The 118,389-nt window shown below is 41.1% G+C and overlaps 4 protein-coding genes across 15 annotated transcripts; 3 read left to right on the top strand and 1 right to left on the bottom strand.

Moving 5' to 3' along the window:
* Window positions 1-3,204: 3,204 nt before the first annotated feature.
* On the bottom strand, window positions 3,205-85,777 carry LOC117487026 (nesprin-2). Of its 12 annotated transcripts, none has more exons than XM_034135674.1 (109): window positions 85,610-85,777; window positions 85,209-85,313; window positions 82,432-82,493; window positions 81,113-81,208; window positions 80,928-81,005; window positions 80,744-80,836; window positions 80,286-80,476; window positions 79,514-79,713; window positions 79,260-79,360; window positions 78,993-79,082; window positions 78,668-78,781; window positions 78,437-78,574; window positions 78,036-78,200; window positions 77,776-77,888; window positions 76,922-77,090; window positions 76,626-76,722; window positions 76,317-76,519; window positions 76,032-76,184; window positions 75,339-75,476; window positions 75,109-75,210; window positions 74,672-74,839; window positions 74,022-74,180; window positions 73,282-73,947; window positions 72,188-72,322; window positions 71,695-71,850; window positions 71,415-71,575; window positions 70,612-70,924; window positions 69,838-69,953; window positions 69,343-69,463; window positions 67,849-68,006; window positions 67,459-67,609; window positions 66,504-67,369; window positions 65,524-65,676; window positions 65,042-65,192; window positions 64,715-64,873; window positions 64,188-64,355; window positions 63,978-64,079; window positions 63,680-63,883; window positions 62,762-62,967; window positions 62,266-62,373; window positions 61,924-62,173; window positions 60,861-61,025; window positions 59,382-60,698; window positions 57,874-58,011; window positions 56,300-56,455; window positions 55,970-56,211; window positions 53,273-55,310; window positions 52,850-53,184; window positions 52,619-52,763; window positions 51,523-51,723; window positions 50,993-51,252; window positions 50,569-50,719; window positions 49,827-49,970; window positions 49,592-49,723; window positions 48,999-49,181; window positions 48,682-48,819; window positions 47,911-48,096; window positions 47,037-47,159; window positions 46,597-46,779; window positions 45,714-45,824; window positions 44,072-44,176; window positions 43,379-43,456; window positions 42,255-42,656; window positions 41,963-42,066; window positions 41,724-41,859; window positions 41,460-41,546; window positions 40,333-40,464; window positions 39,893-40,084; window positions 39,355-39,447; window positions 38,443-38,628; window positions 38,039-38,209; window positions 37,749-37,880; window positions 36,807-37,006; window positions 35,811-35,943; window positions 35,018-35,200; window positions 33,837-33,986; window positions 33,099-33,275; window positions 32,431-32,586; window positions 32,185-32,340; window positions 31,383-31,547; window positions 30,906-31,039; window positions 30,292-30,475; window positions 28,834-29,016; window positions 28,577-28,690; window positions 27,819-27,973; window positions 27,511-27,658; window positions 26,783-26,877; window positions 24,545-24,776; window positions 22,605-22,778; window positions 20,448-20,552; window positions 19,319-19,474; window positions 16,641-16,799; window positions 15,308-15,474; window positions 12,092-12,254; window positions 11,627-11,817; window positions 10,902-11,055; window positions 10,587-10,769; window positions 9,932-10,069; window positions 9,476-9,667; window positions 8,480-8,762; window positions 7,295-7,384; window positions 6,378-6,514; window positions 6,129-6,255; window positions 5,683-5,885; window positions 5,439-5,603; window positions 4,923-5,051; window positions 4,641-4,841; window positions 4,264-4,337; window positions 3,205-3,842 (listed from the first exon to the last, which is right to left on the bottom strand). In XM_034135674.1, exons 2-109 carry the CDS (start codon window positions 85,282-85,284, stop codon window positions 3,611-3,613), a joined length of 21,204 nt encoding a protein of 7,067 aa, XP_033991565.1. In that variant the 5' UTR covers window positions 85,285-85,313; window positions 85,610-85,777; the 3' UTR covers window positions 3,205-3,610. The 12 variants fall into 12 exon arrangements, with proteins under 12 accessions (XP_033991565.1, XP_033991570.1, XP_033991566.1 ...); XM_034135679.1 differs by having other exon boundaries at window positions 7,295-7,357; XM_034135675.1 differs by having other exon boundaries at window positions 10,902-11,052.
* A 1,212-nt stretch (window positions 85,778-86,989) lies between these two features.
* atp5mpl (ATP synthase membrane subunit 6.8PL) lies at window positions 86,990-89,151 on the top strand. The gene is made up of 4 exons (XM_034135474.1): window positions 86,990-87,139; window positions 88,199-88,322; window positions 88,704-88,724; window positions 89,020-89,151. The coding sequence occupies exons 2-4, from the start codon at window positions 88,199-88,201 to the stop codon at window positions 89,025-89,027; spliced, it is 153 nt and encodes a 50-aa protein (XP_033991365.1). The 5' UTR covers window positions 86,990-87,139; the 3' UTR covers window positions 89,028-89,151.
* A 2,198-nt stretch (window positions 89,152-91,349) lies between these two features.
* Window positions 91,350-103,631, top strand: gareml (GRB2 associated, regulator of MAPK1-like). The gene is given in 8 exon segments (XM_034135492.1): window positions 91,350-91,610; window positions 95,059-95,199; window positions 98,407-98,537; window positions 98,621-98,786; window positions 99,039-99,883; window positions 101,034-101,203; window positions 101,970-102,414; window positions 102,416-103,631. Coding segments are annotated over 8 exon segments (2,157 nt in total). The 5' UTR covers window positions 91,350-91,498; the 3' UTR covers window positions 102,563-103,631.
* A 1,533-nt stretch (window positions 103,632-105,164) lies between these two features.
* hadhb (hydroxyacyl-CoA dehydrogenase trifunctional multienzyme complex subunit beta) lies at window positions 105,165-112,906 on the top strand. The gene is made up of 16 exons (XM_034135695.1): window positions 105,165-105,257; window positions 107,175-107,247; window positions 107,374-107,415; window positions 107,532-107,628; window positions 107,748-107,792; window positions 108,059-108,158; window positions 108,348-108,435; window positions 108,603-108,790; window positions 109,299-109,479; window positions 109,867-109,988; window positions 110,399-110,478; window positions 110,574-110,621; window positions 110,810-110,897; window positions 111,151-111,225; window positions 111,666-111,830; window positions 112,491-112,906. Exons 2-16 carry the CDS (start codon window positions 107,181-107,183, stop codon window positions 112,524-112,526), a joined length of 1,422 nt encoding a protein of 473 aa, XP_033991586.1. The 5' UTR covers window positions 105,165-105,257; window positions 107,175-107,180; the 3' UTR covers window positions 112,527-112,906.
* The last annotated feature ends 5,483 nt before the right edge of the window (window positions 112,907-118,389 follow it).

Genomic DNA, 118,389 nt, shown 5'->3' with positions numbered 1-118,389 from the left:
TGTCCTAATTTGTTATTATTTGGTGCAGGCACGAAACATACTACCAATAGAAATACATTGCTTCTAAAATCGTTCTGTGTCAGAATACTGACATCTGTAATTTTGTTTTGATATTTTTCCTTCAAATTTGTTATTATTTACATTGCTTTTAAAATCGTTCTGTGTGACACGAAAAAAATGCGAAAATCGTGTTGGTGAACACGAATCAATAGATTAATTTCGTGACTATAACACAAAATGCCGTGAGACTGTGTTGTTATTTCACATCAGATAATTTTCATATTCATCGTCCATGTTTGGTGTTATTCTGGAGGTCCAACAGAGGAAACATTGTACCAAAAATGACTGAAGAAAACAACCAGGCCAAGAAAAACAGATAGATCAACCCCCTGTTGTAGAAAAGATAGGCTTGAGTTATATGATGATATACATGAGAACAAAATAGATAATAACTATACCTACAGCTTCTATCAAGGTTGCTGCTATTTATTGTATACCTCTTGATATATATATTGGGTTTACAGTTTTGTTATAAACCTGTTTAAATACAATGATATCATATGTCAGGTATTTAATTCACAGGAAGACAAACATTCCCATCTAGTCATTTCTATAAAAACGTTTTTTTGGATTGAGATTAATATCATTTTCCACCTAAAGGAACTGTTTAACATTTTGATAAATGAGCTTTTTAGCTCGCTTGTCAAGAGTAAAATTAGAAGATCGATCCAACTTTCAGAATAAAAACGTAGCTGGAACTGTTTAGTTTAGCTTAGCATAAAGACTAGAAATAGCTAGCTAGCTAGCTATCAGCAACTCTAAAACTCACTACTTAATATTTTAAAATATATCTTTCTTATTGAATCTGTACAAATACAAACAAACAATGGGACACATTTATTATTTGTACAGATTAATACAATGTTTGTTTTAGAGTTGCTGTTAAAAACGTGTTATGCTAAGCTAAATGGCTGCTAGCTGTAGCATAATTAGCATACAATCTTCTCATCTGACTCTTGGCCACAAAAGGCAAACAAGTGTATTGTATTTCCTGAAATGTCAAACTATACCTGTTTTACAAAGTCACATACAGTAAACCTTGAGAAAAGACAATGTATTTATATTGTTAGCATTTAACAACTATAGCTCCTGTATTTCGAGATAATGCCTGTTGTTCATAGCGGTACATTGCCAAAGACAAACAGTCATCTTGTGAACCTATTGCCAAAGACAAACAGTCATCTTGTGAACCTATGAAGTCTTTTTTTACAATTCAGTACAATAGAATTTACCCATCAAGCTTAGAAAATAGACTGAAAACCTTTAGTGAAGCCACTAAAAGACATTGAAAAGCAGATTTTGTTTGTAACAAGCAGATCGCCACTAGAGGGCGCTGTACAGCACACACTCTGCAGATGACTCAACATGTCCGCGCACAGTCTGCTCATCACAGACATTTCCTCTCTTGTTTTCTGAGAAGAAGATCACTACTATTGCTCTTAAGACAATTGCACTTCTCAATTTTTGCTTGAAGAGAGTATTTTTATATTTTAGACCTCTCTGTTGTATACATTGTGAGCACAATCATGATTAAACCACCAGGATCACTGAGTGCGTTATATGTAAATATGTAGACTTTTAAACCTCCTCTCAATGAACCTCTGTACTTGTTCAGTCCTGTGTCTTTTCCTCTGATCACAATCTATCACACACTGTATTTTCACTGTGTACATGACTACATGTACTTGGATTGTAAGTATTTTCTTTACTTGTTTTTCAAAAAACAAATTCCTGATGTGATGGTCATTAAAGTGCTGAACGCTATTAAAGCTAGTAAGTGAACCTTGAGATTTTTTTAAAGGAATTTAAACCCTTACAAGTGCTCTTACCTCCGAGTAGAATATGTTTTATTCATATACAAATATTCCCATTACCTACAACTTCACATTAAATGTTTTCTTTTAATATTTAACCGTTTCGTTTATTGGAAATATTAGTAAAAGGTAAGTTCCCCCCTTTAAACACCTTGGCTTTGCACTGGTGATTAGATTTATTTTGTGTATTTCTTGTTCGGAATTCACTTTTTTTAAGGCCTCTTCACTGACCACAACATCCTCTCTCTTTCAAGGACAAATGTATATCTGTTAATCCTCAATGCCAAAAAAAATACTTCAAACAGAGTTAAGACAATCAGTGTTTACTACCAGAAGATTAGGATGAATCCACCGTTTGATGTTATAAATAAGCATTATATTATCACATTCTGTACATACACATCATCCTGATAATCTACAGTGTTTTAGCAGTGCTCACAATCTACTCAAACAGCATCTAAAAAAATATACAATTGTGTGTATAAAACTGCTATCATTTTGTACGGTTGGCTTTATAAAGATAACATTAAAATAGTATTGTGTCTTTTCTTGTAAAAAAAAACCCCCCATTTTTTTTAAAGAGTTCAAGCATGCTTTTGTTTTAGGGGAACACGAAATGTCAGCAGTTCATAAAATAACATGTAAATGACAGATATTGTACATGTGAAATAAAAATCTTAAAAAGGCCAAGCAGGGACTTGTTTAGTGAAAGTCCACTGGTAAGTCTGTGTTTGGAAGCAAGTAAACATATTATCATTGATTTCCTCCTCTCATTTTTGTCCAATAAACTCAATGGAATATATTTGCTGAAGGATATTTAAACTATCTTACCAGTAACTCATATTTCTATGCTGTTACGGTGCGTCTACACAGCAGCGTTAAAAAAATCTTGAAACGCTTCTGCCCATTCACTTTGAATGGGGTGACGTCACTTTCCCTCACTTTTCGCCGAAATGCATTGTGGGCAGGCGAGCGGAGATTTTCAGGATTTTGAGGATTCAAAGTTGAACAATGTTCAACTTTTGAGGCTGAGGTGGAAGCGTCAGCCAATCAAATCCTGTGTACGCAAATCTGACAGTTCAAGCTCTAGCCAATCAAACGGCGTGTATGCTGGGAGAGACATACCGCAGGTCATTTCCTCATATTCCAAAAAATGGAGGAGAAATTAGCGGTAGCGAATCAATCACCCGGTGCTTTATGACCAGACCTACCGGGATATAAACCGGAGGAGCCAGGCATGGAGGGAGGTGGCAGAGACAGTGGTAGGTTTTCGCCTGTTTTGGGGCGTTTATATCCAGTTTACTTCGGGCTTTTTTGCTTCGTATGTCGCGGGCGGGAGATTCATGTGATTGGTTGCTCGCAAAAAATCCTCAAGCTTCAGATACGCCCACCTCCAAGATTTTTTTAACGCTGCTGTGTAGACGTACCGTTACTGTACGCCTCTTTGTTGTCTCTGCTACAGTACACTATGCGTCTCTTCTTAAGAGGAGATGAGGCTGCAGTAGTGTAGAGACCATTGCATTATTAAACTAGAATATCTGCATTTTTGTTCAAAGCTGGTGTTTTTCCAGATTTAAAATGCAGTCAAATGCATGGTTTTGTTTATAAAATAAATACAATCTGTTCTAAGATCAAATCTTCAAGAATAGAAATACATTTTAGTTTTAGAAGACTATCACTTCTTTACATTATTTGTACACGTTTGTTCAGTGTGACAGAAAGGTGGCTTGTGTTTCTCAGTTGGTCCTCAGCGTTGTTAGGTGGGGGGGGGGGCCGTTGGTGTATTTTAACATGGGGTAGAAGGACCGGGCAAAGTTGTTGGCGGCGGTGCAGCCGGGCTCGCTCTCCGACCACGGGATGATACAGGGGAGCAGCAGGAGGAAGAGGAAGAGGAGGTGCAGGGGGAAGGCAGCGCGGAGGACTCTGTAGAAGAAGGAGGAGCGGGGGGGAGACAAGTCCCTCCTCTCTCTGCAACACACACAGGAATAAAGGTCAGTACAGAAAAAACACACGAACGATTTAGTGACAAAGACATTAAAATCAGGAGAGACTGCCAACACTAAATGAACTGCAAGCCATCCACAGTTCACACTTGAACACACCATTGACTGAAAACACTGATTAATACCCGTTTACACACAGTGCCCTTTCAATGCTTGGTTATCTGTAACTTCATTTCTGTTATTTAGTGCAACTAATGGATTGCTGTGATTCATCTTGAGAAGATTTCTTTGTTTGATTCGTCGTTTCCACTGAATTTATACATGGTGGTTTTATTCCTGGAATCTTTCCTGTTAAGTAAAGCCTTCCTGACCTGCTGTTTCTACTTGTTTGGGCTATTAATACATGTCTAGTGTTCAAATGTAACATTTAGTTTTTCCTGTTTTACCTTTTAGGAGAGGAACCTTTCTTTGGATCTGCAGAGGAGCTTTGTCCCTGGACTTCTGATGCAGATTCACAACCCTGAAGAGACAAAGAAATGTTATTGTTTCACAATCTCTCATGACAGGATGTCCAAAAACAACGTACAATTTATCTGACATACTATAATATGACTTTAATGTAATGTGACATACAGTACTAAGTTGACAGCTGACTTTTGCTTCTTTTCACTTTTCATAAGATATTATATTCGACATACAATACTCAGGCTTAAAACTGTTATGATAGATACTTGGCTTTTTTAGTACTATTTTTATGACAGCTTTTAAATCTATAAGGTCTATAAATGAGTTTGACATGAGTACGATATTTGTAAGCTCTCACCAGCTGTGGCGGCAGGGTGCTGAGGTCCTGCTCCACCTGCCTCAGCAGCAGCTTCAGTTTGCTCCCCGTCACGTGGAGCTTCTCCTGGGCCTCTCTGCTCTCCTCCTCTTCCTCCGCCCCGTCCTCCGGCTGCAGCTGCGCCCACAGCGCCTGCAGCTCCACCTGCTGAGCCTGCCTGGCCTGCAGCTCCGCCTGCAGAGCCTGCACCACAAACATTACACAGGGTGACGGGGCAGAACAGCAGGAGAATGAATACACAACAAAGCATGGTGCTGTGCTTACTGTGAGTGTGTTGCGGTGTTGTTGCAGCGCTGCCACAGGTGTGTGTGGGTCTCTGATGTCCACTGCGTAGCGCCGGCTCTCTGCGTGGGCCAGCCACAGCAGCAGGGAGTGGAGGCGCTCATGGAACTCCTGCAGGGAGAAGAAGGGTGAAGACAGTGATGGAAACATATTAGATGTTCTACTTAAATAATTGTACCAATACTACAGGGAAAAAATACTCGGTTACAAGTAAACATACAGTATTAGCATCAAAATATACTCAATATACCAAAAGTAAAAGTACTTATGCAGAATGGCTCATTTCAAAATGTTATATATCATTATTGATGCAGTTATATGTGCATGGCTTTAATGTTGCAGCTGGTAAAGGTGGATCTGTAATGACTTTATATACTGATGGGTAGCTCAATCTAAAAGAAATCTGGATTAATTAGATTTCTTTTACTGATTAAAATCTTCAAAGAAACTAAAGCCCAAAGTATCAGTAGTAATAGTGTATTTAGACTCTCTCCTGACCTGGCAGCGCATCAGCGTGCCCCTCAGGCTGCTGTCCCACAGCTGGAGGCTGGAACAGGCTCTGCTCCACCCTCGGTTCATAGCAGCCACTCTCTGCAGCTCCGGAGCCCGCAGGTTGACTGACAGCATGATGGACTTGTAGCGGGTAAACATCTTCTGCATCTCCTGCAGGAGAACAGACATGAGTATAAGCAACAGCTGAATGCTGATCATCAGATCTGTTGGATTAGGTCTTTCCTTTCACCTTCAGTTCTTTGGCTCTGGCTGCCATGTCCTCGATACTGGCTGCTGGGTCGGACTGCTGGAGGCGCTCCAGCTCCGGGGTGACTTTTTCCAACCAGGAAGTGATGTCATCGAGGTCAGATGAGAGATTTTGGGGCTCCTGAGGGTCGGCGTGCAGGTCGCTCCTAGACTGAGCCTGGATCAGCTCCCAGCGCTCAATCACACCTGAGAGCACGGACATTAGTGTTTTTGTTTAAAGATGTATTTATATCATCACCGCTTAGCAACTCATTGCATTAATATCCACTTTAACTGTTCCTTTAAAGCTGAAATCAGTATCTCCTAAGAGACGTCTTTTCCCCTTGTTATGCAGGTAACACGTGTTTAACACTCAACAATACTGCAACCATACTGCTATGTTTTGTACCTTAAACGATACAGAGAACATGGAGTCTCCCAGCGTCTCACCTGACTGTTTGTCTGAAGCTGTCAGTCCCGTCAGCCCGAGCTCCTCCGGACGCTCCTCATCATCCAGGATCAGAGAAACTCTTTTAATGTCCTCGATGCTGCCACTGCACTGAGACATGAGATGCAGCTGCACACACAACACACATACACACACACACAGTATGTGTTTAGAGCTGGAGCTGCAAACTGTATGAAGCATCTACTCATAATTCTCAGTTATTGTTTTGTTAACTGGTTTACTGAACGTACATAGCCCTGCTTCCGAGGGGTGCTGGTGAGGGTGGGGGGGGCCTCAGTGTGGCCCTCAGAGTCCAGCTGCAGGGACTGTGTTTCTGCGTCTTCCTGGGACCGCCATCTTGGAGACTCAAGTGCTTCCAGGCTTGAGACTGAAAAAACAAGCAAAGAAAAGTTAAACCAAAGACAATCCAGTATTATTCCCTTATTGCTCGTGATAAGTACTTCCAAGTTACAAAACGTTATGATGCAACAATTGTGAAGTCCAAAGCCAAGAAAATATGCAACCCAAGTTTGAATCAACCGCCACAGGGAAATGAACAGCTTGGTATCTGTGTGGTAGTTTTTACTTTATGACATATTTCACATGTTTGAGCAGGTAGAACATGCTTCATTTGTATACCTTAGTAATCTGAGCATTTTGACCTATTTAAAGAAACAGCATGATTCAATGGTCAATGCAAAGATTTTGAGGATCAAGGGTCATTTAGAGTTTTATAAATGTCTAAAAATGATCGGAGGAGTGAAGTAGAGGAACAGAAAGGCGGTAAAACAAAGTGAGGGAGATTAAAGACAGGATGTTGGAGGAGGATGAAAGGTCATGAATGAAGGAGCTGAAATGAACACGACAAAACAGATTGGACCGGTAAATGAAAGAAAGGTTGTCGGGGTAAAATAATTCTGTGTTTCTCCCCAAAATGAAAGCTATCCAATGATATACAGTTTATTAACTTGGAACACAAGTTTGAAAAATACCTCTTAAACATAAATGTGTGAGAGAAATAAGGTAGAAAGTGTTTGCGTTGGCAGTGAAGGATGTTCCAAACCACAGCTACAGGAAATAAAGTGTCAGCGACAGCAGCATGACAGACATATGGAAACAGCCGTGAGTGGATTTATTAAGCAGAAGGTGAAGATCTCCTGATGCCTACCCAGAGAGGAGGCTCGCTGGGCCTCTGGGGCCTCGACAAAGTCCTCCTGACTCTCAGTCACCTCTGGGGGAGAGAGGGGGCAGACCAGAGCTGTAGGGATGTGTTTGATTGTGTGTGAAATTGATGTCATATTTTGTCTTTTTTCACTTTTTAGAAATCCCATTTCCTCTAAAGTCTAGCGCAGGGGTGTCAAACTCAAGGCCCGGGGGCCAAATCCGGCCCGCGACTTCATTTCATGCGGCCCCACAAGAGCTTGCAAAGAATATAATATGTTTATTATACGGTTACATGATGATTTACAGAAGCATGTTGCCCATAAACTACATGTCCCACAATGCATCTCAAATTTGACTTTTTTCTCTGAATTTGATTTTTCTTTTTAAATCATTTTGTGACATTCTCACTGAAGAGACTTGCAATTATTTGCCCCAGACTTCTGCTTTCAGACATAGTTAATTATGAAGTTATTACCCTATCCGGTAATAATCCAATGAAGAGGCAATTATGTAATATAATACATTATTTGATATATATTATCTATTTATATAGTCTTTAAGTTACAACCGGCCCTTTGAGTGCAACCATAATGCTGATGTGGCCCGCGATGAAATTGAGTTTGACACCCCTGCAGATTCATTTGGTCAACCAGCAGAACGAAAGTAAGAAGTAGCTTTTCCAGTAAACCAGAAATATCTTAAAGGATTCCTTCTCTCAGTCGTTCTGCTGTTTCGGGTGTCCGTTTAACTTTTCTCTCTCCTCTACAACCACTGTAACCACCATTACAGTCAGGGTATTCTTAAAGTGGGATCTGCGAGATAAAGATATTCTGGTCATTACTTCCAGCCATGTTAACTTTGCAATAGATACTCGGATATATGATTGTGAAAACTCATGTCAATCTGTCATGAATAAGGCACTTCACTAGTTCCAGATGCTGCCAAGGAACATTTTCTTGCAGTAGGGGGTCCCTGGAAAATGTGGAAACCCGTGACCTAATGGATAATACCGATAAGTTGTTGGTGATGTGGTCTGCTAGACGAAGCTAAAGATGGCATTCCAGTTTCATTACCTTGTTACATTTAAAACACTTACTCCGTTCACTCAACGCATACAACAAAATAATAATAGGAATGGGTAAATAGTGTATGTTCTTGTCCATAAATCTCTGTGTTTCTATAAACCTACCTGACAGTGCGCTGAAGTAAGTTCTGTCGTCCTCATGTTCTTCCTCCTCCTCATCCTCCTCATGTGACGACCCCCCCACGTCTCCGGTGTGGTCCCACTCCAGCGGCAGCGAGTCCACGCTCACCGGGGTCTCCCGCCCCGAGCGCTCCAGCGGAGACGCCAGCAGGTGGGTGGGCGTTGCCAGGAGGCTTCCTTGGCTCCGCCCCAACCTCGGGCGGCCAATCAGCTCCAGGCTGGACTCCAGATAGAAGGTGCTTCTAGAGAGCTCCGGTTCTTCTTTTATCTAAAATGAATCAGGTATGAATTGATGTACACAATGTACTACATCGGTTAAAGAATAGAAAAATTGCGATGTTAAAGGTCACCTATTATGCTAAATCCACTTTTTCATCTCTTTTATACATAAACATGCGTCCCCTCTGTGTAAAGAGATTCTCTCTCTTTTTGTCCTGATCCATTTATATAAAAACCTGTCTGAAAATGAGCTGATCAGATTTTGGCCACTTTGTGATGTCATAACGATGTTTTGGCTTGTGTAACCATTAGCCAATCAGCAACCAAGGTAACCCCCCCCCCCTTATCACCTGAATCTCCTCCTAGAGCACCATTGTGTTCTTTTTAACCAAATATCTCTCAGAGGGGCGTGGGGAGGGGCTCCTTATTTTCATCTAAAGTAACAGACAGAGAATCAGCACTTTGGAAGCAGGGCTGAAACAGAGGGGATTATGGGTAATGCTGCAATGATCTGTTTGGTGTTTGGAGCCAAACACTTCAGAGACATGTTTTGTATATATCTGACACCTATAATATATTGATGAAAAACAGTATGATAGGGGACCTTTAATCTCTGCATAAATTGAGTTATGAATGGAAGTAGTGTGTGTGTGTGTGTGTGTGTGTGTGTGTGTGTGTGTGTGTGTGTGTGTGTGTGTGTGTGTGTGTGTGTGTGTGTGTGTGTGTGTGTGTGTGTGTGTGTGTGTGCGTGCGTCAGCTCACCGGGGGCTGGCTGAGGCGCTGGTGGAAGCGCACCAGTCTGCTGAAAACCTCCTGGCAGTACGAGTGCAGCTCCTCCAGCTCCTCCTCTATCAGAGCTGCGTCCTGCGGGCAGCTCTTCTGGATCAGACCCTCCCCGAACACGATCAGGCCGTCGATGCGCTCGGTGTTCAGCGTGATCTCCTTCTGGAAACTCTGCAGGAAGGAGGGTTACATTGATTGATTGATACATTGGTTGGATGAATTAAGAACCAATACACATATGTTAATTGTAATACAGCTCTATTTGAATCAACCTTCCCAAATTAACAAGACATAAAAACAGTCAGAGCCTTTACCACCTTAACATGAAGGTTAAAAATCAATGAAATGAAATAGAGCCTTTTTTTACACATTGAGGGTAACCTGCAGTTTGTGCACCATAAAACACGTGTCTCTATATATCTGTTGTGTCCTTACATTGAGCTGTTGGATCTTGTGGTGGACTTCGCTCTCTGAAAAGTGTTCGACGTTGGTGAGCTGCAGGTCGAGCTCCGTCAGCCAAACCAGCATGCTCTCCCTGGTGCCTTCAAACTCCTCCCTCTGACCCGTGAAATGCTGAGAGAAAGGTACGACAATGATGAATAACAGGGCAGAAAGGAACAACAAGTATACTAAAGAACAGTTTTTTACACCAGGCTGTCAGGAGGCTGAACTCTCCCCACTCTCCCCCCACTGGACTATAACTCCCCGCACACTCACACTCAATTCCAGCACCAGACACTTGTTGTGCTGCTATGGACAGTCTTGCACTAATGTACATTCCCAAAGATATTGAAGTGACTGTTATTTGGTATATATTGATTGTTGTGTTATCTTAATGTGTGCATATGTATAAATGTGTCTGTTGATTGTGTATATATAGGATATACATATTTGTATATATATTTGTATTTTTGTATTCAGGATTGTGGGAAACGGTATTAATTCTCTCTGTCTGTACACACAAACTGAAAGATTGCCAATTAAGTTGACTTTTTTGACTATATTACTCTGATCTTTGGGGAATCACTATATTTCATAGCTAATAGTTGACCAATGATGGGGATGCCCCGCCCTCTGCCCCTGTCTCTACCCTCAGTCTGCGGAGGATGGCGGCCACTCTGCGGTGCAGCGTGTCCCAGCGCTGGTTCCCCTCGTGGACCATAGCTTTGAGCTGGCTGGCTCGGTCGGTGCGGTTCTCCCGGGCCAGGCGGCGGTACTGATTATTGACCAGCTCCAGATGTGTGAGCCGCTCATGAACCTGCCTTTGGAAACCCTACAGAAGACCAGTGGAAGAGGGATGAACCATGATGTAGAAGATAACAAGGGGATACAATTGTTTTTCTGGCAACAAACAAGCAAACAGAGCCTCTTCAAGTCTGATCCGTCTGTTGACCTCACAACTGACCTCGAACTTCTTGAGCTCCTCCTTGGCGACCGTGTAAAGGACGTCTGCAGAGTTGGGGTTGGCAGCGGTGCGCTCGGCCATTTTCAGCCAATCCTCAAACCGAGAGTAGTCATCGAGGAATTTACACCAGAGTCTCCACGTCTCCTCGATCCTACTAGGACACATCGTGCTGTGGTTAGAGTTATTCTACGACACAGTGATGAAGCCTTTTCGAACCAATACATGGATGTTTAACATGTGAGTAATGCTTTAATCTTAAAACAGTGCCATTATTCATCTTCTGCAATCATCTGAGTTTGTAGTGTCCCCTAAAACTTATTTAGTCTTAAGGATTTGAATTAACACTCACTATTTTAATAATAAAAAAATCGACAGGTTTCTTGCCTGCAGAAGGACTGACCTACAAACCTCAGAGGATAGTCTATGTATTACTCAGTTGAAGCCATTTCATGTAAATGTATAACAATCATACAAATAAAGTTACATGTACATATCAGTAGTTATAGTAATAAACAAAGATCCTATTGTGTAACATCTTCAAAACATGTTTGCATGTACTGTACTGTAAGGATGAGGGTATCACTGATCAGCCTGATCTGAATGTGGTGAAGTGCGAGGACTCCCTCCAGTGTGTGTGTGTGTGTGTGTGTGTGTGTGTGTGTGTGCGTGTGCGTGTGCGTGTGTGTGTGTGTGTGCGTGTGCGTGTGCGTGTGTTCAGCTCCTACCTGAGCCTCCGGTCCAGGGCCAAGGAGCAGACGGCCCTCCAGCGCTGGTCCAGGCTGTGGCTGGTCTCCTGCAGGGAGTCGCTCTCCGCCTCGTTGCCCCCGGCAGCGTCCTCGTCCCGCAGCAGAACGTCACACAGACTGAGCACCGACGCTACGCCCTCCGTGTGCTGCTCGATGTCCCGCTGCAGCCCCTGCACACACACATGGGAGGACATGAGGACAGACATCAGGACATGTCAGTGAAACCATGTGGTGGACATCAGCTCACAGAGATACAGATGGAGGGCTGCATGAGACCACCCACTCCCAAAATTAAACAAAGGACAGATATGAATTATTTATCATAAAGAGAGACAAAGAGTTAGTGAGAGTGACAGTGAGTAGAAAAACTGTGTGTGTGTGTGTGTGTGTGTACTGTGTGTACTGTGTGTGTGTGTGTGTGTGTGTGTGTGTGTGTGTGTGTACCTGCTCCTCGGCCAGCCTCTTCTGGATCTCCTGGTGGTGGCACACGCTGTAGGTGACGGGGCGAGACAGATCGGCCTCGATGCGGCAGAGCCAGGATCGGAGGTTACTCATGTTCTTATCCAGCTGCTGCACCGCCGCCAGAGTCTCCTTCAGCTTCTTCACCCTAAACACACACACACACACACTGCTTAAAAAAGGTAGCACCCAAATGTCCTATTTAGTAACCATTTAGCACACATTGGGACAACATTTTGCAACAAAGCTAGTAGCTAAATCAGACCATCTCCTTTCTACTGTATGGATGAGATTAATGTTCATTTGTACATAACCATGACCAAATAAATATCAATAAAGAAATTACAAGAAAGACAAAAAGGTAAAAATACAGAAACTAAGAAACAAACAAAGAGAAATATCAAAAGAAAGACTAACTTCCAATATCCTAAAATGGTCCCAGGTATCCTGCAATAGCACTTCTAAAGTTACCATGGAGACTGGCCACACACACACACACACACACACACACACACACACACACACACACACACACACACCACACACACACACACACACACACACACACACACACACACCACACACACACACACACACACACACACACACACACACACACACACACACACACACACACACACACACACACACACACACACACACACACACACACACACACACACACACACACACACACACACACACACACACACACACACACACACACACACAGCGCCACACTGACGGGTGTCATAGCAACGCCTGGGACAATACGAGCCCTCTGAAAGCCTGAAGTGTGCCCGTTTGGGAGTTTGAGTTAATTTCCCTTTCTGATCCTTCCTCTGCTGTCGGGGTCCAGCAGGGAGACGCTCTCCAGCTAAAATAATAAGCTCGAAAAACAGAGTGAGGGGCGAACTGAAGTGTGTATGAAAGGGTCTCAACAGATGCCGGACGTTGGGACGACTAGGGTTTATACCCTCCTCAAAGACAAGATACGTGTCATTTCTTCAGGTGGTAATTAGGATGAATTCCAAGTACAGTCACATATAGAGATTTGTTGATGGTTTATGAAATTGCAGTTTGTGTCTAACAACCATGCACCATACATGTGGCACTTCAAAAAAGGTATTCCTAAAAGAAAAATGTGAAAAACTGAACCAAAACTCTGGTGTTGGAAAATAAAACTGATTCCAAACGTAGCTAGAGTTCAGGAATGATGCACAGTGTATAGTGAGTGGATGTGTGTGCGTGTAATGAAGACATAATAGCGTCAGTGTAAATTCTCTTCCTCTCTGCAGATACAACCATCCTTGTCATCTAAATTGTCTCCGTCCCTCTTTCTCTGCCTCTCTACCTCTGACAGCCTAACAAAGGCCAGTAGCCTCATGCAGGGGCCTGAACAAAAGACACAAAACCCGGTCAGGGGTCCTCGCTGAGGAAAAAAGGACAAGGGGAGAATGGACGGAGAGAAGCAGAGCAGAAGGAGCTGAGGATAAGTGAGGATATATGGATGGAGTTACAAAGTGCAGCTGACCACAGGAGGGCTCAGAGTTACTCGAAACTGTTGTCACGTTAATGTACATGTGCTTCTTCAGTGTTTGGTTCATCTATCATTTGACTTTTACAAACATTATTACACTCAGACTACTTTATTACTTCATTGCATCAAATTAGACGTTGCTAGCTGTGGATTCTAAAGCATTAAGACTCAAAAGATATATTGCTGTTAGCAGGGAAATGGTTATCGCAGCAGAGCCCAGCTTTAAATGCATGAGTGGACATTAGAAAGGGCATTTACAAAACCAAGACAACAGCAAATGTTATTCATGAATTATAATTATTTGTGTCACCCTGGAAACCCTGGGTTGACCATGTACTGCACCGTAGGCCAGGTTATATTTGCAAATATGATCAATTAGTAACTATCACCATTTAATATAATTGTATTTTTCAGTCAAATTGAGCGTTTCAGACAAACATTAATACTTGTTGTATGCATTCAATAACTGGAACTCACTTTATGGTGTTTGAGACTGAATACAAAATGATATATATATATATATATTAAAATAATTCACAGCTGCCTGCAAGCTCCCTGAAATCTGGAGGGGAGCTCATTTTAAGGATCAGCGATTAATGCATGCCGACAGACCCCCCCCCCCCCCCCTCATGTCATCCCACTCTGACAGACTAAGAAAAGCGGGGGAGATTGTTGGACATGGGTTAACATATGGTACTGTCTGAGACACAGCTTTTATTTCTTTCATGGTGGTGAGGGGAGAGGGGGGGGGGTAGTTTGGATATGTATGTCTGTATCTGCAGCTCTTCCTCAGAACCCTCCATCTGTCTGAGGGGACAGCTCCTCATCACAGGGGCTTAAGCTATTAGAAACATTAGAAACCATGTATTGCTGACAGCTGCAGAGCCCTAATGCAACAGCAGGTGGGTGGATGTACATTACTGTTTAATTAAAAGGCTTCCATTCAAAGCCTTACCGTTTATAATGATGCCCTTTCATGTAGTTAGTCTTGCAGTAAAAGGTGCTTGTGCATAAGGCTAATTGTGAGGCGGTACTTCCACACACACCTACACATATTTTAGATTGTAAAAAAGCTTCAATATTAAATGTTTTTGGGTGTTCTGTAGAGCTGCATAATTAACTTTAATTGTATGAAAATTGCAATATGGACTAGTGCAATATCCAAAATGCAATATTTGGGCAAAATATGTTAAAATATCATCTGAATGTAATGAAATGTAGGTATTGTGGCGCTCCAAAGATATCCTGTCCTACAAATGGTATCCCACATACTTAATATAAATAAGATCCTGGTAAAAAAAAATGCAATAATATCAATAAAGTATGATATATCAGTCATTACAATTTGTTATTGTTCCTAAACCGTACAGTCCTAGTCTTCTGGAAAGTACACACACACACACACACACACACACACACACACACACACACACACACACACACACACACACACACACACACACACACACACACACCACACACACACACACACACACACACACACACACACACACACACACACACACACACACACACACACACACACACACACACACACACACACACACACACACACACACACACACACACACACACACACACACACACACACACAAGCTTAATCTCTGCGGACAGCCTCTCTGCAGCTGTCTGGGTCTCACCTGGCCTCGATGTTGTGGAAGAGGTTGTGCCAGCGCTGGTTGACCTCCTGCAGCGAGCCGTGGACCTGGGTCTGCTTCGCCTCGTCGCTGGCCGACAGCAGCTGCTCCCCCAGCTGCTTCAGGTGGCTTTTATTCTCACTGAACAGGTTGATCTCCTCCATGCAGTCCTGTGGAAATGTGACATGATAAAGTATTAAAGTATTGCTGCTTCATAACATGTACTCAAAGAAAAGCAGGACAAAACCTCACAAAGAATATATACATCTAATGCATACTGGAACTTCATGGACTCTTGTTTGTATTGGTGTTTCATAAGTAAGGCATTTTTCATTATTATATAAACAGTATATAACATTATTAAATATACCATGGATATTCTGTATATCTCAGCCTGAGTAGAAAACATTACTTTGCAATGAAGCAAATCATTTTATCTGTGATCACTTTATAGCAAACAGAGTAAGTTCATAGTAAAGTAAGAGAAGTAAACACCTTCAATTTGACCTGCTCTATTCAATGACAGCTTTAAATCAGCAGTGAAACACAACAATAGGATTTCAAGTTACATTAACGATAGGGAGGAAAGCTTTAAAGTGTCAATAACACACTTCTTCTGTCAAGTGTCCCATTCATTCATCCTGCTCAACACCTGCTCTCATGCCCTGGAGCTGTGTGTTATCACCAGGAAGTGCCATACCCAAATCACTGAAAAGGGACCCTCAAGTGCCACCAATTGTCTCATCTCATCTAACATCCCTAAACAAAACAGTGCAATGTTCAACCCAATTATTATCTAGTTGAGTAAATGAGCATGCTTCATGATGACACAGGAAGGTACAAAAGGCTTTCAGTCACTGAAAGGACAACTGTTGTGTGAGAACAAAGGCCAGAGCAGTCTTTCCATTCCAGGCCACCATCTGCTGTAAAGAGCATCATTCATGTATGGATGTTAACCTAAACAAGAGGTAAACAAGCCCTGAATCGTGGGAATTACAGTAAGTGTTGGAAATAAGGGCAAGTAGAATCCCGTGTAAAGTTTTAAAATGTGCACATAGGAGGATGCAAATGAGGTGAAACATGGTATGTAATCCAGCATTCATATTTCAAGTAAGGAAACTCCTTTAACGGTCCACTTTTATCCAAATTAATTAAAAGATACCAGTCACTCTAACCAATGTTAAGTCCTGATTTAGTGTTGTGTTGATTGTTTATTGAAAAAGAGTCATCTTATAAAGGGTCTCTGACACAAAAGACTTTCTGTTAGCACTTTGAAAATGTTTGAAAACACCTGTTCTTCCATGTGTATGTCTAGGAAGAAAATTAGTTTTTGTACCTTCTTCAGTTTCTCCACCATTTCCTCGATGCTCAGATCTCCGCTGTGGCACACCTTGTTCTCCATCTGAGTCAGCCAATCACAGAACTCCTTGTTCTTGTCGTTGAAGATGGTCCAGGCGTTGAGGCGGTCTGCGATTTCCTGTCTGCGCAAAGATACCTGGGAAGAGTCAGAAGTGGCATTTAGCAACTGTGCACACGAGATGATCGTCAGAGTAATTATCAGCATACAGATAATGATCTTTTTATGATTTCACTTCACCAACACAGGGGTATTTATATATAAAAGCGTCCTACTGCAATGACATTAGCTAATACAACGATTCACTTAAAAAGTAATAACAACTATTATATGTCTGGCAGGAGATCTAAGACTACAAGTCACACATTGTGCATTTGATTCTAAAATGATACATGGCCGATAAAACTATGGGTTATATATTTGTACTACCAACTTTTAGTGTAGTTCAGGGAGACAAGATGACTGTTTTTCAGGGAGAAACCAAACCAGGTGTTATGATGTGTTGTCAACATCATTGCCAGATTGACTTGCTGGGTGAAACTGCACGCAAATAGGTCTTAACTGTCTGACCGGCACAAACAAAAGCCTCAAAGCAGCGGTTCTTTGAATATTAACTAATATAATGCAGTCTGAAACACTGATCTACATAACCAGATGACACGTCCCAATGTAAAGTGGATGTAAAAACAGCCAAATTAACTGAATATTAAGTGTTTTCATGTATTACCAGTGCCATTTCATCTCCATCTGAGTCAGTAATCAACTGCCTTGAGAGGAATCCCCAAGGGGCTCTGGCTGTTAGATCAAATTAACAAGGTCCATTTTCCTAATGATAGCTTAACGCCATGAAAACACCCCGTTACGTCTCTGAGGAGGGGGCTGATGATCTTTTCGAGGTTAAAGGGCTTAGCGAGCCCTCGGGGCATGTTTGAAACCGGCTATATTTTACTCTTTTCTGGCATTTATTTGATTTGAATGAGCCCTGTTTGGGTTTAATGCACTAACACTGCTGGGCCCTCTTGGACTCTGGTGCATTTAGGGTGCATTGTGAACTGCTGTCACCCGGAGAGGACTTTGTGCTTCCCCTGGAACAATAGAGCCCGTCCCCTGAATCCCTTTTAGCGCAGCCCGGGCCATCTGCTCAGCGGACCCATTCCTCTGGCTCCCCCACCTGCAACCTGTTAGCTGTGCAGAGGACTCGATGGCTCAGATTCCCCCCCGGCCATTTCAGGAGTTAAAAGGGATGAAAATCTTGTGTGTGACATCACAACAACCAACTGATATAAGTCTGTGCTTTCTTTAATAACCTAGTTTCACTATTCAGCAACAGATTGTAATTATGCATTAAGATAAGATAAGATGGAACTTTATTTATCCCCTGGGGGAAATTCAGACGTTTATAGCAGCAACAGGGTCAGAGTTAAAAACAGGATCACACAAGGTAAAAGACAAAATAGAATACAAATTTAAAATAATAATACAAGATGTTTTTAAACTAAAGTAACTGTTGAAACAAGATATCACAGTAAAACGTTGAGCATTTGAATGAACATATTACAAATATTTACTTAAGTGTGCAGATGTGAGTGCAGGTTAAAGTCTTGTGGGTGTGTACAGTCCTGGTTACTATTAAAGTATGTTATGTGACACACATATAATCCAGCCTAAGCATGCATGTAGGCTTTTATATTTGAAATTCAACACTCAAACAATTGTTTTGTAACACACATAGGAAGGACGAGCAGCTACCATACTTGCACAGATAAAGACTATTAGATACAGAACCAACATCAACAGCAACCTGCTGCTGCTGCTGTGGCTGCATCTGTGAGTCCCACACACTCCTGCCAACAGGAGCAGGTGGTGTATCTGGGGACCCAATTAGCACGACCCTATAACCCAAATAACAGACCAAAGAATCTGAAGCATGTCACAACCGTTTGGTTTCCAAAGAACAAAAGTCTGTTGTGTTAAAGCCAAAAGATTTAACTGCAGGAATTTGAGCCTGTGAATATACTGGAGAGCTACTTTCAGAAATAATGCAGTTACAGAATTAACAGCCTGTTCTGTTTGAGCGTTAGTGTGATTGTTCTGTAAGCACACTGAATCCAAAGCAGGAGCTAATTACATCCTGAAACCCAGTCAACTATTTCAAAACTTTGAGCAAAGTGCAAAAAAGCTTAAAGAGCTCCTTTTGGAAAGCTATGAAGCAACTCAATCCAGATCCTTTACACAGCATGCATCGAACCCAAACGACAAGCACAAGTTTTGTCACTTTTGCAGAATAAATGTTAAAAGAACAAACTAATTGGACCCATATGTAGGCAAGTTGTTATATGATAACAAGAGGAAAAGATGTGGTAATTTTCCCTCCATGAACCGCCACATGTTGCTCTTTTGTCAAACAAATGAGTGTGCAGGAGTGTGTGTGTGTGGGTGTTTCTGTGTGTGTGTGTGTTCAGCCCCAGTGGTGCAGAGGCTTTGTGCTGCTGGTCAGCGACAAAACACTGCTGGAAGCAACTTTCCCTCCCTCGCTTCTTCACTTCCCCTCAGTCCATCCTCACCACCTGCACCATCTCTACCCTCTCACTTTCTCTACTTCATCTTATGGCCTCTCTCTCTCCGTCTCTCTCTTTCTTTTTTTTGCCAGTTCTCACCTTGGTACGCAGCTCTTCCCATTGGACGTGGAGTTGTTCCAGCTGCCGCTCCAGCAGAGCAGAGTCGCCGGCCGCGACGTACTGGGTCAGGTCCGTCTTCATGGTGGCCACTTCTCTAAATCCACGGGTCAAACGCTGCAGAGAGAAGTCTGTCTCCTGCATAACACAAGACACACACACACACTTCAACTTCCATACACTGCGACAGGCGGTCCGACAGCCATGCACAAGCTGCACACACACACTTCTATACCTCTTTCTCGCTCTGACCGTCCAGATTAAAGGGCTGTGGACGGGACAGGGGGAGGGGAGAAGGGGTAAAAGGGGGAGGGGAGTGAAAGCATGGGGGCATTAAATAAGGGAAAGGGGGGTGAACTCAGAGGCGCTGTGGTGGGATGGGGGGGGGGAAGCTACTGATGGAGTAGCTTAGGCCAGTTTGCAGCTGACCAGTTGCTGCTGATGTATGGAGGCAAACTTTATTCCATACACACTGATCAATGATTGCCAATATAATAGCTCCAACAATAATGACAAACCATTATTTTAAAATGGTTTGTATTTCTATATAAAACCATGACAAGTTGATTATTACATCAGGATACACAATGAGTACTTGTCAGTCACCCTAAGTGCCTGTCTTACGAAATCAAGTGTGGGAACGGAGAATTCATTTAGGCATTAGATGACACATTTTGGGGCTTTTACAAAAAATGATTCCTTAATGGGTTTCTGCTCCGTTACAACAAAGAGTTTTCAGACAAAAGGAAGAACTGTGAGAACTATGGCAGTTTTGTGCAGACTTATTTGTACAAATTGTTCTCCGGTAGTTGGTAAAAATCAAAACACTATTTATCATTAAATATCGGACCTTATTTTTTGATAATGCTAGTGCTCAACCATTCAACTACCAAGCTTCAATTTTGCAAAGAGAACCAGAGCCACAAACCGTACAAATAATTGACTGTGTCAATGTTCTCTCATTCAGAGCCCGGTTGATAAAGGTCTTTAAACGTGGCTTTGAAAAGACTTTCATGGGTAACTGGTGGTGTGACTTATTTGATTACTCTTCCAGTAGTTCGGAAAAGAACCAGAGTTTAGGTTTCACACAGACTAGTTGTTTAGTGTTTACCTGAATGTGTGTCTCGTTGTCAGCCAGCGGCGGTTTCAGCGTCGTGTTCAGATCATCCAGTTCAGACGTGATGCTCATTATCCTCTCCTGACACTGAGACCACTTCTAAATGAACAGCAGAACAAAGAGTGTATATGTAAGATATAGGTGTTGTAAATATATGACAAGTTACGATTTGTAACCTGTATGGTTTAACCAGAAAGCTCTGGAATTAAGTTGTTGTGAAAACCTACATGTATACAGTCAATATTCACTGCAGAGGTTACCTTTGCGTTAAAGTGATGTGAAACAATAAGGTGTACATGTACAATTCTGCAAAAGGCAGAATTGTACAATGCCTTCTCTGTTCTGTAAAATACATATTTCCACAAACATAAATCCTTCTGATGCTGAAAGAATGCTTTGTGAAACTTTAGCATTCACGTCAAAAGTTCAGAGGACCGGTACTGCTTAACCTAACTGTTTAAGTAACAGAAGTCCAAAGTATGGTCACAAGCACCTTTCTCAACCTAAAAACCTTTATCCATTTGAGTATTTTATGTGTAATAATGTATGAAGACGAGGTCAGTCTGTTGCTCTGCAGTTGTACTTGCACTGATACATCAAAGCTACTCTCTGTGATCTTTGACTTGTTGCTCAGAGGGATTTCCTTTTCCCCGGCAGGACCCTGTTGAGCTTTCCTTTCCCTGGACACCAAAACAATCAGACACTGTAATCAACACAGCTCAGTGATCAGTCAGATCGGAGGCGAAAAGGCCATAATTGAAGACATTTACCAATCAGTCTTTGTTCAATATGTCTGCCTGCCTACCTAGCATATATGACTATAATCTTTTAATGGATTGTGTATGAGAAGACTGTACAGTGATGGGATGAAAGGGACCGACAGTGATGTGGATCATGGACAGATTTGAGCTTGTCTTTGATCCCTCTTAGCATGAGGTCGGTGCCAGGGCAACACACCAGGTTGCGTGTGGTTGTGTGTGTGTGCGTGTGTAGGATCAGATCCTGGATATGGGTCATGTACTGTAAAGCTGACATTCCCTTAATACTGTAACACATGCGCTTCTTCTGGATTTCTGCAGTCCAAAGCTGCACAAAACACAACCATTTGAATTTTGATGCTGCTTCCTGTCAAAGACCACTAGCTGGATCTCACCACATCTACAGCAAATGAGGGTTAATATTTATGTGCAGTATTTAAAACAAATCTGAATATTTCCTTTTTATGATTTTCCAGTGAGTTAACTTAGGATAGGAAGTTTATTCTATCGACATTTTAAGAAAGAAATAGGATCCCTTGGTTGTATTTTAAGAGTTTAGAAGTGTAGACTGTAAAGTTTGTATCCTATTATTCTGTAATAAGTTAAATTCATAGAAAGGTATATTAGTGGGATAAGTATTTACATTTTATTTTGAAAAGCTTAATATTTTAGATAATCTTTGGGTGCTTATTTAGTTGTCTGATAGAAAATGTCTAAAATATGACATTACAATGTTCTTACAAATGTGCAATAATAACTTAATATGCATTATATATATATATATGTAAATGCTGTTATATTTTACTATATTTTTTCTAGTGATGTGACGTTCGCGACGATCCGATTCTTTTGAACGAACGAAGGGAACCGAGTCGTACTTGGTGAGAGCCGTTCTTTTTATCGTTGGTTCACTGCCTGCCATAAATCCACTCGCCTTTAAAAGGAACTTGCTTTCCTGGATGCACATTAGTCGTAGATGGTGGCATAACGCATGCTGCTTGAGTAGTAGTTTGGCTGGCTGAGAGATGAAGCAAGTTATACATTTTATTTTCTGTGAGTAAAAGTAGATTTCTGGCAATACAGTCAATCATTATCCTGGTGATTATGTTGCAGATAAACCTAGTAACCCCGCCCCCTTAAAATAAAAACGGCTCTTTTGAACGACTCTCGGAAAGGAACGGAGCCATAAGATCAGGCTCCCTTCAAAGAGCCGTAATCACTCATTTTTTGATCACAACATCAAATCAAATTCCTTGTACGTGTCACCCTATCTGGTAATAAAGCTGTTTCTGATTTGAATAGATGCCAAACATGAAGATTAATAATGTAAGATCAAAACATAAAACATAAAAATTCAATATAAAAGAGTGTTGGTATTAAATGTAAATGTTACCTGGAGCGTTGTGCTGACCAGGCGCCCCCTGCTCTGCAGCAGAGTGCCGGTTCGATCCCAGGCGTGCTGCAGGGCCTGACACTCACTCTCTGTCGTGGTTTCACACAAACGTCTGCCAGCCTCCAGTGTCTGGGAGCACACGGTGGAGTGCAGAGCCAGGGCGTCTTCAACACACTTGGAAAGATGTGGGGAGAGACACTGTTTATTCTTCAGCAAGGAAAATATGATATTTCTGATCAAAAATCTTTTTATTGCGTTTCGACAATGCATAAGTAATGTTTGTCATTTAGAAGTGGAAAGCTAAATATATGCATACAAATGAGACAATGGTCTGTACTGATTGTATGTACAAAGAGAAAAAAGAATTACAAAGAACACCCGTTGTTGTTAAATACCAACCAACTATGTGCAATATATATATTTATAAAACGGACAAGTAAAATCAAGCAATCTGATTGGTTCTTAGCCGTGGTATACTGAGCGTATACCACGGGTAGAATTGTAAGTTACTTTTCACAACAAGTCAGTATCCCTCCGCGTCTGAGATAAACAGTATACAGTTGGGCTGAAAAGCAAACTGCTTGCAGTTTGCTTTTCAAACTGGAACAAGAAAGCAGCGGAGAAGTAACGGGGCAGAAACCCTCCTTTTGACGCAACGGTCCAGACATAGACATCAAACGGCAAAAACATATTCAGTGTGCAGTTCCTTTGGCATTAGGGCAGGGATATTTAGATACTTTCCAAGGTTTGACATAATGAATTGTGCTACTTTTAAAGCAAGCAACGATGTTTTCAGATCTGTAATCAAAAAGGTCCGCAAAAACATTTAAGATTAACTTCGACGTCCGGGGGGGGGGGGGGGGGGGGGGGGTGGGGGGGTCTTACTATATGGAGGAGTGGATTGAGGAGTGCCTATCTCCAGAACAAAAAGCACCTAAACGACGACATGTAGAGCTACGTGAAGAGCAGGTAGACCAACTGGAAAAGTATCACCATTCAAAAGCTTTCTGATGCGGGTCTTGAAACAAAGCAGAGAAATTATGACCGTTAGTGGCCACAGGTGCGAAAGCTCTCTCCAGAGCTACTGGAAGCCGAATCTCAGGGACCGGAGAAGGTGGAGCAATATTCTCGCCACGCCAAGCAACAGCCTCGAACAACCTCAGCCTATACAAGTAACCACGTAAGCCATACTACTGATGCTGGACAGTTTTTCAGTGGGTGCACAATAAACGGCAACATACAAATTAATGTAAATAAATAGCCAAATAATGGATCAACGCTCTCTGTCTAATATGTTCGCTAGCTGTTGTTAGTGTTGTTGCATAGCAACCACCTCGCACTGTTTCGTGCAGAAGGCAACGGACGGACTATTTTATTTTGACCATCATTATTTAATAATAACAACTATTTAAATTAGAGTGTGTATTTTTCTTTCATATTGCCACACTTGGTAACCGTTTTATAAAAGCAATAGCTCACTTCAGGCCGTGATATATGCTCATTATATCACAGCTGAGGGGGTTGTCGACCCTCCGCTTCGCGTCGGGCCGAACCACGCCCCTTAGCTGTGATATAATGAGCATATACCACGGCCTGTCGTGAGCTATTGCTTAAATATATGCCGTTAATAACTGCAATATATACCTGGCTGCTAAATCCTCAGAACTGTTACAGGATGTGTATTTTGTAAATTGTAAAAAATAATGTATTATCATTTTTGTATCTATAATACTTTGTTATGCATGCTTCGTAGGTACAGTAACATTAAGCTGTCTTTGGCCCTTTTCTGCTGTAACAATGTGAATGTCCCCTCTGTGGGACTAATAAAGGTATTCTGATTCAAATAATAACAAAATATAATATTTGACACAGATTTGGACTATTTTATACGTTTTGTTCATTAACGCTTACTATACACTCATGCTACTATTCATGCTAACCTGGTAATCGTCGGCGCAGCTTCGTAGCTGCTGCAGCGAACACACAGCGGGTCCAGCAGGGGGCAGTAACGGGTCAACGTCTCTCAGCAGCTTCCACAAAAGTTTGGAGCCACGACGGTAAACTCTCCACTCTCCCAGTTGTTCTTTTATAAAGGACCTGCGCTGTCCAGCCAGAGCCACGGACTGTAGCCAGCTCTGCCTCACACAGGTCACCTGAGCCATGAGTTGAGATCTGTGAAGAGACAACACAAGAGATAACACTTTTTTGTATTTAGGAGACATGTGTTAGCATAAGTGTTCCATTCAATAATTGGAATAATTAGGTTAAAGGTTCATTGTAGAGGATTTGATCACCTCAAACTAAGAAGAATCAATGTGTTTTCGTTAGCTTTAAATAAGCCCTTTCCACACCGTCATGATTCTACAGTAGCTCAAAGAGGACAAATCAAATACTGGCTCTAAAGGTCCTGACATTATATAACCGTAGTTCTCCGCCACTATTAGGATTGAGATGTGGAGACATAGACTTTGGCCATAAAACCTAGCCCTTGTTCGAACTAAATCCCACATACTGCTTCTTTGATACAGAGCCCTCGTAAAAACACATGAAATAGAAATGGAAAAATTACAAATGCGTTCGTCGCAGCCCCTTCACAGACGATTGCTAAATCAACACGAAATCAGCAGAATTGTTAGACTTACAGCCAAAAGTAGCATTCCCAGCAGGGGACAGAGAAAAAACATTCTTTTGAAAAAAAGATTTAAGAGTTTTCTACGCTTTTCCAAAGACTGTGAAAAAGGATTTAAGGAAGCTTCGGGGAAAGAGACATCTAAGTATTCCAGGGAGGAAACACCTGCATGCTGTTCAGCCTCAGCAGTGTAGCCAGTGTGTGTGATTCTTGAAAGCAAAGAAAGGAATGAAACCAGAAAACTTCAAATTAAATTAAGTTTCTATGTGACAGGATCTGTGAAGAATACAAGACTACATTTCAACACGTCCTCAGAACTCAGATTACTGCCAAAGTCTAAGCGGTAAAACATTTCATCAACCCACAAAAGCATTTAGGCCTGACATTTTTCACATGGCTTGCTTGGATGTCAGTTTAAGCTCCCCTTTATTAAAATCTTAAAGGGGACCTATCATGCAAAATCCACTTCACTTAGAAAAGGTTTACTATTTTAAGTGCCTTTCAATGTTTTCTTAGACGACATTGAGTTATTGCTGCAAAACAAACCCGTATAGGATATATATATAAATATATTGAGGATTAAAGGGGACCTATCATGCAAAATGCACTTTTGTACGTCTTTTATACATGAATATGTGTCCCCGGTGTTCCAGGGAACTCACCAAGTGTCAGAAAACACAACCCTCTCTATTTTCCTCCATACCCAAATCTCTAAAAAAGGGGCTGCAACGGATCTGATAAAAACTGATCCAGATTTGAACACTGTCCTGACGTCAGGACGGTGGCGCTACGGCTATTGGGCCAACTCCACCAATCAGGAGGAGACAGCCACGGCCATTGCCGTTCCAAAGCGCTGGAGACGCTGTAGTACATATGCCAGGCCTCTAGATGGTGCTGTTCTCACAGAATCAGCCCTTGCAAAAACAGAGCTAGAAATTGTCAAATTCAGCAAAATGAGGCATGGCTAAAATGCATGATCTGTTTGGTATTTAAAAAAAAAAAAAGTATAAATATGCCTTATATAGGTATGGTCCTACACTATATTATTCAAATATAGCATGATAGGTCCACTTTAAACTCTTATGGTCACATGCTTGATATTGCCCTATTGATTGGTTGTTGTACTTCAAACGTGTGGCTCTTATCTAAATGAGTAACCTGTCAGAGTCAGACAAACCTTGAACCTTGATGACAAAAAGAGGGAGTGAAGGAGGAAGAAATCAGAACTGACAATTAAAAGCTACAGGGATGCTATTTTGGTGCCAAAATGGAGTCAAAAAAACCTGCTGTTCTTATAAACTAGACCAACTAATCACACTGAGGAGTTTGCTGAACTAAGCACACTCCTGAAGCTGAGGAATGCTGTGATCTTTTGTTAAACGTCTAACCCTCATTATAGTCCTTAAAGGAGACACTGGTGAAGTTATGGAAGATTACCCTTTACTGAACATGCAGTATTTTGGACTCATTAAGCCTGGTTAGGTTTACCAGATCTTGTTTTTTATTACAACTGTCATTTCAATTCTTCAAAGACTGTTCCTTTATATACCTTTTCTGTCCTGTTTCTTTTTCCATGGACTCGACAGCATCACAGAGAAGAGCCTGCAGCAGCTGGTGTCCAATCGTTGTTTCTGCTCCAAGCCTCTGTGGGAAAGAGACAACAGGTGTGAAGTGAATTTGTCTATTTATTTGACTAAGTCAGACAATAAGACAAAAGCTAAATACATTTACATTATTTTAGAGTCATTAAGACAAACGTTATGCCTCAAAATAAGATTCACTATTTAGAAGAAATGCGACTCAAACTCACAGTAACATATTAGACAAAGATGTGGGCTTCTATAGTCAGTGTACTGAGTTTTGGCTGAATTTTTACAGTGCTGTATGAAGTGAAAAATAAAATGGTCATTCAATTATCACCATCCCAAGGCCAAACAAAAGTCAATACAAATAAGTGTACATAATAATAGATGCATACTTAGCCACAGGCACAATTCAAATTTACTTTATAATACTTAAATAATTTTTTAGCAACCTTTTGAACTGTACTTGAGAATTTTCCTGAATGATGTGGACGGGTAAAGAGTTCCAGCTGACCATGGCTCTGACTGTTTTCTGTCCCATATTTGATTTAGATTTGGGTAATACAAACCTTCCTTCTATTGTATGTCGTGTTTGATAGTTATGTTGAGCAAATGAGTCCCAGTTGGTCTGACACTATTCTAATTATTATCTCTGAATGAAAGAAATGTAGAGAATCTGAAAAGGGAATTGTACCTGATGAACAGTGAGCATTTCTTGGAGGCTGGAGAAACGTTGGGTTTCTTTAGACAGTGATTCATCTTCAAGCTTTTTCTGGAGGGACGTCAGGTTCTTACACTTCTCCTGAAAGCTCTGGGAATGCTGACACACTGCCTGCAGCTCACTGGGGGGGAAAAAGGTACAAATGAAAGGACAAATGGACTGGAAGCTTCTTTTGAAATGGACACATTCAGTGTTCAGTATCTTGAACATCTTGTTAAACTACAGATGATTTTTCAACAACACCTAATGCATTTTCTTCCGTGTACCAAATGGAGCCTCACCTGTTCCTGTGCGATGCGTGAGTCATGCTTTCAGCCCAGAGCCTGCTGAGCGTGTGCACTCTCTGCCTCTCCTGGTCGCTGAGGCTCAGGTAAACACTCATCTCCCTGACGTCAACCAGTAATGGAAACACATCTCTGAGCTCCAGGAGAACCTGCTGCACATCCGAGAAATACAAATAACAAAATAACACAAAATCAATTCACTGTGGGTACCCTCCAAACTAAATGGGAAAACGGCACACTAAGTGAAAATGTGAAATCGATGGATTTCTAGGAACTACAGTTCCCAGAATGTGTTTTTTAGGGGATGTAAACAGTTGGTACGATTTGACCACAGAGTCAATTAGTTAGCTGTGGGCTAAAACTAGAGCCGCGTTTCTATAACCCTAACTGTTTGGCACTAATGAAATCATGCCATATTAGCTGTTAGCAGTTTCTGTTTGCAAAGTACCCATTAACAACACTACATTACTTTAATTTGAAAGAAAACTTAAATCACTTGTTCTATGATATCTAAATGGATTTGTAGGCATTGGAAGCTCATCAGAGATAACGATATGCTTGCTAAGTCACGCTGAATCTACATATATGTTTATCATGTCTGTATGTTAAGATTTGAATTAGTTATGATGTATAATGCAGATGAGGCTTTCCACTCTTTGGTGTTTAAAAAACATCTGCTTTAGAGTTAAGGTTTTTAATGAATTTATGTACGTGAGAAAGACAAATAATTGAAAATAATATGGATTGTGACCGACCTTCACAGAGTCTGGGTTTTTAAAGCTTGTCTTGAGTTTCTGTTGTGTGTTCTGTGTCTGCTTCTCAATGGCCTCCAGGCGACTTTGAAACAGTTCCCTTTGCTCCAAATCATCCTGCACACAAGAGAGAGATGTGATATTGGTAATATTAAACTCATGTGTAAGTTTGAACATCAACAGTTGGACATTTGGTGATTTTAATGTCAAGATTATAGATAGTTTTTAATATGATATGATATTTCTGCAGTCTTCCTCACCTGAAGACTTTTCTTTTTTCCTGACATTGCCTGGCTCAGCAGCACGACGTCACGTGACAACAGTCTGGTCTCTGATTGGATAAAATGTGCGGCCAGAGGTTCCAGACGTCCAATCAGGGGCTTGGAAGCAGCAAGCACATCTCCCACACTGCTTTGCAAATCATCAGCAGCATCTCGCAACTTCTGATGTTAGAGTGAGAAAAAAAACGACCTGTTAGATGAAGGATCTATAAGATGAGCTTTGCTTTTTAAACCATATGTTTATTTACTGTGCTCAAAATGTTCTTCTTGCCATCATCTCTCCAAATATGTTTATCAATGAATCTTTAAAAAAAAAAACATCGTGGAGCTTTTTATCCTCTTGAAAAATCTGATTAAATCGAATTTTCCTCAAATGGTTCAAATGCTTCACATTGAGAGTAATTTTGAAGTGGGGTAGAAAATGGAAAATGAAATGAATGGAAACTCTGAAGCTTGTATTATTTTGAGAAAATGTACAAAACAACATGCAATGCAGTAGGTGGACAATACAGGTACATAAGGTCAGGTGGGCTAACACACAGCAAACTGTGGAGTGCATCGTGTTTGTTTCTTCCCATGAGTGGGAGAAAAACATGAAATGACAATGTGAAGGTCGATCAGAGTTCATATCTGTATACAAAAAAACAAGTAATTTCATAAATAATTATAATAATAATCAAATCATTTTTTTGCTCTATATGACTGAAATTAGTTGTAATTCAACTACTTAAAATGTTAAAGGTCCCATGTCATGCTTTTCTGGTTATTACCCGTCCCCTTGTGTGTTATGAAGGTTTTTCTGCATGTAAACGGTCTGCAGAGTCACAAACCCTCAAAGTACACCCTGTAGTGAGTAAAACTCTAACACAGAAAAGACCTGTCTATGCTGCCCCAGAACGCCTCGTTGGACATTTCTCTTTTTCCATTGTTTACTTCTTGGGTATAGTGACGTATTTCGGGTATAGTGACGTAACATAACGGCTCCAAATGGACCAATCTGCGGAGCCGTTACGTTACGTCCGCGGAGCCGTTACGTTTGGACCAATCCGCGGACTTCCTCACACACACACACACTCGGCGGGACGTTGCGAGGCTCGCTGCTGCGAGAAGCGGGACACTGAGCTGGCTCACTGGTGTGGTTTTTGTTTCTTTCTGTTAACTGTCAAGTGGGCACTAAGTATTTTTTTTTTGTACGTTTTTGTGTTTCTCTTATTTTCCTAGGATACTGTTATGATTGGCTGTGAATAAGAAAATATGAAGGACAGACCATCTATTTCTATTTATTAAATTATTTTGAGAAAGGGGCAAGGTCATATAAGATACTTTTCTTCTCCCTGCTCCTTTTCGAGTATGGTGTGGTTATAGAGACATGTTTTGTAAATAATTGTTATACATTAAGTTGTGCAATGAAATGAAATACTGCAGATTTAAACTCACCTCCAGTGACTGAAGCGTTGTCTGAGTGTCCTGCTGAGATCTCCTTATCTCCTCCCACTGAAGCTGCAGTGTTTGCCACTGAGAGGAGCAGTGATCAGAGAGGAGAGTGAACTCCTGCCAGAGGGAGAGAGTCTCTGCAGTCTTCATGTGTTCATCCTCCAACTCCTGCACCACGGCCCTCCACCTGAACACAACACACCAGAACTCCATAAATCATGTTTATTTGCATACAATAAGGCTATACGTGTCTGATTGGCCGCTGATACTGTACATGATTGTATTGACATTAGCAAAAAAGCTCAATATGATGACATGCTAGCAGCTTGTGTACTTCTGACTGATCTTAAAATAGATCGCATTTGAAGGCACTTATAATATATGTAATAGATATTATGCATACATGAAAACATATTTATATTTGACTACTGTCATCTGCTTAGTTGATTAGCCTAGCAAACAGCCCTCTTTTCAGCTATGTGACGATGCATTATCATTTTGCCTATTATTACAAAAAATGATTATCTGAATCGACAAAGCAACAGAGATTTTCCGACTTTAGTCTTCTTTAAGTTTGATACACAGATATCTGTTTTTGTTATTTTCAAGCCACTGACCGTTTTTGCTCTCCTCTCATTTGATCATCCAGCGCCTGTGTTGTTCCAGGATGAAGAGTCTTCACAACCATTTGATAGGAGTTGTCCACAGATGCCCAAAGCTCTTCTCCTTTTCCGGCCTTCTCCTGGAGTTGCTGTGAAAGAAAATTCACTTTTATTTAACAGCTACATTCAGGTACAAAATGGAAGTGCCTGGCAGCTTGACGTCCACTTAACTGAACCTGTCAAAGCTCTCAGGAGAGGCTTTTTACTTCATACAGTTACAACTGGCTGACCATTTTGTTTCCTTCTGCACAATTACCTAATGATAGCTTAAATCCATCAAGCCTTTTAAACTTTGCTTAAAAGGTACTGCTGCAACAGTTACCTGAATAAAAGTCACGATTGTTCCAATAAAATGTGATTTCTTCTGGCAGTTGTAAAGCTTTTATGGGAACATGTGTGTAAGATATGATTGACAAGACAGTGCTTTTTCACCTGGAGGAAGTCCACGTGTCCCTCTGCCTGCTTCAGTGAGAAGAGAGGCTGATTCTGGAGAGCACAGCGCCCCCTGGTGGTCTGCAGAGAAACCTCCCTCAGATCGCTCTCAAAGCGACTCCACTGCTCCACACTCTGCTGTACGGCCGGCCGCAGAGCCTCCATCTGCAGAGAAACACAGAGGAAGACAGGATGGTGTTTGGTGATTAAGCATCCTTCAGAGCTGAAAACTATATTTTATGTTTTTTAAAGACCAGGGTAAAAGAAATAGCACTTTTCTGCCTAAATATAAAATATGTAAGAATATTGGTAAACAATCATCCTGGTATCCCGGCTAGATCATTGGCTCTGGTTCTTTAACTGATATTCCAACAGTATGGTGATCAAAATGATAATTTTGCTAAAATCATAGGTTAGTTTTAGGACTCCTCTTCAATAGGAAAGTTAGGTAGGGTTCATTTTAGTTAATCATTTTCTGTTGTTGCATTGATGATTTATTTTAGATAATTTCAAGAGGAACTTTTTGCATATTTTCAGATTTTAGCAGTATGTATCGAAAACGTTAATTGCCTATGCAAACTGCATACTACAATTTTTCCAAACAAACTATGAAACGTGGAAACCAACACGTTAGTTTCAGTAAGTCTTTTATTTAGTTGATTTAGGCTTTTTTCCCTAATTTTCTATATTATATTTGACTGAAAATGCAGTTCGAATCGCTTGGTAAGTAAATACATTTTACTGCTTTCTCTTGGCAATAAATCTTCAATCTGTGTCACCGCCGTAACAGATTGATTTGTACCTGTTGCTTAAGGTCTGCACACGCTTGACGAACCCTCTCCGTCCGGTCAGAGAAGGAGATATCACACGGATGATCCTCTCCTTTTTCAACGTGAACTCGTGTAGCTTTCAACTCCTGCAAAGCTGCAGCCACCTCTTTCACTTTGCTCACAGCAGCCTGGAAGAAAAGCAGGAGCAGTCTGATATCAGAGGACAGTATCGGGACAGACAGTTCAAACACACACCTGCTCACATCCTGGTACTTTACCCCCCACTTCAGCAGAGCCTCACGAGCCAGAGTCAGACTGGTGGGCTGTTTCCACTGATTCAGCGTTTTTTCCTGCTGTTCTATCCAGCCGTGAAGACGCTGCAGACGCTTCTCTCTGTCTGCACAAGTGTGATGCATCTGTTCAGCTTCATCAATCTGAAGAAGGGGGCAAAGCCAAACAGATTGATTCATGTCGAGAAATAAAAGTCATACATGAAAGATTATGTCACCTCAGAGAGCCAAGCAGTAACAGCTTTTTTGTTGTTGGCCTCAATTGAGTTAAGTTCAAGGTTTGATTAATGGACTCCAGTGGTTTTATAAACCATTAGCCTAATATGTGACGACAGGATAAAGGTTGTTTTTTTTAATAACAAAGAACTTTTCATTGGCTTTGTCGCTGGAAAAAGACATCTTAGTCCAGATCTGAGCCCCATTTGTTTTAACTCTCTTTCAAAGCACTTCACACATATATTTCACATACAGTAATAGCCGATCAACTGTTCACCAAATGTATAAAACAAATCCCAATCTGTTTTGTATTCATCTGCTTTGCTCATCCTAGTTTTAACAAAGATATTATACCCGGGATTAAAGAGCAGTATGATCGTTTGATTCCAGTTTCTACAGGTGTGGTGTTTCCACTGGTTATTGATATCTGAAGGACAGACCTGGCTCTCCAGCTCTCTCTGAAGGAGCAGCCACTGCAGTCTGAGGGCGCCGAGTTTCTCTGCAAACATCGTGCGTTCGGAGCGGAGAGCCCGGACGTCCACTCCCAGCACCGGAGGGCCCGACTGGCACAGGAAGTCCAGAAGGAGCTGCCCGTTCAACAAGCCTGCCTTTAACTCCTGAGACAGAACATCACACAGATACAAATCAATAAAAACACTCATATAAAACAAGAACGAAAAATAGGAGGTTGCTAGTTTTCTCCTCTCAACGCGTTTTTTTATTTAGTGTCTTACCAGAAACATCCTTACATTAAAATATAATTCACTAATTGAATGTTCTTTGAGTGCTAAGTTTTCATATTGCCTTTCAAATAAATTCATTTGTAACAAGTAATTTCAATATTTTAGGTGTTATGCCCAATAAAATAATTTGTTTTGGTAAAAATACCAGCTTTAATTAATGAATACGGTTGGTAGATTCATTTTGTTGACATCAAGTAACTGCAGAATAGAATTTGAAAAACAAATCTTTATTAATTCCCAATATATTTCATTTTATGGTTGAAAAAACCTGTTATTTTGAGAAGCTAATTGACTGAATGTGAAGCAAATCTATCCAAAATTGGTAGATTGCAGATTTTCTTTAAAACACTGACATTGAAGTATCTCTTCAAATGAAAATGCTCTTGACGAGCTACTCAGAAAAAAGTCAAAGTGGAACAGAGGAGATATTATTACCCGGTAGTGTTGCAGGACTTTTGTGATCTGAGCAGCGTCTTCGGCCATGGGGACGGTTTCTCTCTCCTGGTCCAGCTGAGCCTGAAGCTTCTTCAGACGATCCTCCAGGTCAGAGAGCAGCTCCACCGGCGGCCATGCTGCCAACAGCCGCTAAAACACCCCAGACAACAGAGAATGTATTACTTAAAGGTGGGGTAGGTAAATTTGGAGAAACCAGCTTGAGTGCGCTAGAATTAGAAAATACGCAACTGGAAAAAATCAGCCACTTCCTTACAGAGCCCCTCCTCCAACACACACGAACGTGCACATGACCAATGAGGGCACGAGATAAGTTTGTGCACAGATGGAAGGCTGACAGGCAGGTAGGCCATCCAGTTATTTTAGCCGGGCCGGCTCAAATGATTGGTCGTACTTTTTACAGCGCTACGGCTTCCACAGATGACATTTTTTTATGGATTTTTTGTCAAAGCACTTAAGATATTGATTACTATCGGGATGTTAAGAGCATTCCATGGAATATAACAAAAAGTGTATCTCGAGCCGGTTTCTCAAACTTACCTACCCCACCTTTAAGTACATCAATATTTGAACATTTCTAATTAGGTAGTTAGTTATACAGCAAAAAAAAAATACAGGTTCCATTTAAATCTGTGATCTGTTTTGTGACTTCCGGATGTTCAAATCCATCTGTTGTAGATAACATATTTTCTTCCTCTTCCAGGGGGATTTCCGAAGTGTAAGACATTAAATTAAACATCCGACAAGACACATTTGGCAGGACTGGTGCCTGTTAAATACAAAATCTGGTTCCATTCACTGGTGATAAATAGCGGCGATTAAGTCCTTCAACTCTTTTTTTAAGTCCTCCCAAAATTCTCTGTCCTCCTTTAACCCCAAAATGATTTAAACAGGCTTCATACTCCCCTTCACTGGAGGGATTTCTTCATGCCTAATTATTTCTGAAAACCAACCGCACTTCAATGAAAATAGGGCCAGTAAATTTAAGTGAGAAAAAGTCATGTTAAAAGTTAATAAGACATCTGATGCCACTGGTATAAAGTCATCATGACCAAGGCCTTTTTTTTTTTTTTAAAGGAAATTATTCAACGGTAACTTTTAATCACACAGTGCAACTCTTAGTGTTTTTTATCCAAGTTGAAAACTATTTTTGTGTCCTGTACCTGCTGCAGCCGGTCTTGTATCTTGGAGAGGTCAGAGGTCAGCTGGCTCCAGCTTCCCTCCAGCTGTGTGAGCTGGGCCCTCAGCCCGGGGCAGTCGGCCTCCCTCAGGTGGAGCAGCTGATTGGCTCTCCTGGCTGCTGACGCCCTCTGCACCGACACGGCTTCAATCTCCATGGAGAAGTCCTGGGTGTCAGCGAAACAGTGTCAGAAAACAAGTCTATCATGTGAGGATGATGCATTTTGGACCGCTGTGTGTGTTTGAATCAGCAACAGATATTTGTGGTTGTTTTATTTAAAAAGACAGTTTATAGTTGATTTTATTTTGGCTTTGATGTCATTTTTTGGGTTCAATACTATAGACATACCCCCATTTTTAATATTGATTTTTTTTTTACCACTTTATGTTTCACCTGCAATTTGGTGCTGTTTAAAGAAAGTAACATCTTCAAAAAGAACTGAGGACTTAAGACTGTTAAACACCTGAACTTCATAACATAACATCCATAACATTCATCTGTTTGCAACTTATATATATCAATATTCCAATTACTTGTATATAGACTATTCTGCACAATTTCTATTATATTCTATTTGATTGTATTTACTTGCACTATTTTATCTGTGTTATTGTGTTGCACTGTTGGAGGAGCCTGTGACCTAAGATTTTCATTGTCATAACTACACTGTAGCTAATGTACGCATGACAACAAAAGCCTTGAACCTTGAACTTGAACCTTGAAAGGTTGACCAGGGTTATTCTTTGTTTATCATATCAAATGTAAGGAAGCCTTACCAGGAGCTTGATGAGATTGTTGCGAACACACTCCTGGCTCAGGTCTGAGGTGTCGGCCAGGTTGGACCAGGTCTTCTGGTGTTTGTTGGCACCGAGCAGCCATTCACTGACCGCAGCAAAGTCAGTCTGGAATCTGAGGGGGAGGATGAGAGAAAGATAGCTCACCCAGTGGGGCAGGACAAGAGGGCTCCTTAACAAAGAGGATGGATTTGCCATGGTTCCAATACTGATTACAAGGCTGTAGGGGTTGGAAAGTCGAGGATGTTCGCTAGATAACAATAATAATAATTCAACCCCCATGTCTGTTTCTCAGGTGGCACATTTTGTGTGGAAACAAAGTGTGTGTTTCACTCAAATGTCCAAGAAATGTCTCTTTTAATTATCTAAAACCTAATGCGGGAGTAGCCCCAAAACGTTGTCATAAGTCTGTAGATAAGTACACATTTAATTTCATAGGATTTGAACTTCAGCATGTCCCTTCTCAAAACAGGCCTAACTGCTGAAGACTTTGGCTCAAACGCCTCCCATACATACTTTCTACCGCAGCTTTATCATTCCCTTCAGAGAAAGAAAAAAGGAACGAATAGGAAAAAGATTATTGAGATTCCAATTCTTACAGGATGTCTCATTTTTGTAGAAATATACTTTAAGGACGTGTCTGATCCTCATAAAAGCACTGACAATTTCAGTTATTTTCTCATCTTACATACGGTTTCAAGGTCATACATAACATAAACATGTATTCTGTTTTACATTTTGACATGCATACAAATCAATTCAAGTCTCAGTACATCTTAACATTGCAAACACAAAATTAATCAATTTTTTTTATTGAGTATCTATAAAATAAAATCACTGACGTGGTTGTTCCAGACAATAAAATGAGACAAACTGCTGAAACCTGCCTGGCCTGCATTGATGGATGATAAAGATTCTCTACTGTAGAGAGGCCAACAATGTGTCTTTTATTAAAGGTGGTATTTAGTTCTGTCTCACCTGGCCCAGCTGTCCTGGATGTCTGTGCAGCGCCTTCTCTCCTGCTCTGTCCGCCTGCAGGCGCTCTGCCATCGCAGCTCCAGAGCGCCTCCTGCCTGACAAACTGAGGCAGCAAACTGTGGCTCGGTCTGCAGCCGCTTCCCCTGATCCAGGATCAGCCCCAACACAGCTCTGCTCTCTTCCAGCTGGACCAGGGTTTGCTATAGAGAGAAAAGAGAAGAGTGCTTAGGTTGAGTTTACATCAAACGCCATGCGATTCTTTTGAGAAGCCAATTCTGTGCTGACATTTGAAGAAACAGCATGGACTGACTGTGATGTTAAGTAGAGAAAATTGGGTGTAAATGGAGCATGAGTCGTGAAAAGAAGACGAAACTAAGAAAAATCACATCGTTATTATTTGTATTCTTTCAAGAAAGAAACCCATGCTAAGAGTTTCACACAAAAACTGGTAACTGGCATTTTAGTTAACGCTGAAGCAATGCTTGTATTTGATGTGATTTTTATTACAATGGATAAAGCTTATGAGATGTTAGTGATACTATAGTTTAGCTTATTTTTGATATTTTGTTTAAGTTAAGAGTACCCAAGCTTTCCCAGTAAACTTTAGAAGTATCAGTTGCTCAAAATCAAAAACTCAAAGACTTGTTTAAAGGTGATCTTTTGCTCAAAATAAACTCATATATAGCTTAAACTGTATCAACACAAAATACTTAATAGCGACATGTTACGTTTTAAGTCAGTTAAACTATTGTTTTATCCAATTTGGAAAAGTTTCCTCCCTTGCCCTCACTCTGCTTCCTTCTCTCACCATGCAATTAAACCATACATGCATTAGTTCTGTCATGTTCTCTACAGGCTGATTAAATAATAAAGAAAATAGAGAGAGAGAATGTGATGAGACAACATACAAAATACATCAGTGAGCAGAATGATAGGGCTTACCTGGCAGGCCTCTTGTCTCTGCTGTGCTAACCTCTCGTCGTCTCCCTCTGGTTCCCCACTGCTGATAAAAACTTCGACATCATCCAGCAGCTCGCCCAGTCTGCGACAATTATCCTCCCACCGGGTCCACTCCTGCAGCAGGTCCAACCACAAACCCACACAATAACTTTAACATTTGATTTGTGAGCACAAACACCAAACACAAGACACTTTTCCCATTGGTTCCAAAAGAAAATGTACATTTGTTTATGTATGAATTCATATAGCCTCAGCAAATGTTCACTACAGACCTGGATGGTCCTTTGAGAGGCCACTTCCTGTTCCAGAGCCTGATGCTGCAAAGCTGTGGCTCTGACTACCAGCTGGACCCGCTCATCCTCCTGACACCGGAGCGCTCCTGGCTCACGTTGGAAGAGATGCTGCACGAAGGCCAACTGAGACCTGAGGACTCGCAGGAGCTTCTGGATCACCGAGAGAGCAGATTAATGACAGAAGTGAAGTGAAATAAGATCTGATACAAAACTAATTAAGAGGAGGGAAAGCAGAGGGGGACTGAGGCCTGAATATGTGTTTTTAAAAGTCTATAATGAGTTGTTTTACACTGTAAGTCTCTTTGAAAACCATCAAAGGGCCTGCACACTCTCTTGGGAAAGTGCCCAAGTTTTTAGAAGTTTCTCAAAGCGCAATGAGGTACCTTGTCTCTGCAGAGGAGCGCTTGAAGTGGGCTGCAGTTGTGAACCTGGCTCCTCTGCCCTCCTGTTATGCATTCTTCACCCAGTTCCAGGAGGCGAGTTATCCCCTGAAGCAAGGAGCGGGAAGCTTGCTGCAGCTTCACTTTTTCCCCCGGACTCTCCCTCAGATGTCGGCCCAACACACACTGCTGAGAGATACAGGAGAAGCATAAGGTTTAAAGAAGAAATACAACTTTTGAAACACAGATGATGCATCAGTCCTACTTTGATATTAGATTGTAATATTCATTCTGGCACCCACAGCGGGTCATTAATAATAATAATAATAATAATAATAATACATGAGACTTGTATAGCGCTTTTCTAGAAACTCAAAGACGCTTTGACAGAGAATAAATTAACTATTTAAGTCAACTTCTTTTCATATTTTAAGAAGAAATCATAACGTGGCAGCTATGGCCTTTAAAGGTGGGGTAGGTAATTTTGGAGAAACCAGCTTGAGTGCGCTAGAATTTGAAAATACACAGCCGGAAAAAATCTGCCACTTCCTTACAGAGCCCCTCCTCCAACACACACGAACGCGCACATGACCAATGAGGGCACGAGATAAGTTTGTGCACAGATGGAAGGCTGACAGGCAGGTAGGCCATCCAGTTATTTTAGACGGGCCGGCTCAGATGATTGGTCGTGCTTTTTACAGTATTACGGCTTCCACAGATGAATTTCTTTTTAATGGATTTTTTGTCAAAGCACTTGAGATATTCATTGCTATCGGGATGTTAAGAGCATTCCATGGAATATAACAAAAAGTGTATCTCGAGCCGGTTTCTCAAACTTACCTACCCCACCTTTAAAGGCTTTCCAATTATGATACATGAACATACTGTAGGAAAATAAATAAAAGCAGTGGTTACCTCTAAGCTGGGAGCATCCTGTATGCTGGGGAACATCTCACTTTGTCCCAGTTCAAACTCGTCCAAAATACACAGCTGGTTGGAGGCGGGCACCTATGGGACAAAACATACTTTGTGTTGTTGTGGTTGTTGTTGTAAACAGCAGAATATATTTCCCTTTTGTAAAAGTACCAATATGACAAAATGCATTATTACAAGCAAAAGTCAAAAATTCTAATTTTGATTAGAAAATAAAGTATTATTAGTCAGTTTTATATTATTATTATTATTATTATTATTATTATTATGAACTTAACGATTAATATGCCAATTTAAGTACTTTCTATACTGTTGTGTAATTTATAGAAATGCATAATTTGTAATTGACTATTTCAAATGTAGTGATACATGGCAGTAGAAATGTGTGACTTAGTTTTTTTCCAGAACCATTTGTATCTCAACAAACCATACAGTAAAATGTGTGTGATTAATAGATATTATAACAGGAGGCTGTGAAACATTATGTATTGGTGGACTATTTGTTAGTAATATTTCAAACCTGATGCTGGTGTGTGTGTCCCAGATGTTCAATGAGATGGTGTGAGGAGGTGAGGAGCAGCTGGGCCGTGTGCAGACCGTCCTGAAGGGAGCTCAAACAGCGCAGAGCTTCTGGTTTCTCCTTTAATGGTTTGCTCTCTGACTCCACTTTACCCAACAGCTCAGACAGAGTCGCCAGCTCGGTTGATACACACTATGTAGGAAATGAGTCAAAAACATAGAAAAAGTTCAAAGATAATTATCTGGTTTTACTTTTTTGCAAATTAACATCTGACGAAATAAAAAAAAATTGTTTTGGTTTGAACCAAGAATGAGATGAAAATCAGTCTGTCCAATGTTTTCAACACAATAGATTTTAAATATTACACCACCATAATGCAGGTATGTTAACCCTATCCCTATACTGTATTTGTGTTCTTTGGTACAGTGATAGGCTCTCACCTCCTGCTGTAGCAGCCTCAGCTGAGGGTCTTCTTCAGCAGGAGTTAACAGAAGGTCGGTCAAAGCGTCCAGACAGAGGAGGACCCTTCGTGCCGCCTCGTACAACTCCTCACTAACACCTGGAGAGCTCACCTGGAAAACAACCAAACACACATATCATCAATGTCATATTACTTTACCTAAATGATTAGATGGAAAACGAATATGATTCAGACCTTCTAAATATGGTGGTGCTGTTTTGTTCAACTATAAGAAGTAACATCCTTATGCCTTTCAATATATCAAGACTAACCTACAAGCATTTCTTTAATATCCATTTTATAAGTGACAAAGATCCTGGTCAGGTTATCATTGATTACTAAAAAAACATCTGGAGTAGTTACAAACATGTATGCTAAGATTTATCATCTGTTACTCATTTCATTTCAAACCTTTATTTATCCAGGTGTATCCCATTGAGATTATTGATCTCTTTTTCAAGGGAGACCTGCTCAAGTAGGTTCCACATGAAACATTAAAACATAAACAGAACAACAAAAAGGACATCATACAGCATCATTACAGGGATTACAATTTACATAACTATCCACATGAACAGGTACCAACAGCATCCGATTGAGTAGCATCCAACCGAGCTTTAAAAACATTTAGTGGCACCAGATTGCTCAGTTTCCATTTTAATTGCAGACTATTCCAAGACAGTGGAGCTGCGCATCTACTGTAAATGCTATCTTCCCTAAAACAGTCCTAGCAGTTGGCACATTTAATAAAACCACAGCATGCGATCTCAGGCAGTAGCCACTTACAATTCGCCGTGAGATCAGGGAGCAGATGTAGGATGGAAGTTTCCCTAACATGGCTTTATATATAAAAATGTACCAGTGACTGAGCCTCCGTACAGTTAGTGAAGGCAGACCAGCCCTTGCATACAGGGTACAGTGATGGGTTAATGCTTTACAGTTTGTCACAAATCTCAGTGCACTGTGATACGCAGCATCTAACTTGACCAGGCAATTGGCAGGTGCATTCATATCAATCAAATCACCATAGTCCAGCACTGTTGTGCTATTCCTACATAGCCAGACCTATCATCTATATCCTGTAAGTCAGACTACTGGTGTACGTACTATTTGTCTCAGCACGGTGATGGACTCATGTGTCCTCTGGAGAACAGCAGAGGACGACCCTGTTGATATTATCTCCCTCTCTGAGTCCTAAACAAAAAAAACAGGAATTAGTAGTGATGGAAAACAGAAAGTAAGCATGGAGGAATAATTGGACAAGGAGTTAAAACATCAATGGAAGATGTATGCACACACTTTTTGTACCTTACAGAATTGTGATACATGCTGAAAAATATCCAATCAAAGCATATTTCTGTTCTCTGTTACCTTTGCATGGGTCACCGTGTCCTCTGAGCTGATTTGATGCTCCTCTTTAACTTTTTTCAAAGTGGTCAGTTTTTGAGAGATCTGGGTATGAAGTGTACTCCACCTCAGCTGCTCCATGTCTTCATCTGCAGCCAAGCTGAGAACCAAAGAGAACACAGTATGCCTGAGTATATGGTCTGCTATGTGCTTTGTACAACTCTTAAGTCATCTATTCATTTTATTGGCACTGGGTCTTTTACCTGATCGGCTCCTCAGATGACTCCTGGGCTGGTTTGGATTCTTCCAACAAACCACTATGACTGGTGCTGACTTCACTTTGCCCCCTTGATACATTAAGAGTACCCTGAGCATTGGAGAGAAACAAGGAAATGAAATAAGCACTGTTGATTCAAGACTAATAAAAGTAAACAATCATTTTTTAGCAATCATTTTCAAGCTGTGTGTCATTGATGGGTTGATAATATTTTTCCTTTTTTGAATGTATGAATTGTAGAAACAAGTAAGCGTCTCATTTATTTCGGAGACATTTACCAGATCTTGCTCAGGAGCTGTGGTCAAAGACGGATGTTCTTCTTCTCCCTCTAAAGACTCATCAGATGCTCTTGTGGCAGTGAATGGAGTTCTTGGTCTTGCAGGAATCAGTCTCGTGTCTTCCACCGCAGCTTCGGACTGAATAGACTTTCCGTGAGTGTCAGCGACAAGGGTTTCATGTCCTGGTGATCCACGTTGATCCGGTGCAGCCAAGAGAGGCTCAGCTGTGACAGTTACAAGACTCAATGCTTTGTAATCCATTGTTATTGATTCAGTTTCAACACTTTGTGATCCAGAGTCTTTTATATGAAGTCCGGGCTTCACAGATATAAGTCCAGCTTCAGCAACGTTTGTGCTCGGCTCCACTTCAGAAGAAAACTGAGCAGCCAAACTCTCCACTGCCTGAAAGAAGGATTAATCAAGATGTAGATGTCAATGACTAGTCTCTAAAATAGTCAGTAGATAAAGACATGTTATAATCTCTCATCATACAGGGTATATGCAGGAATCCTGAAGTCAAATGTAAGATCTTTTAAGACCTTTTTTAAGACCCTTTCCATACATTTTAAGACCTCATCGCCACTTTGAGTTTTAACCGGTTACATTGGCGACACACTTTACCTCACATTGACTATATACAGTATTGATTGTCCTTCCTCCTTATCTTCCAACCATTTGGACGCAAACTTGCATTTCCCCATAACGATGTTGTTTAACAACCGGCGTAAACGGACCTTCGCGCGCTATCAAGCAGTGAGCGTGCGATGTCCTGTTCAGATGACGTCAAACCCAACGGGATGCCATAAATAAACTACACAGAATCACACTACACACCTACGCAATGATTACATTCAGGCAAACTGTAGAATACAACCTCTTTGGACAATTTATATACTTATTGAAAACAAGCTACAAAATGTAATACCTTGGGAAATGGCGTTTAATACTTTTTAATAGCGTTAATTTTCACAAAATTGATTTATCAACTTTTAATACTTTTTAAGACCCCGCGGACACCCTGTCATACTGCGTAAAAAGTAATGTTAGCATTCAAAACAAATGTGCTAAATGTCCAAAGCACTCATCAAACAAGTCCAATCTCTGAAGCAAAAAATATGCGTTACCTTTACTGCTGACAGTGGCTTCCTTTCAGCGATATCCTCAGTTTGAACATCTGAGAGGTTGAGTGTTTCCTCTGGGTCCTAGCACATGAATTATATTATTATACAAATGGTCCATTTACACACACACATACAGGCTTTTTTCATTGTGTTTGTATGTGTGCGTGTGTGTGCGTGTGCTTGTGCGTGTGTGTGTGTGTGTGCGTGTGTGTGTGTGTGTGTGTGTGTGTGTGTGTGTGTGTGTGTGTGTGTGTGTGTGTGTGTGCGTGTGTGTGTGTGTGCGTGCATGAAAGGAAAGGTTTCTGAGGAGCAACACGTGTCAAGCAGCTGCCTCTGACAGTGATATTAGACGACTCACCATTTAAACATGCAAAAACATGCCAAAATCACCCAAAGAAAACAGAAGCAATTTTCAAATAAAAAATTATTGTGTGCATCAAAATATAATTAAAGGGGGAAAAATACAAGCAGAAGGAGCCCGAGATGTTTCATTCCAAAACACATAGAATGAGTATTCACATTGTTAATATTCCTATGTTTTAAATGTATAGACTTTTTAGGATCTTTCAAATTCAGATTTTTTTGATGATACTGTTAGTTTTTAAACTGTTAATGTGACACTTTGGAATGAAGCTTAAAGTGAAGAGATTCCCAGAAAGCATGCTCTCCTGAGCTGTGACCATATCTAAGGTTTACCTCTGGAATACTGCATGTTAGTGTGTCAGAGGACGACGAGTGACAACTCTCGTTTTCATCATCATCCTCCTCTTCCTCTGAATTAGACACCACAAACATCTCCTGCTTATAGTATCAGGGTGGATGAAATGATCAAAACTGTTATTTTTAAGGAAGATGTACCAATAACTTGTCTTTCTAATGACTTCACGTTCCTCAATACTTCTAAATGTAACTCTTCCTTGATGTTGTGTTAGGGTCGATATCGGGAACGGAAGAGATTCAGGATCCAAACGAACATGTCTTCATTTCTACTGTATTAACTATCACTCAGCTTTTCATCATATGTTGAATGAGATTGTGAGTACTAATGGAGTAACTCCGGTGCTAAAACGACAGTATACTGTATAACAAGAATAGGGCTTGACGGAGGAATGCGTGTTTATTTAGTGAACACATTTGTTTCGAAATAGAGAACAGAACTGTTCATTTCTTGAGGAAGATTCATAACAAATATAAAATGTTTTCTCTTCTTTCAAAGACAAATACTTTTTTTTTTAAATTGCTATGTGCAGTTCTTTAACCACCTCAATGTCTTTCTACAGACATCCGAAAGATGACTACACTGAGTCCGGAAGATGGTTTTGTATGGCATGTAAAATATATATCTAGTTTGCCACTTATATGGTTTGTATCAGGGGTGTCAAACTCAATTTCATCGCGGGCCACATTAGCATTATGGTTGCACTCAAAGGGCCGGTTGTAACTTTTAAGACTATATAAATATACATTACATGTTACTTGTTAAACGCTTTTATCCAAAGCGACTTACATACTCAATACTGTGGACAATCCCCACAGGAGCAATTTGGGGTGAAGTGTCTTGCCCAGGGACACAACGACATGCTGACTGCAGTGGGGTTTGAACCTGTGATCCCCTGATCCAAACACTAACGCTCTATACACTGCGCCACACGCCTCCTATATATACATATATATACACGATATATACATATATAAATATATCATATATATAAAATAATGTATTATATGACATTATTGCCTCTGCATTGGATTATTATCGGATAGGGTAATAACTTAATAATTAACTACGTCTGAAAGCAGAAGTCATGGGGAAATAATTGCAAGTCTCTTCAGTGCGCATGTCACAAAATGAGATGCATTGTGGGACATGTAGTTTATGGGCAACGTGCTTCTGTAAATCGGCATGTAAGCGTATAATAAACGTATAATATTCTTTGGAAGCTCTTGCTGGCCACATAACATGAAGTCACGGGCCGGATTTGGCCCCCGGGCCTTGAGTTTGCCACCCCTGGTTTGTATAGTTCGACAATTATAGAAATAATCCCCAAAAAACAAACAATTTGATTTGAGCCTGCCTTACAGCCTGGTGAAATAGATCTTGCATGTTTTAGGGAGACAAGTTCAAATGTTAATCAACAAGCCTGACTTCCTTTGAGAAATCACAAGGACTTGGCGAGTGTTGCTTTCATTTCTTTTGATTTTAAAAAGTGGTTAGCATAACATGATTAGAGAAGACATGATTGGTTTGATTAGAAGATCATTCCAACACTTCATTTCAACAGTCACACTGGTGTTAATGTTTTAGCTGATGATTCATTATGATTGTGGTTATCATTACCTGGAATAGGCCTCTTTGTGAAAACCTGTATGGCTGTTGCATTTCTTCAGTAGCATCAGAGACTGTGTTGATGCCAAGATCCTTACAGGTTTCTTCCTCCTTGATCCGGTTCTATGTTAGAAAACAAGACATCAAGAAAAAAAATCGATGAAAGACCAAGATCTGCACACTTGTCGCACTAACAAAACATGTAAGATACAAACTGGCTTTAGTCCTCTATTGTTAACAAAACATCCTCGATTGCTTCATTTAAAGTGGACCTATCATGCTATATTTGAATAATATAGTGTAGGACCATACCTATATAAGGCATATTTATACTTTTTTCAAAATACCAAACAGATCATGCATTTTAGCCATGCCTCATTTCGCTCAATTTGAAAATGTTTAGCTCTGTTTTTGTAAGGGCTGATTCAGTGAGAACAGCACCATCTAGAGGCCTGGCATATGTACTACAGCGTCTCCAGCGCTTTCGAACGGCAATGGCCGTGGCTGTCTCCTCCTGATTGGTGGAGTTGGCCCAATAGCCGTAGCGCCACCGTCCTGACGTCAGGACAGTGTTCAAATCTGGATCAGTTTTTATCAGATCCGTTGCAGCCCCTTTTTTAGAGATTTGGGTATGGAGGAAAATAGAGAGGGTTGTGTTTTCTGACACTTGGTGAGTTCCCTGGAACACCGGGGACACATATTCATGTATAAAAGACGTACACAAGTGCATTTTGCATGATAGGTCCCCTTTAATTGACAGATCTATGTGAATTATACCAGCAAACAAAGTTCTGTCGTTGCAAGCATTCATGAAATACCTTTTATCTAACCTATACTTTTCAAATCAAATCAATGATTTGACTATGTATAAAGACATTCAGACTTCCTGCTGTACCTCCAGCAGAGTTACTTGCTGCTGGGTGAGATGTTCGAGCTCCTCCAGCGGCTGCAGCAGATGTCTGGCTCTGGAGAAAACCAGCAGGCTCCCCCCCGCTCCCTGTGGGAGGGGAAGCTCTCCTTTGCATGTCTCCATCTCCTCCAACGTCCTCTGCATCGACTGCATATTGGCCAGGATCACCTGCAGGTTCAAACAGAAATAAAAAGGTTACATTTGGTTTAAAACTTACAGTCATCTTGAATTTAAAAGATACCTTTATTTAAGAAAATGCAGAATTCACTTCACCATTTTCTCATTACAAAAATGTGTTTACTTGGCAAGTTGGGGGACCTCATATGGGTCGAGTCTAACTGATGTTCTTAAACTATAAGAACACTATTTGTATCATTGAGACAGATTTAGATATATCTTATGCTGTATTAGGGGAATTGTATCACCTGTCGGTTTTGGAGATGCTCCGTCAGAGTTATGTCGGAGTTGTCCACAGAGGATAAAATTGCTTGGATCTTCGGGACGTTCTTCTCCATGGTCTTAAGCTCTGCTTCTATCGCCTCCACCACCTGAAGGAAATATTGCCAGGTATTAAATAAGAACAGTATCTTATAATTATCAAGCGTGCACAAGTTTCTCACATGCTACACCTTAAGGCCTAGAAAACGGTTGTGTCGATAAAAGGCAAATCATTTTCGAAGTGTAACTGATTAAATGTCTTTTCCTCTTCCCATCTGTTTAATCAGCTTCATATTAGATCTCAAAATGTGGCCACACTTTGATCTGTTAATCTGCCTCAATTGAAGTAGCTATTACAGTAAGCTCAATGCCAGTTTTGGTCTCTTACACCCTGAAATCCTTCTCATTAATAAATCCGTATTTAATTTTGTCTTAATTTACATTATTTAATTTCATACTGTGTTCTTGTACATATCCCATATTCTATTGACATGTATAAAGACTTTGTGCACTACTTTTTATTTTGTATTTTTGTATTTGTAAGGAGGCGTGTGGCGCAGTGGATTAGAGCGTTGGTGTTCAGATTAGGGGAGCACAGGTTCAAACCCCACTGCAGTCAGCATGTCGTTGTGTCCCTGGGCAAAACACTTCACCCCAAATTGCTCCTGTGGGGATTGCCCACAGTATTGAGTATGTAAGTCGCTTTGAATAAAAGCGTCTAACAAGTGACATGTAATGTGTTTTATTATATATGTTGCATTGTTGGAGGAGCTCAGGTCAGAAGAATTTCATTGCCATTTCTACACTGTAGCTTTGTGCATATGACAATAAAACCTTTGAATCTTGAATATGAAATCTTACCACCGCAGTCTGCAGCAGCTGGTCCAGCGGCTCCAGGATCCTGCACTGCATTGTGTGGACTTGTTGGTCATTGTGGTTCACCCTCTCCTCGTGGGCGCTGATGTCGCACACAGCAGAGATCTCCTCCAGGGCCGGCCTGAAGTTCTGCAGGGTGTGTCGGATCCTCTCAGAGTCGTCCAGCACAAGCTGCAGTTTAGGATTTAAAATGATGGTCGTCACCAACATGAAACATGTGGAAATACTGTACCTGGGTAGGACGCCACAACATGTAAAATGTACATGTTTAAAATAATGCTAGTCGCCAGTAAAAAAGCCATAATGAAAAAGTGGTTAGGCCAAGTACCACCTACTCTAGCAGACTGGTTTAATGTGATGGACGAGATTTTTGATATGGAAAAATGTACATTTGCTCTGAGGCTCAAGACACATTTGACAAGCGTTGGAAGGGGTGGATTGAGTTTGTAAAACCGTATAGATCGGACTTCAACTAAAAACTCTATTTGTAATGTAACCCCCCTCTCTGCTACACACAGTTTTGATTGTTGTTGTGTTTCAGTCTCTTCATGTTCGTTTGTCTGCATGCGTGATTTGTATTATTTGTTTTGTTGAATTTCCCCCAAAAATATAAAATGTAAGATGGTTTGTAACTGTTGACTTTTTATGCAAATAAAAAAGAAAATATTTTTAAAAAAAATAAACATGTGGAAATGTCTGGTAAAAATGATCAGAGTTTTTTTTGTGTGTTTTTGCTCGTTACTAGCTGTGACTGACCTGCAGGGAGTTTGCATGGTTCTGGAGGCCTCTCGCTGTAGTGAAGGAGCAGGAAGAACTGAGCCATGACTGGGCCTCGTCTAACCAGCAGGTGGCGCTGTACAGAATGTCTTCAAACTCCTGCAGACAGGCCGGGATCTGACAAAGGAGCACAGAAAATATAAGGAAGCATAATGGAAGCTTTTTAAACATTTCCATATTGTACATTTGTGTGCATTTTAATAACTTAATTAGTCATGATTCCTGTGGTGTTCGTGACTTCACATCACCACTTTTTCTGCATGAAATACCTATAAATATACCACAGTATGTCTGACCTTGTTGAGGAAGGCGGTGCGTTGCTCGGTCCTCTGCACTGTGTCTTGGTACAGCTGCAGTGGTTGTGTGAGTTGGTCAAACAGCAGGTGGGTTTGATCCGGATCCTCCTCTGCAAGATCCTGCACTTTGCTCTCCAGCAGCATCAGGCGGCTGTGCCAGGCGTCCAGCACATCCCAAGCATGCTGCAGGACAAACAGTGAAAAGTATGTAGGGGCTTTGAAGGGACCATGTAATTATTGTTATAAGAGTGTTTTAGTTCACTTTATAAGAAGTGAGCAGACTGAATTTAGTCGTGTACTGTGATTATCTGTCATTTTGTGTAAGTGGTCAGTTTTTTTTGCAAGCTTCCTACACTGCAGTTTCATCTTGTCTGCACACATTTACACAATAGCTAACAAAGCTAACGGTACTATTAGAGGGTGAGTTGTGATAACTGTTCAGATAAAAAAAGAATAGTGGTATGTTATCAAATGGTAAAGATTGATTTAAAAAGATACATAAATTCACACATTTTCAAGACATTTATGAAGAATCTGAAAACATGTTTCAACTCTTAACTTAAAATAAAACAGGTTTATGTACAGTAACTTACCTTGAGCACATTTTGAGCTTCTTTGACTGTTGGACTCTTTTGCTCCAGTAACACATTCACTTTCTCCAGACTAGATCCTAACCCCGCTGCTTCTCTAGCCAGCTTACGGACTGGGTCGCTCGTCTCCATGAGCTGTGGAATGACCATGCACAGATAAAAAAAAAAGACGTTAGATGTTTTTGGAGGAAACAGTTCATGGGACATTAATAACAAATGAATTCCTGGTGCCATTTACCTTCTCCTCCTCTCTTTGAATCGACAGCTGGACTTCTTGCAAGCGTCTGCTGATATCAGCCGGTATCTCAGCGTACCGGCTCTGCACACCGGCCGTGATAGACTGGAGTTTGGTTTTCTGGGAGGACAAATCCTGTCTGAGCTCCTGTCAGAGTTGAAATGCAAGATAATACAATTCAGAAGGTCAGGAAATATAAAACATAGAGAAAGGCAGGGTTAAAAGTTAAGCTTTCCTCCAAATTTGTTTAAATAATGTTCCAGTTAAAGGTTGAATGTAAGCTTAAAGCAGCCCCTAACAAGTTAACTATGCTCTGAAAAAGTTATCAGGCATTAAACCATTTACTGTATTGCACATTTCTCACATAAAAGACAGTATAGACCATGTCCACTTGAAAAGACCACTAATGGCCTTAAATCTAATTATGGAAGCTACATGTGGATTTGACAAAAAAGACCTGTGAAAAAATTCACACTGACACTTCAAAGCAGTTCCTGACATTTAAGAATTGATCTTACATACATTAAAATTATACTTTATTTCATTATAAGAACTTCAACTATTTCATCATAACAGACATATTCAATTAAAATAGATTGAAAGACGTTACATCTGTCTAGTTCAATGTTTTTGCTCAGATGAAAATGGCATATTTTTTGCTTTTGAGTCACTCCAGCATTTTTTCACAAACATCTTATACACCAATTTCAAGCTTGCACTCCAACGCACAGAAAAAGTATCTGACCTGTTGTCTGCTGGGATTCGAACAGTCTTCCAGCGAGGGAAGAAGGGCGAACATGTGTTGGGCCACCTCTCCTATCTCCTCCTGGAGGTGCTCTCTCTCTTTCTCCTCTGCCTTTGCTGCAGCGACCACCAGCTGGTTTCTCTCCTTCAAGCTGTGGAGAACAGTATCATAAATCAAATCAACATTTATTATAGCCCCAAATCACAAGAAATGCCTCGAAGGGCTGTACAAAGCAAACAAACGCAAAGACACACACAAAATACAAACGTCATACCATAAAAATTATAAAAACATTTATACAACATCATACATCAATAAGTATTGCCATGTGATAAAAGCATGTGACTGAAGTGATGGCAATCATCTCAGCATCTCTGACATCAACAAGTGAGTACTATCCACATGTGTGTTGAACAAACCCCACCTCCTGACATTCTCTTGGATCTTCACTAGTGTTTTGCCCACAGGTCCAGGGCTGATGGGCACCTGGGAGCTGGATAGGCTGAGTGCGTGCTCCAGTCGGTGCTCCAGGGAGGCTAAGGCCTGCTGCTCCTGCTCCAGCCCAGTCTGGTGCATCTCCGCCTGGGCCAGGAGCTCCAGAGGCTCCTCCTCAGTGAAGTTCACAGTGGAGGAGTCAGGAACGTCAGCCTGGAGACCGGCCAAAGAGCTGCAACACTGCTCCATCTGTAGAACATTTAATTTAATCCTCAATATATTTATATATATATCCTATACGGGTTTGTTTAAGAAAACATTGAAAGGCACTTAAAATAGTAAACCTTTTCTAAGTGAAGTGGGAATTTTGAGACTGGCTCTAATAGAAAGTTTCATTTATGTAAGACCGCCCACATGAAAAACATGTTGAATTTCACTTCCATTTATATATATTAAGGTACATTAGATCATATTAGTATACAAATAGTTCAAAATAAAAATGTTGAAGCTAGAACTCACACTTGTAGTGATGTCCTTCCATTCCTCTCCTTTCTGTTCTGTGTGTGCCATGAGGAGGCCGACCCCACGGCGTAATGACACCCAGCGCCTCCAGAGGGCGCTAAGCTCGCCGTCCTTTCCGACTCCACAGCCCTGCATCGGACACCCGGCTCTCAGCTCTTCTATCTTCCCTGCCAGGCTGCGGAGACCTTCCATCAAGAGCTTTGTGTAGGGATGAAATGAAGTGAAGATGTAAGTTTGAATCAGGCAGTCCTCCTATTACATGTCAAAAAAAGGCTGGGTGGCTGCACCCTTTAAAGGGGACCTATCATGCAAAATGCACTTTTGTACGTCTTTTATACATGAATATGTGTCCCCGGTGTTCCAGGGAACTCACCAAGTGTCAGAAAACACAACCCTCTCTATTTTCCTCCATACCCAAATCTCTAAAAAAGGGGCTGCAACGGATCTGATAAAAACAGATCCAGATTTGAACACTGTCCTGACGTCAGGACGGTGGCGCTACGGCTATTGGGCCAACTCCACCAATCAGGAGGAGACAGCCACGGCCATTGCCGTTCGAAAGCGCTGGAGACGCTGTAGTACATATGCCAGGCCTGTAGATGGTGCTGTTCTCACAGAATCTGCCCTTGCAAAAACAGAGCTAACATTTTTCAAATTGAGCGAAATGAGGCATGGCTAAAATGCATGATCTGTTTGGTATTTTGAAAAAAAAAAGTATAAATATGCCTTACTGTATATAGGTATGGTCCTACACTATATTATTCAAATATACAGTAGCATGATAGGTCCACTTTAAGTTTATTTTTATTTTTTTATTATATATACTATTTTGTATGTTCTTTCCCACTATGACTATGTATGTCATTAAGTATGGTATTCCTGTCATGCTATGTTTTTTCTTTATTATTTCTTGTTGGTCAATGGAAAATAGTCAGTTTTCCTTTTTTTATTGCTGGTATTTGGTTGTAAACAGTGCTGTATTTTGAAAATGTATATGTGTAAATCTATGTTATGCAAGGTTTGAGAAGATCCAATATGTGAACAAATCCATTTAGAGAACATTACCAGAAATATACCACTGCATCAAACCTACCTTTGCTTCTCTTTGTTGGGCCACACATTTGTCATATGACGTGACTTGTTCTGCAGCACATTCTGAAAGCTTGGCTTCGAATCCTGAGAGGCGCTGACGTATGTCTTCATGGCACTTTCTGTGGCTTTGCTGTCTAATTTCACACCTGTGAGAAAAGTGTCTTTTAGTTGTTTTACTTAAAAAAAACTGAGACATAATGACACACTTCAATGAATCAAGAGCGATCAGTACCTCTGCAAGGACTCCAGCCTGAGCTGAGCTTGGGCCTCCAGTATGGCTCGTCCCACCAACAGCTGACTGACGATGCAGATGTGGAGCTGCTCCGTCTTTGGGCGGGACAGGCAGGGCTGTTGGGGCACCAGCTCCACAAGGTGGCAGATGTGAGCCTGAAATCCGTCCTCAAGAGCCTCCAGAGCCTGGTGAGTCTGCCTTTGCTCCTCAGTGCAGTCCAGAAAGCCTCCAGGGGCTGATAGGAAAGTGGCCTCTGCATTATGAAGGAAGCCTATTGCTCCCTGAGCCGCCCACTGGTAATCTTTCAAGGATTCTCTCGCCTGGCATAAACTCTCCTGTTGGATACATGGTACACGATCAAGCACAGTTTAGAGAAAAAACACACACAAGTATAATTTTCAATGGATGAACATTTAAGCTTACCATTCTTAAGTGGCACTCTTGCATGGCTGCCTCCCTAAGAGAGTAAAGTTCCTTGTAGCGCTTCAGGTTCACTTTTTTTTTCCGCCCCAGACCTCCCAACACCCTCATCCCAGACTCCATATTTCTCCAAATAATCCAGTTCCTTCTAAGTGCAATATCTATGGCTTTCTCATCTGGAGTTACCGGTTCGGCTCCCTGCAACTCGTCTCGTGTTGTCAGGAAGAGCTCTATTAAGGCGGGAAGCTCGGAGGAGAACCGCAGACCTAACAGAAGCTTGCCCTCAAGGTTTTTGATATCATCTGCGACCGAATGCTCCCAGGAGACTAAAGTTTCCACAGTGCTGCGGATCCTCTGCTTCTCTGAATCATACTCCGACGGGTACAACTCCTGAGCTATGGCCTCCAACTGGTCTGCTGCTTCCTGACACTGTGTCTTCACCAAAGGAAGTTCAACCAAGAGTGTTTGGCAGAGTCTGACCCTCTCACCCACACTGATCGTCTTATCTTTGGCACGCTGGATTTGCTCTTCGGCGATGTCCCTGGATTCCTCCATTTGTCTCCTGAGGTGCAGATATTTGTCTTGCTCAATGGCATTAACACTAAGAGCTTTGCACTGGTCTTGCAGTTCCCCTATGGTACACAGCAGCGAACATCTCCTGGCCTCCTGACAGTGCTGCAGCTCCTGTACTTGACACTGATGCTCTATTAGCATGTGCTTCAAATGTGCGCATGTTGTGAGGGTTTCCTGGGTTAAAGGGAATCTTTGCTGCTCCAAATCTGTGGATATTTGCTTTAAACTGGCCTGGATAGTTGATAGCTCTTCATCCGAAGTGGTTCGCTCATGAATCAGCTCTTCTAGTTCCCAGCACGCTGCCTTTTCATGAGCTAGCAATCCCTCTAACTCTGTGCGGAGTCCTGACATCCTGTTGACGAGGTAGCGGCTCTCTCCTGGACTCAACCCGACAGCTATTTCCCTGCAACTGTCTGCCATTGCTCCTACGTCTTGAAGTTGGCTCTCTATCTCCACTGTGGCTAATGTATGACTTTTCAGCTTGCTCTCCAGCTTTCTGATGTCAGCTTTTGAAACATTCTCAACATGGGTGCAGGGGTCTCTTTCGGCATGTGTTTGTGCTAGCCAGGCTTCCATGTTAGCAAGCTGGCTCAACAGTTTCTCCCTCTCCTGCAGACTCTTCTTCATGGTGTCGAGAACATGATCCAAGCTGTCGGCGATGGCTTCATAGAGGTCTTCTATTGTCTTTAACTCTTGGTCACTTTCGTCCTTTTCCTTATCAGAGAGTGTCTCTTTAATCTGCTCAACTTCCACCTGCATCTTGGATCTTCTAAACCAAATATCAGTCTGAAATTTCTTCATCTCGACAATCTGAATACGGGCCTCCTCGGGGAAAAGGGCTAACTTCTTCCCGATGGAGATGTGGTTTTCTGCCTGCTTGGCCCCAATGATCAAGTCTTGTAGTTGCTTGCTGATCTTAGCGGAGGAAACGTCGCCACTGCTGGTTGAGGAAGTGCTAAGCTTGCTTTTGGTGACACTTAGCAAAGACCCTAGTTCCTGAAGACTGCGTTTGATCTCATCCTTCTCTTTCTGACCCAGAGAGAAATGGACCAGAGCGTCTGCCTGGGACTGTAAGTGCACATAAAGCTGGTTGTACAGTTTAAGGTCTGTTGTCAGACAAACAACTTCTAAAGCGCTTTTGTTGTCATGGCTTTGAAAGCTGGATTCCCCAAGAGCTTCCAGGTTGGCTTTAAGCTGTTCGGCCTCTTGTAATAAAAGCGAGGACTGAGAGGTGGAGCTGGAGGCATGTTGAAGAGCTCTTTGGATGCTTCCTTCTAAAAGCTTCCATTCCTCCTGGACATCTCCGAGCTGGGCTGAAAGAGCACCCGAACTCTCAGCGTCGCTCAAATGGACCGAAAATTGGCTACTCAACTGGAGGAGCGCTTCCATTATGTCTCTTTTCTTCACCATGGTTTGAAGCAGGGCGTTGAGTCTGTCCGCTTGAAGGGCACTGCTGCCCAGAGAGCCTCTGAGGGAAAAAAACACAACAAAAGAAAATGTATTGTAAGTGGTACACAAACAAACAGGATTGTATGTAACACTAATAAAGTGGATCACATCACTCCTGTTCTGAAGTCCTTACACTGGCTTCCTGTGTGTCAAAGAATAGATTTCAAAATATTGCTGCTGGTTTATAAAGCTTTGAATGGTTTAGGCCCAAAATACATGTCTGACCTACTGCTAAATTATGAACCACCCAGAACTCTCAGGTCTTCAGGGACTGGTCAGCTTTCTGTCCCCAGAGTCAGAACTAAACATGGAGAAGCAGCGTTCAGTTATTATGCTCCAAATATCTGGAACAAACCACCAGAAACCTGCAGGTCCGCTGCAACTCTTACTACTTTTAAATCCTGGCTGAAAACTTTTCTTTTTGCCGCTGCTTTTAATTGAACTATTCATATCTTAAACTGCACTGTAACTTTTATCCATGTATTTTTTCTTTTAATGTTTATTTTATTATCTTTTCTTTTTAATGACTGATTTTAAATGCCATTTTCTTAATGTCTTCCATTTTTGTAAAGCACTTTGAATTGCCTTGTGTTGAAAGGTGCTATATAAATAAACTTGCCTTGCCTTGCCTTGCCTATGTAGAGTTAATGCTCACTTTTAAATCAAACAATTACTCACAAGGCCATGTTGTCCTTCTCAGCTGCTACAACCTCCAGGAAAGCTCTGGTGATCCTCATCTGTTTGTGGTACTGTTGGACCTGGTCCAGCTGAGCTGCTTTGACCTGCACTGTGGCGGAGGCGTCGAGCAGGGCAGCGCTCCACTGCCCTTCCACTCTTTTCAGGGCTTCAGGGTCACAAATACCCGCACTGCGCATGCTTTTCATAGTAGCAACTTGCTCCTGCACACGGCACATGTAGTCCTATAGCGGAGAGAACAGACATCAGATAAGATCACGTGATACTTTATCTAGAAATAAATGAGGGAAAGGGCTTAACAGACGTGCATACCTCTGCCTCCTGCAGCTGTTCGGTCATCGTGTGGACATCGAGTTGTGCTGGTTGATAGCGGCATGCCAGAACCTTTTGAACAGTTCGTACCAATCGGATCTCTGGTTCACCAGGAGAGGACTTCAGGTACCAATTCAAATCAATGTGTGGGTCTCGCTATAATATCAAACAAAGTGAAAATATTTGGCAAATTATTCACGAAGAAAAAGTTAAGAATAATGTATGCTAGTTAATCTACAGAATATTTTCATGATTGATTGATCTTGATCTTATGGTGTAGAAAATGTTATAATCCATGTATGTATACATCTAACAAAAATAAACAGTCCAAACCTCATTTGAAAACTGTAACTAGGAAATGTTTTGTATTATAGCTTTGAAAGTGATTCAAATGATAATAAAAGTCATATATTTTCTGTTTCAAGCTTAGATTGTTTGATTTACTTTAAAGGGGACCTATCATGCAAAATGCACTTTTGTACGTCTTTTATACATGAATATGTGTCCCCGGTGTTCCAGGGAACTCACCAAGTGTCAGAAAACACAACCCTCTCTATTTTCCTCCATACCCAAATCTCTAAAAAAGGGGCTGCAACGGATCTGATAAAAACTGATCCAGATTTGAACACTGTCCTGACGTCAGGACAGTGGCACTACGGCTATTGGGCCAACTCCACCAATCAGGAGGAGACAGCCACGGCCATTGCCGTTCGAAAGCGCTGGAGACGCTGTAGTACATATGCCAGGCCTGTAGATGGTGCTGTTCTCACTGAATCTGCCCTTGCAAAAACAGAGCTAAAAAATGTCAAATTGAGCAAAATGAGGCATGGCTAAAATGCATGATCTGTTTGGTATTTTGAAAAGAAAAAGTATAAATATGCCTTATATAGGTGTGGTCCTATACTATATTATTCAAATATAGCATGATAGGTCCACTTTAAGTTCTCTCTTTTTAAAGTTATACTTGTCAATATGATAAATAATCTATCTCAAATTAAACACTATCACCCTTGGCATCAAAAAATGAGTCAGCCTGTGTTAGTGTAAGGGAGAGACTGTGTATGTATACTGACTGTGTATTTTGTGAGTAATTATTCCCACTAATGACCCTGCAGGAAGTTATTGTAGCTCGTTGGTTCATCCTGTGGATCAGCAGCATCAAGGGAATATACACAATCATCCATCATAACACTGCCGCTCTTATCTGTCCCCTGCTTCACAGATAACACTTCTTGGCCTGTCTGGACACTTTTGATCACTTTGCAGCTATGCTGAAAATCAGAAACTCAAATGCTTAAAAACTGAATGAGGATTTTCATTGTTATACTTATTACAAGTAATGTGTGCAACTACAGGAAACACACCAGTGCCACTAACCTAACAAAATAACCTGTTTTTCACACAAACTTCTAAAACCAAATCAATTCAGATTTGTATATACACATAAGATCTGACTTCAACAAATCAGTTTATTGACAAACAGTTAAGCAACATAACAAGCCTCCAGAAACTCTAACTGAGAAATGTGCAGCAAGCCGTGACAAAAAGGAAAATAAAAAAAAGTTAATACTCACATTTATTATGTTACTTTTTTCCACCAAGCTCTGGATCTCTGACAAAACATCCTGCATGGTGGACTTGGGTTTGAAGGACTCTGCTGATTCACCTGTCGCCCCCCCAGCTGTCCTCTCAGGGTCCATGCTGTCCTCCATCTGCAGCGACAGACACAGAAGACAGGGGTGGTGTCACATGTTAGCCTCCTGCTTCCTTGTGTTTGTCCACAGATAATAACAGAGCTGTTTCCCTGTCCCTGCAGTGGTAAATATTACAATGTAGCCGGTAGCTCGGCGAGTCAGTACAGTTAACAGAAGAATGTGCCTGGGTGGGAGCAGTCTGCCCCGAGGGAGAATCACCAAGTCTCTTAATCTATAAAGTGCTTCCTCCCCTGTTTCTCTAAAGATACAAGTGATCTTTTATAACTCTGATAGAGAGGACGGGCTACAAAACATGACACAAGCAGCAAGGTATCTACAACGGGGGAGGTGTCCTGGGAAATACTTTAGGCATGACCACAGTGTGTCTGAGAGGAGGGTTCAGGTAGAGCGGGAAGAGCATTTGAAAACACTTGCAGCAGGTTTCTGATTTGCTCAGGGGGAAAAGAGCACAAGGAGGAATATGTCATACTGTTTCCTTCTCAAAAGCAGTGTCAATATTTAGGTGAATATGACCAATGTACCAACTGTTAGTTGACGTTCATGGAGGTACAAATTATGAAAATATGTTAATGAATATCGAGCAATGTTAACATCAAGTCATTTGTATTTTTTTTGATTTTGGAAAATTAGCTAAATAAATTAAGAATAAGTGAACTCAAATTATTGGTATTTTTTTTTTTTATTATATATTTTATTGTAACTGTCCTCTGAATCATGATCACTTTAATTGGGAAGCTGCTGTTCAAACAAAAAGCAAATTGAGTCACCCCATTGCAATAAATCTAATCAGCAGTCAAATTAGGGAAACTAAATATATGGTTTCTTAATAACAAATGTTTGGGGGAATATTTTACGACCCTCAACATCGATCCTGGAGAAAAAAATGTCTGTTCTTTCAAAGGGAAGGGTCCCTGTGCCATTACTCACAATAATGACAGGATGTCCCACTGAGAAATTCTTAAATTCCTTTGAGCACTTTGGCTTGTACTTGAGGTAACCGAACTGTCTCTACAGATATCGAGTGACCACTATCAAATCAGCAGGGGGGAGAAATACTGAGTGATAGGTCAATCGAAAATAATACAAATTGAATATCCTTAATCACAATCATACATCTGTGATTCATCATGATTTATCACACAAACTAATGTTTACTTGTATGTGGAAGGGGTTAAAACAACACTTTAAGATCTCAGCTTACTTTGGATGATTTCTAAATGATTGGCATGTAGTCCGACAATTTTCTGACAATTAGCTAGTGCATTGATAAAGCTGCTGTCATGGAAAGCCGCTATAATCCCCCTCGTGTGATAATGTGCGCTACACAGGGTTTGTGGCTCGTAAAAAACGTTTAATATGACATCTACCTGTCCCTGTGTCCCCTCTGTGTCCTCCAGCGATGCAGGTACCTTCCATTCACTTCCTTCAAACAGCAGCATAGCTTTGTATCGTCTTTTTGGCACTTCGAAAACGTTGCCCTGGGGTTGTTCAGGATTTGTCTCTCCTCCTGTGTTCCCTCCCTCTACCCTCTCACACTGTCCTGTACCTGCGCTCTGAGCAGTGTCAGCAGCAGTCAGCTGTTTAATGTCTGCAGCAGGTATTTGTTTGTCAGGTAAGGCTTCTCCCTCCACCGCGGACGAGACTGAGTTCATTGTTTGCTTCTCAACGTGACAAAATGTTGTCGTGTCTTCTTGTTTCACATCCGGACATGTTGTTTCTGCTGCGTGTGCACCTGTGAGCTCACATTCAGTTACAACACCGCATGATTTGGAGGGATTCAACACCTCATTTTGCATTAATTGATGAGTTTGTGACTTTTCTTTGCATGATACTTTGGCACTTGTAGAATCCTCCATTGCCTTTGACACAATTGGGGTCAGGGTGTCCTCCACTTGAGGCTCATTTGATGCATGGCTCTTTAAATAATGGAAGTCTGTTTCATCTGATTCAGGACTCATTAATCTTGAAGAGACTCTGGACTTATTCTCAAGAGTACTTGACATGTGTATGTTGTCCAGTGGCTGGAAGTCAGGCATCTCCATGTCCAGCACTATTGTAAACACTTTAGCTGGACTCACACTGATATCCTCACAGGATTCCCTCTTTTCTTGAGCACCAGTAACTGTTGTCAATGTCTCAGATTGTGCTGTGCCAACACTGTCATTTCCCTGCATGTGGTGTGGCTCCATGTCCAACACTATGGTAAACACTTTCTTCTGTGTTACACCTAACTGCGTCTCTTGTTCTTGAGCACCTGTAACCGATTGTGCTGCGAGATGTTCAGACACATTTCCAGGGGTAGAAAGGGGGAAGTGGTCTAGTTCTGTCGCTTGGGATCCAACTAGAGTTGTGACACAGTGTGTTGATTTGATTTCTTCCGGAGTGTCTTTGCCAATAGCTGGAAATTGTGAGTCCTGGGTTAAGATAGTGTCCGTCTGCAATGGTTCAATGTTCTCTTGCCGAGTTATTAAAGTCTTGTTGTGAGCAGGAAGTGAGTTTTCTGTTAGCAGTGCCAGTTTTTCTCTGATGCTGCTGTCTAGCGCCCTCTGGTGGTTTTGCAGGTTGCTGATTTCCTGTGAGAAGCTGGCCTGGGCCTCAGCTGTAGAAATGGCTGTAATGGTGTCCTTGAGTGTTGCAATTTGTGAAAGGTATTTTTCTACGTCGGTTACTTCATGTAACAAAGCCTAAAAAAATGACAGATAAACACAGATAAATAGAAATACAATACAGATGGCTTAATGTTGAGAAACTCTCTTCCCAACATTCAATACCTAAAGAATGTGAAATCAAAAATGTAACAAAGCTTGTTCATGATTCACAAAGTCACTTGACTTAATGGACCTCACCTCCAGAGCCGGTGCGTCAGTGATCAGAGCAGCGGAGCTTTCTTTCTGAGCTTGACAGGCGGACATCTTTTCCTGCAGGGATGTCAGTTTATGATTGACAGCCTGCAGGGACTGGCCAAGCTGTTCCTCATTACACACAACTTCCTCGAGGCGGGGACACACACCCTGTGGACATTTAAGACACACCAAGCATCACTCAGAGGGCGTGTATACTGTGTAAGATTTCAGAGACTAAACCGGCGTATCTACAACAAATCAGAAGCGCTCAAGTACCCGCTCATTGACCCGACCTGACATGTTCCAAATGTGTTCATTTCAATTGATTTCAAAGTGAATTTTAACACTAAAAAGTTACTATTGGTTGAATATTAGTTTCATACAACTGGATTTTTAAGGTTTTCAAATATGATATTATATGATAACTGTTAAAACAAAATCACAATGATCTGTCACTGCAGGGACCGGAGAGCGTGTTGATGAATATCTATTTTGATTTATGCAAACTAATCCATCATTACAAAACATGTTCACCAACGACACACGGGCACTCCTTATTACAAGAAGTGTAAACAAATGTGAAAGTAAATAAACCACAAATTGAACTGCTGAAACAACTTCAAAACATTCATCTGCTACTCAGTAATATGTATCTAATATCTAATATATATCATTCCAATAACTTGTATATAGACTCGTACTGCACTATTCCACATGCTCACTTTATTTTAGAACTATTTTTCTTTTTGTATTGCTCTTGCTATCTGTATTATTATTATGTTGCATTGTTGGAGAAGCCTGTGACATAAGATTTTCAACAACATAATTACTCTGTAGCTATGTCAGTTTGACAATAAAGAACCTTGAACCTTGAGATCAGTGCCGCACCCACTGTATAACAATACACACTGCTACTGTATAACAACTGCCACTTAAAAACTACATGAAAACAAAGATAATTGCTAGTTAAGATAACATAATAAGTTTTGCCTTTTTGTAGAATGTCCAAAAAATGGGGCAGCTCAGTCTGAGTGTAATAATATTTTCTTATTAGATGACACTTTACCGGACTCTTGGTGGAGAGGTTTTCACCAAGCGGAGAATCAACAGTTCCTCTCAGATCTCCATCAGAGGGTTGAGTGGACTTCAGAGGAGTCTGAAACTCCTCCATGTCCCTGCTCTGCTCCTCCGTGGAGCCCTGTAGGAAGTTGTGGTATTGTTGGAGCAGTTTCCTGCTCTGCTCCACCACAGCACACTGCTGAAGTGGGCTGCTCTGCAAGGAGGACACAAGCTGGTTGAGCTCCTCTGTCCTCACCCTGAAGGGAAAACAGTGCAGAGTTGATGCTCAGTTATTATTAGAGGGGGAAATCTTGTCACTTGTCATGTGGAATCAGAAAACAAAGCTTACCTTTGTTGAAGCGCTTCCTCCTGCAGGACACTTAGACCCTCGTCTGTTGCTGCTTTTTCCTCAGCGCCCTCCAACCACTGTTGTATATGCTCAGTCTCCCTTTGCAGCCTAGAACACAAACACAGTGTAAATGCAGGCATTCACATGACACAGACTCATATGTGCAGTAACCATGATACACTGACAATACAATCAACAGTGAGAAGTGGTACCGCCACAGAGTAGTACAACACGACTTCAGGAAACAAGTTGAACTTGTTCCATTGACCCAATTTGTTACAGAGTTTCTAAAATAAGTCTGGTTATAGTATGTAAGAATTGGCAGTATAACCTGTATTGACGAAGTCTCATATATCAACATATCCTCATTAGCTACTATGTCTGGTTTTGATTTCTTTGTGTCTTTATACAAATTCATGATAAACACATTTCAAAAAACAGTTATGTAACCAAGTAGCTTTAGACAAAGCTTTTGTACACATCACATGAAGGTTACCTGTCCAGATCCTGGATATTCCTCACAGTCTGCTCTTCCACCTCAGAGAAGAGCTGCTGGGTGTGTCTGACTTTCTCCTGCAGCTCAACCCAGTCTGCAGACAGACTCTGCAGAATGACCGGACTCGCTATGGAGGCCATAACATTCAGATCCTCCTGCACACTCTCCGCCTGCTCGTCCTGCGCCTGGAGCTCGAACAGCAGATCCTGTAGAGAAACACAAGATATTGATGGTGATAAGCATTTTAAAAGCTATTAAGTCTACTTAAAAGCTAGCTTTGTACTCCAGTGTGTAGATTCATAACATCATAGCTTTCTTAAATAGTTTTGTTTTTATACATAGTAACTTTTTTTTTAAAGTGGACCTATCATGCAAAATGCACTTTTGTACGTCTTTTATACATGAATATGTGTCCCCGGTGTTCCAGGGAACTCACCAAGTGTCAGAAAACACAACCCTCTCTATTTTCCTCCATACCCAAATCTCTAAAAAAGGGGCTGCAACGGATCTGATAAAAACTGATCCAGATTTGAACACTGTCCTGACGTCAGGACGGTGGCGCTACGGCTATTGGGCCAACTCCACCAATCAGGAGGAGGCAGCCACGGCCATTGCCGTTCGAAAGCGCTGGAGACGCTGTAGTACATATGCCAGGCCTGTAGGTGGTGCTGTTCTCACTGAATCAGCCCTTGCAAAAACAGAGCTAAAAAATGTCAAATTGAGCAAAATGAGGCATGGCTAAAATGCATGATCTGTTTGGTATTTTGAAAAAAAAAAAGTATAAATATGCCTTATATAGGTATGGTCCTACACTATATTATTCAAATATAGCATGATAGGTCCACTTTAAATGACACGTTTCTCTATACATTGTTCAAGTGCGTAGTACACTTTGCAACACATACAAACTTGTTTAACCTTAAGTGTGGCAAGGACTGCTGCAACATCTGCACCAGTGAGAGTGAGGAGGGAGTCCTGAATCTTCTGGAGGGAGCTGAAGCACTCTGCCATCCTGACAGTGATGTGTCCCTTAGCAGCCACCATCTGCCTGTAAACGTCCTCCGCTTCAGAAACAAGCTCCTGCAGCTGCTCTGTCTTCTTCCTCATCTGGGTCTCCACCACCTACAGCAGACAAAGAAAACCAATCAAGAGATTTGTTCTAACTCGATCCGATCAACTGTATCTGTAAGCATTATACCAGAAGCTGATGCTGTACCTGAAGCTCCAGAGGGGGCTCTGTGCTTTGAAGCAGTGCCTGAATCTCTGTGGCTCTTTGATGGAAATGCTCCATACTCTCCTCTTGGGTCACAATCTCATTCTGGAGACAGTCAGAGGGAGATGATCAATGTTTAAAGCAAACAAGTAATCTTGTTAAAAATTGGGTCCAAACCTGTGTATTACAGGACGAATAAGGGATGTTGTCTACCTGCAAGGCACTGATGTCTTCTTCTGTCTGAAAGGACGGACACTCAGCAAATGCTGCTAGTTTGTTGCCCGTCCACCTTTCCACCTCCTCCCCCAGCTGCAGGACCCCATCCCACAGAGTCAGGCCCCGATGCAGGCTTTCCAGGTGGGAATCTGTTCTCTCTGATATCTGAAAGAACAGTATTTGCAATGAATGCTACTGTAGCACTGATCTTACAACACACAACCCAACTCAACATAAGACCTTAGAAATTAAATAATTGCAATGTATGATCGCAAACAATCTACTAGGACGCTTTACTTTACATATGAGAGCAGCAGCAGATAAAACAGTGGGGGTAAAAACAATTTGTGTAGTAAATCTTGCTTTAATAACAGTACATAAAATAATAATTAATCTGCAAGAGAATTGAAAAATAATTCTGAAATCTTCTGAAAATGAATGACTTCTGTGATAGATATTTTTGAAGTCTAAGCTTTTCTGTGGTGACTCATCATTAAAACAAATGAAAAACGAAAAAAACTCACATCCAGCCAGCGGTCCATGAGAGCATCCGCTTCGTCCTCAAATGGGATCATGGTGCATTCTGGGATCTGACGCAGATGAGTGTGAAGCTGCCTGCAGACGCTGCGGACCTCTTCTATACCGTCACCCAGGCCGATCAGCTCTGATTTGGTGTCCTGGACCTGAGACACCACACACACATATAAAACACACTTAACTGAACTGTTGCAGGGTTAGGGTTAGGGTTAGGGTTAGGGTTAGGGTTAGGGAGAACCAGAGCCACGAAAAATCAATCTTGATTTGACTTTATTTGCAAGTTAGGTTTCAATGCAAATGGAACAGAGGTATACCTTAGTGTGTAGTCTCTGCAGGTTTTCTCTCCCCATGTAGGAGGCTTGCTCACTGATGGTGCTCTCCGCTCTCTGCAGTTTCCCGCTCAGATCCCCACGGATGCTCTGAAACCTCTTCAGCAGCTCTGTGAGTGCGTTACACTGCTCCAGCCTGTATACGTGATAACACAACACACACATTCAACCAACTCAGCTAAGATATCAAGTTTGATAATAATAATAAAGCATTTTATTTATAGAGCGCTTTTCTTGGAACTCAAACTTTACAGAGTAAAAATTCACAAAAACATAATTAAAACAACACACTTAAAATATATAAAACACAACATGAATTACAGTTTAAAAGCAGTGTTTTGATTTGTGATTGGAACATGGTGAGATTGGGGAATGTGTTTGGGGAGGGAGTTCCAGAGTGGGGGCCAGCGATGGAGAAGGCTCTGATATGTAAATGAATCACAGAGGACTGAATCTCCTCTCTTTACCGTTCAGTTACAGCTTTTGTGGCCTCCTCCCAGAGCTCCTCGGCCTCTCTGGTCCGACTCACATCGCCTGACCGTGAGGATTCCTCTCGGATGTGCTGCAGCTCAGCGAGGTGTCCAGCAAGTCGACTTTCCAGATCTGTCAATGCACGAGTCCTGCAGGAAATTACACAATTATTATTGTACAGAGGCAGACATGGTTAAGAGTCATTGTTTCAGTACACCAGTAAGGCATGGTTCATTTTGTCAGCTATTTTTGTATTTAGTCTTCAAGGTTCAAGGTTCAAGGTTCAAGGTTCTTTATTGTCAAACTAACATAGCTACAGAGTAATTATGTCGTTGAAAATCTTATGTCACAGGCTTCTCCAACAATGCAACATAATAATACAGATATTAAAAGTAACACAAAAAGAAAAATAGTTCTAAAATAAAGTGATGATGTGGAATAGTGCAGTACGAGTCTATATACAAGTTATTGGAATGATATATATTAGATAGTAGATATATATTACGTATTAAGTAGAAGATGAATGTTTTGAAATTGTTTCAGCAGTTCAATTGTTTAACAGTCTTGTTTAACAATTGTCTTAATCCTGTGTCAAATGTCCTGGCTGGTTTTGGTCATACTAAGTCAACATTATCCTGTTTAATTAGTTATTAGCTAGCTTTTAAGTAACATTAAGCTGTCTTTGGCTCTTTTCTGCTGTAGCGATGTACATGTCCCCTCTGTGGGACTAATACAGGTATTCTGATTATAGTTGACTCAAATTCTGACCATTTTAGTCTTATCTGAGTCAAAGAAAACCATTACCATTGTCTTGACATTACTATAGTCATTTCAAGACAAAATAATGTCAACTTAATACATTTGAATATTTAGATGTTGACGTTGTGGTGCAGCTTTACAAACATGGCATCTTAGGTTAAAATATGTTCCTAACTTTGAGCAACTTGAAGCAGTTTTTGGTCAGAGATCAGTGTACCTGTGCTGCAGCGCGGGCAGGCTGGGCTCCTGAAGCCTCAGCTGCTCAGCGGCTCCTCTTATCTCCCTCAGGGCCCCCAACAAAGCAAACCTCCTCTGGACCATACTCTTCTTCTCTCCTTCTTTCTGAACTTGGCTGTTCCTTCTTCTTCTCTCTTTTAACACATCCTCTTCAGACTTCCGTGTTGGAGCCTCCTCCTTCTTAAGTGTGTTTTTATCATCATCTTCTTCCAGCTTTCTCCTTTTGGCTTCCTCTTCCATCTTACATGCGGTGAGTTGCTCCTGTGCTCCCCCCTGCTGTGTTGAACCCTCCCCAGGTTTTGTCTGATGTATCTCTTTAGGATTCAGCTGCTGGATTTGCTCCATTCTTACTGAAAAGAATCCATCTTTGCCGTCCCTCTTCCCGCCTGTCTTCAGCTCTTTCTCGATTTCCAGAACTTGCTGGGACAATGATGTCACCACATCCTGACACGTCACATTGGCACCATCCATAGTCAGAGTCATCCCCACTGCCTTTAAAGTGCTGTCAACGCCGTCAGACTGAGTCCTGGCAGCCTGTAACCTCTGCTGCATCGCTGCCTGCCAAGAGAGTCTCTCCTGCTGCCTGTCTGACTCATGCTCCTGTCTTCTGGAGTCCTGGTTGGCCTGCAGGGCTGGGATCTCTGCCTCGACTTCTCTTACTGTGGCCAGGAAGCATTTCAGAGCCTGAGCGGCAGCCTGAACCTCCTCCAGCCGCTGTCTGAGCTGCCGAAGGTGATGAAGTCTGTTGTGGAGAGCCTGGCAGAGCGATGAAGGGGATGTTCTTTCCTCGTCTGCAACTCGTTCTGAAAGCTTTCTCATTTCAGACCGCAGTCCGTCATCCATCTCCTGGGTAACACGAGAAGGATAAATAGTACTTTCTGCATATGTCATTATCTGAATTAAAGTGTTAGGTGTCTTCAAAAGTCTGGATGTACCTTTAAATTAGATTCCAGTCTGGCATCAGTCAGGGAAAAGGAGGAAATGTCCACAGACTCTCTGACGATCCGCTCCAGGTTTTCAGTGATCAGCACCATGTGACCATCTGCAGATTCCATCAGGTCAGCAGTATTCTCCAAAGATTTCATCCTAAATGGAAAAAAAGCAACTTTTACTTGTTATAATAACATATGTAGACTATGTAGTTCAGGGCAATGATCACATTTCAACCCTAACCCCTCATTAATAACAACACAAAACTGCATGGACAAAGTTGAAGACATGTTACTCAAACAGAGGAAGGACAGGTAAATAACCTTTTCTTACAAATGTGTTCTTATGTCGTGAGAGATGAATCAATACTTTATTATTGATCAGGTGCACTGTACCTGCTCTGGAGGTACATCTGTTGTCCTCTCCACTGCTGAGTCAGCTGCTCCCTGCTTCTTTCCACCTCACCTTCATCTTCCTTGGTCATCAAATGGGAGAACTGGGAATACTGGAGCTCAAACTCAAACCATAATGCCTCGGTCTCCTGTTTTGAAGTCTGTGACGGAGGGAAAACATTTTTCACAAAGCATTTAGAACAATAATTTCACATTGTGAAGATTGACTATGCAAGAAAATGACTGCTTAGCCATTCTTTAAGTTATAGGTTTTACAAAATACTCAGAAGTAAAAAGGAGCATAAGTGATACACAGATTAAAGCAGGATTTGAAAAGGTGAACATTTAATGACATGAAATCATTTCTGAACTTAATAAAGTGATTCTTTAACCCTCCTGTTATCAATCTGACCCCATTCAATGTTTAACGTATCTAAAAAAATGGTTCACATAATTTTTTTTGCTTAGTATTTCATGACTTTTCCTAATTTAGTGAGGACTAATGGGTAAACATCAAATGAACAAGAAGATCTTTTTTAAATGTCCTGTACTCACTTTGTACGCATCGGCTGTTTTAGTAGTATAAAACATATGTCAACATTTTACACATATTTGTGTTGATCGTGTAGGATGATATTGAGGTGACTATTACATGCAAATGTATCATTGTAAAACAAAACTACCCTCTGCTTTAGTCATTGGTCCTTTAACAACATCAAAAAGATCTTAATTTAACATTTTATTTCAGTCAGTGAGATTTGATGGTGATCTATATATTTTTCGATAGTCACATAATAGGAATTCTGGATGTATAAAGGGGTCTGTGGGGGGGAAGGTTGGGGTAATGTTTTATTTAAAGGGGACCTATCATGCAAAATGCACTTTTGTACGTCTTTTATACATGAATATGTGTCCCCGGTGTTCCAGGGAACTCACCAAGTGTCAGAAAACATAACCCTCTCTATTTTCCTCCATACCCAAATCTCTAAAAAAAGGGGCTGCAACGGATCTGATAAAAACTGATCCAGATTTGAACACTGTCCTGACGTCAGGACGGTGGCGCTACGGCTATTGGGCCAACTCCACCAATCAGGAGGAGACAACCACGGCCATTGCCGTTCGAAAGCGCTGGAGACGCTGTAGTACATATGCCAGGCCTGTAGGTGGTGCTGTTCTCACTGAATCTGCCCTTGCAAAAACAGAGCTAACATTTTTCAAATTGAGCAAAATGAGGCATGGCTAAAATGCATGATCTGTTTGGTATTTTGAAAAAAAAAAAGTATAAATATGCCTTATATAGGTATGGTCCTACACTATATTATTCAAATATAGCATGATAGGTCCACTTTAAATGGTTATTTAGGTAGTCAACTAAGATACCTAAAGCACCAGTGACATACATTTTGGTTAAATACAATTTTGAATATGATCATTTCCTTGAGTTTGACCCCAGAGGATAAAGGGTGTAAAGTCAATCTGAGGATAACAGGAACTTGCCTGTAGTTGCTTCTTTCGGTCCCGCAGGGTAGAAAAGCTGACAGAGTCTTGGATAAACGCCTCCAAATGTTGCTTGGTCTTCTGGAGTTGAGACTGAAAAGCCGAGCAGGACTTCCTGTACCTGCAGTGAAAGATTTACACATGTTTCAATATGACATTCTCTGAAACTGAAAAGCTAAATGGGAACAGAGCCAGCTGCAAAATCTGTAAAATTAGACTGTTTTTGTCTTTGGGGTATTTCTTTTGTTTAGATGACAAACAGGTCGAATCAACATCAACGTACAGTAGAGGGGTCAATTGTAAATATTTGTCTAAAGTATGTGTCAAATTGTCACTGTAAAAGGATGCTGCTGATTACTTACTAAAGTTAACCACACTATACAATATCATTTTGGATTATGTTCAGCTGCGCTCATCTGTCAGGTCTAACTTTAACTCACATGCTGACAGTTCTTCAAACAACACTCATGTAAGAGTTGAGATAATAACCCCTACCTTTCCAGTATTTCCTGTTCAGACGAGATCACTTCCTGCTGTGAGGCGGCCGTCTCTGGGATGACGGTCCACTCGGCCTCCTGCTTGGTCTCCACAGTGTCGCCCCTGACAACCGCCTGGGAGATGGGAGGGTCACATAGTAGCAGTTCAGAGACGAGAAGAGCGAGAGATGCAGCAGAGCCGATCCACTTACTGAGGATTAGCCCTGCTGCTGCTGCTCTCAAAGGTCAGTCACAGCCAATCACAGTGCAGAGTTCTGCTCGGACCAGGAAGTCTTAAGGAAATGCCACTTGAAATGCTATGTATAAAGTGAATAAGATTCATTTAAGGAAATGAACACATGCAACAATCTAATATACAGTAATTAGCCTGTAATACACCAGTCGAATAAAAACATTTGACTTTTTGTTACCATTTTTCTGGAATTCTTACACTGAAACCTGTCTCATGTCAATTTTAAATGTCTGTAGAGGCACAGGAAAATAGGAATAACTGAAGGGAAGTAAAGTTATTGTTTTGGTTTGCAGGTAGGAATCAAAGATATCCGTTTCCCTTGGCAACGGATAAAACCACCTCCATCCTGAGCAAACTCCCAATAAGCTTTTTATGTGACTTGAACTTCACATTGTATAAGTTGTTGGTTACAATAAAGTTCCTCAGAATTTCAAATGTAAATGTTTTTCTAGGAGCTTACAGAGTTGCTAAAATACCTAGTGCAGCGAGAGAAAGCAAGAAAAACAACAAGGAAATCGAATGAACGTGTTCTCTCCCTACCTGTATGTGAGCCTGGGTCTGCAGGCTGCTCTCTGTGAAGTGCAGCAGACGAGCTTTCAGCGGCTGCTCTTTGGATCTAAGTGCAGACTTCAGTTTTTTCTCCAACCCACAGCTTCTACGTTCCCCCTCCCTCTCTGCCGGGACATCCTGAGCTCGCAGGTGGAGGATATCACCCTGAGGCTGCGCTGTCACAGAGCCACACACAGGTGAGAGGTCTTGTTGTTGTCTGTCCACGCTTTGTTTCTGACGGTTGCTGTGCTGCGTGTCGGCCGACATTCTCAGCAGGGGGGTTCCCCGGGGCTGCCGTCCCCTGCTGAGGGAAACAAAGGTTTATTAGGTGGAGGTCGAGCCGGGTAATTAGGAATCTCATTAAGATTAATAGACAGGAAGGATTACACAGTGAATATTCTGAATAATAAGGTTGTCTGCTTCAATTAAACAATGCATTTGAACTTAAATTCAATTCCCAGTTTGTAGCCTATAGAACCTGAATGTTAATTTAAGGGTATATTTTTAAGCCAAACAATGCTGTTTCTTCCTGTCTGTCTTTACAGATTTCTTTTCTTTTTTCTAAACAAAAATCTGACGTCATTTTGAATGTTCAATGTGCTGTCTACCACAAATTGGTTTTTAACACTTAGTAGAATGCACATTAAATAATAAGCTTCCTTTCTGAAAAAAAGAAAACAGACGTGTGAAAATACATCCAAGAGAAGCAGATCTTATGGTTCGCTTTTATAAAACTATTATTACGTCTAAGATATTACACCTCATCATACTTCATCTCCTTTGCATTATCTTACCAGTCAGAAGTGAGCACTGTGTCACTGGATTGTGTTTCTTGAGCTTCATCTGACTCCTGGAGCTGGTCTGTTGCTTGGCAGAAGGACTGTCCCTGTGTTAGTGTCTCACACAGCTCTTGTAATGATTCAACCTCATCAGATGCAGCTCCATCCATGACGACCTGGGAGAAATGTGAATTTCGGAAGAACTGAAATAAGGTATTTTTCTGATCATCTGTCAGAATCATACAGCTTGCCACACAGCACAATCAGATGATATTGTTACAGAGTTAGGAAGTACCTGGTGCTGCGACACAGAGTCATGGTCAGTCTGGTCAGTGGTTACGTGCAGAGTGTTAGTTTGAGTTTCACATTGCACAGCAGAAAATGACTGATTTCCATCTCTGATCTGACACCAAAAGATGGGAACAAAGGCGGCCATATCTCTGCGTACATCCTGAGTGCGACACAAACAAGCCAATTCAACTTTAAAGACAAATGTCAGTGGTGCCAGGTTCATGCAATATCAAAACTGTTGACTGAAACCATAACATGGTTAGTTTACTAGGCTTTTTAGTTATTGATTGTATTGAATTGTTACAGGGTAACCCCGAAAATGAGGTATTGTGAGTAAAACAGTTACATGAAACTGGATTTATTATTTCATTATTTTTCAGAAATAGATTTTGTCAAATGACACATATTGGCTATCTTGCAGAGAGTTACATGAGAGGATCAATAACATCTCATTTAGCAGGTGAAACAGTTTTTTTAATGTATAGTCCCTGTCATACCTCCCACTGCTTTCTGACTGAGTCTGAGAGGAGCATCAGGTCCTGGAGTTGGGGCCCCGTGCAAAAGGCCCCCAAACACTCCACAGCACTGAGGAACTCGTCGAGGATGGAAGGCTGCAGAATCTTTAAAGCTTTCTGCACACAAAGACATCAAGCTGGACAAACATGCAAACAATGGCAGCTATGCAAAGCAGAACACAGAGCTCTAAAGATATGTGCAATCATTCAGAGTTTCATTTTGAGATTCCAAGGTCTGGATGATGTAGCACAAAACGCATTTGCTCTGTTGTAAGGATTTGATAAGGAACACTTTGGTGGAAAGCTGATTTTACATTCACTAAAAGACAGAAATAGAAATGTCTCACACTCATTAGCAGGGGCAAAACAAAAACAAAGCTGAAGGTCAAAACTCTTAAAGGGGACCTATCATGCAAAATGCACTTTGGTACGTCTTTTATACATGAATATAATTAATAATTCCTTATATTTATTATTATAGCGCTTTATTATTATTATGTGTCCCCGGTGTTCCAGGGAACTCACCAAGTGTCAGAAAACACAACCCTCTCTATTTTCCTCCATACCCAAATCTCTAAAAAAGGGGCTGCAACGGATCTGATAAAAACTGATCCAGATTTGAACACTGTCCTGACGTCAGGACGGTGGCGCTACGGCTATTGGGCCAACTCCACCAATCAGGAGGAGACAGCCACGGCCATTGCCGTTCGAAAGCGCTGGAGACGCTGTAGTACATATGCCAGGCCTGTAGGTGGTGCTGTTCTCACTGAATCTGCCCTTGCAAATCCAGAGCTAAAAAATGTCAAATTGAGCAAAATGATGCATGGCTAAAATGCATGATCTGGTTGGTATTTTGAAATAGTATAAATATGCCTTATATAGGTATGGTCCTACACTATATTATTCAAATATAGCATGATAGGTCCACTTTAAATAAAAATGTACTTTTATTCATTAAAAATCATCAAAATTATTTTGTTGATGTTACTATATAATGCTATATAATATACTTATTATTAGATGGTTAAAAAAATCTATTAGGGTTAGTGATGTGTTTCTGTTTCTTAAAATTGTACCTGTTTCTTCTTGGCTTGGGACACGGACACCTCTCTGCCACCAAACAACCTGATGGCTTGCTGGATGCGTCCCTGCAGGTGAGACCGGGCTTTCTCCAGCCGGCTCCTCGCCATCGACTGCGCTTTGGAGTGAACTTCACTGCGGACCATCACCAGAGGCTTTGGAGAGGTTGTATCACTCTGTACAGTGTTGGGTTGCCCTCTTATTCTGGTTGTAGACGTTTGACTTTTTGGGTCTGGACTCGTCACATGTTTAGACAGAACTGGACTTTTTGCACACTTTGGTCCGACAGGAGTTTGGATCCTAGCAGGTAGAGGTCGATCCTTTTGACTTGGACATGAAACTCGAGTGTTGGATTTAGAAAATAACTGGATTACAGGTTCAGGTTCAGCTTGAGTTATAACAATGGTTGGTTTATCATTTGTATTCACAGGCTGATTCTTGGTCCAACCTCGAAGACCTGTCATCCTTGGTTGAGGCGTAAAAGATGGAGTCTCAGGTGAAGCCAGACATGGGTCCTGGTTTTGCAGCATCACATTCCCAATCTGGTGTACATGTTTGGTTCTGGCCACAACAAATAACCCTGCCTCTGGCTCTCCTGGAGTCTTACGGGATGTTTCAACATGTTGCAGAAACCCAAGAGAACAGAACATTCCAAAAATCTCCTAAAAAAGAAAAAGAAAATAAGCCCAAGCAACTATTGAACAACTGAAGGTTACCAGACATTCATTGAACTGACCTGGCAGTGTGAGACTGCCTCTGAGATCCTGTCCTGCAGGTCAGAGGTGCTGAGGTTCTGTAGAGGAGAGGTTTTCTGAACTCGTGCCACAAGATTCAGTAGATCCTGTCCCTCAGATACAACCTGGTTCTCAAGCTGCGGCCCTCGAGAAATCAGCACCTAAAGAGGATTATACCCAGTTTTATCATTTCAGTGGGCACACATATCACACGCCACTGGAAGAGATGCCTCACTGTGGTATTTCCCTTTCAGTAGAGAGTCTGTGCAGATCACAAAATGTCATATCTGGCAACATAGTCAACTAAGGAATAATAGAAAAACATGCCAAACTGCTATAATACCCTAACAATGTACAAGTAATAACTAGTAAATAACTAGTAAAATGACATCAGAAATGTATTACAAATCTGGCAAGCTGCAATTTGCAACATGCCAGTATTTGCTATTGCTAATTCCACTGTTCCTATAATAAAAACGCAATACCTGTAGGAGTGAGCATCTATAATTTGTGTATTATGATACTGCCATCATTTGTAGGTGTTAACAAATATATTTTGTGAAAAGGACTCATGGATAATTTATGATGACTTTTACCTAAAAACAACCAAACAAACACAACAAACTAATGCCTTATTAGAAGTTTTGCTGACTTTGGCTGCAGGTTCCAATGCAGAGCGCCCTCTGTGCTTTCTGTCCTCCCTGTGCTGGTGCCAGTCCAGAGCCTCGGAGCTCCAGCGGTCCAGCTCAGCCAGACGGCCCTCCAGCCCCGACGCAGCCCGCTGCAGCTCTGCACAGTTCGTCTCTGCTGCAGCGAGCACCTGTCAGACACACACAGAGAATCAGGACTGAACCCTTTGTCTAAGTTGATCATACTAAACTACAGGACAGCTACACTACTGTATGTACACAGGATGAGAGATCAATACAAACTCTGTGGAAACTGTAACAATGTCTACAACCACAGTGTTTCTCTCTTTTTCTAATTGACTCTTTGAATCGCACACATAATAAATCATCAGTATGACAAGAAGAAGAAGCTCTATTGAAATGCATCACAGTTGGTCAGAGAATGTTTGCAGCAGACTACCTGTGGGAGAGTTTTTTGGAGGTTCACTGTGTTGCTCGTTTGCAACTCTGTGGATGGACTGAGACATGAAAGGTCCACCTCGGCCATCTTCTTACTCAGTCCCTAAAAAGTAAAAAGAACAAGAAGCAAAAAAGATAAACCGGTTAAGGAAACAGAATGATTTAAAAAGATTGTCTACTGCTGCTGATTTGTATTTAGTCATCCATTAGTGAATATGTAACTTTAACAACCTGTAGCTTCTGCCTGGTGGCCTTCAGTGGGACAGAGGCCACCTCCAGCGGCTGCCTCAGTAGCCAGCTGGCCTCCTGGGTCAGTGAATGCATCGTTTGAAGAGAAGGTGGACCAACACTGGGCTCCGATGATACTTCCTACGGAAAACAAGCTTTATGAAACCTTTATTGATGTCTGTTTGCCTCTTATGTCAACAACAGACATTCTGTTAATAATGAACATTTGAAATCCTTTGTATTCATTTCATTAAAAGGTAGGGTAGGTAAGAATGGAGAAACCAGCTCGAGTAAACTAGAATTTGAAAGAACACAACCGGAAAAAATCTGCCCCTTCCTTCAGACTTCCTTACAGAGCCCCTCCTCCAACACACAGGAACGCACACATGACCAATGAGGGCACGAGATAAGTTTGTGCACAGATGGAAGGCTGACAGGCAGGTAGGCCATCCAGTTATTTTAGCCGGGGCAGCTCAGATTATTGGTCGTGCTTTTTACAGCGCCACGGCTTCCACAGATGACATTTTTTTTATGTATTTATTGTCAAAGCATTTAATATATTGATTGCTATCGGGATGTTAAGAGCATTCCATGGAATATAACAAAAAGTGTTTCTGAAGTGAATTACCTACCCCACCTTTAACTGTGTCTTCATGTATAGTCTGGGTCCATGTGGAAAGAAGAGTGCGTACTTACAAACATGGTCCTCTTCATGCATTCAGCCCACTGCATGTTAACTTTGCTGAGTTGCTCTGCCATTGTGCGGCTGGTTGTAGATTCTGTCACTTCGATGAGGAAGTTCCCCGCTTCGTTTAACTTAGCTTGACATGCCGTCCACTCGCTCATGTCCTACAGTAACCAAACCAACAGGTCAAAACAAAAAAGAAAATGGTTTCAATTTCAAACATTGGACTTTATAGTGAGAGTCATAAAGGATTATTTTTGAGTTATTCATTGACAGAATTCCAGACAAGAGGTTACCTTCGTCCTCGCTGCAGGAGACTGGGCAGGTGAGTGTTTCTGTGCCAGCCACGTCTGTAGAGAACAGAGGCACTTGTTGTAAATCTCCCACGCTGACACCACTCTCTCCATCGTCCATCTGACAGCCGTCACAGGCTGTGTGATCTGTTCCACTTCATTTTCTGCTTCCTTCACCTGACGAGCAACAAGCTGGGAGTCCTCACCTGGGGAGAAACAGAAACAAATCTATCATGTCAGTTAAACACAGAGAAAATTAAGCTAGGATTTGTGCTATATACCTCATGTCAAAGAAACACATTCAGCTCATACCTAGCGCTGCCTTGCTGGTGTAATTGTTCGCCTTCTCCTTCAGTGTTTGGAGAGAGTCCATCAGAATCAAAAGCAGGCATTGGCGCTCAACAGTTTCCTAAACAAACCAACAAAGTGATTGTGTTGAGCAGTAGTAATTATGCCATTTCCTTTTATATTCAAACATTCAAAGGTTTTATTGTCATATGCACACAGCTACAGTGTAGAAATGGCAATGAAATATGCTAATATTGTGGCTCACATTAGTATGTTCCTGGAACCAGTATAAGAATGTTTTGTCATGCTGAGATACTTACATGCCAGTCCTGCAGAAGCTGAAGAACTGCCTCCTGGGAACTGTAGGCAGCTTTCCAGATCTGAACCTTAGCACTGATGCGGCTCAGGACATCCAGAACAGTGTGACGGGATTCCTGGTATTCCAGTTTGATCCCTTGATATTTAGCTGTGACTCGGATATTGGTTAATCTGTTAGATAGAAGATGTTGATGCATAATTGTTTTTTTTGGAACCAAACAGTGAATCATTTAATACAGGGGTGTCAAACTCAAATACACAGTGGGCCAAAATAAAAAAATGGGTACTAGTCGAGGGCCGGACTGGTTCAATGTTTATTGCAGAACTTATTGAAATTAACTTATTGCACATATTAAACCTGGAAATAAGAAAGCTTAAATGATTGCCTATAAAAACAACATTAAACATTAAATAATCCGTTGCATTCATTTCTTATGGCTGCAGCTTTTCCAGAGTCATTTCTTATGATTACATTTTCCCACAGGCCAACAACAGCTTCAAAAAAACTATTTCCCTCAAAGAAAAAACTAAACATGCCCTGTTGTCTCAAGAGAAAAAGTGCAGAAGGAAACATCCATGTAAACTCTTGGGTGCAAGTTCATCAATGTTTGGGGTCAGGCTCTGAGCGGAGGAGACCCTCAGGATTGAGTGATGGTGTGCGTGCAATATACCGGTGGGCCAGATCTAATAGTAATTAAAAATTATCCTGCGGGCCGAAATTAAATCCACCATGGGCCTGATTTGGCCCCCGGGCCTTGAGTTTGACACATGTGATTTAAAAGTAGAATTTTTTACAAACATGCTGGTATGGTATACATTTCATTGATGAAAGAAGTTAAATAACTTTGTCACATACCGTCTTTTTATCTCATCAAAATTCTCAAGGGGCACAACTATGTTCCCTGAGTCGTCCATGTTGCGGTAGGTATCCATAATATTGACGTAGTAGCTCATCTCTTTGATTAAAGTCTAAAAGAAAAACAGCAACCAACATTTATTTTATTTTCATGTCATGAGTCTCAAAATATTGTTCTGCTTTTCTTCATATGTTTTCTTGCCCATAAGATGTTTTAAAACACAACAACATGGAACAGGAAGCAATTCAATAAAAAGAACCTTTTGCGTGTCTTGTTGAGCTCTTGCTTCTTTAGCAGCGCCTGCATGATCTTTCACGCCTCCTCCCTCTTCTGTTAGCGCTTCCTCTGCACGCTGCAGCCACACCACAACCGAGTCCAGAGGAGGAGGAAGGCTGGAGTCCAGGTCTGCTTTACATATCTGCAGCTGGAGAACAAAACAAATACAAAAATAGCTATAAGCACAAAACCCAGTCATTGTTGTGTAGTCTAATGAATGCTCGACAAGCATATTGTATTTATCTGGAGAGGGATAAAGAAGTGAAACAGTAGGAGACACCTTCCAGATCCAAACAAACCTCTAATACCCTGCCAAAGTCACAAGAACCAAAACATGTAAGACAAACAGCGCAGGAAGCAATAAGGGGGCTGGGATTTCCTCACCTCTGCTTCCAGACGATCCCACGCTGTCCTGAGAGCACACTGCTCTTGGCTGAGCTCAGGGCGGCGTCTAACGGCAGCGAGGAGGGTCATGACTGGTCTCCTTTGCTCAGTGAAGGAGCCAAACAGGTTCTGAAACACCTGAAGAACCGATCACAGTTATAACTTCTAATCACTGTGCAACAATAATAATACACACAAATGAATTCGTCAACTCTCAAGCTCTGTGCTTACCTGATACTTTTCTGCAAAGCTTGATTTCTCTGTAGCTGTCCGTGCCTCTGACAGTTCATCATAGGTTTGCTGCAGCCAGCAGGTCACCTCCAGCGCTCGCTCACTTGGAGAGACCTATGTTTTCAACATTTAAACTGTCAGTAGATATACTTAAATGTCAACCAAGGTGATATTAACTGGTTAAATGTGTTGCCATCTCATACAGGCCTGAATTAACCTCAACTTTCAATAGCCATGCATCATATAAATACCCAGTAAAATGTACATATTTAAAGCAAATGAGAAATAAAATAGGCACGAACTTATGCGCCTGGTTTATAGCTACCTGGCGTAACGGTGAAACAGCCACTGCTGGAGTGAATTGAGCAGGCAGGTTGACAGGTGAGAGAGAAAAGGGCTGGACCACAGGAAACAGCTACAGCACCGCCACCAGAAGAGAATAAATAGTAACACCACTCAGTGTCATGCAGGAGTTCAGGTTTGAAAGAGGGAAGGGAAACCGTATGAAACCAGAGTACTCCCAAGTAGTTACTTTAGAAGGTGTGGAAGTCAAAGTAACAGTAAGCTTTAAAGAAGTAGTTTGATTAGCTACCTGCAGATGGTCATCCGGAGCCGGCATGTCATTGGAGTACTGCAGAAACTGGGCCACATATGTCATTATGGACTTCTCATCAGGGTCTGGTACATCGACATCTAAAGGTGAAGGTAAATACACTTGTGTTCAGTGTGGCAGAAAAAGAAGCAAAAATAATCTTTCTGATTGGTATAATTTCTTATGCAACATTTCTTCTTCAGATACTATGAAATATTATTGAGAATTGCTCAACAGCACTTAGTAAGCCTCACCCTGGGGGTCCAGCAGGCGGGGGATGTGGAGCTCCCTCTCGGCCAGGTGGAAAGCCTCCTCCAGGTTCTCCTGGTTGCTCCTGGACTGAACCAGAGAGAGGTCAGCCAGCTGCGGTCTGAGAGAGCACAGGATGGCCAGGAAGACCTCTCCACTTCTCCAGCTCGACTTAAAGTTCTTCACACTGACGGAGCAACCGACCCTAGACAGAGAAAAAAGATGGAGAAAGGAAAGAAGAAGGGGAAAAAAAGGAAGATCTGTCAGTCCGTCCTGTAGCAACAGCAACACTTCTGTCATTGCTTTCCGTGGAGCAGTCACACCAACAAGCCTTCAACCTTATCCATCTGTTTTGCATGTCTTTGCATGAGTAGGAGTAGCTGTCATTCCTCCTGTGAGGAGACGCCATGGCTGCTGTAGCTCTTTTAAGGTTGCAAGTTCTTGGCAAAGATTTTTCTTTACTTTCACGAAAAACTGAGTAAGGACTTTTCTTTTTTTTTGTTTCTTTTATAAAAAAAAGGGGGAAATTATTGTAAGACTGTTTCAAGACATATTTTTTGGAGTATGCATCAGAGTTACCTTAAAGCAATATAATACCATATAGGTAAACATATAATGTTATGGTTTAAAAATCAAATACAACACATTACAATATTTCTGGAGTACAATATTAGTTTGTAATAAGTACGTGGGTCTGAATGGTACCCTGAGACAACCAAATTGTCATACCCCTCTATAAAACATCTTAATTGTTTCAGTATTTGGTATATAACTTACTTTTGGCATTGGTCCCTGACCCACATGAGCAGGGCCTTCTTGGCTGATATCCGGAAGCGTTTGTGCAGCGGAGACGTCCGGCCCGCAGGGAGCGGAGTCGCCGGGCTGCTGGACCGCGAGTCCAGACTGCACAGGGAGTCCAGAGAGGAGTGACACGAGCTGTAGGACAGAGTGCTGGCCAACTCTTCAATCTGAAACACAGAAGGTAACACCATTCATTAGCTATCAAATTAACTGTATACATAACATGGTCATTACATTCTTTAAAAAATAAACAATTTATAGTCTAATAATACAGTATTGAAAAGTAACAAATATCTCCATTTTGTCAAGAAAACCCACAAAGCCATCCTGTGTCTTACCAAGTGATAATGATGCATTAGGAGATGCTACTGATTTTATATTTTTATCAACAGCAGGGTAATACCTTTTGGCGTACTGTTACTACCAGTACTCACATGACAGTGGAGGATGATGGTCCATATGAGTCCGAGGATGATGGAGGGCCGTCCATCTATGATATCTGGGATGTTTATGTTCACCATCTTGATCTATACCAACCATACAAGAATAAATATTTAATATAATAAAACAAAAAAACATGGAAAATTCAGATGTCCTGTTTGTTGTGTTGAGACTTACAGATTTCTTCTTTAGAAAGTTCAGTGCGGTATCAATGTTGGCCCTCTGCTGGAAGACCCCACGGCCCCTTTGTCTTTTCTGTGGAGACAGATTAGCTCTACTGTCATTACAGTATTTTTACCTACAGAATACTTTTCTACCGATTCATTCTAGGATACATTTGTAAGCACATTGCAGTAACTCACCATAGGTTGGCCACTCATCACCTCCAACAGGTCAAGCAGCTGGGACCCATCTCTGAGGTCAGAGAAGAGGTCGGACACAAAAGAGGGAGGGCATCTCTGTAACAACACACACAATTACGTTTTAATGTTATTTTGCCAAATTAATGAATGAGTTCAGATTTCTGACCTGTTTATGTTTTTGCAAACCACATAAGAAAATCTAAGGCGCAACAGGAAGCAAAATGATTTATGGGAAATGTGATCTTCCTGGTTGTTTACCATGTTGCTAAAGCGAAAACACTGTCTATCAAGCTGTGTATTTTGCAGTGACGTGATTTTGAAATGCTACATGTAGCTACTTTGTAAATTCAGTTTTGTATCCTAAACGTATAGCAATGACACTGAAGTGTGGGTCACAGCTTTAGGTCAAATCACAACAGAGAAGTGTGTCCTCTAGACATAATGGGACTATTTCCTGTTAGGGGTCGTCATTGCCCCCATATTGGTGTAACAGCTGGTTATGAACCGGTGACTTTATGGACATGAGGTTATGAAGGGGTGCATGGATTCAAATTACGTGCTGTGCTGCCTCACGGAACCACTATTTATACTCCAGCCGGGCGTCACCAGCAGATCAAGGACTCTTTCCAACAGATCCTCTGTAAGCGGCTTCACTGCACCTCACCGTCTGAACCACGAGTCAGCATGTCTGCACGTGCTTCACATCATTTACAGCCCCACCACAGCACGACGTCATCTCAACACTTTAAGTACAGTTCTCAAAAAGATGTGTTCATATGCTAATTAGTGTTTCAATAGCGCATATTTTGGACAAGCATGGCAAACTCTGGGTGTAACATTTCCACACCTGTGATCATACTTTGCTTGTGACGTATCATACATTTAAGGTGCTTTTTGGACATAACACTCAAACTTGAAGTGAACTTAATGGGAGAATGTGGAATCAGGTAGTATTTAAATGTTAAGAAAGTAAAGCCAAGCAATGTGTGCAAACGATAGATTCTGTCTACTGATGCTGCAGACATGTTTAAACTTTTTCTCACAAGTCCCTTTCTGCATCACTCTAGCCTCTAATAAACTCATTTAAATAATCCAACAGCCAAAGATATAACATCCTAAAGATATATCCTATTTTAAGCCCCAGGTCTTTATTTAGTGAACTTAACATCAGCTGTGTGATACTTCCTGCAATAGGAAAACTGCTTAGACACGTATAAAAGAGAGTAACACCATCCTGCTTTTCGACAAATGTAACAAAAGTTCATGTTGATGTATCCCATAAGCATGAAATATGAATATGGTATCTCAAAATACAGTACCTTAGAAAGTTGAGCATTTATCCAGTTGGTGAATGTCCTCTTCTGAATCTGTTCATGCTCCACTGTTGAGGAAACAGACAAACACATTGTAAGAAAATGATGTATTCAAGTGAGTATCTGATCACTGGCTTCATCAATCAGACTGATTTATATAAAACAAGTTGTAGTCATTAAACTTACAAAATGTGCGAAAGCATGTTTTCTAAGACTGTGAACTATTCATCTTTAGCTGAGAAGAGCAACTAATGCAAACAAATGCACAGAAAAATTGTCAAATATATTACAGTATCTTCCTCAAAAGCAACATGACCTTCCCTGACTTTCCCTCTCTGAAATATGCTTCTGTAAAGTCCGTGATAATCCTGATATTTCAAAATACAGTAGCAGTAGGGTCTCTGATCTAAGCAGCCGGAAGGCCATAAGCTACTCACCAACAGCAGAGGAATAAAGGACCTTTCGACCCTCCATGCTTATAACTAATAGTCAATAAATCCATCAATAAGGAGAATAGATTGTACTTTTAACAACATATAACTAACACCACATGAGCCACAGTGGCCGGCTTCCTGTTTGAGCTAAAGTAAGGCTACCGTCTCAGATCTGGCTGCAGGATGGGATTGCTTCCAAGACAGTGACAGACAGACATAGATACTGAGAGACACAGCACATATACACAGAGACACACACACACAGCAGTGATGGACTCTGAAGCAGACATATGCACACACACATTGAGGTGGTTTTGGGCATACATGGTACTGGAGATGTCCCTAAGCTTGTGTTGACAAAACATGAATCTTTAACTCATTATAACGGGTTTTTTCCTACGGTATTATGGAACAGAAACTTAAAGAAAATGCAGGTAGTTTTGGAAATGTATTTTAGTTTGACGGGTATACTGACAAGTAGAGCCATGTGGAAAATGTTGGTTATCTTTTCATCAAATGAAATAATTTGCTTTAATTACAGTTATTCATATAGTATGAATAACTGTATCGAACATAACACAGTGGGTGTGTCTCATAATGATATGCTCTTACTTTTTTAAACCTTTAACAACCATTTATTGTATCTATATGCACAATAATGTTTCTGAAGAGTTTGTAGTGCTTTTTAAACTGCAAAATGACACATCACAGGTTTATTTCATGCAGACCAAACATGGCTATTATTCCAAATAAGTTGTGGAGAATAGTTTGTGATTCAGTCTGAACTGTTTGTTTAGGAGCATGCCAAGGCAGGAAAGTCCTGAGCATTTTAATCACTCCACTCCACCCAGCTCACCTGACGTGCCAGTACAAACAGCAGCAAATAGCTTCACCAAATAATAACACAGTTCTGCTACAGGCCATTGTAAGGCAAATATGTTTATCAGGTAAAGAAAAACAATTATAGATTCTTACATAGACTTCTTACGTTATAGTAAAGGTGCCATGTATATCTCATATTGTTCCCATTTTACCATCTGCAGTGGTTACACTTAATTCAACAGGTAAATGTTGAATAAAAACAAAATTTCCATCATTTTCAAACAGCATAACAACATTGTTAGTACAAGCATGTTTGGTAACTAAATATCTGTCTGATTAATGAACATGGTTAAATTGGTTTATGTTCAAAGAATAAAGCAATCATTACACATTTACTGTGCAGTAGTTCCCCCGCATGAGGTCACAACAAAAAATGAAAGCAACGTGACTAAAGAACAATTTAGACCAGGAAATGAAATGTTCCTTCTAACTAATGATGGAGTCACATGGAGACTTGTTGATGTTAACCAAGTTTTTCCTATTTCCTTATTATAACACAATAGTTTATTGTCCTTTCAAAAATCGTGTATGCTATCACATGGCTAGTAACACAATTAACAATACTGAAACAAATGAAAGGGGAATATTGAAATGGAGCAAAAACAAAGAGATAATATGTAAGCATTTTGTAAAGAGTTCATACCAAACACAAGCCAGGAATCTTCATATATCATTGTCAATAGTAAGAAAAAGGAGCTGAAATCCCTTTTAACAAGTGCCTTCTATTGCATGTGGCTTTTAACAAGCTGCTAACTAGTTCACTTAAATGTCAGAAAAGTTTAAAAAGTGTAATCTCCACACATGTGAAATAGTAAACAGATTATACAAATTGTCAGTGCACAGGGAAACATCTGTATCACCTCCACTCTCAGCAAACAATCAGTTAAGCTGCCTTTAAAAGATATTTATTTACCACTTTCATTTTCACTTTTCAAGCACTTCTTTAGTTAAAGATGGGGTAGGTAATTTTGGAGAAACCAGCTCGAGTGCGCTAGAATTTGAAAATACACAGCCGGAAGAAATCTGCCACTTCCTTACAGAGCCCCTCCTCCAACACACACGAACGCGCACATGACCAATGAGGGCACGAGATAAGTTTGTGCACAGATGGAAGGCTGACAGGCAGGTAGGCCATCCAATCATTTTAGCCGGGCCGGCTCAGATGATTGGTCGTGCTTTATACAGTACTACGGCTTCTACAGATGAAATGTTTTTATGGATTTGTTGTCAAAGCACTTCAGATATTCATTGCTATCGGGATGTTAAGAGCATTCCATGGAATATAACAAAAAGTGTATCTCGAGCCGGTTTCTCAAACTTACCTACCCCACCTTTAATGAACACATAGATATCACATCCTAGTAATGCAAAATGGATTGAAATCTCCTCAACACATTTCAAAGTTTAGCCAGCACGGTTTCTCCGCTGCAGCACATGTCACAACATCATGTACAGGAATAGACTGACCTTGGAGGAGCATGTGCACGTTGTCGATGTCCAATGGAATGCCTCCATCGTCTTCCTCTGCTACACCTGAAGCCATGTAGCCACTGACCACAGCAGGAAATCAACCTCAGTAAAGGTGCACAAGACGTAGATTAGAAAGTGTTCGAGAGAAATCAACAATACCAAGGGTAAATACTGCAGTGTCAAAGTTTCTTCCATAACATTTAAGTTAAGCGCCTCCACTATTTGATTAGTCATGTTATGAACACACCCATCCACACCCATACTTTACCTCAGACAGACACAAGTACACACATGCAAACATTCAACAAAGAGCTCAAATAAATAGCTGTTCTGGTAGCTAGTCCATCTCTACAAACGCACACAGAAATAACAGGCCAGGTCACAAGTCTTCAACATACCTGTAGTAGGACTGTAGTCACGGATCACAGCTGGTACATAATGTCTAACAATGAAGAGCAGTAGGGTGTGTAACATGAACACTAAATATCCTCAGCTGTATCCTTTCAGATTGGCACAACTCTGCGATGAGGTCCCTTCAAATAGGACTTGGCTGTAGGTGCTCATAAATGAAACAAGGTGCCTCTTGCCTTTTTGAGCATGAGGACAAACAAGAGTGGAAAGTCCCGCCCACGCTCACTGCAGGCCCAAATCACTCCTGCCGGCTCTCATTCAAACTTTCTCTTGGCTAAAAAGTAATCACATGCTCACAAATGCCAGAGTCAACTGGTTTGGTTTCAGCTGTGTTTGCAAAAGCAGATCCTTGTTACTGATGTTTCAGGAAACAAAACACAGTCAGTGTCTCTGGAAATGTACTTAATGCATTCATGTGAAACTGTTCCTTTTAGGGGTCATACCAACTTATGACTCGAGATGTTTATTAAAAAAATGAATCTTCCTTTTCTCTCTCATTTGGTTTCATTTTGAGTAAAGTGCTCCTTTAAGGATTTTCCATTCACCTGAAGAGAAACAAGGTGCACCGACAGTGGAGCACATTACACAATGCCAACTTTACCCTTGACAGCAGTGTCAGTGTTGTATTTGTTGTTTCACTATGGTGATCAGACATAGTTGACAGTCAACGCAGCAGCTGCACCCTCACCTCAAATTCCCACCTCTGTTATGGCACTGGCAAAGGCACCAGAAAGCGGAGCAGCAAATAAGATAGTTTAAATGTTCCTGTGGAAAGTCTAAAACTATCTAACAAAGCATGATATTGGAAAAGAGACACCATGATGTGAAAGTAAGGGGTTAGAAGGTTATTGTAGTGTATGTCCACTGCATTTTTCTTCACAATCATGCATAACACTTTTTGACTTTTACGATTGTTGACTTATCCATCCATACTGTTAGCTTTGCCCAGAAATCCTCAATAGAAGAAACATTAAGAATGACCAAGATACGCTTTATACCCTTTGTTGACAGAACTGATAAAAAATAACGTTTCCTTAGCTAGATGGAAATTGTAGTTTCAGTGACATAGGTGAAACAACATCAGATCAAATGTAAAGGTATTACATTTGTTTTAGCTATAATAGATGCATGTATAGTACTGTAAGACCCGTTTTTTTAACATAACATCATTGGTTTCTTTAAACTTTATTATATTTAATTATAATTTTTGAATCTGTAAATATGGAAAAAACTGTGCACTTTTCACAAATGTGTGTTGTGAAACAGCAAATAACCCCGATATTTCAAATTCCTTTAAAGAAAACGTTTAAAGTAGAAAATATTAATGTGTTGTGTTATGTCAAGTCCTCAGGGTGGAGCTAGCTAGACAGTTATCAAAGTAAACGTATTCTTGTACCTCCATTTGGTGGCGCTGCAAACCTGTACAAAACACTGCACAGCGTAGAAGAAGACTTCACCACGACTTTGACGATTAGCAACAGAGCACTGACCTTCTCACTGCAGAGACAAACTGAAAGGTAAGGGAAGAATATACACTTTTTAAGCAAAGTCACTTCATTCTAAACAGAAAAACCGTTGTTGTCAGCAATTTGAAATGAAGCTATTATCTGTACTTATTGTAGCTTTGTTTGCTATTCTTGCAGGTGTACTCAGTTAGCTCGCTAGCTTCCTGCTACTAGCATTCTCTATGGTTGTACTGTACAGCTGAGAACATGCTAACACGCTAGCATCTACCATTGATTGAAATAGTTAGCTATACAAGTTTAATTAAATCAACATTGATATAATATCTATATAACCGCTTTGAATACTGTCGTTTGATTTAATGGGCGTGTATTGTACACAAAGCTAACCATGACTGCCAGGTTGTAATGTTAGCACTATTAGCATTAGCCAAATAAATGACGTTGTTGTCAGTAATGATAACTTATTTGACACGTCAATACAAATAATGCATCGTTTCCCTATAACAGTAAATGCATTGAGAAGTGAATGCGTGCCTTTCTTAACATTTTCTTTTAATCAGTATTTCATAGGTTTCCAAAGTCCTTAGCAAGGCCTGACATAGCTAAGGGTCACTGTAGCTTTAAGCAACCCAGATAACTGTATATCGAGTAATGTTAACAACATTGTCTCAATGAAGGATTCAGCTACTACAACTTAGCTTTAGTCAACATTACAGCAGTATAACATCGATTATGCCGGAAGTAGGACCCATTTAAAGATTAATTAAATATCCAAAAATAGTTCTAGGCAAGTTTATTTATAGAATACCTTTCAACACAAGGCAATTCAAAGTGCTTTACTGAAAAACATTAAGAGATATGTGCAAGATATAGTGCAGCGGAATCACATTATAAAATGACATTTAAAAACCTACCAGGAGAGCACAAGATTAACAAATCAGTAAACTTGTAAAATTGTAAATTAAGTTTGTTGTCTCTCAAAAAATGAATGACCCTTTTTAGGCTAGTGTTTCTGATGTTCCTATGATGCCTAGACTGAAATAAACTGCTGTTTGAGATTGTACATAGGCACTGTATTAAGACTATTCCCTTGCTGTTTTTCTCCCACAGATGGCTGGGAGCGTATTTGCAAGCTTTTGGACCAAAATGAGCCCTTACTACACTAAGGCCTACCAAGAGGTCTGGGTAGGAGTTGGCCTCTATACATTTGCATACTCCAGAATTGCTTATGGAGGTGAGTTGAAATTGAAGTCCATATAATACAAACAGTATGTAGAATAATGTAGTTTGTTTTTTGTTATGTAATGGGACATCTGTTCCCAAATTTGCCGTCATCACTTTGATCATATATTGTGGTTCTCATGAATGTATCAACTAAAATGAAGGGAAGCCGTGATAAAGGTGACATTTGTTGTGGTACATATGATACTGGAGAAGAACGAGTACTGTCGTTTTAAAACATTTTAGCTTGACTTGTTACAAATATTTGAGATCTCATGACATGCTTAGTCCTGAGTAAATGTAAGCAGCTGAAGTTGCTTGGATACTTAAAAAGCTGTGTTTCAGTGGTTTGGGAACATTTGAATTAATACCTTTCTGTTTCTTTCTTCCTCAGGCAAAAAGACTGAGGATACAAGTAAGTAGCCATACATTTTTGTTTATTAATACTATAGGAGTACCTGGTATTGGTAAATAACATAGCACTGGTGGGCAAAAGCATAATTGTTCTCACACAAAATATAATGCTAGCAAAGCGGAGGGTGTTCATCTTGTCCCGCAGATTGATAAAAACAAACTGATCAGCTTTCTATCAATGTTAGCTAGCTTGTCTGCAACCAACTTGACTCAATACGTTGTTATTCTGACCTTGCTTGATTACATTGAATTTTGTTTGGTTTTAAACGTGTCCTTTTTGTGCTCCTCTTTTGCAGAGCAATAAGTCGTCCACCATGCCAACCAACCCTCCTCCTGTGAAAATATGGCCCCATCGTTAGTCCAGAAGTCCAGCTTCACATTTGAATTTTTGTTAATATGGAACCAATAAAGTTGCTATCTAAAACTTATCATTTCGTTGTTGGCTTTGTTGGGGCTATAGAGTGTAGTCACATTATTTTGTTCAGCAGTAATAATAATAAATAATACATTTGATTTATATAGCACACTTTCTTACTTTTTCAGTAACTGTTATTATAAAAACAGAGAGCAGATTACGGTGTCTATAGAGAAATAGGACTGGGGAATATATCCATATAGTGATATGAGACAAGATATCTTAGATTGAGTTAATCGTAATATGGAATAAATGTAGTCTTCCTGGTAATACATTAAATGTATGTTCTCTGAATTCCCCAGATTTCAGAGAACATCAATGCTATCGAATGAAAATAAATCTAATGTGTAAATATTTTGTGAAAGCATTACATCTAACATACAATATTGTTGCATTATCAAGGTATTTGGTTAAACATTGTGATATTAGACTTTCTTCATATTGCCCTGCCCTACACAGCATATGAATGTATTTCTACATGGTCAATACCACTTTTAAAAAGGGATGCTAGCTAGTGTGGAGCTAAGACTTGAATAATACTTTTGGACATATCATCAGTAGACATTTTCTCTAACTACTGAATCTAAATTGTGTCGATGTTTAAAATGGGAGTAAACAACATTCATAACTATAAATCCATCCAAAAATCAGTTATTAAATCGTTTTGGTTCAGTATGTATTATGCAGTCCTTTAGTTGTAGTGTTTGCCATGCTGTTGTGCTACAATGAGTGAGCTATTAAAAGCTAATGAATCACAGTTTGAGTTTACGTTTTAACTAATTGACCGACAGAATAAACTACAGCACTACCATATTTGGTCATGAGTGGATGTGTGAGTTGTCGGTTAGGCAAGGCATCACTCATCTAATCAACAATGTGTGAGGGGATTATCACAATTGAGCCTAACCACAATACATCCAATCTGCGCACTCAACCCTTTTTGCTTTTACATCGGAACTACTCACTCTGGGTTTTGGCACACTGCAACAAGTTTGTTGGCAAAAAACCGACAACAAATGAATCCGTTTCCGTTTTCAGTTTGGTTCAGTGAACTAAGAGTGATTTGACCAGAATCCTGCCTGGGGCAAAAGAGGTTTAGTGCTGAGTGAAGAGATGGATAAACTGATTCCACTTCTGCAACATCACTACTGTATACTAGAAATTGGACTTCTTTAAATGGAGTCAATACTCTGAAAATTGTAAATGTAAATATGAAATGTTGAACTTTAAACAAAGTTGTTTTATTTGGAAAACATCTCTCTATCAGCTCATTAGTTATATTAAATGTAAGCATAACATTCACCTCAAAACCAGTTAAAAAACGAAAAGAATATGAACATTTTAGTAGTAGTAGCCTTTTGCAGAGCTGCTCTCCTTGGGACTGAGGAGAATTGTTTCTGACAGGAGGAATGAGATATACCGGTGTGTGGGCATTCATGAATTTGTTCTACCGTAATGTTACATCATTAAATACATGTCTGGCCTGAGAGTCTAGGGGAGCTGTCATGGTTGCTTACTGCCCCTGGTTTCAAGTTTATCATGCCGGCTATACAAAGTGCATTGACTAAAACATCATGACGGCCCATTATATTTCATATACTGTCTATACTGGTGGTGTTTTAGGGATTGGAACATTTAGCATTTATAGTACATATCATTCTGGATTATTTCTGATAAAACATTCACCTTTAAAATCACATTTTAATGTTTTAGTTGGCTAATTTTGTTGGATAGTAATTTTCAAATTTTCTAAGTTTGTATGTTTTTAGACTTTAAATCTTGTAAAGCACTTTGAATTGCCTGTTTTGCACTGCCTTACTATTCCTAAAAAATATATTTAATTTAGTAAATGTACCACCCTGAAAGTACCTTGGGAGGAAATATTGAGAAATCCTACCTAGAAAAGTCCCTGCATCTTTCACCTAACCTGCCACCCACACACCTGATTTACCTCTGTGGACAAAGTGCTGCAATAATTGATGAGAAAACATGAAGCTACATGGCAGGGTATCAATCAAATAAGCTTAGGCCAGATAGAAAGGAAGCTTCTGCATATGTGATCTCCATTATAAATGATAATAAACTCGTTTGTGCTGTCTTGTTCTCGCGTATGTGTGGGGGTGGACAAATCCTGAATGACAGAGAGGGAGAAAAAGAGAGAAAGATCTTACTCTCCCTCCCACCCTTTTTGCGCACCGACTGTGACTGCGCTCCCTTTTTTCCTACATTCAAACATGGCGAAACTCTTTGCCATCATACCACCACCACCCTCTCCATCTCCATCGTTATCACCACCACCACCGCTATTATCTTCCCCGTTATCAGCACCCTTATCTCCGGTAGCGTGATGACCCGAGAGGATGGAGAAGTTGTCGGCGAGCCTGTCGGAGATCACTTGGAGCCCGTTGGCGCTGCCTTTGGACGCGGTGGTCAGCAAGTTCCGTCTGCCTACTCTGGTGCGCTTGGCACACGGTAAGAGACTGCCGGTACCGGGGGAAACCACCGTTAAATAACTTTTAACACTGTTGCATGACAACTATTAACTGGCTCTAACGTTCCACCCTCGTTACAGGAATCATGACAGTAGGAATATGTATGACTAATATCGCATCGATGTCATGATAAAAGAAAAGTGTGTCATATTTTATCGAAGTGGATGTGTTTAACACGGTTTTTTTTATGAGAATAAAAACGCAGGGTGTGAGAACAACTGTAGCAATTTACAGAAAAATCTCAACAGTATCAAGAATGGAAAGGAAAATATATCGCTTCCGGTAGAAGACTTCAAAAATAAATTCCCAACCTTGATGGTTTTAAAAGAGAAGTAACACCTTTTACATGCCTAACTAACACTTTAAAATAATCAAACTAAAACCGAAATGTTACCAGTGTTTGGAAGTTATGGGCACATTTGCATAATCTTGGCAATACAAGTTATATTCTCTCTAGCAAACAAATACAATATTTTAAAAATCTAGGCACGTATATTTTAATTGGGATTAATAGTAATACAAGTTTAAAACAGAAAATGTGTACATAACGAAATAGGGACAAATAAGTGCTGCTTATCTTCCTGAAATGCAGTGGTAGATCACAGTCAACAAACTAGAGGTTATGACCCACATTTGACATCATCTCATGTTAATGAATGATATATTGTAACGTTTACACTAATAATTTCTATAGTTTACATTGTTCGTAAACTACAAACACTATTATATTGTTTACCAACATTTGAAGATGCTGTTTTTTACTAAATGACAGAGTTTAGTTGTCGATAAGTATTATGCATGATACTTAAATAATGAAAATTAATAATAAGTTCCTGGCAACTGAGTGTTTTGCTAATGTAACATAATTTAATTTGCCTAATGGGTTCAAACAAAACGTTGCATATTTGCTCTAAACTAAAATAGCTTTATAGTGCATACATTATTCATAGTTCTTTCAATAAAATTAGCACTGCCTTTCAAATGACAAAAAAGGGACTGATTGTAATTTGTTATTTCTTATCATTTGCTTGTTCAATATGTTGGTCATTATTGATGTAATTAAAGGAAAAATAATAAGTCAAAATACTTTTTGGAAGGGTAAAAGTATAAAATATATTGGCACAATTGGTGCTCTTATTTTGAAACTACTTGTGCCCAGTATTTCCGTTATTATTTCGTTTTAATCTGGCCACCTTGATGCAGCTGCAGCATTAATTCTCGGACAGCGATTTATTTAGTTCATACACCAACCCGGGAATCACTCAGAAACATTTATTATCAGTTTTCAAAGCATTTGTCTCATGTTTTTCCGCCAACATGATTCTCTCTCTCTTGGTGTCTTTACTTTGGGAAGGGTCGCTGGGTGTCATGGACAAAGTTGTTCCAGTCCAGCGAGTCCCGGAAAGCCACAAAGTGTCTGTTGTGTTGCTCAAGTGCTGCTCAATTCTTTTCATATGTAAATGCTGTAATCTGTCGGTGAATGTGGTGAATACTAACGAGAAGCGACGAGGAGGAAAGCCTCCAACTTTCCTTCGTGGGCAGAAGCGCGCACCCGAGCCGTGTCCGAAAATTACGCACCTTACTTCTGGTGGCGCGCGTGTCATTGAGAGCACCCGTAGGTGTTTATTAACTGCACTGAAGTTAACTCACACAGATGCCTGCTTGTTTGCAAAACCAGCCAACCCAGATGGTCAATTATTTACAAAATGGCATGATGTCAGTATTTCATGCAAACAACAACAATGTTTTTCTGCATGGAGAGAATGTGGTTCAGTGGTAGCCTTAGTGAGTGTGGGGGTGTAATTCAGTGTGAAGGGGGCTACAATTCAATGCTATGAAATCAAATACTTACCCTACAAATCCATTAAAGAACATTGTTACATAAAGGCAATTCTCAAACATGTCAAAACATTAAGTTTCAGTTAACCCAAATCCCATTTAAACATGTTCTCAAGTCAATTAAGTAGAATTAGCTGTGGTAGTAACCAGTGGAAAGTAAGGTGTACATTTACTTGTGCTGTAAAAATCCTTAAAAGCAGTACTTGTACTCTACTTTTTTAAATTATTTTATACCTTTACTCAACTACATTTCAGAAAGAGTACTGACTTTTTGCTTCACTACATTAAAATCATCAGTTAAAATATATAAATATGTGAAGTTGGCATCCATCCGCTGCAATGATGAACTGTTGCTGCAACATTTACATTTTAAACTAAACTATGGAGTAAAGCGCCAATCTGTTTCAGGATTATTCTCACGTGTGATACTTGATAGTTTAAGAACCTTATGTTGCTGATAAAAGCCTGGTGAAGGTGGACTACTTTTATATTTTTATTGTGTCTTTTTGCTACCGGTTTGGCTGTTTGGTTGTTGGTTCCTCACCTTACTGTTGACAGTTGTCAGTATTTTGTATTATTGGTTTGAAATCAAATCCAATGATAAACAAAAAGGTCTCTTTTACTCTTTTTCCATTGCAACTTTCAAAAAATGTGTAAGACTTTGGGTTGTTTGCAATGGCTTCTTTTCACTGAAACTCATGACTTTTTACATCCAGCACCCTAATGACTAGTGGGATCTTGCAGTAACTCATATAGACAGCAATGTTTGTGAGTCATCCAGAGCAACCATATTGTTTATGGAAAATGGCAATATGTTGTTTACAATTCTTGCTTTGAACGGAAAAAATGCACATCCATTGTTCTGGTCTGGTAGCTGAAGTTGTTCGATGAGAAATACAAGTTTATTTGATGGCTCAGTAACCACAAGGCATAACATTGGAAAATATGTCTTTGTGATTTGGGCCTAAAAATAATTTAACATCATCTCATCTGTCCGGTGTTTGTTTTCAAACCACAAGCTATCCATCAGTAAGAAGAACAATACATGTGCATCAATGTAATCTATGTGTAAAGGGTAGTGTGTGAACGTACCACTATGCCATCAGCAGAAATCAATGCTGTTTGCTGCATGATGGCTCTAGAGCTCTGTGTGTGTGTGTGTGTGTGTGTGTGTGTGTGTGTGTGTGTGTGTGTGTGTGTGTGTGTGTGTGTGTGTGTGTGTGTGTGTGTGTGTGTGTGTGTGTGAGTGTGCGTATGGGGGCTGTGTAATAATGGGTTGCCAGTAACATAGCGCCATCCTGATCAGTAGGTTAGGGGTGGTGAACCATCCTTTATAGTGGTAATTATGGACACTGAATCCTGAATGCATGTATGTGTGCTTGTCTGTGGGGAGTGTTTTACATTACATTACACATTACAGGCGCTTTTATCCAAAGCGACTTACAATAAGTGCTTTTCATTTACTGAGCTATATAGTGTGATCTTAAAAATGTAAACCTGTTGTTTCATTATGTTTTCTCAGGCCGGTAGACGGTTTGTTAATCCTAATTAATTTGTGTGTGTGTGTTATGTGTGTGTGTGTGTTCCAGGTGAATGTGTGGAGGGCTTGTCGGAGGAGGATGTCGTTCTGTTACACTCCTGTCGTCAGTGGACCACAGTGACTGCCCACAGCTTAGAGGAGGGACACTACGTTATCGGACCTAAGATAGACATCCCTCTGCAGTACCAGGGTGAGTGCACACAAACACAACACACATATACACACACACATATACTCTGCATATGTAAAGAAGCACGCCCAAAAATGTCCTACTCAGTCAAAGGTTTGTTCTCACCCTAAAAGAAAAACAATTTCTCACTAAATCACTCTGGGGGGCAAAGTTTAAACTTTTCCACTTGCTCTATTTTTGTTGGGGCAAAAAAAAACTAAACTTAAGATACTAAAGACAGTAAGATCGCAATGATGAACAGATAATGGCAAATCATGTCTGATGGCTTGCTCTAAAGATAAATGAATTAAATACAGTAAGTTCAAGTTTAGTAATGTTTTCCCATGTGAACTCATGAGAATATGTTTTGAATGAACACATGGAGACAATACAAGGGGAAAGGTCTTCCATTTGTTGATTAATGGTAATCCATCATGAACTTGGCAGATCAAACTAAAAAGATTAGATGTTTAAAGTAGGACATGACACAGAGGCAAAATATTCCCAGAATCAAGAAACGAGTCCCAGTTAAATGTATGAATTGGCAGAAAAATCTGGCCCTACCCAACAAGCACCCACATATTCAAAAATATGTTATATACATTATGTTTGGGATGGAAGAAGACATGGAACTTATCAATACAGAATGATACTATCAAAGTACGACGAGTTTAACAACTGCAAAGTAACTTAACAAGACAAAACAGGAAAACTCTTATTTTAGGGGTTAATACAATAAATTAACGCCTAAACAGCTAGGTGCAACCATGTGGGCGAAAGCACTACCGGATATAGTACATATTGGATTAGATAATCATTTCCAACATGTGCCGTATATGGTCACATTTAAGGATACTGATTAATGCACGGACACATACTCACAGCTGTAGACAGTAGATGTGACCTTGTGAGTCCTCTGGTCTGTCATCTTCCTGCTGAATGAATCCTCCAGGATGACCTCACCGGAGCTCCATCCCATTGTTGGGACTGTACGACCGGTCACATTATTCGCTGTGTAACTGGATCCTAATGCCTCTTATTCATTGTTTCCTCCACTGATGGAGTGCTGATGTCACCTCACACTGCTGCCGCCTCTCAGGCTCCTTTTCGGAAGAATGAAAAAAAACAAAAACAAGTGTGGTCGGGGTTTTGGTGAGATCATTGTCATTTTAGACATTTCAGCATAATATTGGCAGTATTAGCAGTTAGGAGCAGACAGGTTAGTCCAACATATATAATTGTAAGTTATTAATAGGAGCCGTCTAGATTTCTATAAAAAATAATGGCAGTCAAAGCTTAACAATTGGCTGTACCCTCGCCCCAGAAACGTGTGGCTAGCCGAGTTGAAATTCCCAACGCGAGGAGAATTGGATTCATGTGCAGAGTTGGTGGTATAATTGGTCTAAATTCCTCCCCGACCTGGTCTGTTTTGACATTTAATTTGAGGGGGTCAAGATTATTTGTCTTAACCATAATCTGGCTGTCGGATGATCAGATGGATTTCTGATGTGTCTGCCCAGCTTTAAAAAATACAAAGCAGCAGGTCCATGCTTTTTGTGTGTCCATTTTGCCTTGAAAAGTGTACAAGGAACTAAAATAGTTGCGCTGTTTGAATATGGGCTTCACTGTATCAAGGTACTAGCAAGAAATTCCAAATGGCTTTGGTAATCTTTATTTGAAAAGTATTATTTGATTAAAAGTATATAGTATTATATCGGACAAACATTATTTTCAGTTGTGGACAATTTTAACCATACATTCCAGAAAAGCCAGACAACAAAGCCAATTCAAATGTATGCATACTTTAGGACTACCTCTCTGTCTCTTTAAATAACAGGTGAGTTGTTGTTGAATCAGAAGCCATCGCCGGTGATGAGCTAATGTCTGTGTGATGACTTCATGCAGGAAGTCTAAATAAGCTTAGGAGGAGAGCAATATAGGTTCCTCCCTGGGGATAGACAACAGGATGTTCCCTCCTTCTCATCCTCTCTGTCTGTATCCTCCTCTGTCCATCAGTGAGGCAGTCAATGAAGACTGAAGGGTAGAGGACAGAAAAGCTGAATGAATGGGTTTCAGGGAAGCGAGTGGCGCCACTGCCACCCCTGTAATGTGAAGCTGGTGACCAAAGCCTGATGTGTGGGAGTTAACAGCCTCTGGGATTCAGTTTTTCTTCTTCTTGGAACTACATGTTTCTCAGAGTAATAGTATGTTTATATGTTGTTACATCTCAGTTCTAGCTCAATAATCCTCTTACTTCTACACATTTCCAGGTTGGGGCTGTAGTTTTGTTTGGTAAAGTGGCAATCATTTCCTCCTCAGTCCTTCTGGGAATGTTGGTGGCACTTGCTGGTATTGTTCGGTGGGTGGAAGCTCCTTATCCTGGGGGCTCTGTTGAATTTGAAGGTGGGGGGTGGAGGAGAAAGAGGGGGAGAGAAAAGGAGGGAGGTGCTGGCGTGGAGGATGGGGGAGTTTGGTATTCAGCTCTGCCTCCCAGACAAAAAAATCTCATGTCTCTTTCCCTCACCCACACACAATCTGAGAGCCAAGGAGAAAAAAGGAAGATCCTTCAAGGGTTGCATTAGTTCAAAGCAATCCCAGAAACTGCTAAATAAGAGGAAAGGATAGTTGGATTTTACAAAGACTGATTTGGACACATCCTAAAAGGCTTCTTTACAACCTTAAAAAGTTGCACAAGCCCCAAAAAGTGGTTCCAAGAACACAAACACAGTTACTGGAGTGCACGGGTGTAAAAAAGATTTACAGACGGAGGAGGGGATGAGCAAGAGGAAGAAAGGGTGAAAGTGTGCGAGTGTATGTGTGAGTGTCTCCATGGTGATGTGTCTCTGCTCTGCGTGAGAATGGGGGTCCTTTATTGGTTTCCATGCCAACCCCGTCGGCCTTCCATTGGCAAAGAGCTGGTGCCAGGTCAGAGGTCACAGAGGTGTTTTTGTATTCTCCTCGTCCAAACAGTGTCTACTGCGGAAGTATGTGTTTGAAGTAGGACTGTCAAATATAAAATAAAGACAGGACAAAAACAACCTCTCCTTTCCTTTCTCCTTCTCTCCTCTTTCCTTGCCCCCTTCCTCTTCTTCCATCTTTCTCCTTACCCTGGGCTCCCTCTGTCTTATCCTTCCCTCACTTCCTTTTCGAATTTCCCCTGTCCATATTTGTATCTACCTCCTTCATCCTTATCTTCTATTTATTTTGTCTTTCTTCCGTACTCTGTAGGGAAATTCAAGTTGTTGGATGAAGACCGAGACGTCAGGGATCCAATCCAGTATTTTTCCAGTGTGGAGGAAGTTGCTGGAGTCTTCCCTGACCGGGTCTTTGTCATGGAGACGATCACGTTCAGTGTCAAGGTTTGAGAAACATGAGAATATCCTAATGAAAGTTTCTGTCATGCAATGTCATGTCCACACGCTCATACATGTATATGCTGCAGGTGGTTTCAGGGGAGTTCAGTGAGGACAGTGAGGCCTACAGCTTCACTCTGCAGGCTGGAGATGAGCTGTCACTCATGGGGAAGGCGGAGCTTCTCTGTGCCACGCCCTCTAAGGAAAAGACGGGACTGACCGCGCTCTTGAGACGCCTCGGAAAGACTCCTAGAAGTACGTAAGACGAAGCTTTTGAGCTATGTGTTTTATGGAGTGCTTGGAATTAGGTGTGCATTCATCCTTGGAAATTGATAATAATATTGTCTATATGTATAGGTCTTTTTGAAGAAATTGGGGAAATAAAGACACTGGATGCAATGCTTTCTTAGAGGGCAGCCACAAGTTGTCTCCGCCGCTCATGTGGAACAATCTGACCTTTACAATCTCGTACTCTTTGGCTAATCCTCTCTGTCTCTGCCTCTTCAGGTAAAACTCCCTGCCTTGTCTGTATGAACCATCGCACCAATCAGAGCGTAAGCCTACCCTTTGGTTGCCGTGGACGCTTTTGCACACGCTCCCCTCTGGAGCAAGGCATGCTGGGAGGGGAGCACACGGTACGCAGCATCATCGAGAGGGTTCGCCTCCCCGTCAATGTGTCGGTGCCTTCACGACCCCCGAGGAACCCCTACGACCGGCACGCAGTCCGAGAGGGCCACCGCTACAAGCTGCTGAACATCGTGAGCAAGACGGTGGTGCTCTGCATGGTGCTCCGCCGACAGGAAGTCTCCCCCTCCCACTTCCTGCTGCTACGCTGCATGCCCCGGTTCAACGTGGCCGAGGCCTCGGGTCACACAGCGGCGCTGGAGAGCCTCCTGTTGAGACACGCCTTCGACCCAGACGCCTACTCTCGAGCTGTGAGAGAAACCAGGCCAGAGCTGGAGTGTATGACAGAGGAGTGTGTGAGCCCGCGGCGCTCTCGCATGTGTGTGTCGGGTCAGGACTCCTTGGCACCGGCGCTGCAGCACCTCTCCATGTGCGGGTATGGGGGTGGGGACGGCCTATCACAGCGCTGCAGGGACTCTCTTGGGGAGCGGCTGGGGGAGGGGCCAGGTGAGGAGCGGGAGTATGTGACTCCGGAGTGGACTGATGCTGAAATGAGGACCAGTGAGGAAATCCCTTACGAGGAACTCTGGACCAATCAAAACGCAGAGGGCTTGGGGAAGGAGCCGAACCTCATCTCCTTTCATTCCACGTCCTCATTGGACGGGTCTCTTGGTACCGTGGTGACCAGAGTGTCTACCCCGCCGCCTGTACCTCCAAAATCTGATGCTGTGAGTTCACGTCTTCGCCCTCCTGTCCTTCTGTCTCCAATCCTTCATATCTATCCACAGCAGCATCCGGTTGTTAAAAGTCCGGATGCATGTTTTGAATTATTCATACATAACAGCTTTTAAACCTCACTGGCCACATTCACACACAGACGGATTTCCTGGAAAGCCTGCCATACACTCACAGTACATAAATACACATGAATATATATAACCAATTATGCTGGTACACGTGTGCTGTAAACTGGAATAGGGTATTTTTTTCAGTAGCACAGAGGCAGCTTAGTCCTCTGTTACAGTGCAATACTGATGGAGCCTTTGGTCTTAATAACGACTACATTATTATTGATTTCACAATGAAAAATGCCTATAAAGCAGCAGTCTAGCAATTTATGTGATTAGAATAGAAAACAAGATTGTGTTTACTATGCATCAGCTCTACACTTCCCTGAAATCCATTATCAGTCAAACAGGGTGGATGGTATTTGCTTTGTCTTATAGTGTCAGTAATTGTTTTAGTATGAATTAGGTTTATTCATTAGGAAAGGCAACAGGACTTTGGTTCTTTATAATAGAGATAAGTGGTAAATGTACTGCACTTGAATATATAAGACAATCTTTAAAAAAAAGAAGAGAAAACTGAACTTAGAACAAGGTTTTTGGAGCCGTGCTATTCTCCCTTGGATTTTTTAAGTTGTTCTTCAAGGCTAATGTTAACATGTTTGTAGGGGGAGAATAATCACACTTTGTTTTGCTTAATTAACTATTTTCTGGTGGCAGCTAGCAGCGGTACACAGAGAGAGTGTGGGTGTTGAAGTCTGCTGTGCATCTGGATTATACCCTGCCACACACAGTGTTCTTCATTCCCTGATATGTAGCCTGCCAAGACACAGTGTGTGTGTGAGGCGGGGGGGGTTTGTTTGAGGTGTAAAGGTCACCAAGTTTGACATTTACAAAGCAGAACACAGAGAATAGCCAGCACACACACACACACACACACACACACAATCCCATATAACCTCCTGAGTAGTCAAGTTTTGGGAGTTAACTTTTCTGCTGTGGTGATTCTCATTCTGTCTGTGTCTGTGTCTGTGTGTGTGTGTGTGTGTGTGTGTGTGTGTGTGTGTGTGTGTGTGTGTGTGTGTGTGTGTAGGTAAGAGAGGAGTGTCGCTACTTGATCGCCCCTCCCGTTCCCCCCCGCTGCTCTAAAGGAGGCTCCATCTCCAGTCCAGTCCCCAGTCCTCCTGTTCCCCCTCGGTTCCCCAAAGCCTCCACCTCCCCGAGGCCCAACCTCTCCTTCTACTCCTCTGGACTTCAGGACAGGTACAGTGGGAGTGCTACGTTTTTGAATGAAACAAATCAGCGGTGGCGGTTGATGTGCTTTCAGGTGACTTGAGCTGAAGAAATCAGTGTTTCCTAATCAAAGGATGCCACCAAATCTCCTTTGAAGCAGTTGATATACGAAAGTTAAGAGGGAAAATATTCACTTCCTTTGGGGAAAATAATGAAATAGGACCAGTGTCGTTAGATTTCAGCTCCCATTGGATCTAATGCTAACACAATGACTTCAACTATATCAATGTATAGCTACATATAGCACCCTCTCGCAAGACTTAGTATGATTTAAAAGAGTAATCCACAGATTAAGAGGTGCCAATGTATAACTTCCCTGACTCAAGATGGACCAGAGGTCATTTGTTATTCAAAGCTTTTATCTTGTCTAAATGTGTGGCCTACAATATCAACAATGCAACCAGCATGCCAACGGATAGATGTTTGATCGGGAGTGTTATTCTATCAAAAGCTCCAGAGCAGCCACTTAAGGGTATTGGTGGTATTTATATCAACTATGCTTAAAAGGGTTCAAGGCTAAACATATATACATATAACCACCAAGTTTAGCCCCGTATTTAAACTACAGGTATTGATTACTTTTGACCTACAAATGACAAAATAAATGCTTACAGGGCAATAACATGTGGATATGGGAATATAACTAAACCATAGCCCAATATATTTATATGATTTCACCTTTGTATTGGTGTGTCGATATTAGAATCTAACCTTACTTTCTCCTGCTCTGCTCCAGCTGCTCGCCCTCTCCAGATGCCTCCCTCTACTGTTACCCGTGCTCCTGGGGGGATTGCCCGGCCCCTAACCCCGCCAATCCTGAGCCAGTCTCTGCCAGCACTGCAGACCCCACCTCCGCCACTCCTCAGCCAGCACAGGCCACCTGGGCAGAGCCGTGGGTGGACTCCTTCTCCTCCTCCGGACCTCGACTCAGGCCTCCACAGAGTCGATTTGCTCCTTTTGGAGCGTTAAACCCCTTCAACCGCCAATCCCCCTGCCCCTCCCCTGAGCCCACTCCCAATCCCACCACAGATTCCTCCAGAGGTGCAGAGGGAGGCGGGACGTCCACAGGGGTCGCCGAAAGCTTGAACCCTGACCCCACCTGGCGACCTCCTGCTGACCTGTCTGTGCTCTCATTGGAGGAGGTGTCTGCCTGCCTGCGGTTCATCGGCCTATCAGAGGGCAGCGGTGGGCGTGTTCCAGAGAGAGCGAATCGACGGCAGCCTCCTGGTGCAGCTGACCGAGGACATCCTGTCACATGACTTCCACCTGAGCCGACTGCATGTCACCAAGATCACACAGTTCATACAGGGCTGGAGGCCCAAGATCTAACACACATACACGTACACACACACACAAACACACACACACACAATCCTGATAATGTGCCTGTTGGCTACTGAGCCATCCTGAATGTGCCTTTCACTGTGACCAAGTGGCTGCTGAGCCCCACTGACTGAAGCTGAGACTTTGCTGAAGGAAACCCCGCCACCCTGTGGTCAAACTGTCGAACTGACACTCGAGTCTCTGACTACAAATTCCTGTCTGAATCACAGACTGGGACTAGTTTACTAACAAATAGCTACAAATGAGAGCTATATGATTAAAGTGCCCTGTTTCAATTTGTCTTTGGGGAACATAGTCATCGTTATACTTTGAGAAAGCTAAAGGTTTGAGCAGTACATGGATTTTTGGGGCCTCCATGCCGCAGCCCCACATCAATTCTGATATTCCTTCATTCTCCATATAAACTGGAGGAGTTTCATTTGAGTTTTTCTCATTATAAAAAAGGTGCATTGAAGTTAAAATCCCCTGCCTTTAATGTGGATGTTCAATAGGAGGGATGGTAAATGTAGGCAGTTTTCAGTATATTGACAGAGAAAGCTGATTGCTCCTGTTCTCACTGTCCTGGCACTGCCAGGAAGGTCACTGAGAGCAATATCCTCTGGCATGGCTAACCTTTTCTCTGCTGCGCTCAAACACTGAACCTGTTCCCTACCTGAGTCTCATGCACAGCCTTCTTCATTTGTTTTAATTTGTGTCCCATTTGTGCACTGAGCTCCAGTGACCTGAAATTGGCAAAAAGATAAAAAAAGTATTAGGAGATTTGAAGCTTGTTGTTAGAAGATTATGGAAAAGGAATGAGAAAGTAAAGAGAAGTCTCAAAGTCAGAAGCACCCAATAAAGTATTTGTTGAGTTTCTGTTACTGATCAGTGATTTACTGAACAATCTCTTAAGGCCATTATGTGCTTTGATAAATGTATTAACAATATCATTAAGGGAAACATGAGATGTCCTTCTTTCTGTAGTAGGAAACACACGTGTTGCCATGCTATAATAAACATTTGGACTGCGTCGGAAATAGAGTTCTCAAAATATACCTACAGTATATATCCTTGATTTAGCCATGCATATTAATAAATGAAATTACACTTGTATGTTCACATAGCTATATGTACACTTACTACATGACATTTAAGGTCCAGTAAAGCATGTGAAATAGGGTGAAAGGTCCAAGTCTCCATCAGAAATGTAACAATTATAAACTGATGAATTACTAAACCAGGCTTCACTCACTTCAGCAGTGAAGAAATGTCACATGCTGAAAAATAACCACAAGCTGTTCTAGTGCACAAGCTGGTGCACTAGAACCATCTTTGTGGTTTTATCTGCCCTGATGTTCCTGCCAGTCAGCATCATGTCCCTGCATCATGTGGGTTGCAGCAGGTATTTTGAGCTGGTATTCCCCAAAGTGAGGTTCTTGAACTAACTGAATAATGTGTTGCCATTACAAGCTCCAGAGTGCTTGCTGTCGTACAAGTTTGAAGGGTCAAAATAAATTATCATTTCAATGTAGGAGTGATCACACATGCAAGAATTAGGAAACCCTGTTAAAGCCCTATATAAGCTTACCTAATATCTGCAATGGGGATGATGCAGCCAGGATTGATTGAGATGAAGACAGCACTGTTCGACCACATCTCCATCAGACTGCACCTGCCATGACAGTGTGTTCACCTGGCACCTGCATACACATGCATCCATCTGATTTACCCTCATGTCACATCTCAGTGAGAGACAGGTAGTCAAGACTGTCACAAAACACAATCTCTCTGACATGTATGCATTGTCTCATACTCTCCTTCATAAACATGCACAAACACACACACTAACCTAAGGTTTTAAAATGCAATTCTGTCAATCTGTTTTAAAAATAGAAAAACAATACTAAAACCTTAAAAAAAACGGTTATTAGCTGGTCTTCACAGTAAGGCGACTCTCTGACATACTGTATGGTACCAATGATGATGAAGATATTAACTACTCTTTATTTATTTTTAAGCATTACACTGGACCCAACAATTAGGGCTTTTTAGTGCAATTAACTAGTTTTAACCAGTTCAGTAGGCGTACAACATATTAAATATTTTACCATTCTCAGTATAATTGCACAAATGATTTAAAAAAAAAACACTGATAGCTTGATACCAGTCGCTAACATCAAGCAGGCCTACTATATCAAAACACCATTAACATTTTATTCAATGAAACAGATGTTGAAATATTAATTGTGTATTACATATCTGACGATAAGAGATCGTCTAGCTGCAAAACTTTTGCACAAACAATTGCCATCTTCACCTGAAACTCTTCAACAATGTGCTCAACACCTGACCTCGCGCGCAGTTAATATTCTGACCGTTGGTGGCGCAATAGTGCGGATAACAATATACGCCTAAATACTGCCGTTGCATAAAATGTTCTTTTTCTCACATACATATTTTCTATTTGACAAAAACATATTAAACGATGTCGATATGACAGTGTTCAGTTAAAACAAACTCCTACACAAAAGCAAATATGTACCCAATAATTACTTGACCGTGGTTTTCTTTCAGGCATTATCCTGGTCAGCTAACATATGTGTAGGTCCTTGAATGCGTAGTTCGTGCTGCTACTACTAGTCTTGTGGAGCCGATCGTTTGACAGGGAAGAGGTGACGACGGAGACTTAACACAAACACAGGTAAGCCACATATCAACTATCAATAATAGTAAGACTAGAAGGCGACCAGACATTGTACAAACTCTGTAAATGTGTTATTTTTCACAAAGCATAGCGGAACAGTTAAACACTGAATGGAAACTTTAGCTAACATGTAGCTTCACTAGCTCGCATTTTGCTTTGTTTTGCTGTTTTTGTGGTTTCAAACATGTGTCTTCTTTATTGGTGTCAATGTAACTTTAGGGCACAATAAAGGACATTGATCTGTGGACGGATCTTGACCTTGTTTTAGTCCCATGATCCTGTATTTCTGTGTCTGTCATTCTCCAGGACAGGAATCTAGGTGAAGGGTCAGAAACTGTAGGGGGTTGGGCTTTGTGACCGTCAATGATATGTCACATTGTCCCACATAATAAAAGATTGTATAAGACATATTTTATACATATATAATATACACAGAGGTGAAGGAAGTATTCAGATATTTTACTCAAGTTAAATTAGTTATACTACATTGTAAAAGTACTGGATTCAGAAATGTACTCCCAAGTATTGGCATATCAGATTACAAAATATTACATTTTTGTATTATAATAATAATTAACGTTGCACTTGGTAAAGGTTGGGATTATTTAAATTACTTTTTACACTGCTGGGTAGTTCCTATATAATACTTTATTGGTTGATTTATATTCTGTATTATAAATCCAGTAACTCAATTTGTAAAAAGTAAAACATTGCATCCAAAATGTAGTAGAGTTAAAGTTTAAAGTATAACATGAAGATACTCAAGTGAAGTACATGTGCCTCAAAATTGTACTTAAGTATAGCACTTGAGTAAATATACCCAGTCACATTCCCCCACTGAATATTCATATTTACAGTATGTAATATTCTTGCCCTCTTTAAACTGCAAAATACAAAATAAAACACCAACCACGTCAAAGATATCTTACCCTAAAGTATGACTGTTTATTATATCTGGTAAAAACAGACACAAGTCACAGGGGCTTAAACGACCTTTTGCCTACAGTCGATCTGAGTATTACCTGAGAGGCTTTGCAGCGTGGTTACGTCACTCTCCAGGCTGCTCTGTCAACAGATGATATTGGTAAAAGTGTCTGTTAAGTTTTTGTTGAAAATGTCTTAGAGATGTTTCGATTCCACTTTATGATTATTTTGTAGATGTAGTTTGAGGTGCTGTTGAACTGTTTTACTATATATAGAGAGGTATACTGTTCTCATACTGTGTTTATTGCATTAGCTGGCGGTTTGCTTTCCAATTTAAGTGGAAATTTGACTTGTATTTGATTTGAGAAAAACAAAACTGGTAAAACAAAGTATTTTTTTTAATATTGTATTTTATACAGGACCATGATTATTATTTTTTTAAATCAGAACCCTGGTAATAACTTTGCAGTAACAATTACACAGGGTTCTTACGGTCATGGAAAAGTCATGGAAATTCAAAATGCTAATTCCAGGCCCTGGAAAAGTTATGGAAAACAATATTTTTCCCAAAGCTTTGGAAAAGTCATGGAAATGTAACTAAAGTTGCATCAAATATAATTTATATTTTATCTAATCGCCGAAATAGTAATACTATAATGATATTACATACTGTATCGTATAGTAATGAAACGTAAAATGGCATTTAACTGACGAGGTATTTTGCTGGTGAGAGATTTGAGTTGCTTTAGCCTGTAGAAGCTAGTAAGCCTACTATTTGATTTGTTTTAGATAGGCACAACATGTTTCATATGCAGACCTTATTTTCCTGTTCCATGTTAAAATAAACCATTTTCAGTGGTACCGCTGAGAAAGAGTAATTATTTTGGTCATGGAAAATTAGGTAAAGGTCATGGAGAAGTCATGGAAAAGTCATTGAAAATCATTGGTGAAAAAGTGTATGAACCCTGATTACAGTTTCTCTCTCTGCAGAACATAATGGCCGCCATGTTGCTGAGCACAATGCGGAGCGGCTCTGTCAGTCCTTCCTGGGCGGTGCGGTTGGGTAAGTTTTCTATCATTTGATTTGTTTTACAGAATAACAGATACATATATTCCTTATGCTGTGCGAACTAAATAAAACATTTAATGATTCGATTGTCGTTGATGATGTTTTTTCTGTGTTCCTCAGCGGCACGCTCTCTCAGCACGACGTCCCCTCTGCAGGCACAGCGTAGGTCAACAATCGAAGTGATATGATTTGCAATCACATAACAATCCAGATTATAGTCTGGTGTTTCCAATATGAGCTATCAGAGTCTAAATACATGTTGCTTTCTTCATTTTCAGTTCAGACAAAGAGTAAAAAGACCCTGGCCCGGCCCGGTGTGAAGAACATAGTTCTGGTGGAAGGAGTCCGAACCCCTTTCCTTTTGTCTGGAACCACGTAAGTCTCTGCTTTTTTCCTATTGCCTGCTTCAGTGGCTGGAGCCTCTGATTACCATGAGTTTGGGAAGAAGAAAAACCTGTTAATCTAATAACTATAACCTTTTGTTTGTGTTACAGATATGCTGACCTCATGCCCCATGACTTGGCCAGAGCAGCTCTGCAGTAAGTGTTATCCTATGTTTATTTATTTGTATTTGTGAATGGTTTCATGACACTATCAGATTCAAAATGTAGTCGTTAAAGCATACTAATGCATCTGTTCAGGGGAGACATAGAGGAAAATGGAGCAATAATCTAAGGGGGGTTGGATTAATGTTGATGATGAGTTTTTCAGCTAGGTCCGGATGTATTTTTTAGAATATCTATTCTGTCTTGTTTCCCGGTTTTTTCAATCTGTGGTTTAAAATGTTATGTTTGGGTTTCCTCAGGGGTCTGCTGCACAAGACAGGTTTACCCAAAGATGCTGTAGACTACATCATATATGGAACAGTCATCCAGGAGGTCAAAACCAGCAATATAGCAAGAGAGGTAATGACACACACACTCACACAGATATTTGCTCTCACAAAATGGCTATATTATCTGGCGCTTCAGGTGCCTTTCATACGTTTCATTTACTCTCTTTAAGATAATTGCTAAAACATACAATTGATTAAAGGTGTTATCATGACATACTGTCCTTTCATGCATCTTTTTCTTTGTTTACCTTGATTTCAGGCAGCACTCGGCGCAGGCTTCTCTGACAGGATCCCAGCTCACACCGTCACCATGGCCTGCATCTCCTCCAACGTGGCTATGACCTCAGGTATGTCGGGGATAGAAATCTCACACAAGTCACAAGAGATTCTCAGAGAAGACTACATTGTAGCTGCACACAACAATGATATTGTATAGTTTGTTAGCCAATTGAGGAAAGGACGTACATACTTTGTCTGACCTTTGTTTGTCTGCCTCCTCCCTCCTTGTCTCCAGCTGTTGGTATGATCGCTGCAGGACAGTGTGACTCTGTCGTGGCGGGAGGGGTGGAGTTCATGTCCGACGTTCCCATTCGTCACAGCCGTAAGATGAGGAAGACCATGCTGTCCCTCAGCAGAGCAAAGACCCTCGGCCAGAGGCTCGGTCTGATTGGCAGCATCCGGATGGCACACTTGTCCCCAGAGGTGTGTTTATACATACTAAAAATCCATTTGTTACATTTGATTTGCAACATCGGTAATCACATTTCTTCTCCTGGATCTTTGAACATATATGTGTAAGAAACTAAGTCTATATGGCCTGCGCTCCCAAGATTTGATTCAGATGCTGGTTCCTAAAGTGAGAACAGAACTGGGTAAAAAAGCTTTTAAATATGCTGCCCCTTTATGCTTGGAATAACGTACAGAAGGAGCTGAAACTCTCAGATTTTATCATCTTAAAGGACAGAGAACAAGAATCCATTGGTCGATGTGATTGCTCGTATATCCCATCATTTGTGTTTTACAGCTGTATTCGTCTGCCTGTATTGTTTTGTGTTCATTTGTTGTAACTTTGTTCATGCTGCCCTCTTGGCCAGGTCGCTCTTGAAAAACAGAGTTGAATCTCAATGAGACTTTTACCTGGTTAAATAAAGTGTATATATATATATATATAGATAGTATTTCCTCCTAAAACGTTTTATTCTGCATGTAGCTTCCTGCTGTGGCGGAGTTCTCCACCGCTGAGACGATGGGCCACAGCGCTGACCGTCTGGCTGCTGCCTTCGGGGTCACCAGACTGGAGCAGGACGAGTTCTCTGTGCGCTCACACACTCTGGCCAAACAGGCCCAGGACGCAGGGCTGCTGGAGGATGTCATCTCCTTCAAAGTGCCAGGTAAACCCCGCTTCACTCTTTAAACTGAGATATATGACATTACACATTGAAGGGGTAGATGGTTGAATATGTTGTAATGGTTTCTTTGTTTGGGTCATCGTGTACAAATGGTAATGGTTATATTGTTTTAATTTGTATATTTAATTTGTCTGTTCTATTTACCTGCTTGCTTTTTATTGATTTTATTTATAAGTGCTTATGTGAAGCATTTATTGATATTGTTAATGGTTGTGTTTAGAGCTAAAACAATGAATTCATTGACAGACAATGCAACTATTTGGAGAATTAATGTATTATTGAAGACATTCAGTCGTCTTAATCCAAAGACTTGAATCTTATTCAATTTGTATTTACAGAATATTTATTTGACTGTCTTGTCTTTACCAGGTCGTGATATTGTTTCCAAGGATAACGGCATCCGTGTTTCCTCCATGGAGCAAATGGGAAAACTGAAGGCCGCCTTCATCAAACCTCACGGCACAGTCACTGCTGCCAACTCCTCCTTCCTGGTACACACACACACACACACACACACACACACACACACACACACAAATACGGAGGATTGCAAAGAGGAAACTCGGTTAAAAAGTTAAGTGGGGAAAAAAGCGGCGCGCTGAGATTGACACCCCGACGTCTCAGCTCTCTAGAGGCTAAATTAGGAGATCCACAGCTCCTCACACACACACACACACACACATATATCAGGCCTTACAGCACTTCCAATGACCTTCTAGATTTGATTTCTTTGTGCAAAACAAACATAAAACTGCAAACACATTAATTTGAACTGCGTGTTGTTTTGGTGAATGAAACAAGTGACAACACTTTTTTTTAATCTCCCCTGATTCTGTTTCAACTATTTTGTGCTCACAAACTGCCCTGACATTAAACAAAGCACTTGTGTGTGTGTCCTCAGACTGACGGTGCCTCTGCTGTGCTCGTCATGTCCGAAGAGAAAGCGCTGGCTATGGGCTACAAGCCTAAAGCCTACCTCAGGTATCTGCACGCTCTCCATTTTTGCAAAGTAACCTTAATTTCCCCAATGAAACTCTTTAATATGTGCTGATCACATTACATTCGCATCGTTGCAGAGACTTTGTCTACGTGTCCCAGGACCCCAAAGACCAGCTGCTTTTGGGGTGAGTTCAACTTAGTTTGTTTGAAAAACATGAAAACATTATTTGTTTAATAATTAACAATGGATTCTTATACAATTTGTGATGTGTGAAGCTGACCTTGTGTATGTGTTTAAATCTAATTTACATAAATAAAACCATTTTGAGGTATTTCGCTCTTTTTGACTCTGTTTTCTTTTTGTCTCTTCCAGGCCAACGTACGGTACACCAAAGGTCCTGGAGCGCGCCGGTCTGAGCATGAGTGACATCGACGTGTTTGAGTTCCACGAGGCATTCGCAGTAAGTTATTACTACTTTTAAGAGGGAAAACTGCGTTAGCTTGTGGAGGGAAATGTCCTCTAATAAAAGTAACAGATGTGCATTTCTTAAATGATTAAACTCTATTCAAATCCAATTATGGCTTCTGTTATTGATGAGAATCAATCAGAATGTGTATGATTGGCCTGGTCTTTTTCATATCATGCATTTCAATGTGTTTTCTGTCTGGTATCGTTGGTGACCCTGTGGATTTATATCTCTTTCTTTTTTTCAGGGCCAGATTATGGCAAATCTGAAGGCGATGGACTCAGATTGGTTCGGCCAGACGTACTTGGGCAGGAAATCAAAGGTAATCATATGTCACATGTAAATGACATTTGTGAACTGATTAACTTTTGACAAATTAGTTATTATAAGAATATTATCAGCATTTGGAATTGGTGTAATCATATTTTAATATGGATGTACTCAAAAACGGTAAATAATATAAAATAAATATGTAGACCTGGGTTTGCTAATGACGTATATACATCCATTAGAAATTGGATGTTTTATATGTATAACTATGATAAAAGTACAGATTCATATAAGGCATCTAAAGCCTAACAAAATATTGTCAATAATGCCGGTCAAGTGATTAATGCAAAAGTGGTCGGTATGGAAATCCTATTATTCAGTTTTCAATTGTTAACAAAAACTGTAACCTTTGCAATCATTATGCTTTTGATTCAAATGTTAAAGAAAGACATACTTCAGTCCTGACTAAATGTCTTTTGTGTGTGTGTGTAGGTGGGAGCTCCTCCCATGGAGAAGTTCAACCTGTGGGGGGGCTCTCTGTCTCTGGGCCATCCGTTCGGAGCCACCGGCTGCCGGCTGGTCACCACCGTGGCCCACCGGCTGCAGAGGGAGGGCGGGCAGTACGGCCTGGTGGCAGCTTGTGCTGCTGGAGGACAGGTAATTCATTAGTTTACATTGAACAACAGAATCACACAAGACACAACTGACTCATTAAGTTCTCACAATTTAAAGTGTTAAATAGTTAGAAATCATTGCCTCAGATCTTAAACTTTTAAAAATGCGGACTTCACTATCGCATGCCAGAATATGTTAGGTATAATGTAGTATTTAGTTTTATGATATCATGTTTAAATTAGATTAGACTGAATGTTATTCTTATATTAGTTTAAAATATAACCAGGAGTGCATGTTAGTATATATACTAATATACTATATCAATTGCAGAAAGTGCAGTAAGTACTACAGCATTAATGATGCTTAAAAGTTATAGTATACACAGGTAATACATGTAAGTAAGTACATTTTGTATGTACAGAGTTTAGGTTGAGTTATAGTGTGCAAAAGTAGGATGAATGCACAAACGGTAAACAGTATAAACAACGTGTACAGCTGGATATTTGTAAAAGTGCAAGATGAATAGGGCAAATATCATGTACCTGAAGTACTGTTGCAGTGTAATAGTTACTGCACTGATGCCATTGTAATTAGAAGATAGATTTCTTACAGATTACACATTTAAATGAGAAACTCTGATGTAATTATTTTATTCTATTTCTTAGTTTTTTTCTGACAAACTTGTATTCTTTTGTTTTCCAGGGTCATGCCATGGTGATCGAGGCCTACCCCCAATAAAAGCACTTAAAACTCCATCTGTGACCCGATCTACAGGTTCAACAAGATAGACACACACACACACAAACTCACTCACACACACACACAACAAAGTGTACATACTATGCACCGCTTTGCCTTGAGGAGTCGGATACAGTATGTGAGTGCGTTTTAGGAATATTGTGTAAATTCAATTTTGCCTAGAGGCCGTTAAATTATAGCAGAATGTTGCTTATGAGTTTATGGACTTGGAGATGCATCATGTCAGCGGTGTCACTGAGTCGATTGTAACATAGAAAAAATAAAAGCACTCAGAGGAGGTACAGTGATCCTAATGTTAATATAAGCTGTCATATTTTTTTCTTACAAACTGTTGGAAATAAAGGGTGCTCTGAAACTCATTTCTTGGCCTATTGTTCTTATTTTTCACTAGCCTGAAAAAGGCGTTTCTGACAGCTTTCCATAGCTCATAGCTTACAATTTAGATAACAATTAATACCTTTGACTAATAAAGCTGCAACATTTCAGTTAAATAAGCATCTGCTTCGTCACTTTGTGGGTCTAGTTTGATCAGACTTGGACAACTTTTATTATGTTTTGATGCAATTCCTTAAACAGCCCTTTTTCCCCTAAATGAGATCCACCCATTACGAAGCATTAAAAAGGAGATAGACAAAAGTACAAATACAGAAATCTGTCATGTGAAATAACCATAAATGTTTCAACTTCAGTCGAATATGTTGTGTTTATATAAGGAAACATCAGTGCTTTTGAAATATTCTCATAAATGAAAGGATTTAGCAGAACCTTACCACAGTATATAATTAAACTATAGCCTTCAAGTGTACATTTAGGAAGTTATCTTTCCACTCAATTATTCTAAGATTGAAGATTGGGTTCCTAAAACATAGTTACTTTGACTGAGAGCTTATATTTCTTTATATTTTATAACACATAGTTCTGATTGAAGGCCTTGATGCATGGACAACTTCAAAAAACAAGGTTTAATTCAGCAGGGACTGCAACTACTGCAAGGAAGAAGATCAATGTATAGGAAGCTTTGAGCTGCAGATAACAACAACAATGAGATTTGGGGGGAAAGGGGGTGTACAGTCTGCTCTTTTTAATAGATTTAAAAAATTTGCATTGCCAAAATATTTTAGCATTTGCATCCCGGCCTGTATCAAGATGTGTCAGCAGCAGACGGCTTTGGATTGCTGTGTTCCTAATTGATGGTGAATAATGCTGTCTGCCTCTGACGGACGACTGATGTTAATGAGGAGGTAAAGAGGGATGCTTCCTGGTGATTTAAAACAACATGAATATGGAACAATTAGGAATATGGCTGCCGGGGTACTTTAAAGTTCACGGTGCGACGTTGTCTTCCTAAAATGTGGTGTTCATATTGTGCAAAAACCAACTTTTACACCTGCTTAAGTGTTTGTGTAATTGAAGGCAGATGGGTAAATTTATATCAACACATTGCCTCTTTTCTGCTTTGGTGTATACGATCCCTTCAGCGCTCAGCAGGGATGCTGCTCCACTCATCTCACACACTCACAGTCTCTCACACACACACACACACAGGTTGGAGCGGCTTGTTAACATAACTTCAGTCAGACACTTCCGTTTAAAATGTATTTAAAGATTTAATTCCTCCAGTTGAAGAAATGCTTGACTCTGAGCGGGAAAGAGTTGATTAATGCAGTCGCGCCTGTCACTCGCGGGCTGCAGGCGGAGGGAATAAAACCAATGTTTTACTGCCAAGGCAAAACGGAGCTCGAATGTAAATAGCGGGGAAAGAGAGACAGAGAGGGTTTTTGTGTTTTTAAAGCTTCAAAACCGCTTCAACCCTGCGAGACACCGGAGACACGCAGACACACACCGACACGCCGACACCGCGGCCGCCTCCCTGCCTCAGCGGGGCTTTGATCAGAAGGAAGCTTTTATGGGGAATGACTGGCGAATGCACCCGCTGCTGTCACTACAAATCTACCTCACCGAGCGCAGGGAAGTAGGGAGGAGAGAGGAGGGGAGGAAGGTGGGTACTGGGGGGGTTCACGGGGAGGGGGGGAGGAAATCGGTGAGCAGCGGTGTCTTTCATCTCGTCCTAGCCGCCTCACGCGGGGCGGCACCTGCTGAAAGCTGCACTTGACTCGCTCTTCCTCCACCTGCTCGTGCGCTCAGTGTGCGAGTGTGTGATGTTAAACAAGTTTCGATGCACGGTGCTAATGTACCCTAACTCTTGTGAGGAAAGTGCTAAAGGGCTGTCGTTTGCAACCTTTTTGTCTCATGACCCCATACGAAAAAATTGGCGGGTATTATAACTATTTAAAGAAAATTAAGACTAAATTATCCAATATTTCACCAAAAATGATTAAAGAAAATAAATTGGGATTTCTGTATAAGAATCGTTTTTTTTCTATCCTCTCCCATACATTTTCTGACGACCCCTAAGAAATATTTTTTGGCGACCCTTCAGTGGGGCCCAACCCTTAGATTTGGAACCCCTGCTACAGGGTCAGGGTTTGTTTTTCCACACTTTAAAAAAAAAAAAAACACAAGTCACAAGAAAGATATCTTGTTTTTACAAATGAGTTAAAACCCCAACTTGAAATCAGGTAAAGGCTATCAATTCACATCCTGCTCAGCTTGGCCTCTAAAACTTTTAATGGAAGCAATTAGGCTTCAATTCATGTTATATTAGCCCCAGAAAGCTATAATCTATATGGTTACCTTTGCTCATTAAAAAGGTAATCTTGTGATTTAAAAATAAGCATTTACAAAACAGCTGTAAGATGGAAAAGCTCCAACAATGACACTTGTGGAGCGGATAAAAATACATATCAATAATTGATCTTTACGGAAAAATCCAGGGTTAAAACTTCTGTCGGTGGGGATGACAATGTTAAGAATGTTTGAACGACATTTACAGTACAAGTGTAATACATCAGAATGTCAGTTTGTTGATAAGATATTCCTTTTATGACTCTTTCTTGCTGTACTGTGTGTAAGATAGATGCCTTACCGGTTTTCCATACCTTCTTACTGTACACGTGTCAAGTTGAGTGTGTTTGATGTTTAAAGTCTTGTTATTAACTGTACAAGTGACAGAGCTCTGCCAGTGTTTGTGAGAGAGACAACTTAGATGACACATGATTTGGTGATTGCAGGACAATGATACTCAAAGTGTGTATGATGCACTTCCATATGGCTACTAGATCGCTGTTTCAAAGTATTATAAGTATAGATTGGATAATAACAACGCATTCAGAAGGCTCAGTAATATTACACAGCTAAACAGTGATTTTCCTTTTTTTTTAATCAACTTTGTGGGTGTGTTGATATTATCATCTACTCCATAATGTTTTCTGTTCAGTGCTCCTAATATCTGAACAGGTTATCTTGCTTTTCAGACTTGTGGACATTTTCATCCTTTTCGAGGTGTTAAGAAAGCATTTAAGAAGCACTGTTGATCATAGCTCAGTCAGATGAGTCATTTCATTAATACTATTTTTGAGTTTCGTTACAAATAAATGTGCTTACAAGAACACACTTTTTATTACATGTACTGTAGGTATGGCATAACATGTTTCGATATCCTTACATGTAAAAGCCTTGAAATGGGATGTTGATTTGAAGCTGTCAGTGCTTCCTGTGTGGTAAAGTAACATCACTTTCCCTTTGGCTTCTTCCAGCCTCTAGAAACAACAAGTTTCCATCTTCAGCAGATTGTGCCGTGTTTGTCCCTGCAGGTACGACTCGATACAATCCTGAGACATTAAACACTTCAGTTCCTAACATGTGCAGCCAGCGCAGCGAAACGTGGTGAACTACCAACGTTGATCTGATCAGGGGCCTGAGAGTTTAAGACTGTGTATCTTTGTGGATTCTGGAGGGAACTTTGACATCCTCAGTAACCCCCAAACACTCACACACACACACACACACACACACACACACACACACACACACACACACACACACACACACACACACACACACACACACACACATCTCGTCTGTCGGTTGTACACAGATGGATGGCAGAGGCTGTGTGTGGAGCAAGTGGATTATGAGGAACGGTAATTGGCTGTCCAGAGAAGCTGCCCATATGTATATGTGTGTGTGTGTGTGTGTGTGTGCACGCTGAGTCTGGAGTTCATGATGTTCTCATAACGGTCAGTTAGGGTTGTCCGCCAGGCTCAATCTCCTGTCGGGATTGTAAATGTTATTGATCAGACGCATACGCTGCATCCATAACGAGAGCTGAGACACTGTTTTCACACACACACACCCACACACACACACACACACACACACACACACACACACTAGAGTACAACTCATTAGAAGCCGTACACACTCATAGACACATCCTCATTAACACTCCTGAGTCATACACACTAAACATCCATACACATCTAGTTGTCAGACAACACACACACTGACTGATTTAGTTGAGTGAGATGAGGGAGAGTGAAGGATGGGGGGCACATGGACATGAATGGTGTGTGTGTGTGTGTGTGTGTGTGTGTGTGTGTGTGTGTGTGTGTGTGTGTGTGTGTGTGTGTGTGTGTGTGTGTGTGTGTGTGTGTGTGTGTGTGTGTGTGTGTGTGTGTGTGTGTGTGTGTGTGTGTGTGTGTGTAGCAACTCAGTGTGTGTGAGTGTGCACGGACATTTGTGTTTGTGCCTGTATCGAGCGTGACATTTGTGTCAATGTACAGCTACGCACAGCAGTGTGTATCACATGACTGTGTGTGTGTGTGTGTGTATGGCGCGTGTCAGAGTCTGTCAGCCCCGGCGTCTCGTGTCAGGGCGAGAGGCGAGACATTAACAGCTTCTGTCATTCTGCTGACAAAATGGTGGCAGAAGATTTCCCATGGTGCCCTGATGACTGCTGGCGTTTGTCAACAAGCCCTGTCACCGCGGCAATGAGGGGAGGGAGGGGGAGTGGAGGGGGGCGGGTTAGTGACAGGCCCCGGACCCGTTCCCATGAGCACCAGGGAGAAAGAGAGAGGGTTTGGTGTGTGTGAGTGAGTGAGTGAGTGAGTGAGTGTGTGTATATGTCAACGTGTGTATGTGTGTGTGTCAGTATGTGTGTGTGTGTTGGAAGGGGGAGAGGGAAATGGGGGGAGGCAAGGGTTGTCTCTCAGCAGCTTTCATACACAGACTGCGAAAAAACCAAAATGAGCTGTCACTGCAATTCCCAGGATGCTTTGCTGTTTAGCATAGCAGCAACAGCAGCAGCAGCATGAACGGTATGTGTGTGTGTGTGTGTGTGTGTGTGTGTGTGTGTGTGTGGGCTGCTAAGCTGATAAGCTAACTCTCTCTCACACACACATACTCAAACACACACACACACACTCAGATAATTAAGCAGAGCAGAAGCTCCCCCTGACGCGAGGCAGAGCTCATCTGCATTTTGGCCTCCGGCGCGCAGTTAGGAGCAACGCCTGATGGAGAGAGAGAGAGAGGGCAAGTGAGGGAGGGAGCGAGCGAGCGAGGGAGGGAGGGTAGAGAGAGAGAGTGTGTGAGGTAAAGAGAGTGTGAGAGAAAGAGAGAGGGTAAGGAGCCAATTAGCCAGCTGGATGGATGAGTGACTGACAGCACTCTTGACACACTGCTATCCAGGCTTTTCTGCTACACACACACACACACACACACACACACACACACACACACACACACACACACCTTCCTCCCCGTCTCTCCATCCATCCCTCTCTTTTGTCTCAGCCTCTTCTCTCTCTCTCTCTCTCTCTCTCTCTCTGTATCTCTCGCCTCTCCTATCTCTTCTCTCTCTCTATCCTCTCTCTCTCTCTCTCTCTCTCTCTCTCTCTCTCACTCTGTGTTGGTGTCTCTTGTATCCTCGATCCACTCA

This window comes from Trematomus bernacchii, unplaced genomic scaffold (genome assembly GCF_902827165.1).
Source record: "Trematomus bernacchii unplaced genomic scaffold, fTreBer1.1, whole genome shotgun sequence".
In the NCBI taxonomy this organism is placed as follows: Eukaryota; Metazoa; Chordata; class Actinopteri; order Perciformes; family Nototheniidae; genus Trematomus; species Trematomus bernacchii.
The sequence above is the reverse complement of the archived record's forward strand: the minus strand, read 5'-3'. Positions and strand labels throughout refer to the sequence as shown.

Bases quoted from the DNA above. Each gene is read 5' to 3' on its own strand.
- LOC117487026 (XM_034135674.1), bottom strand. From the start codon at position 85,284: ATGGCTTCAGGTGTAGCAGAGGAAGACGATGGAGGCATTCCATTGGAC. The intron at 31,548-32,184 runs GTACAAATCAAT...GTTTCTCTGCAG, and splicing joins GTGCAGACCTTAAGCAACAG to ATGGAGGCTCTGCGGCCGGC. The intron at 10,070-10,586 runs GTAGAGACAGGG...CCTTTCTCTCAG, and splicing joins CCATCCTCCGCAGACTGAGG to CATTTCACGGGTCAGAGGGA.
- atp5mpl (XM_034135474.1), top strand. From the start codon at position 88,199: ATGGCTGGGAGCGTATTTGCAAGCTTTTGGACCAAAATGAGCCCTTAC. The intron at 88,323-88,703 runs GTGAGTTGAAAT...TTTCTTCCTCAG, and splicing joins CTCCAGAATTGCTTATGGAG to GCAAAAAGACTGAGGATACA.
- hadhb (XM_034135695.1), top strand. From the start codon at position 107,181: ATGGCCGCCATGTTGCTGAGCACAATGCGGAGCGGCTCTGTCAGTCCT. The intron at 107,416-107,531 runs GTAGGTCAACAA...CTTCATTTTCAG, and splicing joins GTCCCCTCTGCAGGCACAGC to TTCAGACAAAGAGTAAAAAG. The intron at 108,436-108,602 runs GTATGTCGGGGA...CCTTGTCTCCAG, and splicing joins CAACGTGGCTATGACCTCAG to CTGTTGGTATGATCGCTGCA.